At 37.7% G+C, this 144,179-nt stretch overlaps 6 protein-coding genes across 24 annotated transcripts in view; 2 read left to right on the top strand and 4 right to left on the bottom strand.

The window, feature by feature from the left end:
• Window positions 1–8,765: 8,765 nt before the first annotated feature.
• On the bottom strand, window positions 8,766–17,127 carry RpL23 (ribosomal protein L23). The gene is made up of 5 exons (XM_069836434.1): window positions 16,982–17,127; window positions 16,698–16,781; window positions 13,389–13,517; window positions 9,032–9,145; window positions 8,766–8,893 (listed from the first exon to the last, which is right to left on the bottom strand). The coding sequence occupies exons 1-5, from the start codon at window positions 16,992–16,994 to the stop codon at window positions 8,811–8,813; spliced, it is 423 nt and encodes a 140-aa protein (XP_069692535.1). The 5' UTR covers window positions 16,995–17,127; the 3' UTR covers window positions 8,766–8,810.
• A 2,283-nt stretch (window positions 17,128–19,410) lies between these two features.
• On the top strand, window positions 19,411–34,455 carry LOC138706772 (metaxin-2-like). Of its 3 annotated transcripts, none has more exons than XM_069836444.1 (6): window positions 19,411–19,585; window positions 21,389–21,553; window positions 23,169–23,245; window positions 25,416–25,508; window positions 30,423–30,664; window positions 30,744–34,455. In XM_069836444.1, the coding sequence occupies exons 1-6, from the start codon at window positions 19,546–19,548 to the stop codon at window positions 30,922–30,924; spliced, it is 798 nt and encodes a 265-aa protein (XP_069692545.1). In that variant the 5' UTR covers window positions 19,411–19,545; the 3' UTR covers window positions 30,925–34,455. The 3 variants fall into 3 exon arrangements, with proteins under 3 accessions (XP_069692545.1, XP_069692546.1, XP_069692544.1); XM_069836445.1 differs by lacking the exon at window positions 19,411–19,585 and adding an exon at window positions 20,241–20,733; XM_069836443.1 differs by lacking the exon at window positions 19,411–19,585 and having other exon boundaries at window positions 20,241–21,553.
• Window positions 33,469–74,488, bottom strand: LOC138706771 (tyrosine-protein phosphatase non-receptor type 2-like). Of its 6 annotated transcripts, XM_069836440.1 has the most exons (8): window positions 74,314–74,487; window positions 65,262–65,423; window positions 62,746–63,038; window positions 59,780–60,005; window positions 58,363–58,524; window positions 56,961–57,096; window positions 52,211–52,457; window positions 33,469–37,357 (listed from the first exon to the last, which is right to left on the bottom strand). In XM_069836440.1, the coding sequence occupies exons 1-8, from the start codon at window positions 74,395–74,397 to the stop codon at window positions 37,324–37,326; spliced, it is 1,344 nt and encodes a 447-aa protein (XP_069692541.1). In that variant the 5' UTR covers window positions 74,398–74,487; the 3' UTR covers window positions 33,469–37,323. The 6 variants fall into 6 exon arrangements, with proteins under 6 accessions (XP_069692541.1, XP_069692543.1, XP_069692540.1 ...); XM_069836442.1 differs by lacking the exon at window positions 33,469–37,357 and having other exon boundaries at window positions 37,395–52,457; window positions 74,407–74,488; XM_069836439.1 differs by lacking the exon at window positions 33,469–37,357 and having other exon boundaries at window positions 37,395–52,457; window positions 62,746–63,002.
• Window positions 74,489–74,712: 224 nt separating this feature from the next.
• Window positions 74,713–76,678, top strand: LOC138706773 (transmembrane protein 70 homolog, mitochondrial). The gene is made up of 2 exons (XM_069836446.1): window positions 74,713–75,319; window positions 76,194–76,678. The coding sequence occupies exons 1-2, from the start codon at window positions 74,813–74,815 to the stop codon at window positions 76,374–76,376; spliced, it is 690 nt and encodes a 229-aa protein (XP_069692547.1). The 5' UTR covers window positions 74,713–74,812; the 3' UTR covers window positions 76,377–76,678.
• Window positions 76,679–86,160: 9,482 nt separating this feature from the next.
• Window positions 86,161–107,895, bottom strand: LOC138706774 (ankyrin repeat domain-containing protein 11). 7 transcript variants are annotated; one of them, XM_069836448.1, is made up of 6 exons: window positions 107,321–107,894; window positions 98,468–98,561; window positions 96,966–98,400; window positions 94,707–94,919; window positions 91,174–91,425; window positions 86,161–88,086 (listed from the first exon to the last, which is right to left on the bottom strand). In XM_069836448.1, exons 1-6 carry the CDS (start codon window positions 107,346–107,348, stop codon window positions 87,907–87,909), a joined length of 2,202 nt encoding a protein of 733 aa, XP_069692549.1. In that variant the 5' UTR covers window positions 107,349–107,894; the 3' UTR covers window positions 86,161–87,906. The 7 variants fall into 7 exon arrangements, with proteins under 7 accessions (XP_069692549.1, XP_069692548.1, XP_069692553.1 ...); XM_069836447.1 differs by having other exon boundaries at window positions 98,468–98,567; XM_069836452.1 differs by lacking the exon at window positions 107,321–107,894 and adding an exon at window positions 107,218–107,318.
• Window positions 107,896–133,093: 25,198 nt separating this feature from the next.
• The window catches only part of LOC138706776 (uncharacterized), a 153,653-nt gene continuing 142,567 nt past the window's right edge, over window positions 133,094–144,179 (bottom strand). For 5 of the 6 annotated variants that reach the window (XM_069836458.1, XM_069836457.1, XM_069836459.1 and 2 more), the window contains 2 exons: window positions 134,472–134,831; window positions 133,094–134,374 (listed from right to left, as the gene is read on the bottom strand). In XM_069836458.1, coding sequence (XP_069692559.1) covers window positions 134,331–134,374; window positions 134,472–134,831 — 404 coding nt within the window. In that variant the 3' untranslated portion in view covers window positions 133,094–134,330. Of the gene's footprint in view, window positions 134,385–134,471; window positions 134,832–144,179 lie in introns of all 6 variants that reach the window. The other variant, XM_069836456.1, reaches the window with a different exon arrangement.

The following is a 144,179-nucleotide window of genomic DNA, read 5'->3' on the forward strand; positions in this document are numbered from 1 at the left end:
AGAACAAAATCTTTAGGTTGTAAGCAACCAAAAAGTTAAATGTCATTTTGGCATTTGAATAACGGTTTAGCAGAAAAAAATAATCTTCATCCGAAGTTTGAATCCCCATATTAGGTATTGAGGCGTATGAGTAGTAATATATCAACGCGAAGAACAAGCCGAAAAAATATTCCTTTGTCATTTCTTCGAAAAATGCTTCATTTGTGTAATAACGTACAAAATTAACCGATTAAAAGGGCACTTAGTGTGACGGAACCCTCAGGGAAATCTGGCATTCAAATTACGGTAATGCAGTTATACCCTTTCACCCTGTAAGTTATAATGAAAACGACTGTAAACTCGTTATGGTAGTACAGCTGATAATGTGCACCCCACATCACTTTATTTTTCTGTTTTGGGTAAGAGTGTTGAATCTGTGATGATGACGCAAGCTGCTCTTATAAATTTAATAGTTCCGTATCGTTGTACACACGGCTCCCTCATGCGTCAACCCTTTTCACTGTTTCTTGCGTTACGTATGTGAGAAAACAAACATCTCATTCTTTAAGTCTGAAATAGGTAGGGCCTACAAATGACTTATATTACGCAAATTTATATTACAAATTGCAATAGAGAAATCGATGAGTAGATTTGTGTAACATTTTGTACACTACAATGTTATTGACGTCGGTCCAGGGATACTACTGCGTTTAACATTATGCCACAAACGAAGTTAATGTATGTGCCCTGGACCTCTCTCTACTGTGGTAAGATAGCCTGGCCGAGGCTTAGTACATAATTACCCATTATTCAATATAATGTTATACAACTTTATAAAATATGCCGTAATGTGTGCGGTAGGTATAATGTTTATAAATTAGTAATTAGTTCCACCTACATTTATGTGCACTACGCGTTGTACTTGCATGCGTGCAAGAACGACCTAAGCAGGGACCGCTAAAGTTTACCATTGCCCTGCGCATTATCAATGCTGTACGTACTACATTATTTAATGAAATATTTGGCACAGCATAATCTAAATGTTATTTAAGGCCTATTGTAACACTTCAGAATTTGTGCATTGTATTCATGTCCAAAATGTGATAATCACCCCTCTGCATACGCAAAAACTTTATTGTCCGTAACCATTATGATTTTTCCTTTAGTATGTCACAAATACGAGCGGTTAAACTTTCTGGTGTAGGTATATATACACAAAAAAAAAATCTACACAAACTCACCTTCAACGAATAAAATATTAGTTCCACATGCACATCGTTCAAAGCTTGTTACCCAGGTGTCTTGAAAAATTTCACGAAATATGCATATTCTAAAACAAAAGAAAAACGTAGTTGTTTCATTTCGGTAACACTTTCTAAATGTACCCTATACTAAACTCATCAAAAATCGTAAGATTTATGTACTTGCGCATGGGCGACTTTATATTTTGCGTACCGATCATTCATGTCATTAAATAAAAACAATGAACCATAAAACCAGGAAGTGACAGGATAATACGCAGATCATACGAAAATAAATTTTCCTAAAGTTCTTTCTTGCAAATATTTAGATAATGGTTACCAACCTCGTGGTCAGAGCTTCTGATTACAATTCATGACGTCCCAATTCGAACACGGTTAGAGCACATGGCCTGGAATTAAAGTTAAGTTTAGATTTGAGAACTCTCCTGGCGCCATGTGACCATAGTCATCGTACCGTCTCATAAAACCATAAGGGTAACGGAACTTAGTCTCCTAGGCACCCCAGCTCAGAGTTACATGTAAAGCCATGTCAGAAAAGAAGATTAGAAATGTATAAAAGACAAGGCACAAGGCGGCATTAATTCCGTCTCATCAAATAACATCTTTACCGTATATATTTTATTTTCTTAAATCTACATAACCTAGTGCAATTCCTTTCTTGTTAAACATCCTACACGCCACAACTTAGTTGGAACATTTAGATACGTAGAATGGGAGTACGGTATTCAATACAGGAAGCTTAGGGAACATATTTTTACCCAGGAAACACTATTAAAATTAAATACTGTAAATATCAATACCGGTGAACGTCGTTGCACTACTTATTTGCGTCAACATTTAACTATTGCAATTCAAGGCGGAAATGCAATGAGCGTTTTGGGTACTCTTCCCGAGTCCAGCCCTTTGGATGAACTCTTTCTCTTGTAAAATTTATTTAGTATTCCGTATGTAAATATTTATATTTAGTTTTATATACTGTATGAAATTATTTAAATAATTTTTTCGTTTAATTTTATAAACAAATATTCTAATTTTTTATTTGTCCTATATAAAATATAGATGAACAAATGAACTAGAAGATTTCGGTTGGAAGGCCGTTGAAAGAAGAGAAAAATATCAATTGCCATCTCAATCCTCGACACTAATACCTTGAAATTTTCATCTTGAGGACTTCTTTTAGAACAGCGACAGGAAACAAATGCTACGAAATTCTAAACAATTTCCTTTCTAGAAGACAAAAATGCCAGGGCTCATTCCTTGTGAATTCAACCAATTTGAGAAAACAAGTGTTGCATGACTGTCATAAAAATTAACATTTTTTTTTGTGTGTTTGTGTGTGTGTGTGAAGAGGTCTTAATATGACAGAAAAATTGTAGAAAATTACTAAATTGTAAAACTATAAAAATTTGTAAAAATTGTAATTGTAATATTGTAAAATGTTGACATGTTCCACATCTTAAAGCTTCATTGCTCATGTAAGATCTATGGAATAAAATAAATGAATGAATGAAATGAATGAATAATTCTGAAAGGAAAATCGTGAAACGTAAGTAAATACCGTAGTTTGCGTGTCAGGGACCAAAGTTTTGAAAATCAGCACTGGAATACAAAAACGTGATACTGAGTATCTCTTATTAAAAGCAAATGACTAATGATAAATATTTTACCCATATAACATTTGAAAGAGCATTTTCTCCAGTACAAAGTGCTGAAATTTGGTGCTTTAGAGACTTCTTTTCAGGACAGTTACCACATATACTTCTGTCAATGGCACATATCAGTTTGGAAAATAATAAAGAAAAAAATATTATGGTTATTATTGCTTTTTATATGTTTTCACGACTATATTTGACGATGTCTGGTTGAGATTTCATATTTTTAGTACTGTATTGTACATTTCATTTTCCGTCTTCGACTGGTTCATTTTTATAACAATTTTAAGAATTACACTCTTTAAATTTCAAGAAAAATTCTAATACCAAACAACAGTAAAACTTTTCTATATACTATATTATAATAATGGTTCCAAAGTTCAAAATCATAGTAACAGCAGCCGGAGTAATACTCGAGAATACTTCTCATGCTAATATCGACCCACAGTACATTGTATTATCATTCCTGATATAAAAAATTACTGAGTAATCTGGAAGTTGATCTTACCACAACTCAAATCTTTACATGGTGCAAAATAATAGCGACTACTTCAAATGATGATGTGTGGTGACTGATGAAAACTGCATGATGGAGGACTATGTCAATTGTCTACGGATCTTTGGAGAAATGTAGGAGTAAGAACAAATAGTGGGTCAGCACCACAGATGGGATCTATTTTGTGAAATGTATGACGAATCTGTTGAAAAAAAAAATATCCGACAAACTTGCCACCTCCATAATAACTATTACATTGCCAAATAATCCAGTTTTCTGCGATTTTTCTGAAGGCCTTGCCCAACATGCTGTTCAAGATTTTCATTGGGTTAATGATCACTCTCTGTTGCACTCTTTCGTGGCTTACATTGACTAGTCATCCCGTATCCATGTTTATCATTAGTAATATGGAACATAGCACTGTAACTGTCCATTACTTTCAACAAGGCTTAACTGAGTATCTCAGGGGAAAGTATCTTGATTTAACAAAAGACTTTATTTTTCTGATGGTCCTGCTAGTACAAAAACAATAAGAATTTCACAAGTATGCTGATCCATAAAAAGGGATGTCCTTAGTTTAAAAGCTAAGTGGCATTTCTTTGCACAAAGTTCATGGCAAGGGTGCATATGATGGAACTGGTGGAAAAGTCAAACAACTTGCAGCTAATGCCAGTTTACAGTGTTGAGTTGAACATTTTTAAATTTAAATATGAACACATAACAGGCATTGTTTTTTTTTTTAAGAAGAAAACAATGTAGCATATATGTATGACAGCAAATGGTGTTTTCAAGTGGTCCTTGAAAAGTCGCACGACTCAGGATTATACTCGTAGAATACATTTCTCCATCCAAAAGTTTCAGTTGCTTCTTTCTTTTGGCCCACAGGTGTAGATACGTACTGGATTCAACATAAATATATCTATACAGTTCCAGAACCAAATAGTGGTACCTGGTAGAAAGTCTTGAAGGATATTCTGTTGTTTGTGAGCCAGCATTATCTCTATTAAATTTCACCAGGAAACATAACTCAGGGACATTTTTATCAATTGTAATATATTTGTTTTTTTCTAATCATCAATAATGTAATTTCCAGAGTTTTAAAACATTAGAATTTGAACCTCTGAAGTTCGTTACTTAAAAAGCACTGTCAGTAAAAAAAATTGTAGCAAGTACCTATATCACTTGACAGAAGATGAAACTTTGTACACAGACTCTTAAATGTGAAAATTATGCGAAAAATAAAATGATCATTTTTACGATATTTTAAAATTTTTGCCAGCTTCTGGCATTTTATCTCTACGTCTGGTTAGCTGTATTAGCAGTTTTTTCCTTGCAATACATGCATATACGTACATTTCATTGCACTGGAAATAAAAACTAGACATGTTCACACATGGAAAATAAATTTATAAAAGTAAATATTGTCATATGCCTCGGCCAAGAAATAAAAGACAGTTTTAACAAGAAAGAAGATACCTTGGCAATATTTATTGACTTTCAGTTAGCATATGACTCTGCTTGGAGAAATAAATTATTACTAAAACTCCAGAAATTAGGTATCTCCAGCAATATGTTCAGATGGATATCAGAATTCCTTAGTCAAAGATTCATTGCCACTAAATTCAATAACTCACTTTCTAGTTACAGAGAAACATATCGAGGTCTACCTCAGGGAGCTGTCCTCAGCACAACTTTATTCAATATTTATACAAATGACTTACCCTCCCTATTAGAGGAATCAAACATGAAAACAGCACTATTTGTAGATGATATAGTTTTGTGGACTTCCGGATCTTACAGACATAGACAAAATTCTGCTCTTAATTCTCTAAATCAACTACATGAATGGAATACATCAAATCTGATGACAATTTAAGCAAAAGTAACTACCAAATATTTTCACTCGGTAAAAAAGAAAGATAATTCAATATCCAATACAATGGCCAACACCTCCCTAGGACTTATGAATCCAAATATCTTGGAGTTATTTTCGATAGTAAGCTAGCAGGAAAGAAATGGGGATGCTCTAGGAATACTTTGAACACTACATACAAAATGTTTATACAGCCAGTGCTGACATACTGCGGAGAAATTTTAATTACTTCACCTTTCATAAACGAAATAGAATATGTTCAAAGCCAAGCTCTCAGACTCATTACTGGTGGAATCAAAACAACTCCAATAGATTCTATGAGATTCCTCACTAATATTAACAGTATCAAAATGACAATAGAAGAAAAAGCACTGATTCAATATGAAAAACTTATCAGATTACCAGGAAACAATTGGCATTCATACAGTCCTCTCTGTAGATTGAAAACTCAAAAAAGTTTTATATCCATTGTTCAAGAATTAAAACAGAAAATCAATATCCCGAATTTAAAAGAAAACTTACAGATTAAACCAAACCTTTTAACTCTATTAAATATAGAATATAATCTAAATTTAACACAAGAAATATTGAAATCAGAAGTAAACACTGAAATACTGAAACAATTGTCTTTAGAGACAATTAATATTAGGTACCCTCCACAAAACTGGCTTCATTTATACACTGACAGATCCTTGATCTCCAGAGAACAAGGTGCCGGTGCAGGTGTTACGTGCTGTCTCTTCTCACTTTATAGATCACTTGGATATGGAACAAGTTTTGATGGTGAAATCATTGCAATAAGTGAAAGTCTCAGGAATCTTCTATGCCACATCAATAACTTTAAGAATGCAGTTATATTGTCAGACTCCAAAGCAGCTATTCTATCAATCGTCTCTAAACACACACCTTCATCTCAAACAGCAGAAATAACTAAAATGCTCTCTCAATTAATATCACTCAATAAAAGAATTGTATTACAATGGATACCATCCCATTGTGGAATCCTGGGAAACGAGAATGCGGATGCTTTAGCAAAGAAGGGCAGCACTGCTACTTACAGACCTGTTACTAAATCTACGTATTACTCTGTGAAGAGATTTATTAAATCTACATACTTGGACTTCAACAAACAAAATTTGATAACACAATCCTAAGGGGAAAAAATGGAACTCTCTGCATCATAATCCACAGTTAATTCCCGATTTACCACGAAAATCGTCTGTAGCTGCATTTAGATTAACAGGCCATGACTGTTTGGCCAAACACCTGCATCGAATTGGAATATGTCAGTCCCCTAACTGCCCAAAGTGCAACTCAAATCAAGAAATGGATTCAGAACACCTCAAAATGTGTGCGTCAATATCTTTGAAAAATATGGAGTGCAAGAGGTCAAACGACTTTATTGTCAAACGCCTGGCATTAGAAAACAACAACATATTGTCAAAAAAATTTTGGAAAAGTTTCTTGCCTCTTATGTCTAATAAGCAGTGTTGGGAACAATTTTTTTTTTTTTTTCAGTAACGAACTAAAATATTCAGGACCGGATTTAGGTATAGTGGTACTCTCCTCCTCCCCCAAACAATTTATGAGCAGCTATAAACATATAAACACGATGTCTAGTTTAAATTAGTTTTAAATGAAATGTTACAATTCAGAAAACAATAAATTACTGGAATCAAAATAATACATCTTACTTATGAATTACAAAGATTTCTATGCACTTCCTTTACAGAGGAAATATTGTTGATGTCATCAAAGTCGATCTGACGAATACATCAGACTCAATACAAAGAAACATATTCAAACTTATTCATTGCTGAAACAAAATTGATTTGTGAAAGTCTGGCTGTGGTTTATTTTTAATTACTGGTTGTTGGTGGTACAAATATTACGAGTATTTCTCACTTCAATAGGAAGTATAAAGTAAATTGAAAAATAAACTCAAACTCTTTGCAGAATAAACATTTGATTATCGAATTATATAGTGCACATGCTGGAAAGTGATTAAATAGTAATGTTGACGATATGCAGAGTGGTGCAGATAGGAGCAGTCCGTGAAAATAGACGCGAAGTGCTGAAAAGGACTCTCCTTTCATAGATGCTGAAAGTGTTCCCTATCAAACACAGCTGTGTACGTGTAATTATATTCAGATACACTTGCACAGGTTCCATACCGCTTGTTAACCAAACCCTGTAATGCTCTCTTTGCCAGTTGTCCTCTTTCTGGAAACTTGTCCTGCAAATTTCGCGGGTTTCCTTAATCGAACCTGTTCTCACATACGTTTCCACAATTTCTTGTATCATTTTGCAGAATGTGAACAGACACGTGTAATTTGACTGATGATTGAAGAAATACTCACAGAAGGAATGCAAACAATCGATTACATAAAATTGTCCATTGCTGTAGCTTACTTACAAATGGCTTTTAAGGAACCCGGACGTTCATTGCCGCCCTCACATAAGCCCGCCATCAGTCCCTATCCTGTGCAAGATTAATCCACTCTCTATCATCATATCCCATCTACCTCAAATCCATTTTAATATTATCCTCCAATCTATGTCTCAGCCTCCATGTTGCTAATTATGTCAGGTGAAGAATACAATGCATGAAGTTCTCCGTTGTGTAACTTTCTCCATTCTCTTGTAACTTCAACCCTCTTCGCCCCAAATATTTTCCTAAGAACCTTATTCTCAAACACCCTTAATTTCTGTTCCTCTCTCAAAGTGAGAGTCCAAGTTTCACAACCATACAGAACAACCGGTAATATAACTGTTTTATAAATTCTAACACCCAGATTTTTTGACAGGAGACTAGAACACAAAAACTTCTCAACCGAATAATAATACGCATTTCCCATATTTATTCTCAGTTTAATCTCCTCCCGAGTGTCATTTATATTTGTTACTGTTGCTCCAAGATATTTGAATTTTTCTACCTCTTCAAAGGAGAAATCTCCAATTTTTATATTTCCATTTCGTACAATATTCTCGTCACGAGACATAATCATATACTTAGTCTTTTCGGGGTTTACTTCCAAACCTATCACTTTACTTCCTTCAAGTAAAATTTCCGTGTTTTCCCTAATCATTTGTGGATTTTTTCCTAACATATTCATATCATCCGCATAGACAAGCAGCTGATGTAACCCGTTCAATTCTAAACCCTCTCTGTTATCCTGGACTTTCCTAATGCCATATCCTAGAGCGAAGTTAAAAAGTAAAGGTGATAGTGCATCTCCCTGCTTTAGCCCGCAGTGAATTGGAAAAGCATCAGATAGAAACTGGCCTATACAGACTCTGCTGTACGTTTCACTGAGACACATTTTAATTAATCGAACTAGTTTCTTGGGAATACCAAACTCAATAAGAATATCATATAATACTTCTCCCTTAACCGATATCGATGAAGATGGAAATGCGCAGGAACCAAAATTGCAGTTGCTGCACCTAACAGAATGAAATGAAGACCAAAATATGTGGACAAGGGAAAATAATAAAGACAGTACGAGACAAGCTCTTTATACAGTAACTTAAGTGTACATTGTAAGTCAAGCAATACTGCTTGCATTTGAAGCAATTCTTGGCCACAAATCAGCACACTCCTTCGCAACGGGGCCTGTGATAGCGCTACCTGTGAACAGAAAGCATGCTTTCACATTCCTCACATACCTGCAATAACACAACAATTGAAGAGAAGTAAGCAAATTACTTTAAATAATTTCTCCTTCTAATGTAAATATTAACATAAGCTTCAGCAAGAGCAGCTCACCTTTCATCTCTCCTTTGTTATTAACAATGACGCCAGCATTGTCCTCAAAATATATGAAGACTCCATCCTTCCTGCGGAATGGCTTCCGCTGCCGAATAACCACTGCAGGCATAACTGCAAAACCAAGCAAAACATCTTCACTGAGCAAAAACCACAGTGCTCTGGATCACTTTCTGCTCCAACACCGGATGGAATTCATTATGTACTGCATGATCTAACGCCAATTCAGAAATACAAAAAAAGGCCACAAAAAATCATTCTTATCATAAAACTACGAAAACTAAGCAAAGCAGAAAGAACACACATGCAGCATCCGCATCCTGCCACGGTGCAAGTACAACTGCATTCTATAGACAATCACTGTGTTCATGTTTTTGTACAATAAAGGTGCTGTTATCTTTCTTACTAATTTAGCAATAACTTATTTCACTTATACCAAGGGTGCAGAATTCAAACATACAATCCTGAATAGGAGTGCACCACTAGAAGATCGATGTTTCAGCATAGCTAATCAGAGGTGGGGTCCCCTCTCCCCTGTGTAAGCCATTCTTAGGGTACGAACACGTTGACGATGGTAGACTAGCTGGTAGCGGTAGTGGGGGAAATGAATCACTAGAATCATATGACACCGCACACGTTGACTCATGGATGGTCGCTTTACTGCTAGCTTTCCAGCACGCTGTAAGCTCCAAGAATGGTTTCAGTCATTCTTTCAAGCTTGCAGCGCAAGTCTCGGCGTGGAGCAGAGAGGCATTGGAGAGGTGATCTGTGGACCAGATGTCAATGATGACTTGTGTAATTAGTAGGGACGACTTTTATCAATTATTTGTGTAATTCGTGCTTTTTAATTTACACAAATTTGTATTCTATTTTAAACTACGCGTGTGTGATTTAGTTTTGACGTTAATTGGCCGTAACTCAGTAACCAGTAAAGATTTTGAGGAGCGGTAACTTTTAAAACGAATTTCCATTCTTACTCAACATTTTTCTCGCTTTGACCCCCCATCTAACGTGAAAAACAAAAATGTTTACCGCTTACCGAAAATTTTTTTCTGTGAGCAGATCACTTCAAAGTTAGTATTTATTTTGTCACTTTTAAAAACAATATTTTGACTTCGAATTGTTTCCTATGCTTCCCTTGGACATTGACTTATCAATACAAAAAATTGCAGCGCGATTGTTTGAATATCATAGATGCTACGACGTGATAAGTTAAACGGAGCGGGAAATATCATTCTTGGCTATCCAACTATCAGCCAGCGGCCTGTCAAGCTCCGCCTTGAGCATACCGCTTGCTTCACTCGTGGCGGGAATCCTGTGTCAGTGGTTGTAAAGTTTTAAAACACTGCACACATTGGATGTAGAAAAACGTATTGCTCGTGTGTTCGAAAGACCTGCCACGACATTAACTTTTCGTATAGATTCAAAACTGGAGGTAGGATTTAATTAATTTTTTAATTACAAACTACTAATGAATTCGGATGAATGGACATCCTCGTTCACCAATAGGCCTGATTTGCAGTTTTCGACCTCATTTCAAGAGTTAATCACTTTCTTCTGTATGTGCCTTAATACCACGAAAAATAAAAAAAATAAACAAATAAATAATAACTAATATCAATCAAATTATTGAGAATGTTCACTAGGCACTATTTTGTAAGAATTGTACAGTTTACCTCTGTGTGAGTATAAGCCGTTCTTCCTGTAAAATAGGATTCCCTGGCAATTTTTCCAAGCCTTCTGTATGAAATCTTTGGTCAAATAGAGAAGATAATCGAAAGTTTCGATTTCCACTCTCGGGTAGCTAATGCATTTTTCTGGAAAGTTCCGCAGATATTTAAAAATATAATATTCACCAAACACAACCCTTTATTATTTATAGGATGAAGGGAACACTCTCGAGAAAAGAATTCTTGTAATAATAATCACTTTGATTCTGCACTGTCTAATAAATCAAATTCGTCCTCACTACTTCAATCCCTTGCGATATCAAGTCTACACAGAGATTCCAAGGAGATGACCTAATCAGCTGTGAGTCAGCTGACAGATTAAAGCGACCTGCAAACAAGCTCCAATTTGCGCACACCAAGCTTCCTTGTCTTTCATAACACTGATAGTGGAGCCTGCTAGCTTTAAAGCTAGGCGCCAACGTGTTCATACCCTTAGAACCTTCGCACGACATGACAGTTTCTCATAGTCACACAATCACCAATAGTTGTGGAGAGAAAGAGACGCTTGCCGCGAATTTGATGCGTATGGGTTCAGTAACTCAGCAGGCATCCACAGACATTGGGGGAATGAGGTTTGTCATAAGGTTCGGGCCAATGGATAATGAAAGAGTTACAGTGGTGGTCAAGGAAATCACACCTTGTCCAAGCATTAACATTGGAGAACTGTGACATCAAGATGGAGTTCTCTGAAGCATGGATGGACCAGACAACATCCTGCAGTTAAATGAAGTCTTGCTCAATGTGTGTGTGTGTGGGGGGGGGGGGGGGGTTTCGTCAATTGTAACTGCCATTCTGGTCGTTCTGCCACCTATCAACAAAACATTAAATTTTTCTGTATTACTACTCGATACGCTGACCGTAAATTGAGTGACAGTTGGCTCTTGAACTAATGGTGTCAGCAAAGTTACACTCCTGGATAATGAAATGGTATAGAAATGCTGTGTGGGGGAACTGCCAATTCATCTGAAGTTAGAAATGGTACAGAAATGCTGTGTGGGGGAACTGCCAATTCATCTGAAGTTAGAAATGGTACAGAAATGCTGTGTGGGGGAACTGCCAATTCATCTGAAGTTAGAAATGGTACAGAAATGCTGTGTGGGGGAACTGCCAATTCATCTGAAGTTAGAAATGGTACAGAAATGCTGTGTGGGGGAACTGCCAATTCATCTGAAGTTAGAAATGGTACAGAAATGCTGTGTGGGGGAACTGCCAATTCATCTGAAGTTAGAAATGGTATAGAAATGCTGTGTGGGGGAACTGCCAATTCATCTGAAGTTAGAAATGGTACAGAAATGCTGTGTGGGGGAACTGCCAATTCATCTGAAGTTAGAAATGGTACAGAAATGCTGTGTGGGGGAACTGCCAATTCATCTGAAGTTAGAAATGGTATAGAAATGCTGTGTGGGGGAACTGCCAATTCATCTGAAGTTAGAAATGGTACAGAAATGCTGTGTGGGGGAACTGCCAATTCATCTGAAGTTAGAAATGGTACAGAAATGCTGTGTGGGGGAACTGCCAATTCATCTGAAGTTAGAAATGGTATAGAAATGCTGTGTGGGGGAACTGCCAATTCATCTGAAGTTAGAAATGGTACAGAAATGCTGTGTGGGGGAACTGCCAATTCATCTGAAGTTAGAAATGGTACAGAAATGCTGTGTGGGGGAACTGCCAATTCATCTGAAGTTAGAAATGGTACAGAAATGCTGTGTGGGGGAACTGCCAATTCATCTGAAGTTAGAAATGGTACAGAAATGCTGTGTGGGGGAACTGCCAATTCATCTGAAGTTAGAAATGGTACAGAAATGCTGTGTGGGAGAACCGACAATTCATCTGAAGTTAGAAATGGTACAGAAATGCTGTGTGGAAGAATTTCTTCAATGTCACTCTCACAATTTTTAGTTTTCACTTCACATTTCTTTATTTTAGTCTCTGTATTTCTGCACTTATAGATTGCCACAAGATTTCCATTTCTGAGGATTCTATTTTTACCCATAAGTGACGTAATTTCTTCACATTCATACTAGATTTTATCACTGCGCCTCCAAAATCCACTATGTCTTTTTAAAAATATTTTGAAGGAGAAAGAAAAAAGCATCGTCATATTTAATTCTCTTGATTTTAAAGGCTACTTTCGGTATAATTACAATCATTACAAGAGAAATGGTGAAATTATACAGAAAGTAGCTCTGCAAATCAAGGAAACTGAAAGTGACAGTGCTTCTTTCTTTCTCCTGGGGGGGGGGGGGGAACGTAGCAGATTTTGGAGAGGCAGTGACTATTTGATCTTTATAACATCTCCTTTTAATTTATCCATTTTCTGTTAACTGAAGCACCATCAACCAATACTCGAGAGCTTCACAAGTGAACTATGAGTCATCTAGCTGTTACAATATATTGAACAGTTATATAGCAAAAATGGGGTAGTTTGTAATTGACTTTAGTTTGAATTTAAATTTATAAAAGTAAAGTAATAGATTCAAATTGCGAATTATATACATTGTATTATCCATTCAGACTTATTTAGCTGGTTAAACCAGGTTTAAACAAATTTTGACCACTGTTCCAGTCAATATAGAAGTTTATGGCTGACACAAAAAGTAACATCGGAATTGGCTCAAATGACTGACCCTTCTTCCTGAGCTCTGGCTTGCCCTTCTTCACAGTGGCCACAATCATGTCCCCAGAGCCAGCCGCCGGCAGGCGGTTCAGCCGCCCCTTCACACCTTGCACAGCAATGACATAAAGGTTCTTGGCTCCTGCAACACACACAACAGTCACAGTGCTAGAGTCACCACATACTGCAAAAAGAGCCTTGAAATTCCCATCAGATGCAATTCTTCCTTGCACCCCAACAGATTCCTATAAATGTATGTCGCGAAGGTGATAATTCCCCATTATGTTTTGCAATAATTCAGTTCCTTTGCCACATTCCAAATGATATCTTACAGCTTATACGTATGTAAATGAAATAATAATTTAATATGTAGTCAAATAAGATGAATTTTCATGTTCTGGATTACAAACACATTCCAAAATGTAAAACAACCAGCTTCATTTATAAATTGTGTGGTGCGTAACTATTTAACAAATTCGTTTATATATACCTGTGCCCTGTTGTATTGTAGTCTTCAGAATTGAAGACTTTAACTGAATTTGCAACAAAAAAGGCACTTCCAATTTTTTTTTTTTGGCAGAGCCTAAGGGACTCTGGCATGCATCAATTCCTGATGGGGTCATGGATTTTCTCCATTAACTTAGTACTATGGCATTAATCTCTATTAGAAATGAGTCCTAAGGGCACATATCACTGACATCCTACTGCCATCTAGTACAGGTAGGAGTCAAACTCCCACCATGGTCTGTGATGGTGACATCATACAAATCACAGCCTATGTAAGAATTCTTCTCCTAACTACCCGTTTCTGATGACTGTCCAATACATGTTAATACTAAGGTACTCTTAATGCGTATAATCATGTTTGACTTGTTTTACGTTATATATTTAGCCAACACACTTAAAACTAAACAGGAGTCACCTTTAGCTTCAGAAATCACGAGGTAATTCTCTGATGTCAAAAGTGATTTTTTTTATTAATACCAACCTGAAAAATTTGTTTGAAAATTTCTCCTGCATGCACGATGGGGAATCAGTATTTGTGAGGCAGAAAGCAAAAAGGGACCTTCTCAACTTGAGATTTAGAATTTATGTTATTTTCAAATTCAGCATTAAATTCTAAAAAATTTGATACCAAATTTAGATTTCTAACTAATAAATTGAGTGAGTTATGGCAGTTTGAATATTTGTTATGGAAATGAGAAAACAAACTTTGAAGTTTTACATTGTCACCATCAATATAATTTTACATATTTAAGAACCTTTTAAATCGATATGAGCTTGAACAGGACAAACCAAAGCTACAGTTTGGCTACGAAGATCTTCACCAAATGAACATCACTGACAACTGAAATTGCCAGCGGTCGTCAGAGAGTGGTTTCTTTACCAGCGACCTTCATAGGTGGATAGTAAATTGTTTTATATAGTTGACCATGTCTGATCTGCTGATAAGTGGATGACAATATGATAACGTTATAATATAAGTTTTGCCTTGAAAAACAAGTACGGATCTTTAAAGTAGCTAATGTCATGTTTACAAATAGATAAACAGAGGGGTCTTTTAATTCATTGATATTAAGAATCTTGAAAATGAACCCACCAATTTTAAGGAATATTTCAGACTTTCTCCCGAACAATTTCATTTTAAGTCAATTGAAAATGATATTGTAAAATTTCCCACAAAATTTATTCACAAACCAATAAGCCCAGCTGAAAGGTAAGCATAACTTTAAAGGTAAAAATCAATAATTTAAACACTTTATTTTTACTTTTTACAATGTTATTTTTTTCATTTTGGAGCATTTATTTAGGAAATAATGTTACAAATAAAAAAAAAAAAATAATATGAGGAGGTTGTTCCACTTCTCTCCTTTGCTCGGAATTCCACTACCCTTACCGTTTCACACTGAAACTTTTGCTTCAGTAGCTAAATCTGCCGCACCGTGTGTGTCCTTCAATTATGAATCACTTTACTCAATTGTATTAACAGTTCTGGTTGTTTCAAAATATAGATGTTATTGTTTACATCGGTTTCTTCTATTTGGCTCATGTCGAACAGGGATTTGTGTTTAATCAATTAATATCTCTTCTTCATTAATGGAGAAATTGCAGAGAGATTTCTATTTTACCACCATTATGGTATGTATGATGTATACATCACATGTTATTAAATGATTTAATTCATCACCTACTGTAATTTTACAATTGGTTTCTCGGCGATGATCACCAGGTTTTTGCCTCCAAGGCAAAAGCCAACGATGTTCGTCGAGCCCAGCAACGTCCGTTGATGTTCATCGCCGTAAAGAAACCATGCACATTCAAATCAATGGGACAGAATCCCAGCAGATCACCGTAGACAAACCGTAGCTTAAGCTATAATAATCGACAAAATACCGAATTCGATATTTTCGACCCTAACCATCCACTTTGCTTGTACTAATAATCATGATGAAGATCTGCACCTACCAAATTATGTCTTAAAATACTAAAACGAGCAGATTTGTCTGCGTTTGTCGAATGCGCATCATTATATTTACGAAAAGGCACTTTTCAGTGCCAATAATTTATTTTGTATGCACAAGGTTGGAATTTTGAAGTAAGAGGGAAAGAGTGCAATCCATGTTCTGGAGTTTATCCAAATGTATTTATTCTTGGGACCTAGAAGAGTCCGATATCGTAAAGAAAAAAGTGCCGACGACCTAAAGTGGTGGCCGTCACAGGTGCCGGGCTTACTGGATTTTCACAGCAACTTTCGAACCTTATTTTCGGTGTGAAATTGGCGTCGGCACTCAATTTCTATATCGTATATGATACGTATGACTAGACTATAACCCAAGAATGTAAATACATTTTACCTCAACATGGTAACGCTATAGTAAAGAATTCCTCCATTGCGAAACTCAAATCAGATGTCAGTCCCGTCTGTGGTGCGGGGGTCATATCGGAGATTGGCTCAATTGTGCACATTAAACTAAGCCTTACGTTATAAAAGCATTGACGACAACGTCGTAGTTCGTAGTCAGTAGATGGGTCGTGAACGTTCTAGACCAACTAAGTCAGATAATTGGGGCCATCCAAAGTAATAGTCTTGCCACGCCACTCACGGTAGGGGAACCGGTAGCAGCAGTAAGAAATTCTTCAGATTATGCCGTTGGATTTTCTTATTTAACCATTTATAAGTTTCTTGTTGAGGTAAACTATCGCACAAGACACACGTATAAATATATAGCTTGCGTTATTGATAATGCAATTCATATAATTTATTTTAATGTTGGCCGTAATATAGAGTATGTTAAAAGAATGCAAAGTAAATTGAACTCACCTGTGTTATCTGCACAGTTGATCACTGCTCCTACAGGTAAACCCAAAGATATCCTGAATTTCGCTCCAGCGGAGCCACCACGTCCTAAAACACAAAATCACGAACTGTTTAATACCATCACATACATACCACAAATAACACTACTACACATTATCCTATAAACATAATGTACCGTATACTTATAACTAAGATATGGACAACAAAATTGTGTTACATATTTCGTCGCTTAATATAATGATACGCCAGATAAACTTCGATAAAAATACAAAATATAATACACTTACCTCTCTTCGACATGTTTCTACGGTGTGCAAAGGAAGTATTGGACTGCGTTCACTGATACTCACAAAACACCGATCCGTGCGCTCTCGAACGCTCGACAACAGCGCTCCAATAAAGCCGGGTTCAGACGGTGCTTGTTTTCTTAAGTGTTTCCTTGCTGGCTAGCAAGCTGGGTGCCGTGGTGGTATGATGCTGGCTTCCGTATTGGCAAGTTCTTCTCACGGAGCTTGCTCTTTTCACAGTTCAAACCTCTATTTAATTGTCTATGGTTCAAATCACAGTCTTCTAACCAAAGACGTTGGTTATACGAGTTGCTGATGTTTAGCTTTTGACCCTTGCATGTTATGAAGACGGGTTTCGCTGCTCTGCCTCCTTTTATGAAGATTACTAATTCAGTTTTGCTGGTGTTCAGAACCATTTCGTTTTCTTCTGCCCGTTCTGTGTTTAGATCCTCTTTGTTGTTCGATGCGATAACAATATCACAGTCTACTATATACAGTCACGAAGCTTGAGTTTTGAGGGTGCTAGAAACAATAGACTGTGACGGTACTATTTTGTATTGCCTGTACTGAGGCGATATTAGCGATCCTAGTGGTGAGCAACTATCTAATGTTTGCATATTTACTACGTATTGAGCTTCGCGACTGTATATACTAGACTGTGCCCATATCATCCGCATATACAGAATGTACGTTCTGATCTCTTGTGTCTATCTTGCGATTTCTCCAGTCGCATCATGTGTGTAGGCGTTAAAGAGAATTGGGTTTAGTGGATCGCCCTGCAGTAGGACTACCCCATTTGTTTGACGTATCCACTTTGACTGACTGATATTATCACATATTTATATATAGTTTTCTTCTAGAATGCTAGTGTTGATTTACCAATGCGTCCTTCCAGTTTCTATAGCATCCTGGTCCTATTTACCGTATCGAACGCCTTTGAGAAATCTATGAAGATTACGGTTTGAAGGGATGGTACTTCTCACGTTTCAAAGCATGAAACACGCTGGCATGTCTGATACCAAGCTCACGTGCAGCTTAGCGGGTCGATTTTTGCGAGCTAGTTTCGAACGCTTGCAGAATCCTTCCCGTTGTTGCTACTGCGAGGTCTCCCAGGAGGTTTTTCTTTCTGGATGCTTCCCATTGCCAGCAATCTTTTTCTCCACTACGGCTGCAATGCTGCGTTAAAATCACGTCTCGCCAGTCTTGCGGCATCACGATCATTACCGTGCGTCATTGCCCACGCTGCAACTGTAATTTGCTGTTGCATGTTCAGTGTCATCTTGACTAATGGCGTAAGTTCAGCACTGTTGTGGTGTGGTATTGTTGTTGTTTGAAGAGTTGCCTTTCTAACAGTAATGCCATATTTCCTGTAAAATAATGCTGTCGTCACACAATGCAATCAACGTATAGCCGTATTTCTGATAATATAGCCCATAATACAAACCTATGAAATCTTACTCTGGACACTGTGAGCCGTCGTTATACCTGGTGGGTTCGAATCCTTGAGTGCTCCAAACTGTAAGGCGAATATTAGGTAATCTTTGGACGAATCCACGGTGTCGTCTCGCCAATTCCACTGACGTTAGGCAACAGCTTATATCGTTGTTAAATCAACAAAAGGAACGTTGTGAACAGCGCTATTGCACCACATAACAGGATATGTAAACAAAAACCACAATTTTAACGTAACAGCTGACACCACCATATTGTTACATCGTTTGAAGCTTAGGCTCTCTTCTCCTGTGTATAATATTGTCATGTTTATATGCTAAGGTTATTCACGTGTATATTACGATGCTGGGTGCGTATCGGTCCCATAATCAGGCCGAAATTTCACGAGAATGTATTTTCTTCCCTCACGAGGAATCGAGCCAACGCTCATTCTCTATCTAATGAGAATGACGCTTCACCACACGAGAGATGCTACAACAATAAACTGTTGCTATGACAACAGCACACTGCCGTTGCTGGGGTTACGTGCCTCACTCCGAAGCAACGAAAAATCAAAATTCAAAATTATCGCGTTTGAATTCACTCCTAATAACCAAATGCTTAACACACTTGTAGTCATTCAAGAAATAATTTCGGCTCCAAGTAAGTCCGAGGATCCTGATCCTGATCCTCCTGACGAATCAGATGACCTGCCTGCGAGTGACGATCAATCACCCGACACCAACCACACGGACGGTGGGAATGTCGGGGCCACCGCAGCCACCGATAGTGGACAACCCCAGACTCCCGAAACAAGTGACCAGACGGATGATGGGAATGTCGGGGCCACCGCAGCCACCGATAGTGGACAACCCCAGATTCCTGACACAAGTGACCAGACGGATGATGGGATTGTCGGGGCCACCGCAGCCACTGACAGTGGACAACTCCGGACTCCCGACTCAAGTGGTCAGGCGGAAGCAGAGCACAATGGCAGTCCACAACCAGTCGAAGAGGTCAGATAAACAGAGCTGATGCGATTGTGGACGGAGCATCATAATCACAGGTGTATTCATACATAGTCTATTCCTGTCTTTCAGGAAGAAGACGAATGCCCGAAACTGTGTGACTATATGGTTGTCGTGGGAGGCAGATGTGTCGCAGAGCTGCATGGTTTGAATCTAAACCACATTCTCATTCAACTAAAATCATCAATACGTAAACAGTATAAGCAAAGAATAACCAGTCAATGAAATCGTTCAAATAGCTCGACCGCGAGATAAGATAGGCCTGCACATTACTATTCTTGTATGTGCACAAGATTCGAGATAGAGACATAGGCTATAGTAACTTGCACAACAACTCCGGGGTCCACTGAGTCTATAAAATTAACTATTAAAGGTGGTCGAAGCTGAGAAATTTATTTGGCTCAACTTTAAGTGAAATTTGCGGTGATTTTGTTATTGCGTAAAATACAGGTTTGGTAAACTATAAATAAGGATAAAACGAATGATGTATTATTTACACTGACCGTTTATTTCGCGGTAAACTATAAAGACAACACGATGCATTATTTACACTGACCGTTTATTTCGCGGTAAACTATAAATAAAGACAACACGATGCATTATTTACACTGACCGTTTATTTCGCGGTAAACTATAAATAAAGGCAACACGATGCATTATTTACACTGACCGTTTATTTCGCGGTAAACTATAAATAAGGATAAAACGAACGATGCATTATTTACACTGACCGTTTATTTCGCGGTAAACTATAAATAAGGATAAAACGAACGATGCATTATTTACACTGACCGTTTATTTCGCGGTAAACTATAAATAAAGACAACACGATGCATTATTTACACTGACCGTTTATTTCGCGGTAAACTATAAATAAAGACAACACGATGCATTATTTACACTGACCGTTTATTTCGTTTGGTGTTTGACGAATAGGCCTATATTCGTATTAGCTAACATAGGCTTATTTAATCATTTGGCCGATTGTATTATACTACTCTCCAATCGCTGTTAATCGCATTAAAATTGATCAAAGTATTGTCACGTATTATCTTGGAATATAGCCTACATATTATTATTATTATTATTATTATTATTATTATTATTATTATTATATTAGAGAGGAAATATAGAAGGTTCAAGGAAATTGCCGACAATTAATTTAGGTCAAGAGCACCCTCTTTCAGGGAGGTTGTAAATACTCTCTCTCTTCCTTTTCCAGTACCAGTAGCAATTTAGATTCTTCTAAAATTGGAATCATTCGCTAAACTGTCTTTGCAGTGTGTGAACCTCGTAAGTGGTTAATGTGCTTGTTTATTCTGTTTGCGTGTGTTAATGTGGTTCTAATATGCCTCCAATTAAAGGTTCCAAAAGTGTACTCTTTGCACAGCGGATTAAAGAAAAAAAATTATTAGATCATATGGGTTTGTCGTATTCTGCGATTGTTGCAGTAAAGAGTTAAGCACTGCTATTCTGTTTCCGAATATTTTCTACGACAGTTCTTTGTAAACATTAAAATAAACTGGACAAGGTCATAAACACGAACCAGAACTACGGATTCTTTTGTTCAGTGAATTAGATTATTTCTGGTGAAAACTTGAATGAATAATTTGACCTGACACTATCACAAATTTAATGTGTTCACTTAAGTTTGCACCCATAACTTCTTGCGATGTAGAGAAGTCATTCTTGCCTGACAAGCACAGGAACCTCACGGAAACCAATTTAGAAATGTTGTTAGTCGTTAACTGTGCAAAAAAGTGAAGTAAAATAAGAAATTTGGAACAAAAATGAAAGTGCATATTTTAATGTATTTTTCGCTTAATCGTGCATGTTTCATAGTGCATGAATGCATGCATATATTGGGATTTAATAGTGCATGAAATTCTCGTCTCTACTCATGACTGTCATAATATTATGTGCAAACTTAATTGTTGGTATTTTTCAGCACAAGATCCGTGGCCAAACGATGTGAAATTATTCCAACCAACTGAAGAACAAATGTTACTGCCAGATAATGCAAACTGTCTTGCTGTGCAGGCATTCCTCAAAATGTGTGGCTTAGATTTTGAAGTTGAACGCAGGAGCAATGCAGCATACATGTCGCCATCAGGTGAGTGCCAGAATGATGATGATTACTATTATTCTGAAGTGCATTATAACACGCGAAAGCTGGGATGGGTAAGTCACTTGTGACAGTAGTCATCGTGGTGGTGTTGAAGAACCAACAAACTGATATAAATGCCATCCAATAGGTTCCATTCGCTGTGAATTTAGAGGGGAAAGTTTTAAGAGGCCCAGTATTATTGAAAATTTGATTATATATGTATTTTTTCATGCAACTTGCTTTCGGTAGGTATTCTAATAGGTGTAGCCTACAGGCATTTTTGGTCGACAGCAGAATTTCACTGCAACAAAATATCGACAAAATGAGCATTCAAATTACTACAGCCATGTGTCAGTACGTGAAGTAAACATAAATAAGATCGCAAACAGCCCCACCTTACATAACGCATGATATTAGCTTATAATGATTATAATAAATTGGACTCCTAAATGCATAAAGAGGATGTCATTTCATGGGCTTAATTTCATATTAATATTTTCCACTGTTTTGAGGAACCTCTTGGTCGTCTGTCTTGTGTTTAACCCCTGATCACAGGTTATCACAGCTTGTGACAAGAACAGCTTAGAAAACTTGAATCAATCGCTTAACATAAATACATGTTCAAAGTTCTAAAAAAAAAAAAAAAAAAAAAAGGATTGCTATATTAAACTCATGTTAAACATGCATTTATATATAAACTTGTTTAATGTTGGCCATGTTATGACTAAGAATGTGATGCCGCGTCACAGCCTGTCGTGCTGCAAATGACGTTACAAGAAAAAAGTGTAACAGGAAAGAATAAAATACTGAAGAAATTGCTATGGTATGAAAAATCTTCTAATATTTTGGATATCGTTTGTAGTTTAGTAAATATTGCAAACCAAATTATTATTTTCTTGTTTCCAATATGGATTTAATTTGCATTTCTTGTAAAAGGTGCTTTAAGATGTGAAAATAAATGAAGGTTAATTATATTTTGGGGGAAAGGAACTGGTCACCCTCACCCATTATTTCCTGCCCTAGTAGCTTCATAAACGATGCCTTGTTGGTATCACTTGCGAGGTTCATATTCGGACAGTTGACTAAACAACAAACAATTATATTTTAACACGATTTTTTTCTAACTCCGATTAGGCCTTGAATTCCAGGTACACTGGGCAGCAATCATCTTCCAGTCCACTCTGATCAATTTTACACAGTCCCAACACATTTTTCTGAAGAAAAAAAAAAAACACATTATTATTATGAAGTAACCATTATTTCCCTCTTCCCTACTTCATATCTCTCTGCTGGTTGTCTCACTTTTTAGAGCCATTTGTTAAATTATTGCCAGCACACTCCTGGTTATAGACAACAAAAAAAAGGGGGTGCCCAATGTATTTAAAAAGTGTAAGAACCTCTGTACAGCGGGGCCTTTACGTAGTGACTGTTTTTTTTTTTACAAAAAGGCAAAAAGTTTTATAAAATGTAATTTCGCTCTTATTTCGCAGAAACACACACATTTAGCATTTTCTGCTCAATTTCACATTTAATCGCTGATTTAAAAACGATAATAATATACGTAGACTACTTGACATGCTTTTGCGAAAATGATTATGAGATTGTTTCATCTGTCACGCAGGGCACGTGCCATTCATCAAGAGCAGCGTCTTCATGGTGGCTGAGCTAGACCCCATCGTCTCTTTCGTCAACACTAAGGTGCGTGCGTGTCCCTAGCAGCAGTTGTTAGTTACAAGATAAGAGCCTTTTCACACTAGGACACCGGTGACGGTCACTGGTAGAGATACATTCGTTTGAATTGGAGCGTTCATACCGGGACACTGCAGTGTCTGACCCAGGCACAGTGACTCGCCCTCTTCACATGTGACGGATAAGGTCACTGTGTCCAGACCAGTCACTACCCGACATACATTTCTTTGAATACGAGTGTTCACACTGGGACACCGATCACAAGACACAGCATACAGATTGCCAACAAAACACTCACTGAGCACATGAAACTAGTCATAACCCAGACATGAGTTTAGATTTGATTAACACAGAAGATTTTGTAAGTGAAGTAGAAAGTCGACCTGCTATTTGGGATATCAAAAGCGATGACTATAGCAATCAAGTAATGAAAATGAATGCTTGGCAAGAAATTATAGCTAAATTTGTGCCTGATTTCAATGAGAAAAGTGTTAATGAAAGAAACAAAATTGGTACCTAAGTTGCATATTTTCTTTTCCACTGTAAAAAATTCTAAATTACATTTCATGTGATGCTATATAACTATATATGGCAATATGGTTTGTAATTGTTACCATACTAACTTACAATGGAAAGTTATATTTAACAACACGTAGAAAAAATAAACTTAAATGAAATATTAACAAATGGTAAAAATAAAAACATTCGAGATTTATATAAGGGTGTAGAGTAATTTAAGAACGGATATCAGACAAGGCTAAACGTGATCCAAGATGAGAATGGTGACTTGCATGCAGACACTCATTCAATCCTGAACAGATGGAAAAACTATTTTGGGCAGTTACTAAATGTACATAGGCCAAATAGAAATGATTGGGACGAAATTGAAATACAAACTGCTGAGCCATTTATAACCGAACCCACACTTTCTGAAGTCGAAATTGCGATAGAAATTCCGAAAAAGTACAAGTCTCCAGGTATCGATCAAATTCCAGCAGAATTAATACAAGAGGGTGGAAGTGCATTATATAGCCAAATTTATAAACTTGTACTTGCTATTTGGGAAAAGGAAATTGTACCAGAACAATGGAAGGAGTCCATAATTGTACCTATTTTTAAAAAGGGGGACAAAACCAACTGTGGTAACTTTCGAGGAATATCACTTTTGTTGACGTCGTACAAAATTTTTTCCAATATTCTTTTGAGAAGATTAACTCCGTACGTAGATGAAATTATGGGGGATCATCAGTGCGGTTTTCGGCGTAATAGATCGACTATTGATCAGATTTTTTGTATTCGACAGATAATGGAGAAAAAATGGGAGTATAAGGGTACAGTACATCAGTTATTCATAGATTTCAAAAATGCATATGACTCGGTTAAGAGAGAAGTTTTATATGATATTCTTATTGAATTTGGTATTCATAAGAAACTAGTTCGATCAAATAAAATGCGGTGAAACTTACAGCAGAGTACGTATAGGCCAATTTCTATCTGACACTTTTTGAATTCACAGTGGGCAAAAGCAAGGAGATGGCACTATCACCTTTACTTTTTAACTTCGTTCTAGAATATGCCATTAGGAAAGTTCAGGATAACACAGAGGGTTTGGAATTGAATGGGTTACAGCAGCTTCTTGTCTATGCGGATGACGTGAATATGTTAGGAGAAAATCCACAAATGATTAGGAAAAACACGGAAATTTTACTTGAAGCAAGAAAGCGATAGGTTTGGAAGTAAATCCCAGAAAGATAAAGTATATGATTATGTCTCGTGACCAGAATATTGTACGAAATGGAAATATAAAAATTGGAGATTTATCCTTCGAAGAGGTGGAGAAATTCAGATATCTTGGAGCAACAGTAACAAATACAAATGACACTCGGGAGGAAATTAAACGCAGAATAAATATGGGAAATGCCTGTTATTATTCGGTTGAGAAGCTTTAGTCATCTACTCTGCTGTCAAAAAATCTGAAAGTTAGAATTTATAAAACAGTTATATTACCAGTTGTTCTGTATGGTTGTGAAACTTAGACTCTCACTTTGAGAGAGGAACAGAGATTAGGTGTGTTTGAGAATAAGGTGCAATCACCAGTGACTGTCACTGTCACCGGTGTCTCAGTGTGAAAAGGGCCGTCACAACACACGAGTATGTCACTATTTGATCTAACTTTCAGGGTGTCAGCCTGTCACGGTCCTTGGACAGCTCACAAAATGCGGACATGCGGGATTTCATAACTCTAGTGAACACCGTGCTCGCCAACGCTGAGGTAAGTCTCTGTCTGCAGTAATTCTTAACAACCGATAATGACAGCAATTTTCATAATTCTAATATCAAATATATTAAATAAGATAACAGCAGGCAGCTAGAAATAAAGGTAAATTGCAGTGCACCATGCTACTGCATAATTACCAGTAGGCTACGTGTAGTGCAGAGTGTCTTGTAACAAGGAGACCGGTGACGGTCACTGATAGAGAGACATTCGTTTGAATTGGAGCGTTCATACCGGGACACTGCAGTGCCTGATCCAGTCACAGTGACGCAACAGTGACTCGCCCTCTTCATGTGACGGACAAGGTCACTGTGTCCAGAAGACATTTGAGTATTCACACTGTGACACCGATGACAAGACACAGCTTGCAGATTGCCAACAAAACACTCACAGTGAAACTAGTCATAATTAACACAGAAGATTTCAGGCCTATAAGTGAAATAGAAAGTCGATCTGCTATTTGGGATATCAAAAGTGATAAATTGATGAAAACGAATCCTTGGCAAGAAATTATAGCTAAGTTTGTGGCTAATTTCAATGAGAAAAGTGTGGATGAAAGAAACAAAATTGGTACCTAAATTGCATATTTTCTTTTCCACTGCAAAGAATTCTAAATTACATTTCATGTGATGCTAAGTAACGATATATGGCAATATGGTATGTAATTGTTACCATACTAATTTACAATGGAAAGTTATATTTAACAATACATAACATTTAGCATTGAACTACGACTATACACATCACAAATATAACGATAGAAAAAATAAACTTAAATGAAATTTTAACATCTAGGAACCACAAATGTTCACATAACATTTCTACTAATCTTTGTTATACTTTCCAACAGTACTTGAAGAGCTATGATGGATGAACTTATCAGCAACATTTTTATAGGAACTAAATATAAACATTTCCATAGAAATAAAAAATTTTACAGGAGAAAAAGTTCGTCCAAAGGGCTGGACTCTGGAAGAGTACCCAAAACGCTCATTGCATTTCCGCGTTGAATAGTAATACTTAAGCGTTGACGCAAATAAGTAGTGCAACGGCGATCACCAGTAATGGAGATCAAAATTTGGCCGATTTGAGATACCAAAACTTTAGCGTCATGACTCCAAGGACCGAAGGTCTCCACAGCAAATGGGACAAAGACATAATTGTCTAAAAGATGAGCATATTTATTGACTTTCTTCTTCACGGCTAATTCAGCAGCAGATGCTGTGCGTCTGGAGGTATTCGGTAAGTGAGATGGAGCTAGAGTGTCAACGCAAGTGGAGTCCCAAATTAAAGATTTTCCTCTAGACCATGGGTTATTTTACGACGCTGTATCAACATCTAGGTTATTTAGCGTCTGAATGATATGAAGGTGATAATGCCGGTGAAATGAGTCTGGGGTCCAGCACCGAAAGTTACCCAGCATTTGTTCGTATTTGGTTGAGGGAAAACCCCGGAAAAAACCTCAACCAGGTAACTTGCCCCGACCGGGATTCGAACCCGGGCCACCTGGTTTCGCAGCCAAACGCGCTGACCATTACTCCACAGGTGTGGACTAGACCATGGAATTAAGGTCGTTTACCATCTGCACGACTAATACCTGGTGGTTCCAAAAGAGACGGGATGCCACAAGAAGTCAGAGATCTTTTAATGATATCATTGAGTGATGTATGTTTGGGAATGCGACCCTTGCTCCTCACAAGTATAGTATAGTATATTATTTCAAAATATATGATATACTACTACCAGTTAAAACCTGTCAAATATGCTCAAAATAAAAGAACCACAGTACCTTAAAGTATGGGAAAGTTTTTCATGTGGTTAGATAGCTTTCTTTAGTATCATGTCCATTCCTGTGATTTCTTCTTTCACATTTTTCTAGTAGTTCATGAAATTAAGTTTTTGAAATTCGGGGTCAGTCTGGGTAGCATAGTTGGTATAGCTCTGGCCTTCTATGCTCGAAGTTGCGGGTTGGATCCCAGCTCAGGTCGATGGCATTTAAGTGTGTTTAAATGTGACAGGTTCATGTCAGTAGATTTACTGGCATGTAAAAGAATTGTGGGACAGAATTCCAGCATACCGGCGACGCTGATATAGGCTAACCTCTGCAGTTGCGATGGTCGTTAAATAAACCATAATTTAGATTTGACATTCGGAAGTACAGTACTGAAAAAATTTCCTGTCATCTTGTATCTGGTCGTCATACAGTGTAAAATAAGCCTTTCTCCATCCGATCACATAGCAGTGAATGGGTAATGAACGTTTTTTCGTCTTCCTCCTGGTCAATAGTAGTAACAACAAAAGGTCCTCGCTCGAATCCATTTCACTAACTAATCACAAATTGTTTTTGTCAGAAGCTACTAACTAATCAATTGAGAATACTAGCTGTGTTCACTGCAATCACAGGTGTCCCAGCGTGAAAAGGATCTAAAGACTCACAAATGTTGACTCGCATCGCAAAGAAGGAGAGCACAGAATGTTCACAACCAGTGACGTCACCAGGATCAGAGAAAGGGCGGTGCGGATGGGGTGCGAGCTGTAAAAATGTGGTACATAAAAGATCCAAAATGTTCTTTCATGCACTTGTGCGCATACTATATATCTGTTTATTAATATTATTATTATTATTATTATTATTATTATTATTATTATTATTATTATTGTTCATCACATCCATAGCGATACACTAAGGGACGTAGTTTTTTCACATCCAAGAACTTGTTTGTTTGTTTTTGTTCTTCAAAATAACTTATGCCTAGTATTTTTTTTTAATAAATTGCCCTTTGGGGTGCGGAAAGGGGTGCTCCGATTTTTTATGGGGTGCTTGTGCTCCCTTTCGCACCCCCCTAGCGACGTCCCTGTTCACAACCCCAACTAGCTTTGAATATCTGACCACACCGACAAATTGCTTGAAACATCCCAAGATGGCCTAAGGAGAGAAGAAACAAGTGAAGATGAGTAAAGGTGGCTATGCAATATATTCTGGCTAAGCTAGTGCAATGATAGTTCGCTTATACATCTTGCATATGTGTCCACACCTGTGGAGTAACGGTCAGCACGTCTGGCTGCGAAATCATGTGGCCCGGGTACGAATCCTGGTCGGGGCAAGTTACCTGGTTGAGGTTTTTTCCGGGGTTTTCCCTCAACCCAATATGAGCAAATGCTGGGTAACTTTCGGTGCTGGACCCCGGACTCATTTCACCGACATTATTACCTTCATTTCATTCAGACGCTAAATAACCTAGATGTTGATACAGCGTCGTAAAATAACCGAATAAAATAAATAAAATGCATATCTGTGACAGGTTACGTATGGTTAGTTTAGACTTTCGTTATGCCTTGCATATACCTATAATCAACTCCATATCCAGAGAAAAAGGAAAATATTTTCCCTGGAAAAATTACTTCACAAATTTATCTGTACAGTTGGCCTTGATTTCTCTCAATGCTAGTTAGTTACCTGTATTCCAAATCCATTTAACTTTACACTTTCCACAAAACCAACCTCTGTATCATCTATTTTACTGCACTGATTGCTCTCTGCGAATATTAAAAAAAAAAAAAATGGTTTAACGACGCTCGCAACTGCAGAGGTTATATCAGCGTCGCCAGTGTGTCAGAATTTTGTCCCGCAAGAGTTCTTTTACATGCCAGTAAATCTACTGACATGAGCCTGTTGCATTTAAACACATTTAAATGCCAGCGACCTCGGCCAGGATCGAACTTGCTACCTCGAGCATAGAAGGCCAGCACTATACCAACTACGCTACCGAGGGCGACTCTGTGAATATTCAAACACCGGCACAGCTTAAATTATACCAATGAATAATAATGCATTCAGTATTGAGAGGAATAGAAATTGCAGGAGTATTAAAAACAAGGAAAAGAAAATACCGGTACCTTATTGATGTGCTTGATAGTGTATTTTGTATTTCTAGGTCCAGTAATGTTTTTAATTCCTTCCCGCCTTTTTATTGTCCTTTACTACAGTTCCTACTTTCACTTTCCAGTCACCATCACCATTTGCACTTCATCACTTTCATGTGTTTCGCTTTCCTTTGTCACTCAAGCACCAACTTCTTAAGTTGTAATTTTTCTGTCCCTTACTTCTTCCCATATTTGAGTTTAATAGAGCAGCAAAGACATCGGAAGCAGTCGTGTACAGGGAGAATGCCATCGGAGAAAACTGCAAGAAAATGATCCTGTCGCCCGAACAAAAGTTGATATCCAAACATGATGTTATGCATCTGTGGGATAAAGAAGACGCCGTGTACTATGAACTGCTTCCCAGGAACTGCTGACATTTATTGCCAATAACCCAGGCGCCTTGCGGCCGCAACTGAAGAGAAATGACCGGGAAGTCTGCATCAAGAAAATGCACGCCCGCACTCCGCTAACATGACGAAAGCAACTAGCCAGGAGCTTGGTTTGGAGGAGATTCCACATCCCCCATATTCTCCCGATCTTTTGCCCTCAGACTTCCACCTTTCCGTACTTTATCCAACAATCTTGAAGAGAACTTCTTAGATAACGATGCTTTACAAACTTGGCTTGACGACTTCTTTAATTCCAAACCAGCAGATTTATTCAGTCTTGGAATCGCAAAACTACCGTTGGCAGAGAGTAGATTTTTTACTTGGTTATTTAACGATGTTGTATCAACTATTAGGTTATTTAGCGTCAATGAGTTTGATGATGGGGAGATGAGGCCGAGGATTCGCCATGGGTTACCTGACATTCCCCAAACGTAATAAGAATGTATTGCTGATGAATTTTAAAAAACCGCTACGAACTTTTGCATGGATCCAGTATTTTCAAAATAAAATTTCCGCTGCCCGGAGACAGTTTAGTGTAAACTGTAGTATTTTAGTAATTTGAGTCCATATACAAACGCCATGCTTGTTCTTGCCACAGCTGTATGTGACGTGGTGTGACAGGGCGATTTTGCATGACGTGACAAAGCCGCGATTCGGTTCGACATTGCCGTGGCCCCTGAACCACATCCTCACTTGGCAGAGAAGAGCAGAAGTGATGGAGAAGCTGAGCGCGCAGGGCTGGGGTTCGAAGACCCTGGACGAGGTGTGCCAGGAGGTGGGGCAGCTCTGTACAGCTCTGGCAGAGCGCCTCGAGAACCGCCCTTACTTCTTCGGGGACAGGTAAGACTTACCCGTAACAACTGGACGTTACCACATCTCATAATGTGGACACTTCCTATATGTTTTGTTTCGCCCACAGACCCACCGAGCTAGATGCCCTGTTGTTCGGTCACTTGTTCGCCATCCTCACGGTCCCTGTGGTGGAAAATAAGATAGCCGCTATTGTGCGCGAGCATCGCGGACTGGTGGAGCTCGTGAAGCGCATCGATTCGACGTTTTTCGGCCGTTCAACCGACGTGTCTCAGTTGTACAGCCCATAGCCACCCGAGATATGAGTGAAAAACGTCTGCAGCAACGCGATCTGACATATCAAGCTGAAGATGTTGAGGTGAAGCTTGCAGAAACTCCTGAAAGTGTTGAAGGCATGTGGGAAACTTACAGATGTCTCTGGAAAAGAGGAATGACAGCTTGCACAAAACTGAACAAGAAGCACAGACGGGATCAGGATGGGAAACTTTGGCTTAGAATATTTTTGAACTTACACCAATGCCCACATTTTAAATACCACAGTTTGGGAAATGATGCCTTAATTATGCAGAATGTCTTCTACTGTAGTATTGCATATGTCATTTTCAATTTCACGACATGATGCAAGTGAATTTGACTTAGCAAATTTTGATTTGAACTGTGGGTGACTTTTAGGGAGCAGCAGTTGACAACAGTGAAGGTTTTTTATATTAGTTTACGAAGGCAAGGACAAAGAGATAAGAAAATGCACTGGATTAAAAAAAAAAACTTTGATTTTGGCCTCAATTTTCATTTCTATCACATCAAGTTCTTATGGAAAAATATAATCAGTATTCCATATACCGTCATTTCCCATAACTATGGTCCTGGAACACTACTATGGTCCACGATACAACCATTCAAAGAACGCTGTAGAAGTAACATAGACCGTTCGTAGATATGTAGTTGTTGTGACTTGACTTCAAACTACAGTACAGCAAAAATATAGATAAACGAGGTACTACATTATGGAGAACAAAATTTGAATGGTTGTATTGTGGAGACCATAGTTATGTTCCAGGATCTTAGTTACAAGAAGAAATGATGGTACTATGAATGCAGTGGAAGAAGTGGACAGCTTCAAATACTTGGTGTGTACTGTAAGCAGTAACATGAGCTGCTGCCAGGAAGTCAAAAGGAGGATAGCAATGGCAAAGGAAGCTTTTAAAAAAGCAGCTTCTATGTTCGAAAAAGGAGCATCTTTTTTTTTAATTTTATTGGGTTATTTTACGACGCTGTATCAACATCTAGGTTACTTAGCGTCTGAATGAAATAAAGGTGATAATGCCGGTGAAATGAGTCCGGGGTCCAGCACCGAAAGTTACCCAGCATTTGCTCGTATTGGGTTGAGGGAAAACTCTGGAAAAAACCTCAACCAGGTAACTTGCCCCAACTGGGATTCGAACCAGGGCCACCTGGTTTCGCGGCCAGACGCGCAAAAGGAGCATCTTCTGCGGAAAAAGAACTGCGGAAGAGACTAGTGAAGTGCTTTGTGTGGAGTACGGGGCAGAAATGTGGACATTATGAAGAAGTGAAGAGAAACTATTGGAAGCTTTTGAAATGTAGATATGGAGCATGTGAAATGGACAGACAGAATAAGAAATGATGCCGTGCTAGAAAGAGTGAGTAAAGAAAGAATGATGCTGAAACTGATCACGAAGGGGGGAAAAAACTGCCTGTATCACTGACTAAGAGTAAACTACCTACTAAAGGATGCACTGGAAAGAATGGTGAAAGAAAGAGAAGTTCAGGGCAGAAGAAAATATCAGATGATAGACAACATAAAGATTCAATGATCATTATGTGGAGACTGAGAATTTGCTGGGTTTGCTGTGAAAGACCTGCTGTTGGGCAGAACACAATGTATGAATGACAGTATGTATGGAGTGACAAATACAGAGTAGACATAAGTCTCAATCCATTTTAATGAAATAATAGTTATAAACTGTACATAGGGCTATTGCTATCGTAATTTAAAGACATTCATAAGCATGTTGCCAGAATTTGCTGCAGATACTTCAGAAATTCGACTCTTCAGGTCCTGTAGATTTGTTACTTTGATTTTATACACTCCTGAATTGATAACCTCCAAGCTATGACTCCAGAAATTACATTCCCGCATGTGTAGGTAAGTGTTACCTGTAATGGTAGCTCCTGCGAAAATGGAAGGACCGTAAAGAATGGTTTTTGTGAACACAAGTCATACATTTGGCATCAATTAAATCATAACACACTGCCTACGAGCTGCATAATCTTTGTCTAGTTTGTGCAACACCTGTCTGTGATAAGTGCTTTTTCCGTGTGAACTTGGCATATCTAGATTGTTGCTTAAACAACGACTCTGTGCTTGAGGCTACTCTCGATGGCTTTTTGAATTCTTTCTGCAATCTGCGAGGGCATAGAAGGTCTACCAGAATGTGGCTCATCAGCAACATTTCTTGTTCTCTGAAATTTATTGACAAGAAGTCGAATGTTTGCTTGTGTTGGCGCTAGTTTTCGGAATTTACGTGTAAACACTTGTTGCACCTCTGCACATACGAGCAATCGAGTACTGAAAACAGTCGAATACTCAGTATACTAATAAATTAGTCTGAAACAATAAAGAAATTACATTTACTAAAAAATGAATCGAGACTTTGTGTCCACCTTGTATTGTTGTAAACTGACACTAACAAACGATGGTAGATTGAAAGCAAATATCAGGCAATATAGCTATACTGTCATCCACCTCTCCTTATGACAGATTAAATGCAATCACTTGCGAGTTGCACTTCCTTCAAAAGCTGGCAGAACCAACCGACAACCAAGACAGAATTTTATTATTGAAATATAATGAGAGTTCATACATATCACTGACTGAATTCATGCCAAGTATTACTTCCGGCTTTAACTCCACTTAAAAGAATCATATTTGAATTTTTTACCCAAACATATGTTTCTGCAATATTTACGTTCCAATCCATGAAACTTGGCTTTTGGATACATTACAGCTTAGACCATCAAAAAACACGATCTGTATGTTATTGTCACAACCCATACCACTACTGAAGATGCTGGAAACATTATTCCTGTTATTGAGACAGTTCATTCCTGCTGATTAACACACAACCTCAGTATTTTTTTTCCAGCTCTTCTAATGTGTCTGGTAGCCAAAAAAACATTATTAATGATGCAATCCTTGAAAGTGTGTTCCACAAATTGAAGTTGAAGCTAACTTATGTAGATCACTATATCTTCACCGAGCATTTTTTCTTCTTACCTCATGTTTTTTCTCCAAAAACTATTCAATTTCCCCACACTTCCTTGACGAATTTTGAATACTTGCTTTATGCAGAACTATGACAACGTTGCAGTACTCTTCTCTCATACAGGATCATTGGTTGCCAATCCATCACGAACATGGGCCAGGCATATGGAAATGATGAATAATAAAAGGCTCCAACACTCTAATTTGTTTTGAGTGGACACAAAACAGGTGATGATCATTGTTGTGCTGACTCCCATTTATTGTGGCAGCTCCTGAGCCATGGGGACTCTGTAATGTTATCATCCTTGCTAATCCATTAATTTGATCTAAAATTCAATGCTGTTCCATTTTTATTGGAAAAGAATGTGCTTGATGCACGGACATATGGACAGGAGCTGCATATTACACAGAGCTTCATCCATTATTTGATAAATTTCATTTACAGACATTAGCAAATAATAGACATAAATTCAAATAATGTGTCTGTGAGGAAAAAAAAAACTGAACAAATGTTGTGGCACTTGGTAATCCAAAACAACATCATGTATGCCATTCTAATTTTGATGAGCTTCCTGTGAACTGACCTGCAGAACTTGTTCAGCATTATTATCACCTAGTTTAACAGCATAATTAAAAATAAGTAGCACTGGAATAGGTGTCCACTGATAGGCTGGACAAAGATTACTTATCTTTATTTTTTTCTGATTCAATCATCTTCATTTATATACTCTATTAGATAATACAGTCTGATCCATTTGGGTATGGATAATATTAATTTATTATTATAAAGCTATCATGATAGTAGGAAAAAATTTATTGCTGGTTATATTATGATTAAAAGATGAGAGTTTCCATATATTACAATCAACAAAGCATAATCTGAAAGGACAAATGAAAATCGTAGATGATTAAAATGGCTACTACAAATCAACAGCGGGCACAATGTGTTCTTTGGTATGCTAAATTTGAGAGTGTTAAAAGAGTTCAAAGGGAATTTCGATGTGAGTATGGTGTGCGTAATGTACCTAAATACGATTCCATGATGTTGTGGTATCGAACATTTGTAGAAACAGGTTGTGTTAAAAAAAAAAAAAAACATGCAGGAGGTCGCAGGCGAAACCCAGTACAAGAAGCAGCTATCTCTTGGCTTGGTCCCCAAACTCCCCAGATCTAACCCCTCCTGACTTCTTCGTGTACGGTTTTGTTGAAGACATTGTCTATTCACAGAAACCCAGGAACATTGATGATCTGAGAGTAAAAATTACTCAAGCTTTTCAACAAATCACCCCTCTTATGTTACAACGGACATGGGCTGAATTGCATCACCGTTATGAGTTGTGCAGGGTGCGGAGTGGTGCTCTGAGGAATCTCCCATCTTCCAGTGTTGTATGCACAAAGTTTCAACGAATAAAGTTCAGTAGTAAATGTTTTATGGTGTTTTTATTTTATTCATACCCAAACTGATCACCCTGTACATAATAATTAAATGCAGTGACATTTGGATGTAATTTGAATGTTCTGATATGCCATAATTTTGGATTCCAACACGGACAAACCAGAGAATTATTCCTATATGCAAGAAAGGTGAATGGAATCTGATGCACTGTACATCATGTCAAGGGAAAAGCAGTAAGCACAACTTACTCTCTCAACTCATATTCACCTCAAGTAGCTGGCCAAACATGACGCCTCTAAAATGTGCCAGAGCATGTAAAGGGGGGGGGGGCTTAAATCCGACTTTTTCAGGCTAACCTCGGTCAGATTCGGTTGCGAACATTCTCGTTGTCTTTAAGAGTGTATACCATTTAATCAGGATGGAGAATTGGAGTGGAGCACAAAGTGCTTATGCCATCAATGCTTATTACAAACATGGTGACAGTTTCACGACTGCATAGAGCTTGTTTTGGCAATATAGTAGAACTTGGTTATAGCGACCTCGTTTTGTGCGACACCTCGCCTATAACGTCAAATATTCTGTGGTCCAAATAATTCCCCATAAGACATATGCTTTCCTACCGTAATTAATACGACAAACACATAAGCCTTTACCTCGCATATAACGTCATTTTCAACCTCAGCTTGGAATAAGATTTTCTAAGAACCAAAGTATTTTAAGAAATATTTTGTTGAAATCTGACCCTGACAAATTCTTTACAGTCTCCTTCTGTCATAGACCTCTGGAATGCAGGCTGATTCCCCACCACATTGTAACCTGCCCGAATTCATGCAGTATTAGATCAGTTTCGACAAGAAGTTTTCACTAAGTGCACGCATTTTAATGCAGTATGGCCACTAAAAGAAGTGAGTGACACTTTAGAAGTCATTAGAATTATGAACATATTCTATGAAGCTAGGGAAGGGAGCAGTGAAATTGCAACTGAAATTATGAACATAGAACGTAATTTAGTCCTAGAAAGTGTGTATTGGGCAAATAGAAGACAACAGAGTAAAATGACTGATTACTTCACTTCTAAGTAAAGTAGTTTGGTGAGTACTGAACAAACTGTTTTAATACAGAATACTGTATTTATAATTGTAGGCCTACGTGTATTTTATGTTCATGGTAGGCTTAAAAGTCAATACATAAATCTAAAATAAATCTAATTAAGTTTATTATTTTTCATTTTCCACCTCACTAGATTGATAATATGAATCTCGGTTACTACAACACTCGTTTATAACAACATAATTTTTAAGGTCCCTTGGATGTCGTTATAACCAAGTTCTACTGTATTACAAAGCTGTCATAATGATCCAGTGCCATCTGCCATGCATGCATGCCTGCACATCTACATGTCTGTAATGCCTAAATCACTTGGATTTTGTATGGATGAAATTTTAAGTCTTTATGCAACATTCGGCAGACACCAGAACACCACGTCCTAAGTGAAACTGAACAGAGTGTTGGGGCTTGCTTGAACGCAGTTCTTGTATCAGCGATGTTCTCTGGTGTTGGCACATTTCTCATTCTCCCTGTAGGCTTGTTCATTAGAACAGAACCCATCTCTTCGAATTTATTCAAGTTTTGATAACACACGCAAATGCCACTGCATCGTTACGACTGATATTTTAATGCTGCCAAAACGAGCGCTATGCAGTCACGAAACTCACCATTTTTGTAATAAGCGTTGATGGCATGCTCACGTTGTGCTCCACTCCAATTCTCCATCCTCACTAAATGATATACACTCCCAAACACAACGAGAATGTTCGCAGTCAAATCGAACCGAGTTTATTTGGGAAAAGCTGAGGTTTAAAATCGTCTGTTTTTCTGGTCCACCTTATTAATCATAATGTCTGATTGTCTTGATTATTATTTACTTCCACATCTGAAATGTCGCTGTCTCCGAGAGCAGCCACCAGAGAAAGAGGTAATTGTGGGGGCTCCACCCCACAAAATAAACATTCACGAGTCTTCGATGCCGTCGTGCTTCCTGGACCTGTAAAGTAAAGAGCTAGAATAACTGTGAGTGCTGCTACTGCAAATAACACTTTTATTAAAACGCCTCCACACTGGTTTACAGCATCTTACAGACGTCACATTCCTAAGCAGGGACGGCAAGCCTGCTGGTGCACACACACACACAACTCTCACAGCTTCGGCACTCAGAGATTCCAATACACTGCACCCGTATCTAATCGAGTCTTTGTCCTACAAGACAGTTACACAAATGGTCCCTCTTATGACATAAAAAAGGTTAACGCCTATTAAATGACTGGCGAGATGAAGGTCTGAAACTCTGGCCCTAATAAATTACTTTAAAACAGAAGAATTAACAGTTACAATGAGCGATATTAAGAGTGTTAAAATTACTAACACAATACGTTTAGGGAGAGGAATTTCTCTCTCTCACATGCGCGCGCACACACTTTCGCACTAATAATCTGACCACAGTTCACACAGTAGCAGCTTGCTTGTACCAATTACTACAGATTCATTCTTTGTACCATTGGGATCACTTCACCTTGGTGCTACAGACTGCACATGACACCAACTTGAAATCAATGGAGGAGCTCGGTATAACCTTAATATTCATCATCATAGTGAATTCTCATATTACAGTGACTTTGTTGTACTTGTTTCGTCAATATTGTCCTTCCGAAGTTTTACATTTACTGAGAAAGCAATACCAACTGTCAAAATGCTTGTCTGATTATTCTGTTCTTTGCTGAGCAGAAACAGCCGAATAAAATAATTCAGCTTTCTTTCCTGTTGAGTATTCTACACTACAGTCTAGCACAGCAGGTGCCGTCCCCGTGTAAACACATTACAGCAAGTTGAGTGAGAGGGCACCTAACTTTACACTCAAGCTGGTTATGTAAAAATACAGATCCACTCAACATGGAACAAATCTGTTTTCCCTTGTACAAAGTCACAGGAAGTACAAAATACGTTGGTACTACTGAAAGGAGGAGTCCTTCTTCGTTTATCTTTGTATTCGAATGAAATGCTATTGTCTTCGAAGAGGCACTTTTATAACGATTCACACTTCAGAGCGCTGCCTGCTAGGAATGTTGAAATGTACTTGTCACACAGTTGCTTGACGCTATTGCTGTGTTCCAGAAATAAGCTGTGTCCAACTCAGGAGACTTTACACCACCAATGAAATTATGGTCAACTTTTGATTTTTCTCATTAGGAACTGCTTTTGCAGAACTGAATGACCTTGAAATAATTATTTACGAATGAGAAGAATTATATCAATAATAAATCATGTTGCCGAAGAATTTCTTATCTAAAACGAACTGATTTTACAAATATGAGAGTAGAGAGAAGAGCTGATCTCCTTATAAATCTAACAATTATCGAATCTTCTCAGTAAAAGCATAATAATAATAATAATAATAATAATAATAATGCATTTCTTACAAACCAAAGGCATAAATAACTGGCAGTGGGAAAGCTTACATTTTTACTTGCTTTTAATAATACCGTCTAATTTCAGAATGAAACCCTGACTAAGAGTACTATAGAAAATACGGGCTATTCCATCTCAAATCGACTGAAATACAGAGAAAATTGACCTTGCAATTTTTAAATACAATGAAACTTTTTCTGTCCGTAGACAACTATGATACGATGCTTTGTGCAAAGTTTGAGGCATCAGAACTTAAATTAAAAATATTTAAATTTATCGTATTTTCATAAAATTAGCAACTTTAAACTGTTGTGGCTCCGAAATCCTTTCACCCAATGATCAAAATCATGGTTTATTTTGATGCTGAAAAGTTAACGTTTATATTGACATGTAAACAGTTTTTCTTACTTTTTATGGAAATGAAGAAATTTAGATTTTTCTTAATTAAGACACCTTTGCCCACGAAAAAAAATATTTTTAAAATATATGGTTAGATTCCGCATTGACAGTACAAATAAACACGTATTTTTTACTGGTGCAACGTTAATAAGAGAGTATTGAAAAATCAAATAAAGAAAATAAATAGTACGCGTGTGAGCTAACCAGCTGACTGTGAGCTGGGAGCTAGCCTCGGCAAGCAAGGCCAGGAGATATAAACATGTGATGTTTCGTCTAGTAGTGCATAGCTGAGCTAGCTTTATCACAGGTTTTCATAAACACAGGAGTAAAATGACGCCCAACGCTCGCTTATCTTCATCTCTCGACCAGTGCTTGCTGTGTTGCACCGTTCAAGTCTAGGCGTGTGAATATAATTTATTTAATACCCCCAAAACTGATTGCTGTGACACTAAGCAAACAATGCCGAATCCCTCTTAATAATGCAAGGTTTTTTCTCAATATTTTTTACATTTTTACAAATGGCCAAAAAGCCTAAAAGTAAGTAAAATCAGATTATCTGTCTTTCTGTATACAATAAAAATAAGGATTGCTTCTTAACATAACCTACCAAATGTCAGCTTCAGAATAAGCTCCCGTTCAATGTTCTGCAGTAAATGGTTCCAGAGTTCTGAGCGCTGAAAGAGGCTTGTTTTTATAAAATACGCTAAATTTGTCGCTCAACAATACAAAAACCGTTTGACTTTAAATAGTATATTTCTGAAAATGCACTCTCCTCAGCACCTTGTATAAATTGGGAAAAAATTAGAGTATTAAAAAAATGCGAGGTTTTTTACTGATTGATTTCATATGGAATAGCCCGTATGTAACTCTATTGTGTCATGTATAATTTCACTTGGTAGGTTAAATGAAAGACAGGTTGGTCATCACTGTTTTACACTAAAGTCAATGAAGGTTGACGAAGAAGGTATGAGTTTGGTGACTACTTGGTTAAGGGGAGAAACATTATGATGATTCTGAGTACAGTGAACTCTGCTGGTAAGCCACAGTGAGTGGATTTTGATTATCAACAATGAGAGAAATATCTACATACCAACTGAATAACCCTCTGAACAGTGAAGTCTGCAACAATAAAACATGCCTTTTAATATAACAACTTGTCTGTCATCTAAAAATATATTCTTAAGTGAAAACATTTGTACCTCAATAATCAAAATATCACAGAAGATTTTTAAAAAATTTAGTGTCTCCCACTAGGCTATACTGATGTCATCCTCTAAATCATAATTCATTTATTTTTGTACAAGAATATACAGAATGGGATCAATTTTGTCTGCAGAAAGCATTTTACATAACAGATGGATCCAACACCTGTAAGATGCGACAATGGAAAAAAAAAGTGTCAATACGCAACATTCAGTTCATCTTCGTTCAAGAATCGCAAAGGAAGTTTCAACCACAATATTTTTATCAATAGTTACATTCATCACGAATAAAACTGAGTTCACTGCAACTCACACATATGGGTTCTTAAGATGGACACAGCCTAATTCAATGGAACTCTGCTCCAAACACAGTATCACTGCAGTGTTCTCATCTGACCAAGTTCCTGCTACACACGACTACACACGAGAAGAAGAGTTGAAGTTCATTCCAGAAGAATGCAATAGACGATACACACACTCAGAAGCAAAATGGCGGCCAACGTGCACTCTGTTCTCCCTTAAAACAATCCGCTTCTCACAGAATTAGTGGTAAGCAGATCAAATGCAAGTGAATCTCATTATACAATCGCTCTCAAGACCCATAAATACAATTTTGTACCTGAAATTGCAACAGATTCTGTTGAACAAAGCAGACGATTTATGGCCAAATCATGTAACACTAATATGTGTGACGAGCAATGTGGTGCTGCCTCCTACTTTGTATCATTCAAAGTGAAGTTGCTTATTTCCTCTTAAGGTGCATACATACATAGCAAACGAACAAATGACAGACGAATGCATTTACTGACTGAAATTGAAACATGTGACGATGCAGTAAAGGCAAACAGATCGTTTGGTTTGTCTTCAGTACTGATCCGTCACTTGTCGGTACATCGAAGGAAGTTGGGATTTGCCACTTGTTTGCAGTTCATAGCAGAATACAGCGGTTAGTTTAATTTCACAAACAGGATGTCGAAACTCCAGTGGACTGAAGCTGTTATCAAACTTATTGATGTATATAGGAAACAGGAAATTTTATGGCCCTATTTTGCACAGTAATATTTCGAAGTCTGTTTCTGAAATGCGACAGAAATTGTGAAACTGTCCCGATTCAACTCAACGTAAATCACAAAGCAAGTCAGTGCCTCTATATTGATTGTGACTTTCACAGAGTGGCGTCTACCACCATTGCTTTTTGTTTTTTAACTTCCATTTTGTTAGACTGCCTATAATAACAATGGCTACACTTACTATAATTATATCGTCTGCCATTACTGCGGATAATCAGTGAACGCGAATGTTCTACGACCATTTGCTGATGATTTGTCTATTACTCCGAACAGCGAAGTTTTGCTTCATCATTCGTTTGCTAAGTGTGTACAGGAACAGACAACTGACTGAGAAGGGAGACAAGCAGCAGGTGACCCTGTTCATATTAGAATCTACAAACTTTCTATAGCTCCATCCAAATCAATACGAAGTCTCTCCCTCTCGAACAGAACTATTAAACTTTCGTTTTATGGGCTAACTACACAGATGAACAGGATTACTTGGCAGCTGTGGGGAGTTGGTCGAACAGCAAAGTGACACGAACAAAGCTGTTTAGATGGACACACAAAAAAAAAGTTACAATATTATTAATAATTACATGACTTTCTCACATAATTACGTGCAGTGGACACTTAAACATTATAAAGCATTACTGTTTATCTTCGCACCAAGATGTAAATACAGATGTAGGGGTAGTGAAGAGATTCAACTTGTATGCTGCTTTATCTTCAACTGTGACATAATAGTCTTGTGTCATAGAAGTTACAGTACAACCTCTATTTACTGTTTGTCTGGGGATACAGAATAATTAACGTTCAATGGGGATTGGCACTGAATTAGGGTTTGCTAATTTTGTTTAAAGAATTTTGAATACTTTTCCAAGAATTCAATTTACTTGCACAAAGCCACAATAAGTAAATAATGGGTAATACCGTACAAACGACTTTGGAAAACATTAAATGGAAGAGCTAAATTAACTTTAGTTGAAATTTAAATAAATAACTTAAGAACACTTCAGTTGGTAGAGCAGCTGGCTACGGACTGGAAGGTCCGGGGTTCGATCCCAGGTGGTGACAGGATTTTTTCTCGTTGCCAAACTTTCAGAACGGCCCCGAGGTTCACTCAGCCTCCTATAAAATTGAGTACTGGGTCTTTCCCGGGGGTAAAAGGCGGTCAGAGCGTGGTGCCGACCACACCACCTCATTCTAGTGCCGAGGTCATGGAAAGCATGGGGCTCTACCTCCATGCCCCCCAAGTGCCTTCATGGCATGTTACGGGGATACCTTTACCTTTTTACACTTTTTAAAGCATAATACGAGTTTGACAAGAAAGAGAATAACTTTAAATCGAATATAAAAAGAGATGAATCGTATGAACTCTGAAGTGTGATTACTAGTCAGTGATGAATGCAATGGAGAAGGAAAGGAATAGGCTACCCTATCCCATTATCTCCTGGCTTAGTTGCCTCGAGTGATGCCTTATTGGTGTCACTTAAAAGGTTGAAACCTGTCTTTGGAGAGTTGACTAAACAACAAACATATGTAATACTTATAGAGATCATGAAAATTTAGTGTCAAATGTGGAATAATGTTGTTAAATGGGATCACTTAAAATCAGAGTTCTACTGTATTTAACAGGTAAGTTACGATTATGTTCAATTCTACACATTTGTAGGCATAATCGAAATTAGATGATTACAATACGAAATGCATTTTAGTTAAAAAAAAACATGCAGACAGTGGAGACAAAAGAAAAATGTTATGCTGGCAATGTTAACTAAACTTTGCATTGCAAAAAAACTATCACATCAAATTAAATAGGAAGTAGGTGAGTAAGAATGAGCATCCATCAAAATTATATTAGCAAATGGTTTTCTCCTACTCAGAAACATAGCTGTGCAAAATATGTTTGTATAGAATACATAGTTGAGTAAGTTGTTTTTAAAAGTAACTAAGTTACAATTACTTTACCAGAAAGAGTAACAGTTTCAATTAGTCAATGTACACAAAACTTAACTGAGTTACAGTTATAGCTATCACCGAACAGTTACTTTATAATTGTGTCATGATACCTTCTCCAACTCTGCAATGTCTCCCATTTGAAAGGAACTAACAGATGCCTATAAACTAAGTATGTAGAAAAAGAAAAGGTCCCTGATGTCATTAAACAAACGTTTTGAAAAATATACAAGGAATTTCTCTCACATACGAGTGTAGTTTCATAACCCATGGCAATCATGTTATATCTCTGGAAAATGTGGCAACATGGCTAGTCCAATATATATGTTTGAAAATCTGTGTTACACTCTATGGAATGTCACCGCCAGATGGTGTCTGCATGCATTAGTGGCTAGTTAATAGCACATGCAAATGTTAGTGTGCTGGTGGCCATGGACAATGCCATAATCCTCCATGATAATGCTAAAGCCCACACTGCAGCTTTTACAAAGATAGGGGTAGGGGGTGGCAGATCTTAGAAAACACTCCCTACTCGCCCAATCTCAGTCTATGTGACTTTGAGCTCATTCTGCAACTGCGTTGGAAGCGTTTTGCAGACAAGGAGGACATCTTAACAGTGTTTCGATGACAGGTAGTACACACACAGCCAATGGTATTCAAAGCCTTCCTTATCATTGGCAAAGATGTGTGGAAGTCTTGGGGGACTATTTTGAAGGATGTTAGCTATATGGCTTCCTTTTGTGTATAATAAAACAATGATTTTTATTTATGCATCTTTCGATTGCCCTCTGCCCATTGGCTCCTGTGTCCAAGAACCATTTGGTGCTAGCATTGCGAAACATTTTCCAGTGACCTTCAAACGCAAGCATATAGTGGATTTCCATTACTGCAGATATAACACAACTGCCTTTATTTGTGAAACGACCCTTGTAGTAAATATTAAGTCGTAGTTTATCACAATACCAAAATGAGTATGACAAAACCATTTTATTTAAAAGACCAATAATATGCTCTATGTTGAAAAGAAACTGAAATGTAACATAGGACGTCGGACGTTATTCTTTAGTCACATGACTACAGTAAACTCATAAAATGTTTAATTAAAAGTCTAAATCTAACTAGCAAGAAGTGAATGCAACATTCATAAGAATTACATTTCAGACATTTCTAAGACAGATTTTAGGACATCCAAAGCTGATGTAAGAAAGACATGGATTCAGAACACGACTGAGTGACCTACGGAGAAGGGCGCGCGTTATTGTTGAAATGATCGAAATAATTTTTGTCATTATTATTACACATAAGGCCGGTATTACACTGTTCGAGATTCTTACAACAAAATATATTACAAGTGACAAAAATAGTAACAATATTTTCATTACTTCGAAAAAATAACTGTTACTTGTAACACATTACTTCCAAACTCTGATACAATATCTTGTTTGTATGCATAAATAATACAAAAGGTCTCAAACTGCCAAGATGGTCTAGTGGCTAGTGGGTTCGAGCCCTTGCATACCCTGACTTATAACTTGTGTTGCGCAAGCCCATGTTCCAGGTAACACAGGAGTTTTCTCTGGAACCTCAGGTTCCCCTGTGGCACCTCATCTGCTCACATCACAGATGTAGTGTAGACTGGCCTCCTATTTTTGTACCGTGGGCAATGATTGTTGGTTAATTAGTCTACTCTGTAGCCAGTTGTGCTTCACCACCACCCAAAAATTTTAATTATATATATATATATATATATATATATATATATATATATATATATATATATATATATATAAAAAACAAAAACAAAATGGGAGTATAAAGACCATACATTAATTTTTCACGATAATTTTTTTGTAAAACTTCCGACATAGGTTTTTTTTTGTATTGTGTGTGTACTGCAAAATATACTAAAATCATTGCACACAAATTACAATTTACATATTTTAGTATAAATAAGATATTCTCATATTAATAACCAGAAGACAGCAAACAATAGTTAAGAAACAAATTCAACATCAATACTTCAGAGAAATATTCAAAATTTGCCAACACAATAACATGAAAATCAACCTTCCTCACATGTCGCAACTGGTACTGTATCCTATAGCAGTCACTAACACAGTTAAGTCTCAGCCTACCATTTACATTCCTGGTGGCAGCAAAATGGCAACACTGTGAGGCGCACTCAAGCCTTATCACTAGGGCTCGGATATATGACACGTCATATTTTTTTCCTGCTTTCATTTCAGTTGTAGTGTTGAATTAAACATGAATTACACGTTTATGACTACTTTTACACACGCTTTATGTCATATACTTGCACATTTAGGTCATTTTCTCAATATTAGTCATATTGTGCATATTTTTACGTTTTAAAGTCATATTTAGGTTATTTTTTGTGGACGTGATATTATATACAGATACAATGAAATGTGTTCGGTATTTTAAAATGTCTGTATTCTGCTGAGAATGACCAATTCTGAGAACAAGTGAATTACCAAGTGAAATTTGGTTTGACAGTCAATGGAATGTGGCCTTGCAGGAAACAATGAAGTACCATATAACTGTCTAGACAAGTGCAGGGACACCTGTGGTGCAGGTAGCCGTTTGTCCCCTGGCCTTCACATTTCGGTAGAAATAAGAATTTTAAGTCTTCAGTGTTAAGTTACAGCAGGCCATTGAACATCAACGTGCCGAAAACTAAGTGTGAAAGAGCAAAATTAAGAAGTTATATTAGAGAGTTTGGTGAGGAACAATCCTTTTCTGTAAAGTGTGTGAAATTAAGTTAAGTCGGGAAAGTGACTTAATGTGCAACAGCATTGTGATACGACAAACACAAGAGCAATGTAACTCTGCAATCTGCTCAACAAAGCAGGCAACGTCTTTTGTTTGACGCAGTTTTTCGAGAAACATCTGCGGACGATGGTATCCGCTAACATTCCTCTCAATAAAGTGAATGATGAACACTTCAAAACCTTTATGGAAAAATACACGATGCACCCGACTGCCAGTGTTGCCACGACCTACCCACGAAAATCAGGAGAAAACCATCGAAAAAAAAAAAAAAAACAGGAGATTACAGTAGATTAATTACACATGAATTTTCTCTTCATATAATAATATTAATTACAAAACAGTGTACACTGTAAGAAAGATGATACTGTTGTATTACTATGTAGCACATCCCTAACCAATGAAAGGGAACAATTTTGCTAAATATTAATACTGTCATCTTTACTCAGTGTATGTAAATAAGTCATGCAATTTTGTTTTTACACAGTAATGTCTCATTGACAATGTTTCGCATTAAAATCTATTAATCAGGAGTCTTTCGCATATTGCCAAATGATTTTCGATAGAACGAGAATTATTTTAAAGATGATATTAAAGATAGTACTGCATTAGCTGCGATTATAAGAGACGAAAAATTATCTCTTTTCCTTTTTTGCATAACTACCCTTTAAACTGTCCATAATTTTCCCACTCTGCTTTATAATTCTGGGAAGGAGTATTTACTTTTCTTTCTTGCTGGGACATTTTCACTCATTTTAAAAGATCACTGTGCAGATATGTAACACAAAAATACCTACACTTTACTCTCTCACCGTTTCACGTGTTCTTGCTCCTTTAAGCATCATTGTGGTGACGCGTTATGAGCAGGGAGACACAAAGAGCTAGAAAAATATCCTTACTTCTAGCTCGTTGGGGAGAAGAATGAAAAGTAAGACATGGTGACATAATATAATATGTAATAAATTTAAAATCCGGGCATAGAACCAGGTGACTGTAGCATGCAAAAAACGAAGGAGAAATTCGGACTTTTGACAAAAAAAGAAGTAGAGCAGTAGATTCAGCGGAAAAACAGGAAATCTCCTGCTTAATCAGTAGGTATGGCAACACTGCCGACTGCAGATGAACCAACATTGAGGAAGAATTATTTACCTTCTTGTTATGCCAGTGTATTGCAAAGTAGTGTAGGGAACAACAAGATTTGGGTTTCCATTGATGAACAGACTGATACTTGGGGGCTGTACGTTGCAAATATTGTTATTGGAATGCTCTTTTCCAACTGGTCTGGTGATATATTTTTACTAGATTCACAAGTTCTTGGTGCAGTAAATCATTCAACAACTGTGATAGTACTCGACAATGCTATGAAACTTTTGTGGAATGGTGAAGTTAAGCGGAAATATGTTTTGTTGTTCCTAACAGATGTACCAGATACAATCTACACTTAAATGGGACTGTCATATTGACATACTATCAAAGGAACTCAACAAAGGTATTTTTATGTTAAGGAAATTAAAAACAAATGTTAGTGTTGAAGTGCTAAAATCTGTATACTTTGCTTATATCCATAGCCATCTGACGTATGGAATAATAGTTTGGGGTAATGATCCTAAAATAATAAAGTTATTGAAACTACAAAAGAGGGCAGTAAGAATAATCTGTCATGTTGATAACCGTACACATTGTAAACCTTTATTTCGGAGATTTGAAATTTTAACTGTACCGTCTTTGTATATTTTAAGTTGTTCAATGTATGTACAAACAAATATTAATAATTTTACTACAAATACCTCAGTGCACAGCTATTCTATAAGGCATAAAAATGATTTAAGAAAAGGACAATGTAACTACACTACTACTAATAGCAGCTTTGTAGAGATTTGTAAAAAGTTATATGTTTTACCCGACAATGTTAGACATTTAAGCTTGAGGCTTTTTAAGAATGAAATTAAAAATAAATTAATAGACTGGTCACTATATAAAATTGGCGAGTATTTTAACTCTATATAGCTGTATACCTTTTAAGGAGAATTGTCTATATGATATAAAATGTGATTATTTCCTTGTATGTAACTTATGAACATATTGCTTACTTGTAAATCTTTTTCTGGTATTTAAATGTTTTTTCTTAACATGACATTTTCCTATGCTGCATTGTACAGTCTTTGGAATGAAATAAATATTATTATTATTATAGCATTGCACATGGTAAAAGGCCTTAATATTCAGTATCCAAAAATGGTGCATTTAACTTGCTTAGCTCACGGTTTGCATAGAGTTGCGGAGGAGATACAACTTAATTTCCCTGATGTGGACAAATTGATATCAAATATCAAAAAGATATCTGTCAAGGCGCCATTGAGAGTGAAAAAATGTAAACAACTAGCCCCACTTCCTCCACAACCAACACTTACCCAGTGGGGCACATGGCTGAATGCAGTTGAGTATTACTACGAGAACTACGAAAACATAAAGAAAATTGTGTCGACATTTGACAGCACTGATGCATCTTCAATCAAAATTGTTCAGGAAATGTTTTCCAGCATTTTGTTGGGGATTTGGTTGACATAAAATCAAATTATGGAGGTATCGCAAAATCGATTTCTCGCCTAGAGTTACATCAAAGCTTGGAACTGTGAAAGATGTAGAATGCGAAGTAGGGAGGGCAAGGGGCAGTGGAGCGAAGGACAAATTTACGGAAGTGCTGGATGGAAATAATGGATTTCCAATAATGTGCAAAATTAGTGACATTTTAAATGGTTGTAAAGCTGTTTTAGAGGAAGATGGCCCACAATTAGAGTGCAATGACTTCACCCTGTTTAAACATCTTGTGACTTGAACAATACAAGATCATTCTGACTGACAACCGGAGAAGAATTTGAAGATGCACATACATGGTAATGCTGCCATAATGCTTAGAACTTTATTTCATTGTAATTATCACAGGTATTTGTTCATCCACAATTAGCTTAATACAGGTTACTGTTCTTTACAAGAACAAGAATTGTGAATAATAGAAGAAGCAAACCATTACAAGGAAAAATTGAACTTGTGTTTTAATGTTAAAATAATGCGATTCGAATAATGTGGCAATTATGTAATTAATTAAATCTGAATCCATTTCACTGGTCACATTTTGTCTCTTTTTGGTCATATTCAGTTATTTTTAAGGTAATATTTTGCTTCATACTTCCCTACTTATGGCAGTGATCAGGCTATGCTCAAGTTCTCACTGTCAGATAGTCTTGAACTGCAGAAATTAACTTTCATGTACAGCACTCCTCCTTGTGCTTAGAATCCAATCACGTTTTCAGTGGCGTAGCATGAAATTTTGAGCAGGGGAAGCTAACTCAAGTTGTCTTTCATGCAATATGAGAAAACGTATTACAAAAATATAGTCTTAAAATAAATAGTAGTCAATGTCAAGTCAGCAGTTGAAGATTGGTTGGAACCTCGTAACACCAATAAGGCATGACCTCAAATGGTACATAGTAAAATATGATTTCACGGTTTACACATCTCTCTAACAAATAAGACATGTATACGTATAACATTCGCTCACTCCCTGTCATACTTAGAGAAACCACAATATTAACGGTCAATAGATACAGTATCAGCATCATTACGTAAGTATGCGTCTGTATTTTGAGCGTTTCCTTCATTGACAGCAAGGGAGTCGGTCATTTGATTTTTAGATCACACTTTTGTTCATAAGTCAGTCAGTCATGATAATAGAATTGTCCAAAAAAATTCAAGTAAATTGGTGTCAGGAACTGTTATTTCGCTCATTATTTATTATATCAGCCACAATGCACACTAACACTTCAACTGAACACAACTCACGAAAAGGGATAACTCGGAAACTACTTATTTTCGATGTCAAAGCTAGCTTCTTGCGAGCCTTGCAGCCAGTGTAGTTTAGTTAGAAAGGGATGGAAAATCTGCGGGGTGGGTAACACAGAAGAAACCAGTCAGCTTGGAAGCTGGTGTGTGCAGGCTTCTTGTTTACTGCTGCATCACAAATCATCCTGAGCTGCCGCATCACAATATTTAACGCGTAAATATAAATTCTATCAAAATTAATAAATAATTTTGTCCATAAACTGCAGGTTTATTATGAAATTATTATTAACTGGGGAAGCTGAGCTACGCCACTGCACGTTTTCAAACTTCTCTTAGTCAGAGAGGAGATGCGGTCAGCATGGTTGTGATCCACACTAAAATCTTCATAAAGAAAACACGTTATGGATTCAATGCAACAGGGGCTTATCTGCAAAATGTTTTGTTCTACAGCAATGGAAATGACTCACAAATCTATTTTCAGTGATGCCTCTCTGAAAAGTTTCGTGTTTTGTACTGTGGGTAACAGCATATTTGTCAAATTAGAAGAAACTGCATTTATTGTAAAAAATAAATAAATAAGAAATAACTAGTCTTCTATAGTCCCGTCGCTCTAATTTCCGGCAGCCAATCGCGTTGTAGGTCGGCTACATTTAAATGTGTGCGTCTTGTGATTCACTGAGGAAGACATTATTCATTTCTTAAGGCTCGATAAATACTTAATATAATCGCCCGCCATTTTGGCTCTTTTGTTGGCATTCGCAGAAAGCACACGAGGACGTTATTTGCCGCTCAATTATTTGCTGAATTACAGTGCGTTTGATTTATTATCATAGGAGCTACGACAAGATAATGTTTAACGGTGTGGCAAATAGATTCCTCGTATGGTAGCTAGGCAACGAAAGAACAAAAATGGCGAACGATACTATCTACCTAGACTTTATAGAGCCTTCACTTCCTAAGACATAGGCAAAGAGGAGGAGTCACGCCGGGAATAATAGCGTCGTGACTATAACAACAATCTTTCGTCATGAATTTGAATGATACAAAAGCATGTGCAACATTTATTGTTGTGATTTATTTATTATTCACACTCAAATAATCAAGTTCGATCTGCTTGGAATTTAATTAGACTCCACCAACTCAAGCACTTCGACCAGCTTATTACAGCAGTGGCAGGAAGTTTTATAAATTTGAAATGTATGTGTGTGGACTCTATCTACATTTTCTAGAAAAAGAGAAGGGAATATAATTCAACATGGAGTTCAAATATATGTAAAATTAGACATGTATATTTTTGTACATATTAACACTTGAGCAATTTCCTTCTTTAATAACAAAATCTGTGGCAAGATAGACACACAACTACAGCTTTCACATATCACGACTCTGTACGAATAGACTTCATGTTTAACGGACAAGAAATTTCCTGTTGCCATTAGGTTATACTGGGTAGAAAGTATAAAATAGATCAATTTCTGCACACAGTAGCATGGAAAGTCCTGAGGAATGGCACTCGGCATTGCCCACAACTCCCATGTTAACAGTAAGACTGCATGACATTCTTTCTTATACGGTTTTCCATAATTTTCAATTCTTTTTATAATTTGTTTCTAAAATATGAATATACTCCAGCACTTGAGGTTTGGACACCGGCCACTATTTTGCTTCTGAACGTTCACTGCAGTTCACTGCCTGAGAGATAAAATGCGAGGCAAGGCCATACCCGTAGTGTGCCACTTTGATTTTGTACCCATGGGATTACTCCTGCCCCATCAGGAAGCTCGTGGGAATGTGACGAACTGGGAATGCTTGCAATTTTAACACTCATCACTTGAACGAAACGCGCATTTCTACTCAATGAGAGACAGAAAAGAATTATGTACAGCAATTAATAACTACATTCAATTAATTAAATAGATGGTGGAGGCACCTAAAAGCAAAAAGTGAACGCAATTCCCCGGTACAGAACGAAACGTAAACAGGACAACGCATTGCACAAGCTCCTGATGGGGTAAAGCTGTGACTCACAGTGAAAGCAGGATTCATGTCTCAACTGCAACACAAATACTGTCACGATCTACCTACCAAATGCACGTGATGCCTCAGACTCTACTTGACAAGTAACTGTACGCTATCGCACCCCCTATCAAGAGCACTCCCACCCCTATGCCAATGGTTAAGGGTTGCAATATTGACCTCTTCATCTGCTGCCAGCTCTCGGCCGCCTGCTGCTTGCGCTTCATGTCGCGCACCTGCTGCGTCACACGTTCCTTGCGTTCAGCACGCCGTCGCCGTGCCACCCCGTCTCTGCTCTCTGGGCTGGAGGGGGGGCTCTGGTACGAACCCTCGTCGGAGCTGCCGGGTGTATTGGGCAGGGGCCGCGTGGGTGGTGGTGGTGGCTCGCTTGGCAGTGGTTTGTCTGGAGGCTGCTCCTCCGAGTCCACTGGAACAAATCCATGCATTATGTCTATGTTCACTACAGGGGAGAGAAGAGCTGTGGTCATCTGAGAGGACTGAAATATGAAGTAGTGAGAGAAGGTTTCAGAAGTACCAGATTTAGGAAACCTGGTCCCACAATGTGGCTATTTGTCAGCAAATTCAATCGCACAGAAATGTTAAGGACAAAAGCATTCAGGAACATAATCTGTATAAGAACTGTGCAAGATTCGGGAAGCCACTGAACGGAGCTCTAGTGCATCGACTCAGAATCTTAGGGTCGAATTCATAGTCGTCACTTATAAAATGAGGAAACACTTAAGTAATGAGCATTTCCTTAGCACTTATTTTAGATTGTATTGCAGAGACGCTACTTTTTCATATGCACTGAGCATTCCCTTGACATCGAAAGAAATATGGCAACAAGGCTGGATGTGAGCGCTTTCCTACATTCAATTATTATAGAGCTAAAAATTATGCAAAATGTCGAGAAAGCATTTTACAGAAGTAGAAAGAAGTGAGTTAAGAGAACTAGTTATGATAATAAAGAGACGTCGGAAGTAAAAAATCTGATAATTGATCTCTAGAAAAGAAGAAATTAACATGGGACAAAATTGCAGTTGAGTTTAATGCAAACTCCGAAAATATTCCTGTAAGTAAATAATTTTAATTAATTTTTCTGTAATTTTTATGGTATACAAAGTGGAAGTGATATAATTATGCAAATTTTAACAACTTATTTCTTGGGTAGAATACAAACAAAAATGAAAATAATACTTTTTTTGGGACGTGAATACTTTTCGGAAGAAAAAAAAAAACCACTTAACCATACCTGAAATTATGCTGTAGCATAAAATCTCAAAGGAACCAGTATTTTCAGCAGTTGTGAAATCGGTAAGCCTCATGGTTGTATTGTGAATTTCAATGAAAGATACCAGTGTTCTTGTTGAAACTACATCTACTCTTAAATTGTTGGTCATTGTACATCTCTAAAGGGTTTTCCATATCTCTGATATATCTTTTGTTTTGCCAAAACGAATTTTCATTTTCATTTTCGTTACAGAACTCAATAACTTCATCAAAATCATAATCATCATCCACTATATACTGAATCAGCTGATTACAAAGCACATAAGGAAACACTGACAGGCTGCCTTATTTGTTCACTTCAGTGGGATTTATGAATTGGAAATGATAAGGGTTTCCTTATGATAAGTGTTAACTATGAATTCGGCCCTTAGTCGCGAGCTTCCAGTTCCACAACCCACCTTGCACAAACGTGCTATCTTGTTCAAGTCTTGCATACCCTTGAGGCCGAGCAACGTGCTGTGATTTGTTCAGGCTGCAGAAAGTGAGAAACTCTGATTCAGTGACAAGTCGACATTCCACGCTTGTGGCTTGTCAACAAACAATCTCAGAATACGGGCCAAACACAACTTTTGAACGGACGAGAGAGTCGATGTGTAGTTAGGCATGGTAGAGATGAAAATGTAAGGTCTCTCTGTATTTCAGGAAGCAACAACAGCTACCTGGATATGTTACAGACATTTTTGGTGCCTCAATTACTGCAACGTGGTATTGCTGAAACCACTGTGTCAACAAGTTGGGGCACCATCACATTCGTCATCACTTGAATGAAGGATAGCAGAGACTCATTATGCACCACTGCTATTCTCACCTTTGAGAGGGCACTAACAATAGACAAGTCTATGGATGCAAAAAAGAGGAAGCTGAAGGGTGGATGGACATTGGCCAGCAGAAAGTGCCTCAATCAGAGCTTTCCAAATGCTATCTCGAAGCCCACAAAAACATGAAATGAAGAAGCAACATTTCAGGTCTCTGGAAAAATTTTACTGCAAGACAGGTCTATAGACATCACAAAGTTTTGAAATCCTTCTACAACGCTATAAAATGCTTCATTCAAATAAGTAAAATGTTATACAAAAACATATAATTTGAGTTAAGTAAGCCAAGTGCCTGAGATCTGGTCTCACTTGCCTCAGCAACTGGTGACAACCCCATGGCTTAGAGGCAATAGTAAATGTCCCAACAAGAATAGGAAGCAGCAGTCAGTCAGCAGTTGATCAAATCATACTAAACAAGGATTTGTGGAACTGCAGTTCTAATGTAATAATAACTGGGTTCTCTGATCATGATGCTCAAATCCTGCAGTTACATCTAGAAGATAGGAATAAAATATTCAGTATCTAAATCATCTACTTGAGAAAGAATCTTGGAACTCCATATTCAAACAAACATCAGTAAATCTTGCATATGATGAATTCTTTAAAACATTCAATTATTATTATGAGACAGCTTTGCCTGAAATTAATATCAAATTTACAGGGAATACAAAAAACTGGGTCACTACAGGGATAAGGGAATCCGGAAAAAGACTAAGATTTCTTAACAAAATATTAAAAGGGGGATGTCTCAAAAACGTTTAAAGATTATTATTATCATCATTACAAGAAAATTTATAATAAAGTAATATGTCAAGCCAAAAAAATGCACAATGATAAATTTATAAATTCAGCTAGGAACAAGTCAAAGGCTATGTGGAAAGTTATTAAAGATGAACTGGGACAAAATAGTAATGATATAAAAAATATCAAACTAAAATGTGATGGTGGAGAAATATGTGACCCCAATAAAATAGCAAACATATTTAACGATAGGTATCGCAGAAACTATACTGGGTAACAGTACAAAGATTAAAAACAATAATATAACAAAACACAAGGATAATTGTAATAGCATATTCCTAAATCCTACTAATGAAACAGAAATTACGGAAATTATTAAACAATTTGGGAATAAAAGATCAGCTGGCATCGATGGGATTCCAGATTTTATTATCAAAAAATGTTTTCTAAATATAGTTACTCCTGTAACTTTCATTGTAAATCTTTCACTGTCAATAGGCCAATTCCCAGACAGTTTAAAGATGGCAAAAGTGAAACCCTTACATAAAAAAGGACCACAGACGGAAGTTCAAAATTATAGAGCAATCTCCTTACTCTCTGTTTTTTCTAAGATAATTGAAAAGGTTATGCACAAGAGGCTTGTATCATTTTTAACCCAACATAATATAATTGTTGAAAACCAACATGGATTTTGTAAGGGTAAATCAACTAATATGGCAACTATAAACTTTTTAAAAAGAGTATATGAATCTATTGACAACAAAGAAATAGGAATAGGATTATTTTTAGACCTCTCAAAAGCATTTGATCTAGTGGATCACACTATTTTGTTGGAAAAATTAAAAACTATTGGAATTAGAGGCTTGGCACACAGTTGGTTTACTTCCTACCTGGAAAACCGTGAACAAAGAACAGAGATCACTTGTAAAGAAAATGGTAAAATAATAAATATAGAAAAGACAATAAATCAACTAGTGGAATGGTTTGAGAGAAACAGACTGGTAATCAATAAGTCGAAAACCATAGCCATTTCTTTTCATCATTCACAAAATAATAATTCTGAGTGGCCGGTCACAGAGTATCAAAATGAAACAATTCAATATTCTAACAATACAAAATTTCTTGGTATATGGCTAGATGAACATTTAAAATGGTCCGTACACCTTCAAGAACTAGGGAAAAAATTAAGTAAAATTTGCTTTGCCTTGCGATTACTAATAAGAGCATCATCTATTGAATCTGCTCACACATTGCACTTTGCATGCTTTCACTCTATCCTAACGTATGGTATAATCTTTTGGGGTAATTCACCCAATGCAATCCAAATATTTAAACTACAAAAGAGAGCTATTAGAGCCATAGTTCAAGTGTCTCAAACTACCAGCTGCAGATCATTCTTAAAAAAATTACATATCTTGCCATTACCCTGTATTTATATTTATGAAACCTTACATTTTATCAACTATAATTTGCATAGCTTTCCTACAAATTCAGACACACACCAGCACAACACAAGAAATAGAGATAATATTTTTATTGAAAGTTTTAACACAACTCTATATAAAAACAGTTTCATTCATGCTGGTGTTCTTATGTACAATAGCCTACCAAATTATCTTAAAGAAATATCTGCACATCAGAAATTTAATAAAGCTCTTTATAAAATTTTAATCAAAAACTGCTTTTACAGTATGAATGAATTTATTGAAAATTGTCATAACTGAATAGAAAGAACGCCTTACTTCAAAAAACTTTACTTCCTCTTTTCCAGATCCTGACTATGAGAAGGATGTCTTCTCATGAAAGACGCGATGGTTGAAATTGACTCCTGACTTCAAGAAATACTGCAAACAGGACTTATAGCCGAAATCGACGGACCTGTGCTTTCTTCAATCAAGTTCCAAGCTTTTTATATTTGTATCTGTGTTGCATTTAATTATAGTTATTACTTTTATGTATATTATGTAATTAATTATTAGTTTGTACATATGACATGTCCCATATCATGTATATGATCAGTGATGTAATAAATGATTATGATTATTATTATCATACCAATTTTAGGCTGGATATCAATCACTCACCATGATTGTTCGCAACCTGGGGCCTGGAGAGGGAGGCACCTCGTGGTGGTGGCTGGGGGGGCTGCTCCTCGGTTGGCTGTGAATGGTTAGGTGTGATGGCACTCAACTCGATCGTGTTGTCAGACGCATCACTCTGCTGAAACGAAGTAGCAGAACAATTCAGTGCCAGTGAATTTTCAAAAGATAAAAGAGCATTGCAACAGCAAGATTACATACTATATTAATTACACTCGCCCACTTTTCTTATCAAATGAATCTGGTTCTGATCGTCACCAAGCTCTTGTCCTTCGATCCTATCCCTTTTACCGACATTACATGCCACCTAATTGATTCAGCATAGCTTTCTGGGTTTGGATAATAAAATTATATCAAGACTCGCCTTACATATGGAATGATTAACACTGTAATGCCGTATGCTGCAGTAAGCATATGCAGATTACATGAAGGCAGCTCAGTAATGTATGCCTAGACTTTCTGAAGATCAGGGTTTCCTCGATTATTTTAAATCCTCACTCCATTGCTTCAACTTCACTCTTCATTAGTTCAATTGAGGAAACACGGATTACTGTGACTTATTTTTCTGTTAATGCTGTGACATCACATCCAAGCAAAGACTTTCAAATACTTTATGAGCAATCTTTTCCCTCAAAAAATAATCGTAAATTCAGATGATGTACGACTATAGGACTCATTCTAAATGGAGTCTGAGATTAAAATAACGATCATGAACATACACATTGCGATTCTCCAAATGTGTAGCATGTCTACTCACTCTGCCCGAAATCACCTACGTACAATGTACTTCATATTATAGGACAGAATCTACAGCACTCACTGTATGCCACTGTATGAAGTGGAGATGAGATTTTCTTTTACATCCACTTCATACAGTCTTCCAATACATTGAACGTCATAAAGAACAAGCCTAGTCTTAAGTTTTATATATAATAATTTTAAATGTTTTTAATTCATAATTCAGGCACACTGCATGCCTCCCAATATATTGTATTATAATTATGTTCACTGGAAGGCTTTCTATCTGTATGTCAATTTAATTTTAAGACTATGTACGCCATTCAACCATTTTATGTAAAGTATGCATGGTCAGACTATTTACTAGTGTTTTACAAATGTGTTTAAATAATATCTTCACCTAGTTCAAATGTTTGTTTGTTAGAAAACTATCACCTGAAGATGACTTGAAAATAAGTCGAAAATATTCGTGACATATATTAACATTGTATCTTGATGTAACAGAATCCATTTCTGCCATCATAACATGATAAGTGATCCGACTGAAAAATAAAAAACTAATTTATGTGATACAAAATTTGAGTTTAAGGAAGCCAAGTGACTGAGGCCTGGCCAACCAGCCGCCACTGCTTTGAACGTCAGTACTCACCCTGAGGATGTTGCTTCCATTTATATACTTGTTGGATCCCTCGATGATCGCCCAGTATGAGAAGCGCAGTTGGTCTGGGGTCTGAATTAGGCCCATGCGGTATCTGCGCATCTCCAACAGTACTTCTCTCACATTCACGGATTCCAGCCCACTCTCCTCAATCTGCAAACAGCACAGAATCAGACTCAGATCCTCATGAAGGAAGAGACTTCCACAGGTACAACTTGTCACTGCTGGGCAGAGCACAGAGTTTACTGCACTCACTACTCAAGATGCAAACTTCTGTTGTAAAATGTTGGTTGGTTGGTTGGTATTAGTGTCTTGTACTCCAATATTTAGGAAGAAGACTGGAATACCGAGTAAAAGTTGAATAGCGAAGATGATCTTCACCCATATCTCCATTAAAAATACAGGAGATTCTGCAATAACAATTCTATAGAAGAAAAATTCCAAGTCCATACTGTATAAATGCTGAATTTCTTTAAAAATCTTAGTAAACAAGCAAAATTAAGACTACTTTCCCTTTATAATCTCCCCTGGAATACAATACCTGCTGCCTGGGAAAAGCTGTTATTATACCAATTCTGAAAAGCAATAAACCAGCTAATACTTTTCCCAGTTATTGCTTGGTAATGTGGCAGCAGCAAAGAGATTTCATAGATTAAATTGGTTCTTGGAATCTAGTAACTTCCCTCTAGTCAGGCTGGCTTTAGACAATGAACAGATTTAAAATTTAGTCAAGATATTAAAGAGAAAAGAAGACTCCTTAGCAATATTCATTGATTTTCCAGGAGCATATGACTGTTTGGAGATCAAAATTAATTGAACTGCAACCTCTAGGTGTTCAGGCAATATGTTATGCTAGATCAGTCATTGCATTACAGAAATATTTACAGCCACAAAATATGACAAAATCCAGGCGTCTGAGATGGACAGGGCATGTAGCACATACGGGCGAATCCAGAAATGCATATAGAGTGTAGTTGGAAGGCCGGAGGGAAAAAAGACCTTTGGGGAAGCCGAGACATAGATGGGAGGATATTAAAATGGATTCGATGGAGGTGGGATATGATGATAGAGAATGGATTAATCTTGCTCAGGATAGGGACCAATGGCGGGCTTATGTGAGGGCAGCAATGAACCTCCGGGTTCCTTAAAAGCTATTTGTAAGTAAGGTAAAAAAAGGAGATTTGAAAACCCCGGAAATTACAGAGGCACAAGTGTTACTAGTCAACATTTCGAATGAGTGTGATAATAATCGTCGACATGGCTTCCTTCAGGAGAGTAAAGACATCAGGGGGACGTAAAAGAATGAAAGGGTTCCAGGCAAAATTATTGTTTTGTGAACAATGCTCTGCCCCACTTCCTTGTGCCTCCTCCAAACCAGAACTGTCTCCATTAAACAAAACACACTTACCAGCACTAGACACGAATCAACTAAACAGAATGTGCCTGAACGCCCAATGCCGGCTGAACAATGCACGACAGGAGGTCCCACGTTCTGGTCCAGTGCCCCACTCTCCCGCACCACCATGAGGAAGTTGAGGAATGCTGTTGGGCTCTCTGGAACGCCGAAGTCGGGCCACGTTGTGTAGTGGAAGTGAATTATGTCACGACTGTTGCCGCTCTCAGTCTCTGTCAGTCTGTAACAAGCAGAGGCCTTCAAAGTTACTATGACAATCACAAGAAATCCATTTCCACTAGCTCAAGCTTCAATTTTTTTCCTTAGTTGGTTATTTCACGACGTTTTATCAACTGCTCTGGTTATGTAGTGTCTGAGTGATCATGTAAGCAAGATGAGTCCAGGTTGTGTCGAGTTATCCAGCATTTGTTCTTAATGGGTTGAGGGAAAACCATGGAAAAACGTCAACCTGGTAACTTGTCCCAACCAAGATTTGAACCCGGGCCTGCTTATTTCACAGTCAGGCATACTAACTTACTCCACAGTAGTGAACAGCTGCAATGTTATACACTCACTTGGCATCCTATACATACTTTTAGGTGTAATAATTCGATCAGGACGGCCACACTTCAGTAACATCTTAGTTTGGTAGCACACTGTAATGCGAAATGTCTAATATTAGGCAGAAGGCCTTGAACATTGAAACATGGACTACCATACAGTGCAGTAAAGGCATATTTTACCACATATGTGGATACAGAAACTGAAGTTTGAGTGTCAATATCTAACCTTTCAAAGTTTTAAAGTCTTGTGGATAGGCCTAAGTAAGCTAAACATCTAAATTAAATAAAGCTAGTGGCTTGTGAAGCAAGTTCATTAAAAGTTTAAATAAAGATTTTTCAGATTTATTTTTCAGGCAGAATACCAGATATTTTGATAGTTATTTGCTTCCATAATAATGAAACCTACTGCACAAAAGATATAACATTGAAAGCAACGTATAACTATAAAAGTATTTCATTTTTAATAATATTTATGTCTTATGTAGTTTTTACTAACATACATGTATAGCAGTTACTCAGAAAATTATAGAAATTATGATCTAATGTAAGATATCCTCTAAGTTTACTTACATAACCCCAAAAGTTTTAACTTTAATATCATTAATAGTATTAAAGAGCATCATTAGTGACAAATATTCACACCATGGAATTACCTGCAATAGTACATTTCATTTTTAATGGAGATAATGTCAACAAACATTCTTGAGTTTTGTAGTTTTTAATAACCTATATACAGCTGTAATAAGAAAATTACACAACAAAGAATAAGATCTGTAAATTCATGATAATATAACCTTTGTAAGAAGTTTTGAAGTTTTTAGTAACCAATATAGAGACATTCTGTTAGTTGGGAGGCCGGAGGGAAAAAGACCTTTAGGGAGGCTGAGACGTAGATAGGAAGATAATATTAAAATGGATTTGAGGGAGGTGGGATATGATGATAGAGAATGGATTAATCTTGTGATAGGGACCAATGGCGGGCTTATGTGAAGGCAGCAATGAACCTCCGGGTTCCTTAAAAGCCAGTAAGTATATAGAGACATTCTCAGAAAATTACACAAAGGAAGATCGACCTATTGGCATTATGATGTCAGAGAATCTGTTGGCTATCCTAGAGTCATGGCTTCCACGATAATGTTGATTTTTAGTGTTTTGTTTTATTCCGAAAAGCTATTAGTTCTCAAAACTGAAGACAGGTGGATTTTGGAAAATAGGAAAATAGGTATTTCATTGAAACACTACTATTTTTCCGCACATCCTTGGATGCCAAGCTTCAACATGAGGTGATAAAAGAGTAATGGAACGGAGAAAAATTCTCTCCGGCACCGGGATTTGAACCCGGGTTTTCAGCTCTACATGCTGATGCTTTATCCACTAAGCCACACTGGATACCCATCCTGGTTTCGGACAGAATCGTCTCAGTTTAAGTTCCAACTTTTGGGTTCCTTCTAGTGGCCGCCCTCTGCACTACATCATAGATGTCTATAAACGTAGGACTGAAGTCCACACATGTGCTGAGGTGCCGGAGAAAATTTTTCTCCGTTCCATTACTCTTTCATCGTATGATGACGCAGAATATCTGCATGGAAATATCATATGTACTTCGGTACATTAAAATAATATATATGATATGCGTAAATCACTTTATGATTTAAGACGGCGCTTATTCCGTCGGATCCCGGCCAACTAGTCACTCACAACGAATGCACCTCAGCACATGTGTGGATTTCGGTCCTACGTTCATAGACATCTATGACGTAGTGCAGAGGGCGCCACTAGAGGGAACCCAAGAGTTGAACTTAAACTGAGACAATTCTGTCCGACGCCGGGGTGGTATCTGGTGTGGCTTAGTGGATAAAGCATCAGCAAGTAGAGCTGAAAACCCGGGTTCAAATCCCAGCGCCGGAGAGAATTTTTCTCTGTTCCATTACTCTTTCATCGTTTGATGACGCAGAATATCTGCATGGAAATATCATATGTACTTCGGTACATTAAAATAATATATATATATATATATATATATATATATATATATATTCAACATGAGGGGTCATTCATTAAAATCTGTTGAGCCATTTTTTCTAATTTCCAGCAAACTTTTCGTTTTGATTTGATTCAGTTCAATTCCGCTAAGTGAGAGTGGGCCTTAAGAGACTTATGAAAATTCATTCACCAGAAAATATATGCCCAATAAGATTGTTAACAGGCTAACGTAATTTTATATTTTGTGTTATGAGCAATGTAGTTTTGCAAATTCTGCTTTAACAGCTAATGCCGTCATTGTGTTTACATTATTTTAAAATTATAGTAAATTTCTATTTTTAGTACTGAATTCTGTATGATTGGGCAAGGGAGTTCTTTTGCTAATCTACAGTATTGATCAGTGTCCCATTACTTTGCAGTCTCTGCCACACTGACCTGAGAGTCCTGGTGGTGTAGTAGGGGGCCTCGCTCTCCGACACCAGCTGCACCTTGAGCCCCACATCGGGCAGTTCCAGGTCGCTGCCACTGTCCAGGGGCCAGTACTGGTGGCACTTGACCTGGTTCTTCTCGATGATGCGGTTTAGCATCAGCACTGCCTTGCAGTTCTGCTCCCACACCATTAGCCAGAAATGGCCCGCTGTGTGGGGCAGAGGCCCCTGCGTCAGGATATACTGCCTGTGTGCTCGCTCCATCTGCATCACATCACAACACACTCTTGTTGAACAGCACTGAAATTTCAATTCATTAGCTATAATATAAATGCATGTAGGCACTGAAATATTTCAGGCGATTCACAGATGTTTCATGTTATAGGGTACAACCAACCAGAGAGAAATACTGCTCTGACAGGCACATTGTTACATCTCCACACTAACTATATGGCTGCGAAACTGATGTTTCAATAAAACATTATGGAACAAATGAGTAGACAGTGCTCTATATCTGTTCTTTCTAAAGATGGGACATGACATTAGCACTGCGATCGGAAAAACAAGCGAGTATCACATAGCGCTGCAGGCCTATTGCTATGGTAACAGCAGGGCTATTCCATATGAAATCGATCAGTAAAAAACCTCGCATTTTTTATACTCTAATTTTTTCCCTATTTATACAAAGTGTTGAGGGGAGTGCATTTTCAAAAATATACTATCGAAAGTCAAACGGTTTTCGTATTATTAAGCGACAAATTTAGCGTATTTTATAAAAACAAGCCTCTTTCAGCACTCAGAACTCTGGAACCATTTACTGCAGAAAATTGAACGGGAGCTCATTTTGAAGCTGACATTTGGTAGGTTATGTTAAGAAGTAATCCTCATTTTTATTGTATACAGAGAGACAATCTGATTTTACTTACTTTTAGGCTTTTTGCAATTTGTAAAAATGTAAAAAAATACTGAGAAAATACCTTGCATTATTAAGAGGGATTCGGCATTGTTTGCTTAGTGGCTCGGCAATAAGTTTCGAGGGTATTAAATAGATTATTTTCACACGTCTAGACTTGAACGGCGCAGTACTGCACGCACTGGCCGAGAGCTGAAGATAAGCGAGCGTTGGCCGTCATTTTACTCCTGTGTTTATGAAAACCTGTGATAAAGCTAGCCCAGCTATGTGCTACTAGATGAAACATCACGTGTTTGTCTCCTGGTCTTGCTTGTCTCGGCTAGCTCCCGCCTCACAGTCAGCTGGTTAGTTCACGCGCGTACTATTTATTTTCTTTATCTGATATTTTCAATACTTTATCAACATACTATCAGTAAAAAATATTTTTTCCTAGGCAAAGGCGTCTTAATGAGGAAAAATCTAAATTTCTCCATTTCCATAAAAAGTACCGAAAAGCTGTTTATATGTCAATATAAACTTTAATTTCTCAGCATCAAAATAAACCATGATTTTGATCATTGGGTGAAAGGCTTTCGGAGCCACAACAGTTTAAAGTTGCTAATTTTATGAAAATACGATAAATTTAAATATTTTTAATTTAAACATTATGAAGTTCTGATGCCTCAAACTTTGCACAAAGCATTGTATCACAGTTCTCTACGTACAAAAAAAGTTTCATTGTATTTAGAAATTGTAAGGTCAATTTTCTCTATATTTCGGTCGATTTGAGATGGAATAGCTCAGCAGGTGATTTGCCAAAGTTACAGTTACCCACATGGTGAGTGCTTAATAGCTCTCTTGGTGCCATTTGTCGTGCACACAATGTCAGGTATTAATACGTTCCATTTTTCATTGTCTGTCGATTTTTGTATTGTTTCATACCTTCTTGTCAAATATTTATGAATGTTTTAACGTCAGGTGTCTGCTAGTAGCTCGCATCAGCTGATCATGTGGTGCCCAAATTGACAACGTAGCACTGTAGTTTCAAGTATGGCCGCTTAACTGTCATGTCCCACCTTTCGATAAAAACAGGTATAGTGTGATCAACTCTCTCACATTTCCTGTATTTAAAAAAAATCCTCCTGGCTTCAGTACTGATCTAATAATCCCATAACTTTCGTTAACAATCAAAGTTGCTGATTTTAACTGTAATTGTTCCTACCAAACTGTTCCTACTAATATTTGAATTCCCTGCACTCGCATTTAATGTCCAGTTTGCAGTGTGACGTAAAAATATTGATTAAAAAAATAACTACGCAAGATTTTTTATGCAAAATTTATCAGAAATTACGCCAGAAGTATGTGCTTATTGATTAAGATGTCTTATTAAGATATTTTGGTGTGGTAAATCTCGCGTGACCACAGCTCATCAAATGATGCGACTGGATTAATCATCCAAGGGAAGATGCACAATGATTTTCTACTACTAACTTCTAAACAGCGACATTTGCACACAGGCACAAATATACTGACCACTAGACCATTAAGCAAAATGTTAGCAACAATTTGTTAACTACTGTTCCTATCTACAATACAGAAGAAAATAAAATTCCTCCATGGAGTCAACTTACCGTAACAAGATTTGCATTGATGTAGTCACAAGGCCCCTTCGAGAGAACCACACGACTGTGGTCATAGGGACTGACATCGCGATACCTGTTCAGATTCTTGTTCTGAGATTTTCTAGCTTCCGAGAATGTGTAATCGTAGTTGAGACATTCATTTCGTATATGCTGCAAAACAGAGAAACTGGCTTTCAGATGTAGTGTTTCTTTTTCATACATCTTTATCCCCAAATCAATAAAATTCCACCAAAATAGAAAAATTATGACTGTCAACATTTCTAAATGGAAAAATAGGCTATGTAAATAGAAGAATACAATCAAATGCCTGGTGCATCAGATACAGTTCCAAGTGGAATTTCTAGTGGACAAAGACATTGCTAGGGTGAATAAGATAACTGGGCTGTGATAGCACAACACAGTAAGGTTCCACACTTGAGCCCACACATAAGACAATGGGTCACTCCATGCTAAGTGACTCACAATAATTGTTATAATGTTATTCTGTTGTATATCATTTTAAAGCTAAATTAATGAGGAAAATGAAAATGGCAATTACTTCAACAATGTTCTTTTCGTACTTTCATAACGGGGCAATCGTAAGTAGAAAAATTTATACTGAAGTTGTCTCACAGTCGAAAAGTGAGAGCTCAAAAATTCTTAACAACAGGATGCAATTTCTGTTTTCATCATAAATAATTTACAAGATTGTGATAGTGTGCTTCATCCCTTTGGAATATAACTTATTGGGTTTGGGTTTGACACCAGAAGTTTCAAATTTCTAGTTACTGTGATTAGCTAAATCTAAAAAGTGGAATCTGTTAAATGATGGGAGATGATTTATGTATACTGTTGAAGTTATAAAGTAATTGTGTATCTTGTACAATATTCTACACTTACATTAGAGTAATTCATGTTTATAACAAATTATAATTGTCACTATGCAAGAAGTACAAAAACCAAACACTAATATACAGCCCTTCTTAAAATAGATGGTTTAATAACATAAAATTTGATTGAAGGGTTTCAGTTATCAAGAAGAACATAAATATGTCCTTAAAGACAAATTACTCGATTAGTGCAGGTAATTTTTGTCACACATGTAATAAAATGAAAAAAAAAAATCTCCTCTTTGGAAGCTGAAACTTTTCAAGATCAAAGAGTATAAAGACCACTAATGCCATAAAATAAAATTGAAAATGCCTGTTGTGATAATCTGGTAGAGCTCCAAACTATTTTATACACTTGTGCTCTTGTAAAGGAGGTTAAGTCAATGTCACTCAGTTTTCAGGAGAGCAGAAACAAAGTTTGTATATCTCTCATAAATCAAAATTTAAATATATGAAAGCGAAAGGTGGCAGTAAATGTCGAAAAATATATTTATTAGGCTTATAATAGTTATTCATGAAATTGTGCAAAGCAGTTTATTATTATTATTATTATTATTATTATTATTATTATTATGTAATCACTAATACAACCCCTTTAGCACAATGGAACTATAACTTAATCCATTTCGTTCAATCATTATATTAAGAAAATTAGCAATATAGGGTAAAAAGAGATCAATATTTAAATTAATTCAATTTACTGAATACAACAACAATAATATAAGTATAAATAAAATTACAACACACCAGTAACAATGAAATTTAACAATTATTGAAAATATATTATTAGATAGTTGTGAAGTTTTTACATAAAAACATTAGTTAATTTTCATTGTCGGAATGAACAGTGATTAAGAATATTACAACAATGTAATAAGAAAGTGGGACATATGAACAATGCCAACATGACAGCTTTTAAAAGTCTCCTGTTTCATCTACATCTGAAAGAATATCCGTTAAACCTTCTGTTTTGTAATCACCAAAATATCTTGGGGATGTAAGGAAAAATCTTCATCTCATGGGCTCGATGCATTTATAGCGGACTTCCTGTTCGTTCAGATTGCTTTTATACTTTACCAAGCAGTTCCTGCCATGTTCATAATGAAATCGATGGACCTCTTTCCACACAAATGTTTCACCATCAGAATATTTTTCTTTTCTGCCTAGAGCAAGGCTGCAAAATCATCAGTGACGTGCGGTGGCCCAACAATTACCCAAGCAGCCGCATAGTCAAGTTTTCCTTTCCTTCTTACTATTTATATTTGATTCAAATACTTATAACATTACTAATTATAAAAATACGTTGGTATTTGATACCATTTTTTTTTTTACAAAATCTATACGATTAGGCCTACTGCAACTACTGCCTAACATTAAAAATACTATTATAAAAGATACTCTAAGTATTGGTAAGTCGTGACGAGCTACTCCATCTTGTTGGCGAAACATGTGGTAATAATAGTCGACCCAGAAATTCATCAAGAAATGTTGTGCGCTTTGATGATTTGGAGAAAAACGCTGCAAACCCAGAAAGAGTAGCACAAAATATACGGCATTCAGGTATACTTGAAGCACTTTGGGACAGTGCTAAATTCAAACAGTGAACAAAGAGAGCTTGTGGAAAAGACGCCTTAATATTAGCTTGACACCATGAAATGAAGAGGCCATCACTGCACTTCCTTCTGTGCGACAAGTTTCTTATGCTGCAGTTTGAAAAGTCTTGAATATCTCTTAAAAGTAAGATCAGAATGTGCTGCCGCTGTTTTGTCCTGACATTACAGAGGCACACAAACCGCTCTACCACCCTTCCTTCAATCGTATATCGATAAACGAGAGAAAATTGTGATTTATTCGAGACATCAGTTGTCTCATCAGCTAATATGGCAAAAAAAAATCAGATTTCTGTAACTGCTGCTTAATTTCCTTATTAACTGCACAGGTAACAGATTCAATTAAATCATTTTGAATACGATTTGATAACCTTTGAATACTGTAGATGTCTCCAAGTGCTTCTTTAGAAGATGATCATACTGGGCGGTGTAGTCCAGAAGTTCTAAATAATTACCGCGGTTGTTGGATATTTTCGACTCACCGTTTCCTCTAAATGAAAGTTCCAGTTCTGCAAGTAAACGGCGTTTATAAGCCTTTTCAGAATGTGTCTATTGCGTGTTACCTTTTCATTATGTAGAATAATACTTTGTGTTTAGTCACTTTGCTCAGTTTCAATATGCACAGTTCCAAAAGTCGCGAGTGCATTAAAAGCACGAATATGTGCAATAGCAACATCATTAAATTACTGTATTTAGGTTTTGTTGCTGAATTAAATTATTATTATCACCAGACATAATCAAAACTTTTTATTGCACTTATATACATGTACACAAAGTACCAGTACAAACAAATGCCAGAGAAACAGCACGTTTTACACTCATTCAAATTTGCGCACACAGCCAGCCCAGGCATGCTATCGGCTGCTTGGGGTATATGCATCTACTACAGTCTCGTGAGGCGTCCTTCATTGGTTAGAAGTTATGATGACGTGGGTTGTCATGGCAACTTCCATGCTAACCTACATTCAGCACTGCTGGCATGCTGCTGCCAGCTCTGGACCGCAGTATGTGCATTGTATATGCCCCATCACGCGACTTACAAGTAACAAAACGTATTTAGAAACGTTTCAGGACTTTATGATTAAATAAACAAAGTTTAATCATGGATTTACGTAGATATCGTGATTCTTATAATCAATCAGTGCTGCCCAAGCCGTGCTTGGGTTGCTTGGGTGGACTGCACGTCACTGAAAATCATAGGCATCTGACCACTGCATCTGTCAATTTGAATGGTGTATTCTTTCCAGATTTTCTAATTAGCTGATATCAGTCATGATGGTAGTATATTTAGAACATATTGAGTGGTCGAGTAGTATGAGATATGAGTGTGATCCGAAACCAGAAAGTTGTGGTTAATCTGCTTTATTCTATTGTTTTCCATTGCCACAAGTGCCAGCATGTTTGCTCTCTGATGTATCGGCATTTTCATTTGTATAAAGATGAGGCAATTCAGGATATAGTTTCGTGCCAGTAAGGATGACATGTGAATTTTCAAATTATATGTCCATAATTCCCTTTCACATCAAGATTTGGTGTTGGGAGGCATTGCTGCAGATATGCTTTGTCAGCGTCTTCTTGATGTACTCTTCAGATCATCTTTCATTATGACCGTTTCATCCTCTGGAGCTAGCAACAGTCGCATTTAAAGTTTGTCACAATTGGCACAGGTACTGTGTCTTTATTTCGTCCTTTCATTTAAATATTCCTTGAGTGAAAAATTCCTTCATGCTTGAGATAACAAAGCATTGATGATATCTGGTTGCCTTTTGCAGTCTTTTAATGTATAATATGGAGATTTTACGTCTCTGAATCCCTTCTGGTACATTTTGGAACACAGGCAATGTGCTGATGAAGTCTCGCACTCATTCTCAGACCACTTACTTCAAATACACGCACTCCTCTGTATGTAATTAGTAGAACTTATTCCAGATGCTGAGGCTCTCATTTTATGAAGATTCACTTCCAAGAACTTTCTAGACCATACCTGCACAAACAGCGCTCCTTCCAAGCAGGAGAGCCGTGTTTTCCGCTCGCCAAAATGGAGAGGAAGATACGTACCAACGCTCTACCAAATCAACTTTACAGGGAGTTATACTTGAAATCTTGATTTGCATAATACACGTCACTGTTCGTTAACAGAAAACCACAATTTAAGTCACACGGAGTTAGTGTGCACTCGAAGTTGGTTGCTTGACGGTTGTCAGCCCACTTTGAGGTCTGTGGATATAGAGGGAAAAATTGGATCGGTGTCGGTTAGAGTTCCCGAGTAGCTCAGTGGTAGAGCGTTGGTACGTTAAACCAAAGGTCCCGGGTTCGATACCCGACTCCGGAACAATTTTTCCCTCGAAATTATTCAAATCAACTTTACAGGGAGTTATACCTGAAATCTTGATTTGCATAATACACGTCACTGTTCGTTAACAGAAAACCACAATTTAAGTCACACGGAGTTAGTGTGCACTCGAAGTTGGTTGCTTGACGGTTGTCAGCCCACTTTGAGGTCTGTGGATATAGAGGGAAAAATTGGATCGGTGTCGGTTAGAGTTTCCGAGTAGCTCAGTGGTAGAGTGTTGGTACGTTAAACCAAAGGTCCCGGGTTCGATACCCGACTCCGGAACAATTTTTCCCTCGAAATTATTCAAATCAACTTTACAGGGAGTTATACCTGAAATCTTGATTTGCTGGGAAACATTCTTCTTAACATAATGGGAGAAAGTAAGGAACTGTCACTTTATCAGTTCCATCATGGAAACTGTACTTTCATTCATACTGTTCTGCCCAGGGGCAGGTCTTTCACTGCAAACCCAGCATTCTCCAATCTTTCCTATTTTCTGCCTTCCTCTTAGCCTCCACATATGATCCATATTTCTTAATGTTGTCTATCATCTGATATCTTCTTCTGCCCCGAACTCTTCTCCCATTCACCATTCCTTCCACTGCATCTTTCAACAGGTAGTTTCTCTCAGCCAGTGACCCAACCAATTTCTTTTTCTCTTCCTGATCAGTTTCAGTATCATTCTTTCTTCATCCACTCTTTCCAACATAGCTTGATTTCTTATTCTGTCTGTCCACTTCACACGCTCCATCCTTCTCCATACCCACATTTCAAATGCTTTTATTCGCTTCTCTTCATGTCGTCGTAATGTCCATGTTTCTGCCTCATATAATGCCACACTCCATACAAAGCACTTCTATAGTCTCTTCCTTACTTATTTTTCCAGAGGTCCACAGAAGATCCTCATTTTTCTATTAAAAGCTTCCTTTGTCATTGTTATCCTCCTTTTGACTTCCTGGCAGCAGCTCATGTTACTGCTTATAGTACACCCCAAGTATTTGAAGCTCTCTATGTTTCTTCCTCTGACCATGGTCTTCGTCTTGTTTGCATTTATCTTCATCCCATACTGCTCACAGCAGTCATTTAGCTCCAGTAGCATATCTCTTAGTATCATCTCCTCTTCTGCTAACAATGCCGTACCATCAGCAAATCTTATGCACTTTATTCTTCTTCCTCCTACTATCACTTCTCCCATGTTCTGAAAACAGTTCACTAAACCTTCCAAGTAAAAGTTAAACAGTGTAGGCGATAAAGGGCATCCTTGACGTACTCCTCTCCCTATTTCACTTCCTTCTGAATAGCCTTCTCTCTTTCCAATTCACACCAATTTTCTTTAGGATCCCCATTAGTTTATTGCAATCCACTCTGCCAAACGCCTTTTCTAAATCCTACATACACTTCTTTATTCTTCTCTAGGTATCTTCATAGCAGTCCAATTGCATCTCTCTTCCCTTCCTGAAACCAAACTGCTCTTTTCTCATCTTAGAATATAAACGTCGATTCAGTATTCACAAAAGAATCTTCACCAAGTAGCATCTGTTCCCTCCTCTTTCAGTTCTTTATTATATGATATCTACAGCAATGGCATTTACAGATGAACTCTCTTTGAACTAAATATTATACGTACAGTACTTAGTATTCATCCTATTTCGAAAGACACGCCTGTATGATCCTTCACTGTCACTCGTGTGCCGAATCTATCATTTAACTCAAATCAAGACTGGGCAATTTACTTAACAGTAAGAATTTTTTCAATCCAATCATAAATCGAACATACAATCTTCTGCTATAGAAGCTGGAGCACAGACCAAGAAAACAAACTCAACTTCTTATCTCACGAAATTCACTATCTACAACCGAGGAACTTGTTTAACTGGTATACAGTTAGTACAGTGCATGTATGCTATGCCATTTCTTATAAAAATATATCTTTGAAGTATTTCACTAAGGAGTTGGCATGTATTTTCAAGGAAATGCAGATACAACGTGATTTATTTCAGTGAGCAACCTCCAGACACTCGTCGCCCACAAGAAATGCAGTTTTCAGATAATTAAATTATCAAGTGACAACACTTGATTACCTAAATCACATAGTGCCTAACTTAAGCAGTTATATTTTAAACGTTAATAATTTAAAAATAAAGTAATTTTCCAACTCATAAATCCAGTAAGGTTACAGTGTTGAGAATGAAATTTCCCTGTTGTAACAGGTTTAATACATAAAAGTAGCCTGTCTTGCCTTACACAACGTTTTATCTCAAGTCATGGGTCAAGAAATGCACAGGTCTTCAGACTAAATGACCAGGAAACAGTTTGTACAGTGCATTTACTTATTAGTTAACTTGTGGGACTTCGCTTAAGGATAAATTTCAGAACATGGATACGTTTCTTTCACTCTTACTCCAAAATTCCAACCTTGTACACAAATTAAATTATTGGCACTGAAAAGTGCCTTTTCGTAAGCATGATGCATTCGACAAACATAGACAAATCTGTTCTTCTTAGTTTTTTGAGATAATTGTTGTCAGTGAGGTATCCGTATTAGCCTACGCCAGTACTGCCAATAAAATATTGTTCCAGTTGCAGCTCAGTCAGGGTTGCCATAGGTACGACTATAGTCGTACGCTTACGACTGTTTCAACTAACTGTACGATGTACGACCGAACTGTAAGTCGTACGCAATTTTGTACGACTATTTTACTGAAGAGACAAAATTATTTTGGAATTCACAATGTCGGACTATAATTAAAAAAAAATAACAGTTTATTTGCCCGTTTTCTTCATTCAGTATGTAATGGACTAATATCCCTCATCACACACACATAAAGGGATAAAAGATATTTTGAAAATCAATATGGTGACTACACTTGCCATGCAAATCATAAATTCGTCGTCTTGAGCTCCAGGTTTCATGTACGGTGCGGTTATATCAAAGTAACACTAGATCAGAGATCTGCTAACTTCATTGTGTGTTCAGCAATGGAAGTATTTTTTTATGAATGAAATAGTACTGCGCTAGGATTAAGAAATCTAGACGCGCTGACATTTTAGCAGTGTCGGATTTGAGTCGACTGCAGGTAGATTAATTTGATATAATCATCAGCTGCCGCAATGATTGATATTAAATCTGATTGCTCCGGCCAAAGATAAAGTTTCTGCTGGCTTTCAATATAATAATGTTGTTTCCGACCAAGCGTCATCATGCATTCTTTACTGAAAATGAGAGTATTGTTGAAGAAATGGTAATTTGAAAGCTAATGCCATTATAGATATCAACTATAATTACTAAAATTCTTGATTGGATGAAGAAATGGATACTGAAATAGGAAGGACTGGAGAATGCTGGGTTTGCAGTGAAAGATCTGCCCTTGGACAGAATACTATGAATGAATGAATATACATTTATAGGCCCATGAACCACTTTTTTGGGTGTTATGTGAAATATATTTGTGCACACTATCTATAAAATAGTAAAATGATGAATGTACGACAATTTTATGCTAAATTACGACATTTTTCATAAGTTGGTACGACGATTGCGTTTCATTTATCTGGCAACCCTGAGCTCAGTCCTGCTACTAGAATTAAAGACTTAAAAAGAGTAGGATTAACAAATACATCATTAAAAGAAAAAGTTTCAAATTTTACGGTAAAATTTATAATAGGCTACTTTCCCATAACATCAAGCAACGATCGGGAAGAGATAATTTATAAAAAGTAAAGAACAAAATGAGTCGAATTAAATTATAAGTGAAAACATGAAATAAAGTAAAGTCTGGTCATCGTGAAATGACAGTACAGCATGTGTCGGCTTACCGTATCCTAGGCTATATTATAGTTAAATGTAAAGTTAACTGTAAACGTGAGGTGTGGCAGGAAGACAAAGTCTCGAGATTCTTACGCTTTAGAATTGTATTCGACATAAGCTTTTGCACATTTTATACGCCTACTGAAAGTAGTACATACAATGCTCTGTGTAGAGATTTGCATGAAATCTTCTATATCTTAAGCAGCCAACATGTCGGAAAGATTTCAGGTTCAAGTATAGTCATGCAAAAGTTAGCACACGGTTAGAAACAACCAAGATTCTCCATATTAAAAGAACAGAAGTGATACACAGAGGCACTTTAAAAGTTTCATCTCCCAATATTTTAAAAATTACCCTTTGTCCTTGAACTTGAATTAATCCTGGTTCAATAATATCATTTCAAACACAATTTTCACACCTGGTATAATAGTGGCCATGCTCCTTTGGAATCTATTTCCAGGAATTCTGATTCTACATTACTTTTTGAAGCAACCGTGTTCATTTTACTCACACACAGTTAACTGGTAAGCCATTAACATGAAATAACAGGAAGCTTTCGCTAAGTCCTCCCCACAGAGCCTCACCTTGCCAACACAACTGCCTCTATTTCCTACTATTACCAGGGTGGTGCACCAAAGTTATATCCCTCATTACAAATAAATATCCCACTTTGTTGTATCCAAAACGAAAGCTCACAATTTATTTCAAAATAGGAACAATAATTGAACATGTTATATTAACGTTTTCCGAATTTACTGTTTATTTACTTTAATAAATTAAGCAAATATCAGTTTACACAATTTACATAATAACGATTTTCGTATATTGGTGACACTGCAATGAAAGGAAGTGATCAGTATGAGACATGAGTTTGTTGTTTGACATTTTATGTCTTTTATGTTGAGATTTATTTTAAAATGGCAGGACACATTGGGTTTAAAATGTACCCATTAAAACAGTATTTACTATATTTACGTGCGGGCCATGTACGGAGTTTATTCTACGCCAGTGCCACAGAAAGCAGAAGACAGTTCACCAAGCCAAAGAATTGTAATCTTCATTACCATGACAAATTACGTACACTCCTAACAAAATGCCAATATGCAACTGCAGTTAATGGTACAAAAAATGAAAATGTAGAAATTTATTATGGAATTTTAACACCACAGATCCGAGCAGTGAAAATATTTTCTCTGCTGTCCAGTGTGGCCGGTCTAGCAGCTCAGCCCATTCTGTTTCAACATGCATCGAACTTGGAAACACCCCTTCTTGTAGCACTTTTCGGTTTTGTGGGTTTCTTTACCTTTGTAACTCCATTTTTGCTTAATATGGTTACAAAAAAATACGTTACATATATACACTTCAACTCTGATACAGGAAAATATTCTGCAACTAGGTTAAATTTTTTCCTTCAAGAGAAAAAGGTAATTTTCATGAGAATATTTTTCTGACGGGGTCATGCTTCCGTACAGGGCCAGCGACATTTCTCTAAGATTAAAGCCCAGCTTACGTGTGTGCGTGTATTAATCGAAAATTAGGGGCTAGAAAATATATTTAGAATAAGACGCATGTTTATATGACATTTTTTTTTTTCGATTACAACACACACACACACCTAAAGTGGGCTCTAATCTTAGAGAAATGCCGCTGCCCCTGTACGGAAGCGCGCCCGAAGCTAAACATATTTATGTTTTACAAAATAGAGCTGTAAGGATAATGACAGGCGTGCATGGATAGACAGTCATATGACAAGTGTGCATAAATGGACAATCCTATAAAAAGATTTTCCAAAATTTAGAAATATTGATCTCATCTTATGACTAAAATTCTTTCCCTGACTACGTTTCATATTAAAAACAGAGATACATTTAGTACTAATCAAAACATTCATATTCTTAATAAAAGACACAAATCAGACCATCTCCTATCTTGTCTCAGCGGCTCGCTATTCACATATTACTGTCTTCAGTGCACGGCTGAATTATCTTAAAGCTTTGAAAAACAACAGAATTCAGAACAGAAATAAGCAATGTACTGTATTTTTGGTCCAGGAAAACGCTTGCCTTTTTTTTTTTTTTTTTTAGACGAGCATTTTCCCTTGACCAAAAATAAAATGCAAATAGAATAAAAAAATATTTTACTGTAGACCAAATTTGTAGTAAAATGGTGTAAATTTTAACACTTACTGTTATCATTTACCCAGAATGATGTGTGGACGAGATTTGATATACTGTCTTTAAAAGCCATCCAAAATCAATATTTGCAAAATCGAGTGTACGTTTTGTCTCCTGTCTGCAGATTAGCTTCACTGCAGGCGAAGTGGTGGTACCAGACGTGCCAGGAATGTTCACATCATTTCAAATCAAGGGTTCGCCTCTTTTTGTGGACCCCCGACTCTTTGAAGACCCTGCACACTATGCCAAAATGATGGGCTTTGACAAACCAATCGACTTCAAGCTCAGCAAGGACAAACAAGATTAGAACTCGCGCTTCGTACTTCTTTGTAATTCGTGCATCTGCTTATCTATAGTAAAATGTGTAGTGTCGGAGTGATACTCGGACCGTGTCGAGCATGAGACTCTGTAAATCCGACGCAGTGCAAAAACACGGAAGCGTTCCATCACGTTCAGAGTATTGATACAGTTCGTCTTGAAGGGTCTGCTCTTGCCTTGCATGCAAAAGTGTACTACATCCACCAAGAGATGACACCAGTGTAAAGTATTTCATGTTGCATAAAAATAGAATAATAAAAGAGTTGTCATAAGCTAGCACATATTATTTTTTTCTACTAGTTTTAAGCACTGGATACAATAATTCAGTTCTTTTGACATCTTGCCACAGAATTGTCATTCCTATTACTTGTATACACAGCAGGTAAACTTTTGTTTTCAGGATTGCACACAAAATAAATTTATTCTCTCAAGCTAGAAGAAGTCTGCAGCTGTGGAGTAACTGCATGCCTGGCAATGAAACGAGCTGGCCTGGGTTCAAGTTCTGCTTGGGACAAGTCAGCCTACTTGGTTGCTGGATAATTTTCAGCGTTGGATCTCAGACTGATTTTGCCTTCATTAATTTCATCTTGTGGAGTAACATGGCTGAGTTGACAAGTTACCTGGTTATGTTTTTTTCTGGGGTTTTCCCTCAACCCAATAAGAGCAAATGCTGGGTAACTTTCGGTGCTGACATTTTCACCTTCATATCATTCAAACGGTATATAACCATAGCAGTTGAAAAAGCGTCGTAAAATAGCCAATTAAAAAAATTTCATCTCCATATAATCAATAGTTTTAGATCAGCACTCGCTGAAATGTGCAAAGTGTACGCGGTGCCGTCCCGTGTGCACTGTCGTGCAACAGGCAGAGATAGAGAGCATACCCGCTAGCAGCTACGGAGTGCACCCTAGTGCGCTGCATTTTCCGTGGGTAAGAGAGGCTAGCCCCAGCGTGCTCTGTGCTGACGACCCCTGTTTTAGATCGACCGGGAGATCAAGTAGACATGGTACTATGATTCGCCTACAGATGCCATCTGTCTGGGGAAGCTGCACAAATCCGAGTCCTATTTCAATCAACATCGCACAACGTACTATGCAAAAACAACTCAAAATATTGGAAATGTGGCTAAGAAACTGGAGAATAAAAGTCAATATAAGTAAAACTCAAGCCATCATTTTTACCAGAAGAAAGCCAAAAATACCAGATCACCTCAATCTCTTCTCCGAAGATATCTACTATAAACAATCTGTAAAATACCTCAGCATTACACTTGATAAACAACTTCGATTTCATCACCATGTTGAAGCAACTCGTAACAAAGCATTAGCCAGATTCATTTATCTATATCCATTGTTGAAGTCACCTTACATCAGACTTCCCTTGAAAAAAATCCTTTACACTTCTGTTATAAGATCTCAAATGACCTATGGCTGCAAAATTCCAAATTATCAGACGTCTTCATGCTATACAGAGAAAAGTATCCCTATCACTGGTGCAGACTATAGAACCACCAATAAACAACTACAAGACATGCTTGAAATAGAATCATTCTACATTACACGGAGATTTACAGAAAACTTTCATAAGGACTTGCTGTACCACCCCAATCCTCTGATAAGAGCCCTGGCAACAAGAGTGTAAAATAACAACTACCGTCAAGATCGGTCACCTCAGTTAAAAATATAAATGTTCCTGCTTGTTAACCATCTCTGTTAAAGTAAAAGCCTTTTCAGGCTGACACTTACGTACCATACAATTCCTGTTAATAAAAAAAAAAAAAAAATCCGAGTCCTAAGTCTTCAACAATCATCCCACAATACAATATGGATCAGCCTCAGGCTCTCCTCCTCCAAAAGGGGGTGGGGAGGAGAGAAAAAACCAGAAAAAGAAAATTCGTATGGTTAAAGATGATATGATGCACAAACTCACTTAAAATAGTTATTGATCTATTGTATTATTTGTAGTGGCTCATGTGCATCCCAGTGAACATTCCTGTTTCTATGAGCCAACCAGAGGCAGCTGCTTTGCCAGATTGAAACTTACGTACTGAGTTATGTTATATTAACATTTTGTACTCACACTCGTTACAGTAACTGCTGCCCATCTTGTATGATACTCAGTTCACATCACATCATTGACAAAAATCTGCTACATTAAACCTATTCATCTAATTCAGTATTGTTTTCTTCATGGAACTGGAAATATATGTCTGAAACTTTCCCTTGTTCTGCTACATGATACATGATTTCTTTTTCCATACATATGTTTTCAAAATGTGTAAACGTTCACGCACTTAATATGTAACTATAGTGGAACACAATGTAATAAACTGCATTTCTACTTAGCTGGGCTAATGCATGCCTTTATTGCAGACTGACGTCGCTAATTTTGGGGAACAGGACTTCACCAACCATGTAGCTTTCACCTGGTCATCTCTTTTTCCTTCATTTAACGGACATAATACAAGCTTAGGCATAGAAATCTAGTGGGGTATGATGAAATAAGCTAAACATTCACCAGCTATGCAGATAAAGGGAGACAAATGAATTGACATACTTAGTTGGTTAGTCGTGGATATTTAATTTTGAAAACTTATTATACATTTAATAATTTCAAGGGAAAAATTGTTCCGGGGCCAGGCATCGAACCCAGGACCTTTGGTTTAACGTACCAACTGAGCTACCCGGGAACTCTACCAGACACCGATCCAATTTTTCCCTCTATATCCACAGACCTCTGTTAACGAACAGTGACGTGTATTATGCAAATCAAGCTTTCAGGTATAACTCCCTGTAAAGTTGATTTGAATAATTTCGAAGGAAAAATTGTTCCGGGGCCGGGCATCGAACCCGGGACCACAATTTAAGTCACACGGAGTTAGTGTGCACTCAATGTTGGTTGCTTGACGGTTGTCAGCCCACTTTGAGGTCTGTGGATATAGAGGGAAAAATTGCATCAGTGTCTGGTAGAGTTCCCGGGTAGCTCATTTGGTAGAGCGTTGGTACGTTAAACCAAAGGTCCCTGGTTCGATGCCCGGCCGCGGAACAATTTTTCCCTCGAAATTATTCAAATCAACTTTACAGGGAGTTATACCTGAAAGCTTGATTTGCTTGTTATACATTTATTAATGTAATATAGTACCTAAGTTTTGATCCAGCAAAGCACCGTGACTGGGTGCAAGCAGGTGTGGTAATGGGGACCCACTGCTGGTTGGCTAACAGAAATTCTGGGACTTGCTTGAAAACTGAATATTGAAAAGGTATTTTTAAAACAACAAGCAGTCTTAATAGGTAATTGTGTTGTATCTGACTTTTAAATTGTGACGCAAGAGGACTTCCGAGTGTAGATTTTGGACTTTACTTACAGGAAAGTACAGATTCGAAAGAAGAAAAAAAGAGCAGTCTACTTTGCTGCGTTTGTAATGGTGAGAGTTGCTAATGATTCATGTAAATACCTTTCACTTCTAAAATGTTTGTCTTGAGATTTCACTTTGGAGTCATACATCTATAATTATTTTCTTGTAGACAAATTTAACGTCTTTTCCACAACAGCTAAGGAAGTTTGAAAAATCATTCATAATCAAGTAAATAATTCTCGAGTTCTATAAGAAAAACATTTTGTCGCTGCACCTCCAAAATCTCCTTTGCGTTTTGAAAAAGATTTTTTGGGACAAATAAAGAAGCACTATTACTTTTAATTGCCTTGATTTTCAAAGCTACTTTCGGTATAATTTCATCATTACAAGATAAATTATTTAATTATACCGAAAGTAGCTTTGAAATTCAAGGCAATTAAAAGTGACAGTGCTTTTTTCTTTCTCCGGCAAAATCTTTTAAAAAATGCATAGTGAATTTTGGAGACATGACGATTTATGGGGAGACACTGACTACACTATTGCATTATGTAAAAAAACAAAATTATGATATGAAGCTATTAGAAATGATTTGGAGTAAACCAACTTTTCTTTTTTGTTATTTTTCCAAATAAAGGTCCATCATTCATTTCAGTAAAACTGTTTAATACACACAATTTCTGCTGGTCACCTCAGATACTGAATAATGAACGAAATTCGTCCAGTAGGTTAAGAGAAAAGGTATCTTTTTTTCTCAGTTATTAGCGATGCAGAAAACGGTGCATAATCTTGAAATCGATTTTTGTATCACAATATTTTATTTTCATATTTCATATACTGAGAAAGTAAAAAGATTTGAAAGATTGTTGCAAACACGACACAGTCTCTGAAAGAAAAAAAAATTATTTATAGGCTAATTATTTACAATTATGCTTTTACTGCATAATGATTCCAAATGAACTTTCTCGATCTAATCTCTCAAGGTGTATAGTAGTGATGCTGTATGTACCGGTTTTCAGTCTTGCTCAAGATCCAAAGTTTGTTACCATTTGTATTACAGGTTTCGGTATGAGTTAACATTACATTATCACCGGTGCAGATTTAACAACATGTGAACCAATTTCTTGCTAGCAGACTACATTTTGAATGAAAAATTCCAGTGAACTATTAAGTTGTTCACAATCTGTCAGAAGCTGTACTCGCTACCCACCATTCTTGCTTGAAGTACTTCCAGCCTTGTCAGGAACTAGTACTCTACCTGATTAGGAGCAGCCAGAGGAGACTATGGATGTCAAATATTACTCTTACAGTGACAAGGTGCTGAAAATGACTGTTTTCGTCAAAATCTCGAACCCATTCTTGTTTCATCACAGTACAATTATTAGCAGAAACATATTCTCATGCACCACACCAGAAACAAATGTTGAAGTTAAGGGTATATGTACGTGGACGACCACAAATATTATCAGAAAATGCAGGCTCTAAATTTCTAAAATTTTATAAGAAAATGAACTCACAATTGGACAAAAATTACAAGGTACTACAACAAGACTTATTAGAACTTAAATATATGATAAAAGTATAAAAAAGATTACTAATAATATTTTTCAAACCAGTTTTATGATAAAACTTAAAAGTATGAAAAACAAAAACAAAAAAATTCTGCAGTTACATCATTTGGTAACCATAACATTGCTATGGTCTGTCTGACATCTTTAATATTTTTCCTGCATGTAATAAACACTTATTTCTGAAAAGTAGACTACTCTCAGACATGTAGAGTTGTTTATTTTAATACAATTAATTCTTTATTAGTTCTATATAAAATATATTAAAATTTACATAATGTTTTGTGACCAAATTTTTTGTATTTTCAAAAAAATGGGCATTATTGTAGTCTACCTTTTGCATAAATGCATGTTAAATCACTGTACAAAATTTCAGAATTCTATCTCCAATAGTTGTGGAGTTATGAAATAATATGTGTGAAAATGTTCAAATTTTGGAAAATTTAACTTAAGAGTAAAAAGTGAATTCTTAAAAACATTATTAGTAACCTTTTTTATAGTTTTGTCAGATATTTAGGTTCTAATAAGTCTTGTTGTGGTAACTTGTAATTTTTGTCCAATTGCGAGTTCATTTCCTTATAAAATTTTAGAAATTTAGAGCCTGCATTTTCTGAGAATATTTGTGGTCATTCATGTACATATACCCTTAAGGACTGGACAGTGATACGTAACAAAGGATTCTGTAACTGGAGAAGAGGGTAATCAAATTATCAAGACATTTAACGACAAAGAACCTCAAAATGTACTCTGAATTAAAAGTGCACCTGAAATGGATTGGACATCGTCATGACAAGAACCAGTGAGATTGTTGTGGAAAATGTTCTAGGATGAAACGGGAATGGAAACGGTAACGAGAACGAGAATGGAAATATTGTTAAAATAAATGTATTTAAATATGAGCACTCACAATTAACTATTATGAATGCTCACATTTAAATACATTTATTTTAACATTATTTCTGTTCTCGTCGTTTCAGTTCCCGGTTTATTGTGAACCAGCCTTTACTCATACCGAACAAGTAGCTGAAGCATGAATTTCTGAACTGCATCTCCGAATATGATACAAATGCAATCTGTGGCATGACAGCTGCTTGAGCATAGGTGAACGATCATCCAACCAGTACAGAGGTAATGTATAGTTAGTATGACGATTCCTCCAGCTGGTATAGCTGGTTTACGAAACTGGACTACCTATTGTAGCTCCCCAAATTCATGGATGGGCAAAACATGAGACAGTTTCTTCCACCGTGAACACTCGAACAAGCACTCATGGTGAGTTGGCCCAGTTTCTATTGTCTCATTAGTAAAACAAGATGTATAGTGTAAAGTTGAGATTAGGAAATGGACAGGAGAGGCTTCTGTAGGCACATCACTAACATTATTAACAATAGTAAAGGGCACATGTAATAAGAATTATGTTTCACTTGCATAACTGTGTGTGTCAAATAACTATGCTTGAGATAGTTACAAATCTATTATGTTTACACTATTGCTATTAGTAAATTACAAAATTATCCAACAACTTTAAATTAATTTAACAGCATTAATTCCATGTGGACTGTAGAATTATTGCTAGCAATATTGCAGTTTAAGTCTGTTTCATGCAAGGACAACATATTGATATCGCAGAATGTAAAACAGCTCTATTACAAAGGAGATACAGTTTCTGGCACATTCTAGCATCCCAGGATAACTAGGGAGCGACATGAAACAAGCAGATGGGAACCCAACCTTGAGTTCATTCTTGCTCCACTATGTAAAGCATCTGTTGCTAACCTGTGACTATTTAGGTAGCTGTCTTGCTGTCTGTTACATCTACAGGAGAGGAACTCCTCAGCACATGTTAAGCATTGGAAGTAGCAATCAAATATTAATTAGTAGGGACACTGTAAACAAAATACATCAAAGTCTGCAAATGAAACTATTGTAATGCGTGAAAAAGTTATTTAAATATGGAAATCGTGAAAAAGTCTGTATGTGAAGAAAAAATTTGAATTTGTAAGTGCAAATGACTTTAAAAAATCAGTAATAAAACACTCATTCCTCTACGGACTTGCCCAGTATTAGTAAGGCTGGTTACACACTAGATGCAGGAAAGTGTCACATGAATATCAAAAACATTAGACCTATGTTCATTTGCACATTATAATAGGCCGCTGGGGTGCCAAATTATCAAATATATTATTCCTTAGTCTTTGTTGCATACTCTTGCTGAAAATCTGCTAAATATCTTTTATCCATGATTGGTATCTAAACTGGTCTTCATTTCATCGTCCTTAGCAATCTAAACAATGGCTTTATTCACTGCTGTGAATTAAAAACTTTTCCCATGACAACCAACACATTAGCAACCATAAAATCCGTACATTCATTAATTTATAATTTCATCACAAATAACACATTACAAAGAAAATGCGTACAATTTAAAATTAAATTTAGATACCAGTAATGGATAAAATATTGTATAGCACACAAGAGTAAACAGATTTTATGTGCTTGTGGAAATTATCGCCCGAGGCGATACTAAGCTTTCTACTTGAGCATAAAATCTAATTTTACTCTCTTATACTTTGGTCGACCAGCTACACTCATAATAATGGCCTATTAAAGGAGAACTAAATTCACAACATAACAAACTATTACTTTCTTTGTAACACCAGATAAAAAACACATGTATATTGAAACACGAAAAAAATACGTGACAATTGAAAGATGAACAAACTATTATCATCGAGACCTCGAAAAGCATGATATTGTGACGTCAACATCTCACATGTACAGAAGGCTTCGATAACTACATCTGTGATCATCTCAAGGAAACTCTATGTTTTATTGAATAATTTCAAGGAAAAATTGTTCCAGAGCCGGGCATCGATCTTAGGACCCTTCGCTTAGCACGTGAACACTCTACCTACTGAGCTACCCCAGGAACTATACACGACACCGTCACAATTTTTCGGGATCGATACCCGGCTCCAGGACAATTTTTCCTTGAAATTATTCAAACCTGCTTTACAGGGAGCTACTACCTGAAAGCCAGATTTGTATCGATGTTTTATTGTTCGTAATTTCATTATTTAAACCATAGCCTTCCCTATACACAAAGCCCCACATTTCTGAAACCATTCATGACCTTCAAAAAACCTAACACAGCTGTATAGAGAACTCGAAGATAAAGTATATTTAAAGCCAGTATGTGAATCAAGGCCCTCTGCACAACACTATGAAATGAAGTGCAAGATGTCCTACAATATACGCTTTTTGCGATGGACGCACATAATTTTTTTAAAATTTAAAGCTTTTTATGAACTTCACTACAAAGCATTTAGATTTTCCCGCAATATTATTAGCTTTCGATTGAGACATCACACAACCTCGCAGGATGTATAGTTTTCATAAAATTTTCCGCCACAGTTCAAATTAAATATATAGATTATACATTTCTTCTTATTGTGTTACTGTGCATAGGCGGAGAGAGAACCGTTTCCTTGGGGGGGGGGGGGGGGGCAAAGCAAAACATAGAATCCCCATATAACGAGGTTATGGGGTACATCATTTACCTCGTTATAGCTTGACCGTGGTACAGTATACCGAAATATGATTATTTAATAAAGATGTTTTCGAGAGCATGTTTCTTATAGTGTTACATCCACATCCGCGATGTTTCGGACCGAGTTGTATAGGGCTTGAACTGTAGGTTTACTACAAATTATAATAGAGCATAACTTAAAACAATCTCACTCTTTTTCTCTCTTGTACAGAAACACTTGCATACATCAATAAAACTACGTAACAGTGCTAACAGAAACTTTTTAATATAAAGTTTACCTTCCTGAAGATATCATAATTATGAAATGCAAACTCGAATTATTTTATTTAATCTCGTCTTTATGTTTACACATAATATCGGGATCACTTTTCTTTTTTCTGCATTGCTGTGCATTATGTTATTCTTATTTCTCCAAATGGTGGCCTGAAAATCTGCAGACTTGTACAGGCTGTTACAAAATAAACATTACAGTGCTTCCATACCTCAAATGAGGTATATAAATTCTTATACATTCAGAAATTTAAAATAAATATTACAGTCCAGACAAATGATCTGAAGACATTAATTAATCAATTTAAGAACAGACACTTAGTCATAAACAAAAGCAAAAAAGATCTTTTGAATTCAATATTTTTTAACGTTAGTAGAAAAAAAATTCAGACAATTTTGGGGGGTCAGTGCCCTCCATAACTCCGTCTGTTACTGTGTAACAAACCTAAGCACTGCAGATGCGTCACCAGATTTTCATTCTCCAATAACTGTGCGGCATTGCTTTCCACATGAAAGAAAAACCCATTAATTTCGTATTTATTTCGAATGTTTTATTGCTGAAAATAAAATAATGAAATTTCGTCATCTACGAATGTACAATTTGGCGATATTTGTAAAGAAAATCGCGTCAACGCAAAAAAATTGCCGAATCCGTAAAAAACAGAAAAAAAACTAGCAAAGTTCATGATAAATCGCAATCGTAAGCAAGTCTACAAAATGAGTCTCATTCATATCTACAAAAATTTTAACTCTCTGACTCAATCAGCACAAATTCGTGAAAAAAAATCATTTGCGAAAATCGGGTGTTCCTACTTGCTAGAAAATATGGAGAAGCAAGAATTCATGAAATACATATCCATCTGTTTGTTTCATCCACCTACATCTTAGATCAGTGTATCATGTGCAAAATGCAATGTAAGCTTGGTGATTTGTTACAGATATGAACCGCTCCCACTGTTTTAAGGAACACTTGCAATTCCTGATGGAGTTTGTGTCAGGGCATAAAACAGAGTCACAAGATAAAAAAAGAAGATACGCTTTTAATAATAATTTCTATTTTATAATATGACTTCACAGACAATGTAAAACTACATTCATATTTCAATTTTCTCATTTCCACTTAAAGGACTTCTAGTTCACTTTCTCTGGCAGCATTTTAAGTTTTTCACTGAAACATTATCTCTGTTCAACTGTTCTTGTTCTGATCAACAACAGAATTAACAGATCATCACGTATTAAAATAAAAGTTCTACAAATGCAGCTCTGCTCTCTAACGAAGTTACAGTCACAAGCGATTTTATGAAAGAAGGTGTAAAGCCAAGTTTAGGTTTCATTCCTCAACACCAATACATCAATTGTCTAGTGGCAGGCATTATATCACAGTTATCGCTAAGATTCACAGAAGGTCAGCGACATTACATCCAGCAGACTGTATCGCCTCATGATACTGTGGGGGTCACCAGACAAACACAGACTACCCATAAGTCCTCCATTATTTATATCTGACAGTCAGTTATTTACAGCTTAATATGTTTTATTCTAAACACAATGTAACTGCGTCAGTTCCATTGCAGGCCTTATTTCTATTTGATAAGATGCTTTTCTCATTCACATGCCATCATAATACCCACAACTTTACTGTGTTAAGGTACGGTCACACATCGCTACTTTTGTACTGCAGCTGCAAAAGTTGCGTGTCGTGTTCACACGTAAGCCAAAAGTAGCGTACTGCAAGCTACTTTTCGTGCTGCGCAACCCGAATGCAGCAAAAGTTGCAACTCGAGGTTGCGAGTCTGTTCACACGCAAGGCGCTACTTTTGCAGCCGCAGTCATGCTGCAGGTTTCCATCTCCGTGTTGACTTCTCAATATACATTTTGTGGTTATGTTCGCATTATTAAGAAACTCATGCGAAAGCTTACTTATCTATTATTTGCTTTTCTGTCCTAACTAGTATTCAGAAATTGGCATTATTTTTACTATAAAGCTTTTAAAAACGCCTCGTATACTTAAATGATAACCAACAGCATATTCACGTAATCAATGTTGGCAACCCTCCTGTTTGAAACTACGCTACGGAAAATTAAAAAAGTGAATTGTATCGTCAGCAAATATGCTCAGACTGTGTTGTGCATTTAATGACTGTTACAAATAATTTATTTTCATCACATCTAACATTAAAATACATCCAAACAATAAAATTATCATTGGCACATTTGGGTGGCAACACTGGTCGCAACCGCAGCAAAAGTTTCAACAAAACCGATATCAAAAATGCTGCGGCTGCAACCCTGAGAACCCTGTTCACACGTCGCTACTTCTAAGCTGCGCGCAGCATGGAAAAGTAGCGGGCAGCAGGTTCGGCAGCCGCTACTTTTCGGGTTGCACCGTTGTTCACATGTCGCAGTACGAGAGTTGCGCAGTTTTTTGTACTGCATCGCTGCAAGAGTAGCGACGTGTGACCGTACCTTTAGGGATGTTGGTCAGCTTTGAATCCAATCCAACACGCATGCCGACGTGTTATCTCTTATATAGGAAAACTGTTGGAACTGATATGAAATATATCGTCATTCTGTGCTGTTGTTAGCCAACACCCTTTTTGACTGAGAGAATTCAGCAAAGGGAAAGATGCAACACACACACATTCTTTGCTTTGCAATGCTTCGTCTGGTCACCCTAATGAGAAGGTTAATGCGATTGTTTAGACATTTATTTGCGATATGTACAACAGATTCAGTGAGATATGTACAAACAAGTGACTACGCGTACAAAGCTGGCACCTCAGGCCGGCAGCAGGTCGAAGTCGTCGCTCACGTGCACCATGGGCACGTGCAGGTCCTCTATCACCGGCTTGGCCTTGAACTCGCAGATGCCGAGCTCCTTCATCTTCCACTCCCAGTCCATGCGCTGCACCGCATGCAGCGACTCCGCTTCATTGTGATGGCGCAGCAACATCGACTCCTGCAGCATTTGAACACGGGGATATTGTTTACATTACACAACTACATTCAACACTTCTTCCTACCGTCAATGCGAGCCGTTTGACAATTAGAGGCAATATTGCAAGAGGAGAGATGGTTCATTCTACCTGTGGATCAGCAACTTCACCTCCCACATCTATACAAAGTACTACATGTCTGACTAATCAAAGGAGCTGATGTGTAAATAGTATCCTAATACTATGGCACCTGTCTTGATTGTTCTAGTCGCGTCAGGGAGTTGCGCGCGCATCTAACGAGAAGGAAGGTGCGGGGAAACGGAAACACGAACCCCCGACACTAGCTGCGGTACGGAGCAAGGGGGCAAGAAAAGCCACTGTGGATGGGCAGAAGAAGGAAGCATCGAGACGCGGATCTCTCTCGAAGAATCTGTAAGCCACGTGAATCCAAGATTCCAGGAGTTATTGTGTAATAAATAAAAGCGCTAGAATCAGTCTTCGGAAGTCAGTCTACAAGTGAGTCTTTGAGCGGGCAAAGAAGCCAGCCTTCGAGAGCATCTGGAAGACCGGGGTTCGACGTGCAGTGAACTTGAGCGAGTCTGTAACTGTAGCAGTGTCCAGGCGAATGCGACGCATCCGGAAGACCTGAGTTCGATGTGCAGTGAACTTGAACAGTGAGCTAGAAGAACTAGCCAAGATGAACGAACTGATAACTGACAGTTTTGTTCTGCACATAGTGCATTGTGAACATTAATTCAAATTAGGAGTACATTGTTGTTCTTCTCAATAATACACGTGTATTGTCATTGCCGTCGTGTGGAGTGCAATAACGACTATTGTGTTGCTGTATTGAGTGCAATACTCATTGTTGCAGGGTGAATTATTAGAAGTAAAAGTCACATTGTTATTGGGTGCGTGGTGGTAAAAGTAGAAATAAAAGTTACAATACAGTACTGTCTCAGTTTAACAGACTTTTCAGTTTTGCATACATATTTTAAATTCCCATCTAAACTGCCATAAATTATAATGCAAAGATAGTTCGTTTTTTATTATTACGTACGAAAATGTAAGATAAGAATGCCCTTTATCACTTACCCTGTTCAACATCTACTTGGAGTGAAGAACTCTTTTCGGAATATGGGAGGGGTGATAGTAGGAGGAAGAATAAAGTGCACAAGATTTGCTGATGATACAGTGTTGTTATCAGAAGAGGAGACGACACTAAGGGACATGCTAATGGAGCTACATGATAGCTGTGAGAGGTATGGGATGGAGATAAATGCAAACAAAACGAAGACCATGGTTGTCAGAAGAAAAATAAAGAAGATAAACGTACGAATACTATATGAGGCAGTAGAACAAGTAGACAGGTTCAAATACTTGGGGTGAACTATAAGCAGTAACATGAGCTGCTGCCAGGAAGTCAAAAGGAGGATAGCAATGGCAAAGGAAGCCTTTGCTGACCTCTGGGAAAAGAACTAAGGAAGAGACTAGTGAAGTGCTTTGTGTGGAGTGTGGCATGAAGTGTGAAATGGATAGACAGAATAAGAAATGAAGCTGTGCCAGAAAGAGTGGGTGAAGAAAGAATGATCAGGAAGAGAAAAAGGAATTGGCTGGATCACTGGCTGAGAAGAAACTGTCTACTGAAGGATGCAATGGAAGGAATGGTGAATGGGAGAAGAGTTCGGAGCAGAAGAAGATATCAAATGATATACAACATTAAGATATATGTGGAAACTAAGAGGAAGGCAGAAAATAGAAAAGATTAGAAAATGCTAGTATATCTGTATGTATGTATTAATGTATGTATGCATTATTGTTGCTGCGAGTTATACGCCCAAATTTGACCATAAGATAAGAAATATTACTCTCTGAGTGCAATGTGCAATGAATTTCAAGTCCGCTATTTTAAGAGAATTTGAATATCGTATGGCATGAGTCTTCAAGACAAGAGTTCAATTAAGCTTCGTAACTGGATCCTTTTCTCATGCAAACTGAAGTCTTATGTTGTCAGGTTCTATCGCGTGAAGTGAAACCTTCACATCAAACCTGGAGAATAAATTAAATAATTCAAACTGTAGAACTTCTACAAAATTTACAAGAAAAATATTTTTTTTTTCCAATGAATTCCATCACATTGTGGTACAAGACTGGCAATCACCATGCTGACTTTTTTGCCAAAAAGGTACAAATATTTTGCAAATAATTGGCTCTATAGTATCAACAAAATTAAAAATCCACAGAACAATATACACTTCATAACCGAAAGCGAAAATAGGCAATGGAATGCAATTTTAAAGAATAAAGTCCTAATTGCCTGTTATTATTCGGTTGAGAAGCTTTTGTCATCCAGTCTGCTGTCAAAAAATCTGAAAATTAGAATTTATAAAACAGTTATATTACCGGTTGTTCTGTATGGCTGTGAAACTTGGACTCTCACTTCGAGAGAGGAACGGAGATTGAGAGTTTTTGAGAATAAGGTTCTTAGGAAAATATTTGTGGCTAAAAGGGATGAAGTTACAGGAGAATGGAGAAAGTTACACAACGCAGAGCTGCACGCATTATATCCTTCACCTGACATAATTAGGAACATTAAATCCAGACGTTTGAGATGGGCAGGGCATGTAGCACGTATGGGCGAATCCAGAAATGCATATAGTGTGTTAGTTGGGAGGTCAGAGGGGAAAAGATCTTTGGGAAGGCCGAGACGTATATGGGAAGATAATATTAAAATGAATTTGAGGGAGGTGGGATATGATGATAGAGATTGGATTAACCTTGCTCAGGATAGGGACCAATGGCGGGCTTATGTGAGGGCGGCAATGAACCTCCGGGTTCCTTAAAAGCCAGTAAGTAAGTAAAGACCTAATTGCAGAACATCATCAGAGGACAGGACTGGCAGCGCATCTCACAGAATGTGACTGCCATCATCTCAGTGCCCAAGTCAAAATCGGCAAACAATTAACAAAGACCATCCTACCAAGTGTTAAGCCATCATGAAGACTGTCAGCCAGAAAAGTGCATTGGGATGCAAGGCAGCAACTGGAGTAGATCAAAGCCAAGAGCATTACAGAACAACTTTGTCAGATATTCACAATGTGACACTCTACCTTGATCTTCTCCCACTTATCATCAACGTCCTGCAGCCAGCTCAGGAACAACCGGCCATTGTAACGTGAGCGAGCGTTGCGGTCCTTCTCTTCTTGCTCTGGAGTGATCACGTTGTACACCTCCTCGTCCTTGAGGATCGTACACACTGAGAATGGGAGTGACTGGTTCGCCAGTGCCCGGGCAGCCCTGCCGTGCACCCGCAGGATCTCCTGCTCCACTGACAGCACCAGCTTCTCCTTCTCGATCACGTGCTGCAACCAAACCGTCCTTCAGCAGCTTTCTACTAGACAAAAGCAATCTGCATGACATATGGTACTTCTGGAAGCAGACTAATACGATATCTTGTAATGGTTACCTGACCTACATACAAAGTGGGTCAAAAATCACTTTCCCCAATATTTGTTCTTAGGTTTCATACTTGTACACATACACAGATGACATAACTTGAATAAATAACCATGTTTGTGCGTCAACTGTTTTCCTGATGTCATGTCTTGAAAAGAGCCCTAATTTTGCCGAAATGCAGTTGATATGGCAACAGGAAGAAGCACCACCTCATTTTGTTGTAGAAGTGACTTCTTGAACCAACATTTACATGAATGGATTGGCCATAGTGGCAAAACAGAATGGTCACCCAGATCACGCGACCTGACGCCATGTGATTTTATAATAAAATACAAATAAATTGAATAATTAAAGGAAGAAAATTCATCTAAATAAGAGGACTCAGGGAAGGATGCCAGAATACTTGTAGCATTACTGCGCTGAATGGCGATACCAATGCGCTGACGTAGATATTGACTGCTTCGAGGGTCCCCAGAAAGCTGCACTAAACTTCTGCCTATGGTGGAGATGAGAGCTTTGGCTTCACTACATCATGATCAAAACATTTCAACCGCAAAAGGGATAAAAATATAATTATCTGCAAGATGTTTATATTTATGGTGTTTACTGACAGCGGCACTTTCTGCTGCAGATCCTGGTGTCTTAGAGGTTGAAGGGGCCAGTGTATCCACACATGTGGAATCCCAAATTAAGGATTTGCCTACACGCCACGGGACTAGAGTCAGACCATCGGGTCTCTTGCCGTCTGAACGGCTGATCCCGGAAGGTTCTAAGATGGATGGAACCCCTGAGGATGTTTATGCTCTTTTAATGATGTCATTGAGCGATGAATGACGAGAGAGACGCCCCTTACCCATGACACAACTTAAGGCATGGTGGCCATAAGAATCTACAATATTGCCACAGATACATTTATGAATGTGACAGATTTTGCAACCGAGGCGTAAAGCCACGGAAACTTTAAAGGACCTGGGATCCATAAGGGTACCGATGTTAGGGGAAGGAATTGCATGAAGCCAAGGTCCTGAAACATTTTGTTGGAGAGCCAAAAACGAGCACGATCTGTATCTGAAGAAAAAGATGACTGAAGGGACTCCTTAACAAGAGAGATTAGTATTTCATCCCAATTCTTTTGAACCGCTGGAAAAGACGGAGGATCAGAGTTTTTGTGTTTTTGTTCAGAAACTGCAGGATCTGCATCGGTTGTGACAGATGATCGAACAGTCATTCGTGAAAATTGTGAGTCATGTTCTGCCATAGTAAAACAGTGTCTAAACATTGTGAATTGTGTGTGGAGAAACATCTGTAAAGGAATGTGTATTCAAATGTAAACTGAATGTAATTAAATGTAAGAAAGTGTTTGGGGAAAGAGACTTTTGACCAACCTTGTATTTAGTGCTCAAGATCTGACAATGAAGTAATTATCTTCTTGATTATGTAATGCTTCTTCAGAGCAGACAAGTGTCGAGGAGTGCTATATCCGCTCTCTTCAAATTTGATGACATAAAGTGAGGACACATACAGCCCACAAACAGAAGGAAGTTTGCAAATTTCTATTATGTGATAGTTCAGAAATCAATATTTGAATGACATACCAGACTTCTTAGGCTGTCTCTTACATAGTGGGGTGAAATTCATTAACTTCGCATTATATTTTTACTCAGTCTTTCAGCTAGGTGGATATTCTATTCCCATCTTTGGAAGTGATCTATTCCTTAAGCAGCAACTGAATAGTTTGGCAGCTCACAAATCATATGGCTGCTATGAACGAGGCCCGCCTACTCCATTACCATGGTAAGTCTGTGATGTCATGTCTCTCGAGAATTATCTATAAAAAGCATAATTGGCCTAAGTGCACTGGCTGGTGCTTGAAAAGTCATTCTCCTGGCAATACTGCTAACAAGTATACCACTCTCAATAAAATAGTTACTTGCTTTATGGCACTAGTGAGTTCTCTGTTATTTAGGTGCTGGCGACGAATATACTGTGGCAAACACATTTCTGTCATTACAACAGCAGGTCGACAAATTATACAGTTACCTCAGGAACTGTACAACAGCGGCATACAGCTTTCAAAGAGTAATGCTTTATCATTCTCATGGTAGTAATAAAAACAATTAAAAATCAGATGAGATTGCTAGAGATGTAATGTTTCATTATTCCAGTACTATATCATTTAACAAGTTAAAATATGAGTTCAAAGATCTACCTATGATTATATGTAAGAGGAAAATTAAGCAGTTTTTATTACGTAAATGTTGTTGTTGTTTTCTAATGCCAGGCGTTTGACAATAAAGTCATTTGACCTCTTGCACTCCAATATTTTTCAAAGATATTATCATGGCCAGCCACTGAAGCACAGATTTTGAGGTGTTCCGAATCCATTTCTTGGTTTGAGTTGCACAATGGGCAGTTAGGGGACTGATATATTCCAATTCTATGCAGGTGTTTGGCCAAACAGTCATGGCCTGTTGCCAATCTATATGCAGCTAAAGACGATTTTCGTGGTAAATCGGAAATTAACTGTGGATTATGATGCAGAGAGTTCCATTTTTTCCCCTTGAGATTGTGTTATCAAATTTTGTTTGTTGATGTCTAAGTATGTAGATTTAATAAATCTTTTCACAGAGTAATACGTAAATGTTACTATTGTCTAAACCAACATTTGAATGATAAGCAATGATTTCTATCAAATTTCTGTCTCCTTTTTCTGACTAAAACAACCCCTGTAATAGACATGTTTAAATAAATTACATTACGCATTGTAGTGAATAAGAATTAACTGTATCTTTATTATAACATGAAGGGATGCACTATTTCCTTACACTGGTGAATCTGCACCAGTCTCTTTCCTGAAAGAGCTTCGTTTTCCCAAATGCCCATGTCCATACTGAACTGGTCTTAAGTTTTCTTCTGTTCAGATGCAGGAGAGACTTTGTGAGAGCTCGGTTGGGCTTTAACAAGAGTTTTGCCCATTTTTCTGATGTTCCCAACTAGTCCATTGTTTATTGAAGTTTTTGCACTTGATTTGCTAATGCCTCAGGCTGGTTAAGGTCCAATGTACGTGCTTCTTAACTGCTTCTTCAGTTCTTGCTCTGCAGAGTTTTAATACTTCCCACGCCACTTTATACTTAAATTAGAAGATTTAACTTATAATCCTAGGTACATCAGCAGCACCTACATGTACCTGCATTCTCAGACGGTAACGCTCCTTTTCTTGTTCACCAAACAAATCCTTCATGGCACCCTGCAGGTTCTGCGGTGGTGACACCACAGGGACAGACAGTCTAGAGGACGCATTCCCAGCTAGTACGTACGTGCATCGGTTCATGAGGTAATCCTTAAAACCCTGTGGTGGCTTTGGCTGTACAGGGAACAAACCTTTGCGACGGCGTTCAATCTGCAACACACAATAGGGATTCGTGACAAGACTGTTTAAAATTGATTCCTAATATCTTAGTCAACTCATATTTCTTTTTTAGGCCTACTTGTAGCATAAAAAATATTTGTTGTTTCGTAAGCAAATGCCATTCTGCTCAGTTACAAATGATTACTATGTTCTATGTTGGGCACTGCTCAAGCAGTATGATTAACATGATGCCTGAATATGAATCTGTTCAAGCACACGTTTAATATAAGGAGCAATGACTATTAGTGCAAACAACAAATTAAATAGATGGTATTGATATTCTGTAAAATCGCGGTAACGTTAAATATGTCATATATTTCGATTATATTTATCGATTCCTAAAGGAACAATTACGGAAATGAGATTTGTAAGGAGGACTGCCGGCTACAGCTTGCATGACCACAAAAGGAATGAACTAATTACAAAAGAATTGAAAATTACACCTGTTTATGAACATCTCAACCACTATAGACAAAAATGGCTTAACCATGTCAATAGAATGGACCGTTCCAGACTCCCAAGACAAATTCTCCGCTACATACCACATGGAAGACGATCTTTGGGACGCCTCCTGAAAAGATGGAGACCGTAACAGGCCACTAGGCCTAATACCTGCAAGGACGATGATGATGAAAGGAACAACAGCACACTCTGTATAGTGTACATGATTCGACATTTCAAATGGCTGACTATATGTATGCAAAAAAGAGCTCTGTAAGGATTCAGGACAATCAAATTCTTCCAACTGGGCATGATTTGATATGGCATGCAATTACAATCAAAATGTCTCGAGCAGTCTTCACACCACTCTCCCGGTTTATTTTGAGATGGTGGGGAGTAGAGGTGGGGTGTAATGTAGTGTTTAGCCGTCACGGCTCTGGAAAAATTGCTATAACAGATAATAGTGATTTTGTCACATTGTGATTTGTGTGTCCAGAGGATTCTTGGCAATTGCACTCTGCCACAGTTTTATGAACTCTATATATATATATATATATATATATATATATATATATATATATATATATATATATATATATATATATCACTCAATAAAAGAATTGTATTCCAATGGATACCATCCCATTGTGGAATCCTGGGAAACGAGAATGTGGATGCTTTAGCAAAGAAGGGCAGCACTGCTACTTACAGACCTGTTACTAAATCTACGTATTACTCTGTGAAAAGATTGATTAAATCTACATACTTAGACTTCAACAAACAAAATTTGATAACACAATCACAAGGGAAAAAATGGAACTCTCTGCATCATAATCCACAGTTAATTCCCGATTTACCACGAAAATCATCTGTAGCTGCATTTAGATTGGCAACAGGCCATGATTGTTTGGCCAAACACCTGCATAGAATTGGAATATATCAGTCCCCTAACTGCCCATTGTGCAACTCAAACCAAGAAATGGATTCGGAACACCTCAAAATCTGTGCTTCGGTGGCTGACCATGACAATATCTTTGAAAAATATTGGAGTGCAAGAGGTCAAATGACTTTATTGTCAAACGCCTGGCTACACTCCCTTGATCACCTGATGAATTTATTATCATAGCTTTTCTGTCTGGTATTTAATTAAATTTCGTTTTTTATCATTTCATTGCATTCCATTTTTTTATTTTTCCTTACATTTTCCCTCTTAACTAGCCTATCTGCACGAAGTGAGTTAATTATGTCGTATTCCAATCTGTAAATATTGTATTGTATTATGGTATTATTTTCGTTTTCCATTGTCTCAATTTTGTTATTTTTTAATATGTTACAGTACAATTCCTCGTATCCAGCAACTATAGGACAAAGTGTCACCCCAGCAGCAATGACACATTCTGAAGTTTGTGGAATACTGTAGAATCAGTGACAAAAATATTGCGGGTTCCTACCTTAAAACAACGTGCATGATGCGAGTCTTACCACTACTGGCCAACTGAGCATGAGCAGGATAGCATAAAGTGCATTTGTCTCGTCTGGTGCATGCATATTGATTTAGAAAATATAAATGTAACAGATAATAAAACTAAGTAGCACCTGCTTTCTGATGTTGAGGAACAGCTGGTAGCAGTTGGTGATGGGCTGGTCGTGGGGGTGCACTTCGGTCGTGGTGCTTGCAGAGTCTGAGGGCTCGGCAGTGGAAGTCGAGGCAGCAGCAGCCTGACTCTCCTTGCTCTGCTTCATCTTCCGCTTCCTGGGGTGCAGGTCCACTGGAGGCGGCTGCGGAGGGGCGGGCTGGGGTTGCTGTCCCGGCTGCTCGGCCGGCTCCACCACCTTCTCCTCGGGAGTGGGCGCCATCGACGTGTTTGCAGGCGACGCCGACTTGGCCGCACCGGCCACACTGCTGGTCTCGACACTTGCCGGAGGAGCTGCGCACTCGGCCAGTGACGGAGACTGACTCTGGCTGGGAGACGAGTTGTTGGACCCCCGATCCACCGCACCTCCACTACTAGCCCCAGAAGCCGCGGGGGAAGGAGCAGAACTGCCGGAGACCGAGGCGGAGGCCGTGGACAGAGAGCTAGAAGACGAGACGGCAGCAGTCGTGGCTGCCACGTTAGCGGATGCCGAGGTGCCCCCACCCGACCGGTGCGAACTGCGCAGTACCCGCTGGTGGTGAGTCGACCGCTGCTCTTCTGACATGAGGGGCCCGGCCCCGGAGTCTTTCTTCTCGTCACTCTTTGCGGCACCACCACCCCCGCTGCCGGCTCCAGTCGGCTCAGAGGGGCTCGGCCCGCCGCCAGACGCCGGTGGCTCCTTGTCTGTGTTCGCGTCAGACGACGCCACGACGTAGGGCAAGGCTTGGTGGTGGCGCGCGGCGCCATTCTTGCCGTTGCGGTTCCCCTGCTCCTGCTCCAGGGACGCACTCTGCTGTGGGATCACTATCTTCAGCGGGGGCACTTTGGGGCCTCCTGTCCACGCGGCGGGGTTTGGGCCCGGAGGCTCTGGCCCACTGCCGCCTCCCTTCCCTCCTCGGCTCTCTTCGCCCTCGCCATCACTCTCCGTGCCCTTTCCGCCGGCACTGCCTCCGCCGCTACAGGTCGACGCGGTGGCAGAGGCCAGCTTGGGACTGTTGCTGCCGGTGCCACTGCTGGGGCTCCTGCGGTCGGAGCCATTGGCCGCATTCTTGGCAGCTGCACCTCCACCGTTCTTTTGGTTGCCGGTCACCTTAGTACACTTTTCAGACGCGCCGTTTCTGCCGCCCCCAAACCTTCCCGAGGTGCCGCCACCGTTCCGAGCGTTCTCTTTGCTGCTGTCGGAGTCCTTGCGCTTCTTGCGCTTGTTCTCCTCGTCCCCTTCGTCGGCCCCCTCGCCCACCTCTGCAAAGTTACGCTTGCCGCCCTGCTCCACGGGGCTCTCCTGGCGCGTGGGGCTGTTACAGTCTGCGGGGGGCTCCTTCTTGTCTCCCGTATCAGGCGAGGCATCCTTGCCACTCTTGAACTCGTACACGTCCTCGCTGCCCTCCATGCCGGTCCTGCAGGCAAGAAGCAGCCAACAGCAATGGAGCACCACTGCCACACTCCGCTCTACAGTCAGCTCACCTCTCAGAGTCGCACGGCGCTATGTCAGCACGTGGCAGCCGCTTGTCATCCCTCACCCGAGCCTGGTGCAAGCGCACAGAGTTCAACTTGTCACCTGCAACTTCATCAAACATGATTACAGTATTTATTAAAAACTGAAGAGGTGGAGTCCAAACTGGCCTAAGTCAAGTTGGCAAGTTAGGAGAAGGATGACAAAAAGTCATGAAACAAATTTCATGCCCCTAGTTCCTGCATATTTTATTTCATTAGATAGTTGAATTTATTTGTGTCTCAGTGAAACATACAGCAGAGTCCGTACAGACTAGTTTGTGTCTATGCCTTTCCAATTCACCGCGAGCTAAAGCAAGGAGGTGCACTATCACCTTTACTTTTTAACTTCGCTCAAGAATATGCTATTAGGAAAGTCCAGGATAACAGAGAGGGTTTCGAATTGAACAGGTTACATCAGCTCCTTGTTTATGTGGATGACATCAATATGTTAGGAGAAAATCCACAAACTATTAGAGAAAACATGGGAATTTTACTTGAAGCAAGTAGAGAGATAGGTTTGGAAGTAAATTCCGAAAAGACAAAGTATATGATTATGTCTCATGACGAAAATATTGTAAGAAATGAAAATATAAAAATTAGAAGTTTATCCTTTGAAGAGGTGGAAAAATTTAAATATCTTGGAGCAACAGTAACAAATATAAATGATACTGGAAGGAAATTAAACGCATAATAAATATGGGAAATGCCTGTTTATGTCATCATTTGTCAAATTACTGGCATTACAAGCATGCGCTTCTTTATGAGAGCAGGTTATGATGGGTTTCCTTCCTGCATCTGAGCTATTTCTCGCACAAGCTTACTAACGGCGATTTTTGCACCCATCAAACTCACTTCTTATTCTCTTACGTCCTCTTCGAGACTGTATCACTCTATTCTTCAATATTAATTTCACTCATATTCTATGGATATCATGTCCGTCCTAGCCAACACTACAAGTTTTGTGTAGCCTATAGTCTATATTGAATGCCGACTTAGATCATTTTGGAAATAATAAACAGAATACTTACGACAGTTTGGAATGAATCTAATATTCATTATTGCATGTAATGAACTTTTCAGCATTATACAATATGTTTATATCCCGTTCATAGAAGGTGGAACAATAATTCTGAAATTACCTTCAGTTTAAAAAAAGAGAGAGATAAGACACTTTGGAATCCACCTCTTAGATTGTACTTTTAATAGCGATATTACGTATTGTAAGAAATATTCTCTGCAATTAAAATTAGCTAAATATTCACAACAACCCTCACACTGGATAGATGAAATATCACCTCAATGTCAAGTCATCACACTAGAACAAGGAACTATACCAACTTACTAATATTAATAATAAATGAAGATAGCACCAGAAAATATTGCCGTTAACTTTCCAGCACAATTCATAAGGCTAAAAACATACAGATCCTAGCTTTCTTCTTGCTTGTCTTGTACAAAACATAATTCTCTTAAAGAACCCAACTGAGTGCATTATTTTTTTTTTTGGTTGGTTATTTAATGACGCTGTATCAATTACTAGATTATTTAGCGTCAATGGAATTGGTGATAGAGAGATGAGGCCAAGAATTCCACACACAATCTCACATTTGTCTTACAGTTGGGGAAAACCTCGGAAGAAACTCATGTTATCAACCCAAGCGGGAATTGAACCTACGCCACAGCACAACTCCGGAGGAGCAGGCAAATGCCTCTGCCGACTGAGCTATGCTGGTGGCTCCTCCAGGCAATGATTTTTGTGTATATGAATAGTGATTTATAGACAATGGATTTATGTGCGCTTAAAAGAGTCAAAATATGCACTAAAATGTTACTACAAATATACACTAGATATTTATGCCTGTGATATCTAGACATATTAAATGTTCTTCCTGATGGCTGTGATTTGATTTCCAGCATACAGTACATACAATGATCATTTTCTCTACATGTTCAGGACTAAATTTACGACGTTTATGAGTTTGTATGCAGAGAAGGGCCTTTCAACATCTATGGATGTGATAGAACAGTATTTCCATGCATGTACATTGTCACCCTGCGGTATTTGTTCACAGAGAATAAAATTTAAAAATCACAATTTCTTTGTGAAACAGAATAGTTTTTCACTCAATATTTCTGCGTATTTAGAAGGGCATACTTAAGTTCACTTTACACTTTCTGAAGGACTGAAAGAGACTCATAAAGGGAAAAACCACATTTTTCTACTTTCTGTCTTTCCTGAGGTAGATTTTGAAAAGCTCTTTTATTAAATTCAAGTTCCTCTACAATGTTTTATTTGTGAAAATGTTCTATGAACATTGAACTGCCAAACATCATCGTAACAACTTCTCTATTACTGTCATAATAAGAGAGCAGCATCAATGCACACACCCCAGTAGAAAAGAATTGGTTCTGGGAGCATTTCCCTGTAAGCATTAACTTTCCCAGGGGCTTTTACAATATGTTCTTGGTTCTAAAAATCAAAGTAGGCCTACTTATTTCACAAAATTGTTCCCGTATGACTTTTGATACCCTATTAACAAGTAATTACTGTGGGATAAAATGTTTTCAGAGCTGAAGCAGCTCACCACGTGTAGAATGCAGAATCTGAAAACAGAACTCGAAATTTATGTTCAATACCTTCTTCCGGCTATAATACTCTTAAAAGCATTGTTTACAATGTGAGCAATGGTGAAATGTTAAGTTTTCTGTAAGACCCTACAAGCAAACAAACAAAAACGTTTTCCCAACTCGTCTTTATTCACAGTTTGTCAATAAGGAAATTTGCCACATGACGGTCACAGGCATCATTTAGGTCTAAATCCCCTATGAGACAGTTTTTCAAGTTATGTCAGATTCTTTTAATTGTTGAATGGTAAAAGCCACAACTGCAACATTTATCTAGGAAATTCCAGAACTGCTAAGTGAATTCCATGGTATATCTGCTGTATAGCATAGATAACTGTGATGTATATTTAGGCAAAGAGCTGCTTTGTTGTGCCAATAATGTTTGCTTTGATGAGCTTTGTTTTTTGTTTAGCTAGCTGCAACATTCTGATTGGTAGTTGGATGTCGGCTTGGCTGAAATTTTTCTCTTTTTCTCACACTTAATTTATTTTGTTGCTGTCTGAAGTATAAGCCCCCACAAAGCTCCCCGTTTCCCCTTCGCCACTGTGTGGTAGTCCCTTTGTCAACTGTAGGCCTAATAACTTAACGCACTGTAATGGACACTGATCAGCAACAACACTCTTTGAAGCGCATTTCTCAAGTTGGATTCGAACTCACAGCTCTGGGATTGGAAGTTGGACTCTCGAATTAATTATCTTGACAGTTTTCCATATTTCTCCTACTTCCTATTAACTGCCCTGTGACAGCAGTTCTGACTTCTCAGGTTTAAATTCTCCTTGTAGGTCTGTCTCACAGCTGCTGCAATCCAAAGGAACTAAGATTTGATTTTCTGGGAAATACTGAAAAACTTGTGGTGAAAGGTGGCTGTGAAATTTTATTTTCCCAAGTACTTCACTTCTGTCTATTGTACTATAGTCACATTATTATCTATTGATCGTCATGAATAACAAATTAAGATTACCTTTGATAATGTTTGCCAAACAGGTAACTAAATCAGCTGACATGGTTATGTAGGCTCTTCTTTCTCTAATTATGTTGCAAAAACGTATAATCAAAATTTGTTTGAAAAGGTGACTGGATTATCCAACAAATTTCATCCTTTCCGCATTGAATGTTTTTAGAACTGACCAAATTTATAAATACTCTTTAATGAAATTCTATCATAAAAATAGAATTAAATTTGTAGGTCAGCCACATGCTCATAATACAAGACGAAATGAAATTCTTAATTTAGTTGAACCTGAATGTTTCACATACGCTGCTTTACTACACAGTACAAATTATGGTCCACGTCTATATAATTCGATAATAAAATTTCATCCAGAATTGACTACTTTAAGCAATGACATTTTCAGATCCAGAATTAAAAAATTTATATGACAGACTTCCCTGTTTTATAATATGTACTACGTATTGTAAAACAAGTTTATTTCTATCCTAAGTATATTTTTTCTATCTTATCTTTGTTACTATATCAACATGACCTGTACTAATTATACTACTACTAATAATAACTTAACAGCCTATTAATCTATCACCAATTTCAACATCGTCTCTTTTTACACTCAGTTATTACTAGTATTATTATTACTAACTTTATTATTATCATCATCTTTATGTGACCTTTTTTCTTAAGTGTTTTGTCCACAAAGTATGTATATTTATGTATGTTTCTATCTACTCTTCTTAAGAATGTGATCTTAGTGCAAGAATTTTAGATTTTATTTTAGAAACAGTAGAGATTTCTATTTTTGTGAATTACCAGTATGTATAATCTGTGTAATCAGAATTTTAAATCTTAATTCAGAAAAAATAGGCATGGTTGGTGAACAATGTAAAATTGTATGTCATTTTCAAGTCTTTCTATCAAAACGGAACTGTCCCTGAACACGAGCTTTGCTCTTTCGGGGTACTTTCATGTAGCGTTTTTTTATGTATATGTTATTATTAAATAAATAAATAAATGAAATTATATCCAGAATTAATATAAACTGACCATTCTGTTCGACAAGTAATTCAGCCTAGATATTGCGTACCTAACTTACTCACCACTAGTGCTAGGATTTTGCTCTATTTGTCTATTTCATAGGTTTTTAATATGTTTTGGAACAACTGGATAATATGCATGGTAGAGCAATGTCGATAGTGGACTTTATTCGTTGGCCACCAGTCACCGGACCGTACCGAGCCATGTCAAACAAAAGTCAATCGAAATGGTGGTAGTGAAATTCGCGACTATATTCTTAAATAAATCACTCCATTAGTCAGTCAAGTGCAAGGTTTATGTAGTAAAACAGCGGTGTTTTGAATGAATTAAAAAAAAATACAGATGTAGCAAGATCTTAAAGTAGGTTATCACAATGAAATGAAGAGGAAAAAAAGGTGTGTTTCACGGAATATCATTCAAATGACGGAAGATAAATTTCCGGTTAATGTTCGCCAAAGCACTAAGTACTTAATTATGACCGCGTTGCCGTTTTATTTGTGACCTAGGGAAAAAGTACCTAGCCTTTTACGAAAAAAAAATTTTTGGGGCCATGAAATTATTCACCGCTTTCATTATATTACTGCTTATCAATATTACGAAACAAAAACTGTCATAAAGACCATGACCGGCTAGAAACATTGATACAAAAGAGATAAACCAATTCGGCTGTGATGAAACAAAAGAAAATGCGACAGATATTTTAGTTCGAGATAAAATGGATACTTAACAAGACATAGTGAAACGTTTCGAAAAGGAAATGACAAAAAAGGTACATTTCTTGCCTGTCTGCGCATGCACGGAGTTGGTTAATAAAAACCTAAACTAACCAAACCTAACCTTCGTATATGCAAGGTGTGTAACCGGAGCAAGAAGGGATCTTCTTCATTTGATCTGCAGTGTACATGCGAAAATAAATTCAAGTAAGGATCACACTCCCACTGAATGTGCTACAGCAAAACTGTTTCTGTCCCAAACCTCTCATCTAAGCCACATAATCTACTCGAAATATTTACGCAAATACACCTTGTTGCTAACAGTGGTGCTATCTCTCAATAATGTTCAGAACGAAGGAGGTAGAGAGAAAAAAAAAACAAATTTCTCCTTCTAACAACACACACCAACATCATGTTCTTATGTTGGCGACATTGTGTATTTAATTAAATTTGGTGGTAAACATAACGGCACGGTTCAAAGCTACCGTGCTAATTCTCCAGTTTAAAGTATGTTTTATCTGCACAGAATGCAGATAGTTGAATTTTACAGGGCCTACATTTGCCTATTTTGTGAATTAGAGCCTATTTTATTGAGTTTACGGTATAAAAAAGATTTTCAAGAACTGATATTGCTAAAAGAAAAAAAAGCTAGGATATTTGCATAAATTGCATATGCATAGTTAACATTGTCCAGTTTTGGGGTTTTCTATAGCACACCACACTGAAGGTTTTTTGACGGAAAAAGTGGTCTAATTTTCAGAGGGTAGGTAGTTTTGAATGTCAAAAATTCATACATGACGTCACTTTGCTTGAAAACATATAACAAAATACCAAAGAATTCGAAAGAATTGATCGGTGTTGGGTAACCTAAAAGTCATTATCATTAACAAGTGAAATAAAGAGGCAGAACACTTCAAAATGAACGTGAAACGCATATTTCACTTCACATAATATATTCAAGGCATACCAAAAGTCTAAATCAGCCTAACCTGTCACAGATCCGTATCTGCTAGGCAAACTAAAAGACTAAACTAACCTAACCAGTCACAGATTAGGCGTAGGCCTACTAAAAGCCTAACCTGTCACATTCCCGCACTGTAGAACTTAGAAAAACGCAATTAGTGTCGCATGCTATAGGAAAACCGGTTTTGCTCTGTGATCTGTAATAATAATTAGCCTAAGGGGAAATCTTTACAATAGCGATAACAAAGGAAGGCCAACAGCAAGGACCCACCGTCCTAACGACATTATGGGATAGCATGGAAGAGAGGGTTTGAGTGGGGTAGTGACATTCTTAGGCAATTATGAGTATATACGCATGCCAAAAGGCTAAACTAACCTGTCACTGATTCAACCTTACGAAAGCTTTATTTTCTTTGTGATCATTATGAAAACGCACGGAAGTTAGATGTGCTAACCCTTCCATCTCGACGGAGCAATCCTGCCTACCCGCTCCTCTCTGGCAGACCCCATTTTCACAGCAACTTTCCACCTTATTTCAGTGCGAAATTGGCGTTGACACTAAATTTGTGGACATTTGTTTACAGTACGAATAACTGAATTAGAAACCAAATACCGGTATGTAAACACATTTGTACCTCACCGTGGTAACACAAATGTAAAGAAATACAAGAGAAAACATCAGAAGAGTCCTTCTTAGACAATATACATGAAGAAAAAAGAGATGGTAATTGCACCACAAACGGACGTGTTATTTACTGTCAAGTCTGCCCTAAAGAGGTAAGCTGTGCTTAATTCACAGTAGATTTTTGGTAACCACGTTGCCACTGCCTGGTTACCCAACAGTGTATTTTTAGGCGGATGAATTTCGTTCAGATAAAATGTGAGAAAAAGGTCATCTTGCTCAACACAAAATCACAGCAATGCATAGTCTATACAAATGTAAAGAAAAATAGCAACAGTAGCAGGGAAAAACTTAGATTCAAAATCTTCAGTCACTACAACTGCAAACTAAGTATTTCTAATGCAGGGACACAGTGGAACAGTCCCCAATTTGGAATCAGATAACATTAGGCCTACTTCATTCAAACATAGACCCATACCCATGTGTTCATTTTCAAGACACAAAAGCATTCTCAGCGACAAAAGATATTGCTTCACCCAGAGAGCATAGAAAAAAATGGGATAAATTTCAGATACCTTACTTTCCCTCTTACTCCAAAATTTTAATCTTGTACACACAAAATAAATTATCGGCACTGAAAAGTGCCTTTTCGTAAGTATGATGATGCGCATTCGACCAACACAGATAAATCTGCTCTTTTTAGTATTTTAAGATAATAAATTATTGCCAGTAAGGTATCCGTAAACTGAAATTTTCCCTTTAAATTATACTAAGTGGCTTAAGTAGACTTAAATTTATTGTTGTTTACTTTCTAATGCCTATTTCAAGTGTCAGGGGTTATTTGAGTGCCTGTTTTATGAAGTTTTTAATATCTTTTAGGCAGTCTAGGCCTATTTAACAATTTTTGGTGCCTATCGATCCTAAGACTACCGGTACTCAGATAACGTTGATTAAATTATATGCCTATACCTTTTTCAGTCGGTCTGGGTGGCGCAGTCGGTAGAGTGCTAGCCTTCTGTGCCCTAGGTTGCGGGTTCGATCCTAGCCTAGGTCGATAATATTTAAGTGTGCTTAAATGCGACAGGCTCATGCCAGTAGATTTACTGGCATGTAAAAGAACTCCTGAGGGACAAAATTCCGGCACACCGGCGACACTGATAAAATCTCAGCAGTTGCGAGCGTCGTTAAATAAAACACAGGCCTAATTTTTATACCATTTTCGTGACTTCTTAATTCTTCAGTACTTAAATAGTTTTAGAGTACGAAAAACATTAACGTAATCCGTATATAAAGATACTTTAATTCTTCACAGTTAAGTCTATCCATAAAAAAAATAAAGCTATACATTCCAAACAAGCTGATACGATAATAAAAACAATAACACTACAGATGAATGAATTACAGTTTTTGAAAACATATCCAGTGCAATTAATAATCTTTAAATGAAGTTCAGGTCGAAGAAATATAATTACGCCGGTCATGAAAAGACTTCCTCTCGTTATTTTAACCTAACCTAGAAACAAAACTCATTAAAACTGCGTCACTATAACATCCAACATAATAATGTAATTAATCTGAAAAATTACGCTCCGCTTGCTCCGTATTTCATTAATAATAATTTCGTTCTTATCATAAATTATAACAAAAGTCAATCCATAATAAAAGGCAAATGTGATGTGTTCTCCATCAATATTAATATCCTACAATCTCTCAACAAAATGGATTCGCCTATACCTACTTGGATTTATTTCCTTAAATAATTCAAAACAGAGTAAACAATAAGGAAAATTATAATATGTACACCACTCACACGTTAACAACTTGCACTACACGTCTTGTGTGATCTACACAAACTTCACGACTATACACCAAACACCACACCAACTACCAACCACCTCCCTCCATTTTCTTACCTTTGTTTTGTGGTGGTATCCTACGCATCTCATAGGGGGCACCACGGGTTGTGGTTGCATCAATTTGACAAGGTTTGTCTACTCAAAATGAATATAGAGCATCATTATTTAAAGGGATACAAATTAAAATCTGTCTCAAAGAAATCTCCTACACATAACAGAAATATTTCAATTGTCTGCAAATTGCAGAAATCGATTAGGCAGAACGGATTATCGGTTTTCGTCATTTTCACAGAGAAACGAATACTTCTATTATTTTCTGTCGGGACTTCACCCTAGATCATATATATGTATGATCTAGGACTTCACATTGCTGCCGAAGTTAAAAATCTACCTACTGTACGTCGCAAAATTATATCAAGACTCAATAGAAAAAGTATATAAAGTCGTATCATTCATAATATGACTAATCCTATGAATTGTCCAACGTTAAAAATTACATGTAAAATTGTTGGGACTCAAATGCAATGATATTTTATAAAATACGAGATATTCTATTCCAGGAAAATCACATTTCCCTCTCCAACACACGCACTTTCACTGCTAGATCACAACGACATCTTGCGGAAAATTCTGGCAAAACTCACACGCAATTCGGACAGTGAACTGGCAGGAAGCTGCTTAATGCAAAACGACCCGCTTCTTCCAGAGTCCTGAGATGATCTGCCGCCATTTTGACTGCTCGCGTGTGAAGTACAATTTCGTCCCCGCCTTTGGAACTCCTCCACCAACCGTGGAGTCGCCACGCCTATCGATCACCGAACTACGCACGCCTCGACATCATTTGGTCTGTTTACATAATCAGCATAATCTACATTAATTTTTAGTGTTACACAAATGTCTTAACTTTCGTACGTTACTTAATAGCAAGAGTAATCGCTCTTGCACTGTTTTCCCCTTCATATAATATGCTGCATTATGAGATACACTAACGTAAATCAGTTCAAGCATTTCTTATACATTTTCTTCAGTCTCGTTTTTCTCATCAACTTCTTTCACATGCTGGTGAATCTGGACTCTGGAGCAACAAGAAAATTGTCTTTTTTTTTTTTTACACGATACCATAATTGACTACAAAAATTAATAAAGAAGAACAAATTTTCATTAAAACTGTATCTGAGGCAGTAAGTAGTTTGCAGTAATTTCACAAGTATGTCGAATTGGCAAAATGAATTGCGAGTGTTCCGTAGACTATTATAATATCTAGAGACCGGATTTTTATGGTTTTAAGAAGTCCATTTCAGGTTACGTAGATATTTGTAATAAGTGAAATAGGTTTTTATTTAGGTTTTTTGTCCAAACTGTGAAAGGGGTCGCAAAAATTGCTTGATTGTTAAAAATGTACGCTTTTTAACTACAGTAGTCTACCAGCAGCAACTTTTCCCTCGGTGGTAAAGATGGAATAATTTCCAATCCACTGTCGTAAGGAATGTAATTTCACTTGTTTTGGCATAGCTTAGCAAAACACAATACAAATTCAATTTTAACAGCAGAATAAGACAGACTGCACAGAGACATCAGAAAAGTCCACAGCTCGTACCCGCACAGTCTTCTATCAGGGGACACGCCTGAAAACTTCACGAATTCCAACAATGTGACTTTTTCGCAGTTCATTCACCTCAAGAGAAAGTTCAGTTACTTCTACTGGCACGTCATATCTGCGATCAGTGGAAATTCCAAAATACATACAGTCCCAATCAGTGCCCTTGAGAGGGTGAATGCTCTGAAGGACGGCCCGCTGTACAAAGACAGACGGAATTCCCTGTTAACCATTTTATCCAAAACCACAAAAGACTGTAGGGGTAAAGACTGCAGATTGGGTCGCTTTCTCCATTGCAGAAGAGAATAAAAAATTATGGTTGGTAGCCAATTCTCTGGTATCATGGCAATGAAGCCATCAGCCGTAGAATAAAAATTATGAATTGTATTGAAATTTCTAAATAAATTTATATAAAAGGCAGTAGCTAAATATAGAACAAATAGGCCTACATATTAAATTATGATTTAGGTCTTTTTAGTTCTTAAGGTTCAATTTATGCTTTTTATGTTCAACAGAGTGTACATATGACTCTTATGATCATGATTCGGAAAATTATCTAAGAAATGAGTTTAGAAGTAAGGAAAAAAAAATAGATAAAAGCCTATAGTAAATCCGGTCCCTAGTTATAACGTCATGACACATTTCTGCAGGACTGGGGTTCTTGATAGCAGTATCTCGAGCTGTGCAACGACTTCTTCCAACCAAAATGTTATACCGCATTGAACTTTAGACTTCCCCCCCCCCCAACAGATCCTGGTGCGAATTTATTTGACAATCTCTTGCCAATTAGCCTACCACTTTGTCCTGTAGGCGTATCTATTACTTATGTAGTTCATTTACGGATAAGAAGAGCTACATTTTCTAAGAATGCACATTGTCTGCCAACGTTGGTACAGCTGCTAGAAACATCCCTGAAAGATCTGACAGGAAGATTCGTACGTTTTTTCTTGTGGCAATGATGATCTCCTCGGCCGACTAAAATCTACGCCCATGTAACTTTGCTTTCTAGCAGGGAAAGATACAGAAATCGCATGGTGCGAGATCAGGCGAGTATGGGGCATTGTCGTGAAGTCACAGCCAAAGCTTTCGACGAATTGAATCACGTAGAAGGCGAATGATCTTGTTTACAGTAGCTCCTTGTGGGATGGATTCCATGTGAACACTTCGAGAAACAGTTCAAGCACCATCTTGCCTTTTGACCTGTCCTGTCGCGGTTTATTTCTTCATGGCGATAATGGCTCTTTCCAGACGGCCGATTGTCGTTTCAATTGCAGGTCGTACACAAAATATCATGTTTCGGTTGGTTAATTACATAAATTAACTAACTGGTTTCATAGAGTGGATAACGACTGGAAAGTCTCACTCACAAGGACTGCGGGCATTCGGCCTGTGATCATCCTGGAATGCATATGAAGAGTTCGCGAGAAAAACGATGAATGTCACAGTTTTGTTAAGGTTGATGTCATTAATTCAATGGATCACTACGAAATTTAATGTTGTTCTTATGAAAAATGTTAAAAAGGAGAATTATCACCACGAATACAGTAATCCTTTCCTTTATTTTCTATAGAAACAGACTACATCTTGCAGTTATAGATTCAATTAGATCATTATCTAATCCTTAACAGAAATGTGACATTCATCGTTTTTCCCGCGAACTCTTCATATGATAATGATGATTTCAGCAGGAGGCCTATCCCGATTTTTAATTGCGGAGAAGAAATAAACAATAATAGGCCTATTCATGTTCTAACCCTGGAAAACAAACAGATCACAGCAGAATAGAATGACAGAAAATCGAATAGAATAGAGTGAACTAATTACAGAGGCGAATCTCTCAGACTTGAGCACTTGTTCCACCCTCCCCCGCGGGGACTCAAGGTTCAGCAAGAGGGCGATGAACCTTCCATTAGGCCTACACAGGTCTGCAAAATTAAACTTTTGTTTTGTGGCACAGGGTCGAAGAGGTCTCTAAGCCTAATTTTGGTGCGCTGGATTGAAATTTGCTTACCATTTTTTCGTATAACGTACGGGTTTTTGCTTTGCGGAAAACAAATATTATTTTACATCTTGATTACATAACTTTTAACACTGTATCACTTTGGAATATGTATGATAAGAACTTTCTTGTGTTAAAGTTTAACGTACCTTGTTGACATGTTTCGATCTATTTTCGGTCATCTTCGGAACTGGTCGTCGTTGGTCTTAGCGCCTCTTGTTTCCTGTGTGGGTGCGTTCTTAGTGTAGAGTCAAAGAGTGTATGTGTTTTGAAATTGAGTTGTGTGTTGAGAATATCGTTGGGATGTGTTTTCGTGTGTCTGTATATTTCATATTGTTCTAGTGTGTTGAGTTTCTGGCTGAATGTGTAGTATTTCCATGTCTGTATTGATGTCTCTGTAGGTGTGGTTGGCATTTGTGATGTGTTCTGCATATGTGGAGGTGTTTTGTAATTTTGTTATGGCTGTGATGTGTTCTTTGTAGCGTGTTTGAAATGATCTGCCTGTCTGTCCTATGTAGAAGTTGTTGCAGGTGGTACATTTGAGTTTGTATGCGCCTGTGTGGTTGTATTTGTTTGTTTGGGTTGTTTGTGTGTTGAGATGTTTTTGTAGAGTGTTATTTGTTCTGTATGCGATGTTGTAGTTTAATTTCTTGAATGAGGTTGCAATTTTATGCTTGTTTTTGTTTTCGTATGTTAGTGTGATGTATTTTTTTGTGTTCTTGTGTTTGTGTTGTATTCTTCTGTTTTTTTTTGTGGTTTTGTTTTGTCTTACGTATTATGTTGTCTATTATGTTAGGGTTGTATCCGTTTTCTTTTGCTATGTAGGCTATTTGATTGTGTTTAGCTCTTCGTTGTAATCCTGTTGGTTCATTGGTATGTTGAGTAATCTGTGTACCATTGTTCGGAATGCAGCTTGTTTGTGTTGTGTGGGGTGGTTGGATGTGTTGCGTATGTGTGTTGTTGTTGTGGGTTTTCTCAATACTTTGAATGTGTGTTTGTTGTCTACTTAAATTTAAGACAAGAAATTTCTTATCATACATATTCCGAAATATTATTCCTCTAGCAATTCATTTTAAGTACACTTTAAAATGCATGGAACAATGTTAAACATGATAAAATCTCAATTGTACAGATTTTTCATTTTAAAATGAATCATGAAATTTCAAACATATCTTAGGAAAACTACTTTCTCCTTCGCTTCGTTGAAAACGAACGCTGAGTTCGCATGAGTCTGTTATCCTGACAAGGATGATCTGTTATTAAAGACCAACACTAGTCAGCCTCCCATCGACCCTGACACGTCGTTTCCATCTGTTTCATGTTCTGATGAAATCTCTCACCCTGCTCTTTACTTAGTAACCGTAAGTTCTCCGGGAAATATTCAAGATGAAGCTCTAAGTCAGTCGTGGTATTTCTGAAATCAGAATCTGTGTGGCCTAAAACGCCTTCTCACATTTTCGATTCACAAAATATTGGAAATTTCTTAACAAGATATTGAAAATAAAGACACTTTCGCCCAAATCTTTGAGAAATTGCCCCATCGTGCCTAGTTTCTTATGTAAATGAAATAGAAAACTTTCTCTGAGTCAATTAATGGGTGGTTTATAACATTTTTTGTCCTTAGAAGGCAGTGTTTTCGGCCAACAATAAAAATTAAAACCAAGAACAAAAAGTTAAACCCGAATTTCTCCATACCATGTAACCAATTATTCCCATTGTGCGGGCGAACACTTTTTACACTTCTTCTGCTCGAGTTAATAAATATACGCCAATCTTCTGGTTAAGAAACTGTTCCTACACAACCAATCAAGCTAGGGATATCAGAACAGTATAGAAATTCCCCTTCCATTACAAAATATTTTTTGAACTCTTCTCCACGATGTCTAGGCAGTAGTTGTTCCAGGACCTAAAACTTTATTTTCATTCAATCTTGAACCTAAAAGTCCACTAAAAGGCGTATCAAATCATGTAATGAACACTGACTCAAAGAATGTGCAGTGTCATCTTCTAAGCGTGGATACAAATTTAGATCACCTTCTGCACTCGAAAAGTAAAAAGTACTGACATCCTCTCTGACAATGCCGTCAGTTTATATTACCGCAACCCTAACACCTCAAGCCAGTGGCTCGATTCCCGCCAGCCTACCAAAGTCGTCGTTAAACAAACTCGGTCCGGCCACAATAATCCTATGCGTGGTGGAATTCTGAAGGTGCGAAAGGTACCGGCATTAGTAAATCGAAAAAGACGATAGGACGATGGAATGCGAGACACCATAGGCCTACTGCTGGAACAACAATTGGGGGGGGGGAGAAGACAAGAATTGGAAGAAATCGAGCTGCTACTGCACCCCGCATATAGCCCTGATGTTGTGTCTTCAGATTACCATCTGATTTGGTCCATGGCCCACTTCTTCGTGGAAAAAAATTCCAAATCTTGGAAGCCGTTGAAATTTGTAACAGTGGATTCTTCGCATAAAAAACAGAAACAAACCTCACTGAAAGGTGTTTCAAGACCAGCGAATCTAATGGTCTTTACTTTAAAGCTTATATAATTTCTTGTCACAACAATCAACCAAAATGTAGCTCAAAACCGACATTACCTATGAAACATCATCTATCTGTAGGCTATAACAATATGGATTCGAAGAACATGTTACGTTACGTTAGTTGTAAGTTACTTTACGTTATGTTATATAATATAATATAATATAATATAATATAATATAATATAATATAATATAATATAATATAATATAATATAATATAATACAATATAATATAATATAATGTAATGTAATATTAATGTAACGTAATACAGTATATTATATTATACTATATTATGCGCTATGCAAATCAAGCTTTCAGGTATAACTCCCTGTAAAGTTGATTTGAATAATTTCGAAGGGAAAATTGTTCCGGCGCCTGGTATCCAACCCGGGACCTTTGGTTAAACGTACCAACGCTCTATCAACTGAGCTACCCGGAAACTGTACCAGACACCTATCTAATTTTTTCCCTCTGTATCCACAGACCTCAAAGTGGGCTGACAACTGTCATGCAACCAACATTGAGTGCACACTAACTCTGTGTGACTTAAATTGTGGTTTTCTGTTAACGAACAGTGACGTGTATTATGCAAATCAAGCTTTCAGGTATAACTCCCTGTAAAGTTTATTTGAATAATTTCGAAGGAAAAATCATTATATTATATTATATTATATTATATTATATTATATTATATTATATTATATTATATTATATTATATCATATTATGCGCTATCCACAAAGATTTCATTTTACGAAAAAGTGTTCTAATTGTAGTTCAAGAAAATAAACAGCAATTTAAGATAACCTAAAACATATGATGGGAAAGTATGTCATCATCATCCTGACAAGTATTAGGCCGACTGGTCTGTTACGGTCTTGTTTTCTGTCCATCTCTTTTGAGATCTTTTTCCTCTCGGTCGTTAATATTAGTTAAATTGCCTTTGGAAATCTATTGTTGCTTATTCTGTTGACGTGATTTTTGCAGTTTTATTGATATCGCCAAATATATTCCATCACTGGCTCAGCCTTGAGTTTCTCTTTTCTGTATTGCAAATTTAAAGAAGTAAATATGAATGACAACAGCAATAAATTCTCTCTCTCTCTCTCTCTCTCTCTCTCTCTCTCTATGAGACCGGGAGGGGAACATTCCTATGCACAGCGAACCGAGGTCTATTGTGCACCCCTGGAATGAGTTGTAGCCCAACGACCGCAACCACGCCGAACCGACGTAACACCCTAACGACAAGTCCCGCCACCCCTCTAAGTCCGTGTACCATTCCACCCCAACAGCCCCCCCTCAAACGGTCTGAGGTGTAGGGGAGTGGGTTCAGCTGCTTTGGCATATCCATGGAGGCCGGCCGAGAGCGCCAGGAGCTTCGGAGAGCCGCCGGGGAGAGGAAGTGGGGTTTCATAGCCTGGTAAGTTTCCTGATATTCATCCACAGGAGTGAGGGAAAACCCCGAAAAGATCTCACCCAGACAACTCGTCCCAAGCGAGGAATCGAACCCCGGACGAACACGCTACCACGAGACAACATCAATTAATTAGAGCGAGTGCACGGCCCCGTTCTATCGCAGCTAGTCATTTCTATTTTGAGTGAGTATTGTTGAATTTTAATTTTGTGGCCGGGAGGAAAAAAGTCTTATGTAAAAATTTTATACTTTTCAGGAGAGCAGTAGAAAGATTGAAATTGGTGTCACTTATAGAGTTCTTTTAATTATGAGGTTTTTTCCTGGATCTTATTTGTTTATATTTCTTATAAAATAGGTAATGTTGCTCATTTAACAATTTTCTTGATTATTTCCAAAAATAGCCGCACTTAAGCCCGTTTAAGACTAGAAGCCAAACTGAGTAGAAGGGACTATTTAAACATAAGACCTTTTTCATGTCAAAATAAATTAGAAATGTAAATTATTAGGAATGCAAAATGGGTCTTAAACAATTATAGGACTGTTTACCTGGTGCTTAAAGTTTTAAAAGAAAGGGCATCAGTATGTGATAAAATGGCTAAAATACAAGTTAGACCTTTTTAATAGGGAAGCATGGAAAATAAACATGTGATGGTTTGTAAGGAATAAAGTATTAAATATTCTTAAGCCCTTTATTCTGTGTGTTTTCCATTCAAAAAGTACTTAAGACATTTGGTAACGCTCTATAAATCCAGTCAGGAGTCTTATTTGACTTTAGCCCTTTTACCAGATTGTAGAGAATTGTTTCCACGTTCAGAATATATAAAAATCTCATTTTCACAAAAAATTGACTTAAGACCTTTTTCCTCCCGGCCACAGAATTTTACTCCCATTACAATAAATTCAGCAAGCCGGTTACTATAATTTCGGATGTAGGCTTGCTATCCTTAGCTGGGCTAGTTCGGATCTATATTACGTAAGCATTCCATCATTCTGAAACAGGCGTGCGGTACGCCAAAGTACTTTAGTGCCTAATCTTAGCATTCCCTCCACTCTGGAGCCTGCTGTGGCGGGCGTGGGTTCGAGTCCGTGTTGGGCTGACTGCTTGAATTGTAAGACTCTCTCTACCACAAAGTCCATCGATACTGGATGAACCCGCACTTGATGCAGCGTCATTAAACAACCATTTTTAAATATCACATCCAGCACTACAGTTCACATGCCAACTTTTCTCTTTATAAGGGTGCGGTGCCCATATCTGTCCGGTGAAAACCGATAGGCTAATTTAATTCTCAACCCAGCACAACCACTTAAAGAAGTGTCCGCAGTTAATCAATACAGGCGGTGCAGCTGTCCGGATTCTTACGGAGAGGATCTTAATCCCGGACAGGCGGGCGGCCGGGCCTCAAACTGGTAACGATTCCTTGGCCCCGCTGCAGCGGGAATCAATACGCGCCGCTTCCTTCCAGACGTAATCTCGCTTAAAGGGGATCTCCCAGCACGACTGAAGGTGGGGGGCGTGGAGGTTGCAACTCTGTTCACTGACACATGTACAGTTGCAATGAAGAAGTAAAATTTCCTGCACCGAGCTGTGGTTGTACCGAAGAGCTGGGAGCCCTTTCAATTGGAAAGAATATCTTACGCGATGCTTTTGTAAGTAGTAACAGTGTTATTTCAATTAACGAGTGCAGACGTTATTTTATCACAGACCACAACTTTGATCGCGTCCTGAAGGAAGCGGGTTTGAACTTTCACCGCAGTTATCCATGTGCAGACGCTGTCCGCAGAATGAATGGCAACCTGCTGTCACAGCTGTAGCTTGAAACTCATAGCCTTTCCTTTGCGAATAACTGTCCGACCCCCACAGTGCATGGCAGGCAGATTACTACGTAGACTACGTACAGGGACATCATTTTATTTTTACTAACATTTCTAATATTAACCTGGCTATACCTTTGGATCAACGATTAAGAACCGGAAACACCGTTTGCTACCCTCTTCTACGACTGGAGTTCGATGATACTGGCGTAAAATACAAACAGATCACTTTACTAGGTATAGGAGGGAAGAAAAGTAGTTCATCCATTTACGTAAACTAGGAAATATCGCGATTTTTAGTTTGATAATTTTCATTAGGTTTCTGTTTAATCAAAATACAGTACAGTATTAACAATGAGTGTTTTTACTCACGAACTGAGCTGTCCATGTGGACGTATTCATTATGCAGTGTATATTATACTGTGTACAGCACATTAGCGTACACTATAGAGAATGAAGTTAAACTGAAAAATAATCATAATATGGACATTTAAACATATTTTTGAAAACGGTGGCCGTTCATTTCGATACAGGCTTCAGTTCTAATGTGCATATTATCGCACTATAGACTACTGTACGTAATTCCAATTACCAGGTTCGTACTTCGTATCAGTAACTCATATTGAAATAATTCTGTACCTACTCTATAAAAGAGACCTTACGTACTGTAAATTCAATCTTCACTTCTGCTCGATCCGAAAATATAAAATTACTCAGACATGCTATCTACTGTTCGTCCAAGTGGTTACGTCGCAGCGCCGTAGAAAGAAAGGAAATCACGTGACAGTTAATTACTTAACGAGGCCCTTTTATTTAAGTTATTTTAAACAATTGCATGAGTATACTACTACGTAGACGTCCAATTCCTAACAGAAATTAATGTTCTCAGAAAAGAGCTAAGACAGCCCAGCCACTAGCATTTACAGAGAGGCGAATAGAAGCAGCTGGAGGAAACCGGGATGCGACGTAGGCAAATGGAAAATGATTCAATATTGAAAGCTCTTTCGTCACTGGAAAACGCGAACATATTTTTGGAACGTACTGTTTACTATTACCGTATGACTACTATGACTGTATATGCGGTCTTGGATCTGTGTGGAGGACGGTTGAACTTCATTAGTAGAAGAGGTGGGAGTGAAGTACATTCAAAAACTCAGGTACAATAAAAATTGAAGTAAAAATAAAATGATGTCCCTGTACATACAGTATGTAGGCACAGCGCGATACTGAATCTTTGTGTGAAGAGAATAATCCATTTCTCTGAACATGAAGTTCACGGAAGAGACGAACCTTGGCCTAGCTACAGGGATAGCTTCTGCTCACACTGCTTCTTCGTACAGGCTAAGTATTTTCGAAATTGAAAAATCTCGTTTCTTCACTAGGGGTCGAACACCAGTCCCTGACCACCAATTAAGCCGGCTCTTTTCTGCTATTCAACTTACGTGTCTCGTCCCCTGGAAGACTCGCTGTTCGTGTGCAACACGACTCTTGTCGCTGCGCATGGCGACTGCAGTCAGTCCACTGCTCTATTCAAACTGTGCGCGTCCCATGCGATCCATTCGCAGCTGTCTTCGGACTGATTTTTTCCAAGATTTTCCGCGATTGTCATAATCCCATGGTGAATCCTCCTAATGCCAACTCGCTATCACCATTCCATCGATGCTAGATAATACAGCATCGTTAAATAATCGGCTAAGAATATATGAAGGGCTCAGAGCCAAAGGCGACCAACCCACAATTTTGTATTGTTCATTATTAAGCCTTTTTTCAAAACTATACATTGATGTTATAGATTCATGATATTTTTGTGTTTATTCAATGTAGACCATTTAATAGTAATATGCGTTACAAGAGCGGTATGTTGAAGTTTTCATGTTCGAGGAAAAGTTTGAAAAAGCGAAACGTAGTTGAGCTTTTTTAATTTCCGAGAATTGAAAGAAAACATACCGTTCGTGTATCGTACATTATTTTGTGCGAAGATCGTTTATTACATACCTGAAAGAGGAATTTCTAATTAGTTGCAATGAAATCTCCATCTTGGTTTCTGTTCAATGACGGCAAATTTGCAAAACAAAAATATCTATCTTCAACATTGTTGCTTTAAAATGTTTTCTGTGTTTACTATACTCCAGCAGGCCGTGATATACGTCTATCTTTTTTTCCCCCAGTCTATGATGAGTCTGGAATCTTGTTGATTTTTTCACGGCTTCCTTAATGTTACTTGCATCACGAATGCAGTAACTTTAGTGGAGTTATAGAGTTTACTTAATTTTTGCAAATATTTAAAAACAATAATTAACAGTGCAATTTAGGTGAAATTGCAGTGGTAAGTTTCCAATTTATAATTATTACTATATTGAACGTCTCTAAAAATAATATGTTAAAAGCCTAGAGCAGTAAAATCAATATGTCACTTAAGCGGTAAGAAGAGGGAAATTGTTATGTGTGTTAGGTTGGGTATACTGAATGTGGAATTTTAGACTTCCGCGGATTGGTTTTGTGCGGAAACCAAGCAAATACCCACGATCTCGCACAAAATAAATTGTGAAACCAATCATTTTTGTAAGGATCCTCTTAATATCAACTCTTATTTACTCATGCAAATTAAACTTTCAGGAATAACTCCCTGTAAAGTTAATTTGAATAATTTCGAGGGAAAAATTGTTCGGGGCCGGGTATCGAACCCGGGACCTTTGGTTAAACGTACCAACGCTCTCCCACTGAGCTACCCGGGAACTCTACCCGGCCCCGGAACAATTTTTCCCTCGAAATTATTCTTATTTACTCATTTTGTAATTGTGGGTTAGTCGCCTTTGGCTCAGCCCTCCATATTATGTACGCCTACAAGACGTAATTTGTCCTGTTACAGTATTTTCAAAGTTGCTATTACATTTTATACAACATGTTGTCGTTTAGTCAATTGTCCGAAGACGGGTCTGAACCCCACAAGTGATACCAACATGGCATCACTTATGAGGCAACTAGGCCAGGAGATAATGGGGTAGGGTGGCCAGTTCATTTCTCCTTCCATTGCCAATTAGCTACATATTCCACTAATCAAACTACAATGTAGCGTCATTCCAATTTATTAGGCTATTTTGCTCCCTGCAGGGTAATTAAATCTTGCACACTCGCTTTTGTTAATCTTATCTTACACTGTGTCCCAGAAGTCATTGCGAGGTTTCAAAGGACTATATTTTTTGAACCAATAGAAGTAGAAATGTAATATTGATGCCGGGTAAAAATAAAACTCCCAAAGTTTTTCGTCTGTAAGTTTGAGGCACTGAAGGAAACAAAACACAGTTAACAATCGAACAAATGCAATAATTTTCATTGTTACAATTAATTATACAAGATGGATGTCAAAAGTAAAGTGCAATGTGTTTTATGGCTCGCAAAATTTTTATATGTGACCACAGTATAAAGAACGTGATGTAACTAATTAAGCGTATCCACAGCAAAAGCATATCTTTTATGATAAAGTGCATGTAGGCCTAACAATTGAAGTTCATAAGGAGTCAGATGAAGACGATTCTTTGAAGCTCTATGAACTGTTGTTTTCGGAATTTATGATTCTCGGGCACATAGTTACGAAATTATTTGTTTGGACTCTGAAGAAATGAGGAGCGTTTTTTTCAAAAGTCGCTAAACGCCTCAAACTAAATTTGTCAGAATATGTGTTTTTTTTTTTTTTACATGATCAAGAGCATTAACCCCAAATATTTTATTATTTTACTGTCAGATTGTTTATTAAGGTAGGCCTACTAATGCTAATTACACAGTTAATATTTTAAAATTTAGATTTATAAATGGAAAAGTGAGAGTACGAAATGTACTGTCCCGCCTGGACTGGACTTATAAAACCCGGGCTGAATGGGCCAGTCGTAACTCTTAACTTGCTTTGTTGTTGCACTGAAACCTAAGCCTGACGGCCGGTGTCTACTGTGTATCCCAACGACGCATGTTTTCTCTTCTGGCGGTTATTCACGTCATATGCCGGCCCTGTGGATAGGATCCCGGCATAGCACGGTTAGTTCAGCGCGTCAAGCTGAGAGATTCTGGGTTTGATTCCAGTGTCGGAACGAATTAATCTCCATTAATAATATTTACATGATCCCTGGGGATCCGCAGTTGCTAATATATATTTTGAAATACAGTAGAACTTGGTTATAGCGACCTCGTTTTGTGCGACACCTCGCCTATAACGTCAAATATTCTGTGGTTCAAATAATTCCCCGTAAGACAAATGCTTTTCTACCTTGCTTAATACGATAAACGTATACGCGTCTACCTCGCATACAACGTCATTTTCAACCTCAGTTTGGAATAAGATTTTCTAAGAACCAAAGTATTTTAAGAAATATTTACTTACTGTACTTAATTACAAATGGCTTTTAAGGAACCCGCAGGTTCATTGCCGCCCTCACATAAGCCCGCCATCGGTCCCGATCCTGTTCAAGATTAATCCAGTCTCTATCATCATATCCCATCATAAGTGCACGGAGTTTAACTCAGTATGGTCACTAAAAGAAAAGTTTTAACGTTGGAAGAAAAAGTTAAAGCGATTCATTAAATTGAGAATGGAATTAGAAAAGCTGACGTGTGTCGTGAGTTTGGCCTAGTTAATTCCAAACGATTTGGAAGAGCAAGGATGAAATTGTTGCATTTGAACAAAATTGATCAAGCTAGGGGAGGGCGCAGTGAAATTGCAACTGAAATAATGAATATAGAACGTAATGTAGGAAGTGTGTATTGGGCAAGTATGAGACAACAGAGTAAAATGACTGATTACTTCACTCCAAAGTAGACTAAAGAAGTTTAGTGAGTTCTGAACAAACTGTTTTAATACAAAATACTGAATTTAAAATTGTAGGCCTACATGTGTTTTATTATGTTCATGATAAGCTTAAAAGTGAATACATAAATCGAAAATAAGGCTAATTAAGTTTGTTATTTTGCATTTTCCACCTCACAAGACTCATAATATGAATCTCGGTTACTACAACACTCCTTTATAATAACGTAATTTTTAAGGTCCCTTGCATGTTGTTATAACCAAGTTCTACTGTAAATAACATATAATATTACTATTTTTTCTTGATGCGATTGTACAGTACTGTACGCGACTGTAGGCCTACTTTGAAAGTTAGCATATCGGCAAGGGCAGATGACCATATCTCACGCTTTCGTGAGCTGGCCTTCGAATTTTAAATTTTAATATGTTATTTTACGACGCTTTATCAACAGCTTAGGTTATTTAGCGTCTGAATGAGATGAAGGTGATAATGCCGGTGAAATGAGTCGGGAGTCCAGCACCGAAAGTTACCCAGCATTTGCTCATATACGGTTGAGGGAAAACCCCGGAAAAAACCTCAACCAGGTAAAGGCTGGTTCACAATAAACCGGGAACAAAAACGACAACGAGAACGAGAACGGAAATATTGTTAAAATAAATGTATTTAAATGTGAGCATTCACAATTAACTATTGTGAATCCTCACATTTAAATACATTCATTTTAACATTATTTCCGTTCTCGTTTTTGCTGTTTTGTCGTTTCCGTTTCCAGTTTATTGTGAACCAGCCTTAACTTGCCCCGATCGGGAATAGAACCCGGGTCACCTGGTTTCGCGGCCAGACGCGCTGACCGTTACTCCATAGGTGTGGACCTGGCCTTCGAACAGTTGTAAAAAACACGACTTTCTTTTCTCAGTTAAGGTTAGGGTTGCCAACTTTTTTTGGAGAAAATACGGAAGATCAAGGAATCGATAAAATTTCACATAGAAAATTGGTAAATTATCCAGTTCAATTACTGAAAAACAACTTCGCCAGCTAGGCTTAAATTAAGACTATTTTGAGACAGATTTTGTCTCGTGTAATAGTTGAAGTCTAAGCAGTTTGCAGCACTGATTTGATTGAATGTGTCGTGTTCGTGTTTCCAACATCTGTCCAATTATTGTCCACAGATAAAACAGCCTCTTTGTATGAGCATTACTACTTGGTGTGCTTAGAACAAAATTAGCCAGTTTTTCCAAATTTATAATATTGATAGATTTTATTGATTTTAAACAGATGAGCACTAAAACCCATTCCTGGCAAAAACGGCTGCACAATCTAATGAATCTCTTGAACTACAAAATTCAAAGAACGTGAACCAGAATCAATGAACAAAATTAATTATAGCCAGTGGCGGTGCGTCAATAAGAGCACAAGAACACGTGAACACCTTGTTTCCATTAATGGACGACTAGTTTTATTATTTAATACCGTATTGGTGTAGTGGCGATGTATAATATCAGGATCGAGTATTTTAAACTTCCCGCATCTTGCATAAACTTTTTATGTAAACTTGGCAACATCCGTTCACGTACAAGTCGTGCTCTTTTCAAGAAGGTTACAGAAATTTCACGCATGTGCGGAAGAAAATTGTCTTTCGCTGGCCGCTTATGACTCATCAAGAGCACAAAGCATTAAGTGAACAGCGAATCTATCCTACTGATGTCAGGTGCATCGATGCCTATCGTTTACGTGCTATATCTCGAGGAGAAAATTTAATAAGTCTGTATTTTAGCCTGCAGGTGTCAGCATCTCACTGTCGGAACGTTTACTTTATGTGGATGTGTGTACAGTGCTGCTACGAGAGTGTAATTTGTGAATTACTATACTTCAGTGTCGGCATATAGCATAGTTTGACTTTCAATGACGTGCTTGCTGAATGTGATGGTGATATGAATTTAAGTATCTGTATGGTGGTGTATATTATTTAAGAATAATATTTACTGGCATGTATTTATAGTCAACCTATGCGAATGGGATTACAGTACTGGTATAGGCTATAGTGTATTAGTGTGTTGTGAACCAAAATATATTACTGAACAGACGCTTTTGTAAATTGTTTTATGTATTATTTTTAACAGACGTAAACAATGAACTCTGTTCAAGTAACTTTGAAGGTAAAGAACTGGGTAAACTGACTTTCCAGGAAAAATTGGAAATAAAAAGACTAGGTTTCATTATTATTATTATTATTATTATTATTATTATTATTATTATTATTATTATTATTATATGTTGTTTTGAATTTATATACGGTTTTTTCGACAGTGAAACATTGGAATCATGACATTTCATATTAGGCTAAAAACGTACGATTTCAAATTCTCTTCGACTTTGGAACACAAAATTGTGAACACACATAATATTTTATCACGAGCCGCCACTGATTATAGTTATAATCAATCATCATTCACGACAAAATCAAATGTTTAGAATAATGATTTTTACATTGTGTAAAAATAAGGGAGAAAAGGCTCGAAGATAAGAAAACTACATACGAGAGCCGGGAGACTATTAAAATTAGGGGCAAATACGTGAGACCCTGGGAAATACGGAAGGGTTGGCAACCCTAGTTAAGGTAGTCAATTCTATTGAATATTTGTGTCCGCTTGGCGAGGGTGGCGAGTTATTAGTTAAGGGTAGGGTCCTTGCTATTTTTCGTCATGGTTTGCAGGCTGGAACCAAAGACGATGATACAGTATCACCACTGAAACCATGTCGCCATGTTCGTTGTTTTCCAACTAAACCTGTTTTTTTTTCTATATTCCTTAGTTTCTAAGAAACAACAATTAAATATCGGACTTTAGCTGTTTTGTACTTATGGCTTAATTACTTTATTACGACATTTACTACTGTTAATGTAGGACTTTAGTTGTTTTCCACTCACGGTTTAGTTTCTTTCTGACCATGAGTGTTGGTAACAGATGAAGCAGCAGATGATTTTCCAATTTGAACTGTGAAAAGAGCCAGCTCCGTGTGAACAACTACCATCACCGTAGCCAACACGGGAGCCAGCAAGTGAGCACGCAGGTAGCCATCTGCGCAGCCACCTTGGAACCCATCACAGAAACTATAGTCCCGTCGCTCTTATTTCCGGCAGCCAATCACGTTGCAGGTCGGCTACATTTAAACGTGTGCATCTTGTGATTCGCTGATGATGACGTTATGCTCGATAAATACTTAATATAATCGTCCGCCATTTTGGCTCTTTCGTTGGCGATCGCAGAAAGCACACGAGGACGTTATTTGCCGCTCAATTATTTGCTGAATTACAGTGCGTTTGATTTATTATCATAGGAGCTACGACATGACAATGTTTAACGGTGTGGCAAAAAGATTCCTCGTCTGGTAGCTCGACAACGAAAGAACAAAAATGGCGAACGATACTACCTACCTAGACTTTATAGAGCCTTCACTTCCTAAGACGTAAGCAAAGAGGAGGAGTCACGCCGGGAATAACAGCGTCGCGACTATAGCACCGTCTGAACCGGGGTTTAGTTAGTTCTTACCTGCTTGGTGTGTGCGAATGTTTGCAGTTTTTCTCTCGAGACCAACAGTGTAAAGGTAAGCGTTCACTACATCGTATCGCACTCCTCGTACGACTCGCACGCAACGGATATTTTAAGTGCAGTGCGTTCACTGTAACGGTTCCATCTCATCGCCTCATCGGATTCCCTATCAGCTGTTTAAAACATGACGTCGTACGATATTGACATTGCTGAAAGCAGAGGAGTTGAGGTTAGGTCTATTAATTACGTCTGTTAGCGAATAAGAATTTGTAATTGCTTCATGCGTCTTAATTGAAGAGGAAGAAACGAAAGAAATATTGGTTACATAATATATTTGCAAGAAACGACTTGATTACTTTAATGGGAACGCCTCAAATTATATAATTCTTCGCAGTTTTCTACAAGCGAAATAAGTTTTCCGTCTGCCATTTTGGCGCGACACTGAACATGGCACAACATAATAGTAACAGTTGACCAATTAAAATTGATTTATTAAAGGAGGCCATGATCGCACGCATCGGAAAAGTTGCCCATCCGAGAAACGTGGACGGATTTGCCGAGAGGCGATGCGTCCGATACGATGTATTGAACGCGGTTACATAACAATTACAGCAAAGATAGTCTTTTTCCGATCCGTGCGATTAGTCCAATGCGTGCGATACGATGTAGTGAACGCTTACGTTTAGAATAAGGTTTTGTAAATGTGCTCGGAGACGTAATGTCTTAATTGTAAAATAAATTTGATTAACAAAGTTATTTAGTCAGCAATAAATTTTGACACGTATTTTTAAAAAGAAACGAATTTCGTCCATTGTTTGCACGCATTCTGCTTCTGCTACTTTTTTTGTGAAGTCAGCAGTACGAGCAGGCTTATGTGAGGTGTTCGTGTTAATAACCACGTGTCTTTGATTCCGAACATAATAATATTAATTTAATATTACGAATAATTTTAATTTTCATATTGTACAGTGTCGTCTCAATGGATCGGTGTCTAATAAAAGACAATAAAAATGACAGTTGTACAAATTCAGAAACCAGTCGATCACCTTGTCATGTATCACACCCCACTGCTGCTAATTTAAAAACTGGCGAATCAACCAAAAAACGAAAATATGATGAATGATATTTGGCTCTTGGATTTACGTATACAGGCAATCAAATTTCTCCGGATGTCCTTTGTGTGTTATGTAACAAAGTGTTAAGTAGCAGTTCTTATTGCCCGCGAAACTGTGAAGTCATTTGGAAACAAACCACCCTGAATGTAGGATCAAGAGCAGACATATTTTTCAACGTAAACTTGAAGGGTTCAGACCATAGACAAATAAGTAGGCTACATAGGCCCTACTGTTTAATACAGTAATTCATTTTGTATAGTGTGTGAAGTGTAACCTATTCAAAAACAGAATTACTGTTTAAGTGTTCATTCAATACATTATCAAGGCTGGCAAGTAAAGTTTAACAAATTTCCCTGATTTTCCGATTCCTGATTTTCGATATGACCCCTCAGTGATGTTAAATGTTATGGTTTATTTAACGACGCTCGCAACTGCAGAGGTTATATCAGCGTCGCCGGATGTGCCGGAATTTTGTCCCGCAGGAGTTCTTTTACATGCCAGTAAATCTACTGACATGAGCTTGTCGCATTTAAGCACACTTAAATGCCATCGACCTGGCCCGGGATCGAACCCGCAACCTTGGGCATAGAAGGCCAGCGCTATACCAACTCGCCAACCAGGTCGACCCCTCAGTGATAATTCGTGAGTTCCGCAAAATACTAAAGAATCAATTATTATTCTCCCTAGTATAGGCCTGTGCCTGTTTTTTGTGGCCTGTTCGTTGTGTTTCTGGATTGAAATTTTGACCGCGGAATCAATTTGCGCTGCGATATTTACTGCCCCAAATATTTTAAACTTACAAGTATTTTCTAGAATCAACTCACTGCGACTCCCAGAACAACAAAATATCTGCGACAGTTTCTTCCGTCCGTCAGGCGGGGCAGCTTGGATGGCTCCAAACGAAGCATAGGCCTATACTCGCAACACTTCGTGAATTTCCGTCGGTAGCGAATGCCCTTTGACGCGGGCCCAAGTTACAATATTTAGTGTCATACAATCTTTGACGTTTTACTGACACACATCTTGTCAAGTGCCGAAATTTATTGAAACAATTACTGTATGAATCCAATACACTGCCCTGAGCAAAATTTGCGTATTTTAAGTACAAAATAAATAAATAAATAAATAAATAAATAAATAAATAAATAAATAAATAAATAAATAAGTAAATAAGTAAGTAAATAAATAAGTAAGTAAATAAATAAGTAAGTAAATAAATAAGTAAGTAAGTAAATAAATAAATAAATAAGTAAATAAATAAATGAGTAAATAAGTAAATAAATAAATAAGTAAATAAATAAATAAATAAGTAAATAAATAAATAAATAAGTAAATAAATAAGTAAATAAATAAATAAATAAATAAATAAATATCTGGGGAACAAAATATTGATGGGGCACGATCCCGGTGGCCCCTAACAACCGGCCGCCCCTGGTTAACAATGCAATCTAGTAACGGTGCAAAATGAAGTGGGATACATACCTCGCAATTTTTCATGTCCCTCGGAGACATTGAGGTCGTTAGCATTGCAGTGAACCACCATGTACATACTTGCAACTAGTTCGAAAAAACTGTTCACTATGAATTGAAAATGCATTGTGATGGCCTGAGTTCGTTTCGTACTGTACTCTGATCACGAACCGGGTTGTACACTGATGCAGAGGTAAACAAAACTCACTGCGCCGCACTGTTAACTTCACTTGTCTCGAATCCTAAGCATGCTAATCAGCCTAGCCTTATACCAAATACTTGAAAGCTATGTCTGATGTAGGAATACGAGGCAACACAGAACAGGGAACTTTTGAAAAATCCAACACAAATAGAAGAAACCCAAAACAAAACTTTTATTGACAGAAATTGAACAATTGCAACTTGCCTTTTAAGAGACAGTAATCCCATGATCGATGTCTGGAAATTACGTCCTGTAGATGGCGCCTTTGTCTACGTATGCATTCTTCCAATCTGCTGTTGAGGTTCACCATCATTCGCTGCAACATCTCTGCTGGAATGGCACGAATTTCATCTCGAATTCATAGTGTCCTCGGCCGAGTCGTGTAGACCAGACTTTTGAGGTACCCCACAAGAAGTAATCACACGCGGACAAATCCGGGGATCTTGGGGGACAGGGAATGCCATCAAATCTTAAGATGACACGGTTAAGGAATAATTCCTGCACAGCGCCTTGCAGTGTGCGATGTCGCACCATCCAGGTTTCGTGCAGTTGTTCAACGCTGGTGCAACTTTCTTTCAGAACAACCTGATCGCAGCTGTGTGCTTACGAACTGAACGCTGTGCAACCACATTCAAGGAACTGGCTGGATTGCATATCTTCTCCATCACGTCGCCAATGATGTTGCCGTCCACTTCTTGTTGTCTTGAACTACCGGTACCCCATTATGCAGTCATTTAATACGCAGGCTTAAGTCTGGTCCGCAATAAACCGGGAACGGAAACATCGAGAACAGAAATATTGCTAAAATAAATGTATTTAAATGCGAGCATTCACAATTAATTTTCACATCCCCGTTCCCGGACTCCGACAAGCTTCTCGTTAATTGTGAATGCTCACATTTAAATAAATTTTAACAGTATTTCCGTTCTCGGTTTACTGTGGACCAGCCTTTATCCATTTCTGGATTACATTGGGGTTCCCCGAATGCTCTGTTTGGCGGTAATGTCTCTCCTTGTCCCAAACTGGGAGAAGTTTTCGTTCTATTTTAAAATTGGACTGTAGAAAATAAAACTGGTTAGGTAAGTTTGGAATTGAACGGGTTACATCAGCTTCTTGTCTATGCGGATGACGTGAATATGTTAGGAGAAAATCCACAAACGATTAGGGAAAACACTGAAATTCTACTTGAAGCAAGTAAAGCGATCGGTTTGGAAGTAAATCCCGAAAAGACTAAGTATATGATTATGTCTCGTGATCAGAATATTGTACGAAATGGAACTATAAAAATTGGAGATTTATCTTTCGAAGAGGTGGAAAAATTCAAATATCTTGGAGCAACAGTAAGGAATATTAATGACAGTCGGGAGGAAATTAAACGCAGAATAAATATGGGAAATGCCTGTTATTATTCGGTTGACAAGCTTTTATCATCCAGTCTGCTGTCAAAAAATCTGAAAGTTAGAATTTATAAAACAGTTATATTACCGGTTGTTCTGTATGGTTGTGAAACTTGGACTCTCACTTTGAGATAGGAACATAGGTTAAGGGTGTTTGAGAATAAGGTGCTTAGGAAAATATTTGGAGTTAAGAGGGATGAAGTTACAGGAGAATGGAGAAAGTTACACAACACAGAACTGCACGCATTGTATTCTTCACCTGACATAATTAGGAACATTAAATCCAGACGTTTGAGATGGGCAGGGCATGTAGCACGTATGGGCGAATCCAGAAATGCATATAGTGTTAGCTGGGAGACCGGAGGGAAAAAGACCTTTGGGGAGGCCGAGACGTAGATGGGAGGATAATATTAAAATGGATTTGAGAGAGGTGGGGAGTGATGACAGAGACTGGATTAATCTTGCTCAGGATAGGGACCGATGGCGGGCTTATGTGAGGGCGGCAATGAACCTCCGGGTTCCTTAAAAGCCAGTAAGTAAGTAAGTAAGTAAGTAAGTAAGTAAGTTAAGTAAGTAAGGTAAGTATTTTACTAATAGGTTAAAAAATAATTTATTTTATTTGCTTTGAGAGTAGGACGTCTCCCCCACACGACCTAATAGTAGACTAGGTACTCAACACAAGGAATTTATGAGCCACTGCAGTACGATGGAAAGGAAAGAAGCATTTATATTATAAAGATGGGGTGAATTATTTTACTGCATACAAAGACAGGAGTAGCTTATTTACTGCGTAATATGCAAGAAAATGGGTTACTGTCCTTAATGAAGGTGTATAAAATGTCGAAGACTAAAATACATGTAAAGTTTTTATCATTGGAAGATACATCTGTTGTTGATTAATAGTATTAACGCTGTCACGATGATTGCCAAGCATTACGATTGTTGGTAATTACACTGCAACAATACCGCACACTACCTACCAGTAGTAAGTTTTATTTTAAGAAGTTCTTATTATGCAGCCAGACACTCCTGCTTTTCATTTCAGTTTGATTGCAATGTTTTGTTGTGCGGATTGTGCCTGTTTATTTTCTTCTTTATGTAATTTATTAAAAATTGATGACATGATTTTACATCTTAATGAATCCATGACACTTATTAAATCTCTTGTTACAAACTCATCTTATCCCTCTTTAACAAGTGCTCTTCTGACGAAGAACTATATCAGCCGAACTGGAAGGTTCTAATTCGCCAGTCCGAAGTGACGTGTGTTTCATTGCCTCTGCATGTGGAGACGACCTGTACCTCCAACCCCCTCTCTTTATTTACCTCCCCTGCTACCCCTGGCTTATTAAGTTTCGCAGACATCTTGTCACCAGAGCCGTGATTTCAGTTTTAGCTTGAGAAGGCAAGATTTTTTTTGCGAGATCGTGCGTATTTGCTTGGTTTCCGCACAAAACCAATCCGCGGAAAGTCTAAAATTCCACATTCAGTATTCCCAACCGAACACACATAACAATTTCCCTCTTCTTACCGCTTAAGTGACATATTGAATTTACTGCTTTAGGCTTTTAACATATTATTTTTAGAGACGTTCAATATAGTAACAATTATAAATTGGAAACTTACCACTGCAATTTCACTTAAATTGCACTGTTAATTATTGTTTTTAAATATTTGCAAAAATTAAGTAAACTCTACAACTCCACTAAAGTTACTGCATTCCTGATGCAAATAACATTAAGGAAGCCGTGAAAAAATCAACACGATTCCAGACTCATCATAGACTGGGGGAAAAAAAGATAGACGTATATCACGGCCTGCTGGAGTATAGTAAACACAGAAAACATTTTAAAGCAACAATGTCGAAGATAGATATTTTTGTTTTGCAAATTTGCCGTCATTGAACAGAAACCAAGATGGAGATTTCATTGCAACTAATTAGAAATTCCTCTTTCAGGTATGTAATAAACGATCTTCGCACAAAATAATGTACGATACACGAGCGGTATGTTTTCTTTCAATTCTCGGAAATTAAAAAAGCTCAACTACGTTTCGTTTTTTCAAACTTTTCCTCGAACATGAAAACTTCAACATACCGCTCTTGTAACGCATATTACTATTAAGGAAGGCCTTACAGACCATATCGCGTGGCGCACTGTAAACTGGAGTTAACTAGATCATAAAGCAAAAAGGATTTAAATGGAATGACGATTGTTGCTCTGAGACATGGAATTTCTTTCTTGTAATTGGCTACGCAGCTAAATTGTAGAAATTAATGTACCGGTACCTGAAACTCCGGCGGGGCGCAAAGCATGTCTTCTTCCACGGACATGCAGCACAAATCTAGACGTAATTCAGCAAGCTTTATTCACCTGTGCTGTCTTCTTAAGGTTTACAGCAGCTCAGACTTGGTGCTGTCTGCAGAATCGTCGGTTAATAAGAAAGCAGGGAACTACAAGCTGCATGACACTCACACTAACGTCCACAAGCAGCAAGTACAATGACAATATCGCTAATTCCGAAGACATTGGCTTTGTTGCACATACAGTCTCATGTGAAGCTGACTTGAATAATTTCAAGGGAAAAATTGTTCCGGGGCCGCGTATCGAGCCCGAGACCTTTGGCTGAGAGCGCCAACGTTCTACCGACTGAGCTACCCAGGTTTGCCGGTGTCGGGCACAGTTCCTGGGTAGCACAGTCGGTAGAGCGTTGGCGCGCTCAGCCAAAGGTCCCGGATTCGATATCCGGCCCCGGAATAATTTTCCCTTGAAATTATTCACATAGTCTCCTCCAAATAATAGCAAAAAAGAGTCTTTTCCCATGTTTGTAAGACTATGATTATAGTCCTCGTGAATTTATTTTATATGCTGAAAATATTAACTTTAATTATGCAGTGGATTAAAACGTAGCATTTCCCGGGGAATTCCTGAGGAACAAAGCATTGCCGGATAATATTTCATTGCCACAAACAGTTTTCTGAATTAGCCCCAACAAATCTCGTCTTTTATTTAAGCGTTTATAAAAGCTGAATATCTTACTATTAAAGCTACAGTTCCACATTTTTTCTTCAGTAATAGTATTCAATTACATAAGATATATTCTTTTAATCTGAAACTCTACGGGGTGGCAATTTCCCTACCCCACTCCCACTAAATGACGCATCTACTTGTGACTACATTAAAGTGCAAGACCAAGTGCTATTGTGTTGTCTTCATATATATGCCTAATGCACAGGACTGGATCAGTATTGCGCGACAACGGCTGGAGTGCGACCTTCTTATTTCTCTTGGCCTATAATCATAAATGTGTATGTTATTTGAAAATGGCAAAAAGAAAGTGTGAATTTACGGATGAATTAAAAACTCAGTTCCAACTCCTCCCCCTTCTTCTTCTTCTTCTTCTTCTTCTTCTTCGCGTTATTCCCCCCTCAGAACTTTGTCGTTTTCAGTTTGCACAGGTCTCGACTGGTTGTTCCCATCATCAGGTGTAAGGCTCCTACATTCACATGAGACTCCCAGGACTGGTCTACCTCTTCTTCTTTTCCTTCCTGGGTATAATTTCGTGATTTTCCTAGGCCATCTGTCTTCTGGTGAACCTTTACGAAGGCTTCTGGAAGGGCTTGTGTACTTCAGTGAGTCTTAAACAATGTTTCAATCTGCAATTATAGCTTATCGGACGAATTTTATTCTTATTCAGAATTTACAATTACAATAATTATTCCATACTGTTATATACTTGTGTCATTATTTTGTCGACTGAAATACGGTGCAATGGCAGCGGTGTGAACAGGGGCGCCCCGTGCATACCGAACAGGAAAGACACTGCTGTGAAGCAGTTGGTCCTTCCTGCAGAACTTCACTCAGCGCCTGGGAGATAGGCGGCCGACCAAACGATCCTGGAAGGAGGTGGGGGGGGGGGCACAACACGTGGAGTTGAACATATTTTGGTCATTTATTCTTGTCAACATGTGCACAGCAACACAACTGATACAGGATTGTGTAACAAACACTCGCACAACAATACATCTCTGGAATGTTTGGGTAAAGGGTGAGACACATCTTCATTATCGATATCCCATTATTACATTTGTTATTATTATTATTTTTATTGTTATTATTATTATTGGAAAGAGTAAGTGTATGCACTCTCCGGCATTCAAAATAATTACCCAAAAATATTTTAAATATAAAAAGTCGTCATATACAAATTTTGGATTTGTAAGGAATGTCCTTGCAGACTGCACACCACTCGGTTGGTTCACGACAACGAATTCGTCGGAAAGTGTGTGGATGATTTGGCAGCATTGAACAAGCGCGTGCGCAGGTCCAGGACTCGGCCCCACTGAGCTGCCATCCCACATAGAAGAGGCGGACACTCGCAAGCAAAAGAATAAACTGCCTTCATATACGTACATTAGGTTTATTGAGATAGGCTATCTGGGGCTAAGAGAAAGAAACAGTTTCTGTCAGTTCTGATATTCCTACCTTCGCCGCTGCTGTGTCGGATGCCAGACTGGCATGGTGCTAACACAAGCAGGATTGCGGACATCGCCATGCGAATAGAATGTGTGTCACATTTGAACTTTCGTTTAATAAATAAGTTCTGTTTAAAAAAATAAAAAGGAAAACAGCTTTGGTGGCTTGCAACAGCAGGACGCTGTGTTGTCGTTACACTTATTATTAAAATGTAATACGTACGTCCGTCCGTCCGTCCGTCCGCCAGACAAACAGACACGACACTGAGTAGTCTGAGCTATTGCTATACATACACAAACACGGACTTGCTCCACCGATACTCGGGGTGGCCCCGCTCAGTCTTTCAGAAAGAGGCAGAAGTTGGGTATCACGTAACACTCGATATGTGTATTGTTAAGAGTCCACTTAGGCGCTATCTGCGGGAGATGGAAGATGGTAACATTCTGGAAGATTCAACAACGTAGTGAGCATATGGTAACAACACAGCTGCCGTCGACCTGCAGCCAAATCGTCCCACAGATTTCCATTCTGTGTTAGGAACATCAAAAAATAAAAACTATACAAAGTTGGAAAGTCCAATGTTAACAAACAAATGTAGATCGTTATAAAAGTCGCAAGATGGAATCCTTTTAAACACGATGGTCTTGTATGAAAAATATTGCATTCTGACGACGTGCGGCTCTGGACGGCAGCGCTACAGTCTCCACAGGCTAGGGCAGGTCCTCCGGGCTGGTCCGACTGTGGTCCCCTGCCGACACGGGCCGGGAATAAGTGAGTGAGCGCTTCACCGGGGGTCTGCGCCCCCCGTGCTTCAGTGACTGTCACATGTACGCACCTGAGTGAGTCGCCAGCACTTCTATTGGCAGTGATCCCCTGCGCCGGGCCAGCAGCTGCTCGGCTGTGCGCCGTCGCCACCGTTGCCACGTCGCCGCCCCGTCCCCGAACGGCTCGCACCCCGAGGCGGAGAACATCTCGGGACCCCCTGAACTACGCCTGCGCAGAACTTTCTTGCGGGTCCTCGACTTGCCGTTGCTCCCATTCCTTGCAACATTGCCGAGGTCGGCGGGAATGGAGCCGCGCCTCACGTTGGGAAGGAAGGCTTCTTCGAGGGGCTTCGTCAACAACATGGTGCCCTGGGGGTCCAGCCTTCTGGAGCACTCGTCGTCAGCGTTGCCCTCGTTACGTTCTTTGTCTCCTGCAAACAAGAATGAGGAGACTGTTGCTAGGCCGTGACTGGTCCAAAATGTAAACTGCTACATCACTGTGCTAAGTAATAACAGGAGGAGAAAATAACATAAAATACGATATATATCTGTAGTGCTCTCGAAAAGTGACACAAGTCAGTTTCCACAAACCTTTTTTGATAATTTATTGACAACTTACGGAACATCTGCTCGCTTGGAAAAAAATACATACGTATTCCTCCCATTACAATAATTCATACAGAAAAAAATCAAATCAACATAAACCAGTGTAAGTTGTCAATAAATTATCAAAAAAGGTTTGTGGAAACTGACTTGTGTCACTTTTCCCAAGCACTGCAGATATTATCCTATTAATTTCACTTAAACATTAAATAAGTTCTTTTAATTCCATATAGATGAATGAAGACTGTCCTGTTTAACACGCACCTCAACTCTGGCAATCAATCACAAGATACTGTTTTCCTGTATGAACTGAAGTGCAGCTCCACCTACTTGATGCAAACTGTCACACAGCCTGGGGGATAGCAGCATCACAATAGATGCAAATTATTACGACTGTATTCATGAACGAAAGCACATCCTGAGTGACACTGACAACCACACAGATATTAACCCCGCGTTACTGTGGTGGGGTTTTTGAAACCCCAGTTCATATGTTGTACCAATTTCTGACTAGGAGGTTTGCGTTGGCCTCTGTGTATCTTCACATTATTCCTTCTAGTTCCCTTTGTCATATGGGCCGTTAGTTGAACTTCATCCATTCAACAGAGCAGATGCTTTTTTTTTTCTTCTTCTGGGGCTTCATACACTGCATCACAGTATCGGTGCAAGTCTCTTCTTTCTGCTATTTCTAAATTTTTATTATTTTAATGATTACAATGTCTCGTACTACAGGGCTGGGCAGTATTTGAAATACATTTGTATTTTGTATTTTGTAATTTGTAATTTGTAAGGATTTTCGAAAGTATTTTGTATTTAAATACATAAAATTGATGTATTTTGTATTTCAAATACTTAAAATACTTTTTTTCTTCTCGTCCTCCAAGTTTTGGATTTGGATTTGACGAATGAACTTTTGTGTTATTGCTTATCCATTTCTGATCTGCTAGTTTTCTTGCTACAACTGATACTCTTAATGTCATAAAGAAATCTCCAACAACATCAAGGATCCATCACCCAACACTTGCTAAATGTTCAGCATTATGGAATGCATCTAGGAGACCCAAATCCTCAGAAATTATATCAGATATCTTGAAATATTCATCAAAGTTTCCTTGCCCAACTCGATGGATCTCTCTTTATGACTCAATCTCTCAAATATTGCAATTCAAACATGATATAAACAGATGTAACAGAGAACTGCTCAGCTGGTTTCACACACATATTCTGTGTCCTCTTCTTATCATTTGGTGAGGCAGTGTCAGATAGCCATCTCATCTTCAATGGCAAAGGGACAACCCTGTGCACTCTAGAGAATTACCCAACAGTGAAACAAGCTTCTATAAAGTATAATACAAGTTTGTGTACCTCTGCACCTGTAGAAAGACTGTTCTGTTTTGCAGGATTTATTCATTCACAAGCAAGGGGATCCTTATCTGATAAACTTCTTGAGAAACTGTTTTTTTTTTTTAAAGGGAGCAGTGATTATTCATATGTAGCATAATTTCATTGCTGACTGGGAAAAGGAAGAATGTTCAGTTACAGTGTTTATATAAAATTTCGAGGTAAAAATACTTTTAGTGTTAATACAATATTTTAGATTTTCAGTAATGGGCTATTCTTATTTCTTTAGGCCTATATATTGTATCGAGTATTTCAAATACAAATGTATTTTGGTTAATTTTTTAAAAGTATTTTGTATTTGTATTTGAAATACTTGGATGTCAGTAGTTTGCCCAGCCCTGCTCGTACAACCTCACTAACACAATCAGAAGAATAACACACAGTCTAACATCAACACAACAGAGAGATTAAACTGACTGGCGAGCAGTTTGCTGCATGTTGTATGGACTTCGTGCCAGTTGCATCTATATTATGTAAGCAAACGTTTTGTACATCTGCTCTCTTTACGTATCTGTTTCAGAGGAAATTGGTTTCTTTTCCAATATTATAATATTTGTATAAACTATATAATTTACCTTATTTATTACTTACTGTATTTGGGGTTGAACTTCAAATCTGAATAATAATACATTTAAAGAAGAATAAAGAGCTTTGTGAATTATGTGTTTGTTACAAGTACGGCTCACAATATACATGTAAAAATTTTGAATTACATATTTGTATACTCAAGTAACTCTTCTATCCCGTCACACCCACCACAGTAGCGAAGTAAATTTTATTCACCACAGTAACACGGAGTTAAATTCTGAGAAAAGTCATTCTGATATTCATTTATTTATTTTGATTGCTGAAAGGAATATAATAGCAGAGAAAGTCTCCATTCATAGAGATTTCACTAGCATATTTGTGCTAAAATTGTTTAATCTCTAGCTGCATCGTTTTAACGACTCTGACAAAGACAAACAATGCATTCATAACATCGAATTGATTTAATATCTCAACTAAATTAAGAGTTATTTTAAGGAAAATTTTGAAAAGGCGCACTTTATCACCACGTATGAGAGAATGTACTCAAGATCAGGAGGAAAAACTTCCTTTACATACAAATAATATTAAAATACAAGTATGCTACATCATGTACGGGCAATTATTCATTTTGCAGCATGTGGTACAAACACAGCACAGGAACTACCTCAGACTTGACTAATGTTATAGAACGGGCGCACACACAGATTCCCATCCCAAAGCACACGAGTATCTTCAGTTTAACTTTTCTATCAACTGTGAACTGAACACTAATTAAACTTTTTTCAAATTATGGTTTATTTAACGACGCTCCTAACAGTAGATGTTATATCAGGGTCGCAGGTATGCTGGAATTTTGTCCTGCAGGAGTTCTTTTGCATGCCAGTAAATCTACTGACATGAGCCTGTCGCATTTAAGCACACTTAAATGCCATCAACCTAGGCCGGGATCAAACGTGCAACCTCGAGCACAGCGCTATACCAACTGCGCTACCCAGGCCGACAACTAAACTTGTTTGTCATTATAAGAGATAAGTTACTGCACATCTAGTTCCTAGTTGAACACAATTTTGATAATGTAGTTGTGTCAAAAATGTTTTGTGATGTTACATATGAGACATGTGTCATGTGCAGAAGATTTTCTGCATTGAAATATGAAACATTCATTTAGGACTACCAGTTATGAATTACAGCATTTAATTTTTCTTAAAAATTCTATGTAAGTATCAGTACCACATGAGTATTTGGAACATTAAAATATTCACTATTAAGATATTAATTCACATTACTTAGATGAATTCAAAACATTTGTACATGGTGCAGCAACGAGATTTTGAAGAAACAGACAGTGGGTGAGTTACTTTAACCATCTCCTTAAAAGAACATGTAATGCAATTATCACAGTTAGGCAGCTTATAGTGATGGTTATTTCCATTAAACTAACATTCACATGAATAAAACTGTATCCATGCTACAGATTTCTGTGGCTGACCAAATACCAATCACCTTCACAGATTTGAGATAGTATTAGAAACAGATTCGTCATTCTCCGAGTGCTGTTCGAATAAAACTATGAATGAATGAATGAATGAATGAATGTTAGCTATGATGTCCCATGTTGGGCACAGGCCTCCTGTGATGGGGTTAGAACCCCTCGACAGGGATGGCTCAAGTATACTCGCTTGGTGAGCCAATCCAGGCGAGCTTGTCGTGTATACTACTTTTGTGACATGGTTAATAACCCTGTTCAACTTTAACTAGTCTCAGCACTCTGTTCTTTGTTCATTTTTTTCTTGCACTATCCACATTATACTGACACCGGCACTCTGACAAACACTGATTGCTATTTACACTATTTACCTGACATTTTCTCAACACTGACTTTACTATTTACAAAACTTATCTTACACTTTCACTAATACTGACTTTACTATTTACAATATCTTAACACTGATTACGTTATCTATTTACAATGACCTTCCCTAGTGCTTTCCACAAAACTCTGTTCTTTGCTGTCCTCGACCATTGTTTCCCCGCCTCTTTGGTAAACATGTCAGACCATCTGAGCCGTGGTCTTCCCTGTCCTCTCTTTCCGACGTAGGGGTCCCACATCGTGACTGCATGGTCCATCTTGCCTGGTGTAGTCTCGCCACATGTCCCCCCCAGGTCCACTTCGTCGCCGTGGCTCGTTCTGCTGCGTCAGTAGTGTTCGTCAGTCTTTGTAGTGTTTCGTTTGTCATTCTGTCTCGTAGCGTGGTGCCCAGTATTTTCCTTTCCATATTCCTCTGTATGTTTGAGCGTTGTCTCTCGGACAATGTCCAAGTTTGGTAGCCGTATAGCAAAACTGGGATTACACATGTCTCTAGTGCCTCGAACTTGAGATTGCGGTTGATTGTCTTGTCCATCCATATGAACTTCAGGCTCCAGAACGCCTTCCATGCCGATGAAATTCTTCTATTGATCTCTTTGTGATTTCTTTGTGAGAAGGTAATTATTTGACCCAAATACACATATTCAGAGACATACTGCAATTTTGTGTCGCCTACTCTGATTGGGATCTCCTATACTGCACCATAATTGATTTTGCCTGTACCATAAAACATCATATCAGACACTGTGATAATTCCTTCCCAAGGATTTTTTATTCTGACTATTTTTATTCTGTACAACTTTTGTATTGTCTTGAATCATTGCCCTTTGTCGCACCAACATTTTCATGTTACGTCCCAGCCATTTACAATCACTTTGGTATGGGAGGTGGCAAAATATGTACAACTGAAATTCCGCTGGTATTAGTTCGTTAGAAGCTTCAGAATATGAACCATATATATTTATTCTTGGATCAATACATCATAAAGTTCCCCCAACATTACGTGTAGCCTGCAGTGTCCTTGTCCTTTTGTAGTATGTCTAGCACAAGAAGAACCATAAAAGAAATTGTATACTGGTATGCAGTGTAAATTGTGACACCTGTTCAAGACCGAAACACATTCAATCTCATTTTGATAAGAATAACTGCAAGACTTGGCAAAGTCAACTTGCAGCTGTCTTACATTTCTCAGTTTTTATCAGAAGAATGGATAGTATCTCACTTGTCCGAAATATATCGAAAATTATATAGCATTGTCTGAAAGTTCAACTGTCATGTTATTTGGAAGAAAATAAACTTCTAAATTCTTCATGGTGTGAGTTTAGACTAGGTCCTTCAATCATAAAAGCAGCCGAATCCGTTATATCTGAAATATTTTCCAATTATAAAAATTACTCTCATGCGTGTGCTACATGAGCAAAGTGTTTGACACCGGTACTGTTTACCATGACATGCTACTTCCAGAATTAAACTACAAAACTATGGAATAAATGAAGATGAATTGAGGCGGTAGCCGGAAAAAGGGCCCATAAGCAAAAGTCATGTTTCGAGAAAAGAATGATTGAAAGATTTTATGTATGTTATTGCGATTTGGATCCACTTTTATCAAGATAACTGTTTTCATACTGTTACAATGTTATTTGTCTACAAGATTTTGTTAAAATAATACATTCCTTTCAATAGTGTTAATAGAAGACTATATTTTTATTGAAGCATTTTATAGGCCCTTTTTGCAGAGAACAAGTTTATTTTATCAAAATACTTTCAATATGATTATATTTTAGCAGAAATTTAATATCAGCATTGAACGGCGCACATTACAGAGGTTTACAATTTCATAATAATTTTAGTAAAATTATATTTCTTACATATATCTCGTAGTTATGTCATAAATTGTACCGAATATGTAAGAATCAAGAATACAGATTACAGGTTATTTAATATTAATCTAGAATGGATTTTTACTGAGTGCAGTTTACACTTTAGTGCACATCCTCGATGGACTCACACTCACTTTGAGAATCATCTTCATTGATGTTTTCTTCCAATGCAACTTTGCTCTCTTCAATAATCTTGTCAAGTCAACTATTCGAAATATTTGTACTTCACATTCAGTTTTTCACCAGTCTTTCTTTGTAATAATCACAGAATAACCCAAAGAGAATCTTGACATTTAGCTTTGGGTGTGGACAGTAGTAGATCTTGCTATGTGGAATCGATTGTAGATGTGACTGCAGTAAATCTCATTATATTGTTGTTCATTTTATATGGTCTGTTTTCATGAGAATCCCTTTTTTCCTCAAACGTTTCACCTTTTAATATTTTCTCTTGTATTATTCTCAGTCTTTTGGCAGAAATTTTGAAGAATCCCAAAATCATTTGACGACACACTTCTTGCTGAACCCACTTCGACGCAGAGAATATCTTCATGTATTTTCACGACTTACTTTTGGATTTTAAATTACATTTATGACTAGTAGATTTTTTATAACAAGCCTGCCACTGTAGCATCCTGCAGTAACTTTGTTTGCCCTGTAAAATATTTCGAAGAGATCTTCTTGTTCATCAGCAGTGAACTTGGAGAAACATTCCTTCTGGCAGCAGAGGTAACGGATGCAAAACTTACCTTCAACAATAGCATCTTTATAAGTTACATACGTAATATGTTGTCTATTCATTTTTCTGTCTTCTCGTTTCAAGTTAATTTTCATGTCCTATCTCCTCTTTTTTCGTTTATGTTCATTTCTTTCCATTTTGAAACAATACAGATCGCACACAGATCACAACTGCTACACACAACACAATTATACTACTTGCAGCGCCGATGTCTGCTGCATTCCACAACTATGCAAGAGTGCATGGGTTCATTCAATTAGCTACCGTGTCCTCTGTTTACAAGATATTGAAACGAAACTACGTAAGCAAGTACATTTTAACATGGAGAATCGAATTAAAAATTCTCCCGAAAAAAGGTCTAGAGACCCATGGGCACCTTTTCCGGCTACTGCCTCAATTATTCCTTCTAAATCACAAAATAATCCTGTAGATGTCAAATCGTTACTGTTAATATAATAAGAAATCTCATATGCTTAATGCAATAACTGCCGTCTGTGCTGGTCCCTTCCTCTTTCTCATTTATATAAATGACTTACCCAGCTGCTCGCCATACAAGTCAATGCTATACGCAGATTGCACTACTCTACAGCATACATTGCGAGTATTCAGATCGAAACTCAGTTAACAGTGGAAATGGCCAGGGTGCGAATTAAGATTTCTGATGAGGAGGAGATAGAATCCTAGCTAGAGAATACCACTAATAATACCACCACTAATAATAATAATAATAATAATAATAATAATGATAATAATAATAATGATAATAATAATAATGATAATAATAATAATAATAATGATAATAATAATAATGATAATAATAATAATAATAATAATAATAATAATAATACCTGTTATAATTAATTTATGAACTAGTGCACTTACTCGTGTTAAATATGTAATATTTGTCCGGCTTACAGCTGTTTCAGTGCTTTGCACACCATCATCAGAGCCTACTAGATCGCGGCGTCATATCGAAATTCTCTGCCTGTTAAGAGGGTGTGTTTTATTGTTGGAAGGTTTTGAAGTGTGGAGTCGAATAGTGTGTGTGTACTGAAATTGATCTGTGTGTTGAGGATTTGATCGGGGTGTGTTTTAGTGTGTTTGTATATTTCGTATTGTTCTAGTGTGTTGAGTTTTTGGTTCTTGGTTGTATGTGTAGGATTTCCATGTCCGTATTTATGTTATTGTATGTATGGTTAGTATTGGTAGACACATTGTAGATACATCTACATACGCCGATCACGTAACCATACATACAATAACATAAATACGGACATGGAAATCCTACACACACAACCCAAGAACCAAAAACTCAACACACTAGAACAAAACGAAATATACAAACACTAAAACACACCCCGATCAAATCCTCAACACACAGATCAATTTCAGTACACACACACTATTCGACTCCACATTTCAACACCTTCCAACAATAAAACACACCCTCTTAACAGGCAGAGAAGTTCGAGATGACGCCGCGATCTAGTAGGCTCTGATGATGGTGCGCAAAGCACTGAAACAGCTGTAAGCCGGACAAATATTACATATTTAACACGAGTAAGTCCACTAGTTCATCAATTAATTATATTCAAGTGTTAAAAGTGGTGTATGCAAGATTCAAAATGGAATACCTGTTATGCCTGTGTATTCACCATAATGCCCTGTAATGTCGCTTCTATATACTACTACTAATTGAACCGCTGAGCAAAGCAACATATTATATTTTCTCCGACAGAAAAGTGAATAAATTCCTCTTCCCATTCTGTACGAAACCTTCTGTTCCTGCTCGTAGAGACAGAGGGTTTGTAGAACGACATGGTACCGACACTGCTTACCTTCAGTACGTGAGCAAGACAGGAAACTCCCCTCACTAGCATGAATGTCTTTGATTACACCAAGTAATCACGATATCCAGTTTGGTCACCGCTGGTCCACAGAAACTGGACTCTTTTTTCTCCATTGGCACATCCATCGCATGAGTTTGTTAAGCATTTGTAATTTATTTAAGTCATTACATAAAAACAGACTTACAGAATTCTGTGTCCTATTCCATCTTGAAGCCCTTCAATTCGGCTTTACAGTGAAAATGATTCAGGGAAGTAGTAATTTTAGGATGGTAGTCTTCAAACAAAGAGAATGCCCATCTTAAGAACATGGTGACATAGCGTTTTTGAAGACTAGGTTTCTTTTCTTTCTCCCATAGTTACGCAGTCTTTCAATTCAGGAGCTGCATACAAAATATCGTTACGAATTAAGACTCCCTTCCAAACAATGGGCCCTTCAGAGAAAAGACTATCTGCCTGATCGGGCTAAAATATCCCTACTGCTCTGTTTTCTCTGAGATTTTGGCAATGACTGTGCACAGCTTTTCCATACGTGTATCTACCATGTTTAGGAATTACTTTTATTATATATCTTTTATGTATCATGATCACTAAAACCAGCTATTTTCTTGCACACTTTTGCAATCCCTTTAGATCTGTTTCGCATTTCATCTGTAACTTCTCGGAAACTTTTCTACAAGTAATGGGTTATGTCTAGTTCTCAAACAAGAAGCACTTGACACTCAAGGCTCAATAATTGGTCCTCTATTATTTTTAATAGCAATAAATGACCTTCCAGAATTCATTAAAGCAATAACAATTATGTATGTAGATGACACTACTTTCCTATCCTCAGCTCTACATCAATCACATGCTCTCAACAACGACACTATCACAGATGGCTTTATGGTTTGAATCTAATGGTTTCTTGCTTAATC

This window comes from Periplaneta americana, chromosome 9, assembly GCF_040183065.1.
Source record: "Periplaneta americana isolate PAMFEO1 chromosome 9, P.americana_PAMFEO1_priV1, whole genome shotgun sequence".
NCBI classification, from domain to species: domain Eukaryota; kingdom Metazoa; phylum Arthropoda; class Insecta; order Blattodea; family Blattidae; genus Periplaneta; species Periplaneta americana.

Bases quoted from the DNA above. Each gene is read 5' to 3' on its own strand.
- LOC138706771 (XM_069836435.1), bottom strand. From the start codon at position 74,397: ATGAACACGGTTGCTTCAAAAAGTAATGTAGAATCAGAATTCCTGGAA. The intron at 58,525-59,779 runs GTAAGTGTGTTT...TGCTGTTTGCAG, and splicing joins TTGATTCGTGTCTAGTGCTG to ATTGAGGAGAGTGGGCTGGA. The intron at 52,458-56,960 runs GTGAGTGATTGA...GATTTGTTCCAG, and splicing joins CCAGGTTGCGAACAATCATG to TGGACTCGGAGGAGCAGCCT.
- LOC138706774 (XM_069836447.1), bottom strand. From the start codon at position 107,348: ATGCGTAGGATACCACCACAAAACAAAG. The intron at 98,401-98,467 runs GTGAGCTGACTG...TCTTGCCTGCAG, and splicing joins GCGCCGTGCGACTCTGAGAG to GACCGGCATGGAGGGCAGCG. The intron at 94,920-96,965 runs GTGCTACTTAGT...TGTGTGTTGCAG, and splicing joins TCCTCAACATCAGAAAGCAG to ATTGAACGCCGTCGCAAAGG.
- LOC138706773 (XM_069836446.1), top strand. From the start codon at position 74,813: ATGGCAGGACACATTGGGTTTAAAATGTACCCATTAAAACAGTATTTA. The intron at 75,320-76,193 runs GTAATTTTCATG...TCCTGTCTGCAG, and splicing joins TTTTCCTTCAAGAGAAAAAG to ATTAGCTTCACTGCAGGCGA.
- RpL23 (XM_069836434.1), bottom strand. The intron at 9,146-13,388 runs GTCAGTCATTTG...TTGGTTTTGCAG, and splicing joins GCCAGAGCTCAGGAAGAAGG to TTATGCCTGCAGTGGTTATT. The intron at 8,894-9,031 runs GTGAGCTGCTCT...TTCTGTTCACAG, and splicing joins TAACAAAGGAGAGATGAAAG to GTAGCGCTATCACAGGCCCC.
- LOC138706772 (XM_069836443.1), top strand. From the start codon at position 21,286: ATGAATGCATGCATATATTGGGATTTAATAGTGCATGAAATTCTCGTC. The intron at 23,246-25,415 runs GTGCGTGCGTGT...TCTAACTTTCAG, and splicing joins TCTCTTTCGTCAACACTAAG to GGTGTCAGCCTGTCACGGTC. The intron at 25,509-30,422 runs GTAAGTCTCTGT...TTCTTGCCACAG, and splicing joins CCGTGCTCGCCAACGCTGAG to CTGTATGTGACGTGGTGTGA.